The sequence below is a fragment of the Furipterus horrens genome, unplaced genomic scaffold (assembly GCF_987537825.1).
Source record: "Furipterus horrens unplaced genomic scaffold, mFurHor1.1.pri manual_scaffold_3, whole genome shotgun sequence".
Classification (NCBI taxonomy): Eukaryota; Metazoa; Chordata; class Mammalia; order Chiroptera; family Furipteridae; genus Furipterus; species Furipterus horrens.
This window is the reverse complement of record NW_028327173.1, coordinates 203,051,016-203,152,574: the sequence shown is the minus strand read 5'-3', so window position 1 is coordinate 203,152,574 and position 101,559 is coordinate 203,051,016. Positions and strand designations below refer to the sequence as shown.

At 40.8% G+C, this 101,559-nt stretch overlaps 1 protein-coding gene, 1 non-coding gene and 1 pseudogene across 2 annotated transcripts; 2 read left to right on the top strand and 1 right to left on the bottom strand.

The window, feature by feature from the left end:
• The first annotated feature begins 16,780 nt into the window (after positions 1 to 16,780).
• On the top strand, positions 16,781 to 87,344 carry CATSPERB (catsper channel auxiliary subunit beta). Its single transcript, XM_090272120.1, has 26 exons — positions 16,781 to 16,862; positions 18,581 to 18,669; positions 20,600 to 20,740; positions 25,732 to 25,792; positions 28,811 to 28,906; positions 33,036 to 33,185; positions 39,031 to 39,126; positions 39,236 to 39,354; positions 40,710 to 40,742; positions 43,326 to 43,392; positions 43,651 to 43,697; positions 44,076 to 44,240; positions 45,612 to 45,758; positions 48,539 to 48,683; positions 56,874 to 57,028; positions 59,977 to 60,131; positions 64,277 to 64,467; positions 66,451 to 66,783; positions 73,277 to 73,416; positions 75,496 to 75,693; positions 76,567 to 76,677; positions 79,236 to 79,346; positions 80,587 to 80,722; positions 82,274 to 82,374; positions 83,759 to 83,833; positions 87,080 to 87,344. The coding sequence occupies exons 1-26, from the start codon at positions 16,781 to 16,783 to the stop codon at positions 87,236 to 87,238; spliced, it is 3,303 nt and encodes a 1,100-aa protein (XP_090128246.1). The 3' UTR covers positions 87,239 to 87,344.
• On the bottom strand, positions 26,783 to 27,546 carry LOC150017174 (pyruvate dehydrogenase (acetyl-transferring) kinase isozyme 3, mitochondrial pseudogene; annotated as a pseudogene).
• On the top strand, positions 81,397 to 81,545 carry LOC150017173 (small nucleolar RNA SNORA57). Its single transcript, XR_016510277.1, has one exon. It is a non-coding gene; the product is annotated as a small nucleolar RNA SNORA57 (small nucleolar RNA).
• Positions 87,345 to 101,559: the final 14,215 nt, after the last annotated feature.

Here is a 101,559-nt window from a genome sequence, read left to right as displayed (position 1 = left end):
CTGAAAAATCAAATCTCCATGTTTCTGTTAAACACATATTTGTCTATTGATTACAAGTAGTCAAAGTTCCTTGTGGTGTTAGTTGTGGAAGATGGTATCCAGGCCCATCTCTTAATGAGGGGGGTCCAACCAGAGACACCAGAGGGGGTGGGGGCTGTGCCTCTCACGGCCTGACTCCTGATGAGCGACTTGGGTGATGTGCAGGGTGCAGGTCCCCATCCCAGGAACCAAATGAAAACTCCTGTCTCCCTTCCAGCTGCCAGCTTCCCTTCAAAACTTGAAGCACTTTAGAAGAGCTTCTGATGTACATTTCAATATGTCATTTTCAAAGAGGAGAGAGAATTACGTCAGAACGTCTTCAAAAATTCTAAGTTGGTTCTTAAATCCCTTTGAAAGAAATCCACAATCCAGGAATGAATGTTTTCATTTTAGCCAACTTATTATGGTTACTGGAACAAGGCACATGTCTCATAATAAGACTGAGACGTCTTTCATTCCTGGAACCTCTCGGTGGGAGTGTAAAGTCTTCTTAGCAAGACGTGCCGTTGGCTTATCATGTCAGATGTCGGATTTGTACTGCCAGCTCTTTGTTTAGTGAGGGTGTGAGAGGTTTGGGCCGGACAGGGATGTGAAGTCAAAGCTAAGGATGGCATCATCCTGCTCCCTGTTACACGAATAAACCCGGATTCCTAAGCAAATAGGTTGTACATTCAAACTTTTATCAACTCAGATAAGCCAGCTATAAATAGTTATCTCTAACCCTTACTGGCATGTGATTTGGGGGAACTTCTTCCTTTTTGCTTCAGGAAGATGTTTCAAGGAGAAACCTGGGCCCCCGGAGTCGTAGCCACAGGTTCATGAACATGTGAGGGCGGTTCCTTTGGTGACACAGGGGACAGCGATGTGTACTCATAGTATACTTCAATCCCAGCACGTGGCTGAAAGTCGACTCTTCAGAATAATGTCTGACTTGCTAAGAGTCAGGCCCCTGCTCTCCTCTGTCTCTGGAGACTTAGGTAAGTGCTTAGTTCTGCCACATAACACTTCCAAGATCTATTCAGAAAAAGCCCTTCATAATAGTACACAGAAAAGCATTTGTCGTCTATGGTGCTTTTCAGGGGGCATTTGGAGGGCTGGCTCCAGTCCCCTCGATAGCACATCACCTCATTCAGTAAATTCTAACCATCGGGAATTCCTTTATTCTCCAATCTATCCGTTAAGACAAGTTCTCAACCTCAGCACTGTTGACATTGTTGGCTGGATAATTCTTTGGGGTGGCGGCACTGAGGGTCTTGTCTGGTCATTGTAGGACGTAGCAGCAGCCTTGACTTCTACTCACTAGGAACCAGTAGCATACTGTCCCCAGTATGACAATGAAAAGTGTCTCCACGTATTGCCAGATGTCCCCAGGTGAGAACCACTGCTCCAAGACAAAATAGAATGTTAGCTAAGAGACCTTAGCAATGATCTAATTTTCATTTTCTCTCTCTCTCTTTTTTTTTTCCTGTGCTGTGATTTAGTTAAGATCTCATGACTCCTTAGTCACAGAGATGACAGAGGTCTTTAACTTTTCAGCTAGTTCCTTTTCCTAACATAACACGCTTTCTTGGTTTGCGTTTCCTAAACTCTGCGCCCCTGCTTAGGGGCTTGTCCAACCACATGGGTTCTGCTAGAGCACAGCCAGCCATTTAGGAATTGACTCCATGCTGTGTACGTAAAGTCTGCAGTTCTCCATAGGTATCCATTGTTTGGGGTTGTTTCCCGAAATGCAACCCTGAGATGAGGATTAGTGTAAGAGTGGTTTACTAGGAAGTGCTCTCAGGGAATGTTGGTGGGGCAGTGAAGAAGGGGACAGGGGACAGAAGGAAACTAAGCAAGGACACCAGAGCCGGCAAATTTCCAAGGAGGTCAGTTTGGCTCTGTCCCAGAGGAGCGCTCTGGAGACGCTGTAGAGCCTACCCAGAATTATCCAGATCAGCTACGAGGGATCTGGAGGATGTATCCTTCCCTGCCTATTGGTCATTGTTCAAGGTGGAGTCTCTTAACCTGGACACTCCTGGCATTTCGGGAATAACTCTTTGTTCTGTGTTGTGGTGATCCGGCCTTGCATTGTCAGGTGTTTACCAGCGCCCTGGCTGCATCCCAGACCCCTCCCATTGGTGGCGGCCAAAAGTGCTTCTAGACATTTTAACTCCCGGAGGTCAGAATCACCCCCAGTTGAGAGGCCCTGGTTTAAGGGTTGCCCCGGGGGAGGTACGAATTCCTGGGAACTTCAGGCTATCAGGCACAGCGGTCTTTGGCGGCCTGAGCAGTGAGCCGGCAGAGACACAGGAGCCAGTGTGCGGGAAAGGTCAGTGAATCCCAGTGGATACGGGCACAGCACTGGCATTATCTGCTACATGTACATGAACTTGTTGAGTTTCTACCCTTCAGCTCTGTGAGCAGGAGAAAGTGGTCTAATCTGAGGGCCAGCTTCCCCTCGAGGTCCGAATGTGACCTGTCTTACAGTCAGCCCCACTGCGACAGGGCTTGACTCACCCTCCCGTTGCCACCACACACCCAACTGCTTCTCCATTAGGGCTCACACTCGTCTCTTGGGGGAGGGGTTGATCAGAAATCAGCTCTGAGAAAGAGTTTAATAACTTGGAGCCATCCCTGCAACTCTGGTTTCTGACTTTGGTTTTGCTGGATCATAGGAAATCGCTGTGTTAGCTGTATTTTCCTAATCTCGGGGCCATTTTCTTTTGTGTCCTTCCTCCTGACCATCCATTCATTTCCCCGACAAGTGTGTATTGAGTGCCCAATGCGTGCCCAGCACTTCGCTAGATGCCAGGAACACGAGAGGAGACAGAAGAGAGAAGATGTAGATCAAGCAGCAAGATTGTCCAAAAATGGCCATGAGTTCTCACTCTGGGTTTCTGGGCAGAGAGAACTGGGGGCTCCTCTTTTCCCAGTAGGAGGGCCTGTGCCCAGTTCTTATCTGACTGGCGACTTCGTCTTCCCAGAGGAGGTGAGTGCAGCTCCCGTAAACAGCCTGCCCACACCACAGCGACACGTGGTGTGTGCGTCGCTCTGGAGCTCAGGCTCTGTGAACAGGGAGGCCAGCAGGAGCTTCATTGTCTCTCCTGGGAGCGAAGCCCAAAGTTACAGTGGTTTCTGCAGGAAGAGGGTGGGGCAACCCCCATCTTTTCTCCACTCATTAGCCTTGGCCTTTTCCTCGTAAGTTTTCTCCTGCAGTAAAGCTTATCTTCTAGCCATGCTGTATAATGTGGGATTTGTCCTAAAACCTGCATAATGGGTACTGTAAGGAGCAAAGCAGACTTGAGGGGGCTGCTGCCTACTTTGGACTCTCAGAGTGATCAAAAGTCCTGTGTGAGAAAGTGACTTTTAAGCTGAGATCTGAACACCGAGAAAGCAAATCCTGTGGAGACCCAGGGGAACAAACAGCCTGCTAGGCAGAGGCTGGATATGAAGAATAGCTGAGGCGGAGGAGGGTTCGGTGGGTTTGAGGAACTGCAAGGAGGTTAATGTGGGCGGCCGGAGCGTGGGGCCTGAGGGAGGGAGCCTGAGCGGGGCATGAAACAGAGGTGGGGGGGAGTCCGAAGTACAGCGACCGGATCCTAATGGCCAATGATAGGGATTCTTATTTTATCCAAAGCACCATGGGAAGCTACTGATTTAGGTTTTTTTAAGATAACTATTGTTCCTACAGGGAGCATGGTTTAGAACGGGAGCCGCAGAGTCAGGAAACCGATAGAGTCGTCTGCTGGAGGGGCGGTGGTACCTCTGGTAGGGTGATGACGTGGGAAGTGGGGAGGCGCGGACAGAATTGAGATCCATTTTGGAGGCACAACCCACTGGACAGGTCGGCCAACAGGGTGGAGGGGTGAGAGCATGAGAATCAAGGATGACGCCCAAGTTTCCAACTTACGTTACTGGGTGGGTGATGAGATGGAGGAGAAGGATTGGGGTGTGTGGGGACAATATGAAGACTTCCATTCTGAGCGTGTTAAATTTGAAATGTGCGCTGTGTAGGGATTCAAGAGAGCGGCGGAATATACCCTGGTTAGAAGTTCAGAGACAAGGCCTGGGCGGGAAATGTGGGTTTTGCAGTCATTGGCATACACGTGCTCGTTACAGCTAAAAGGCTGGATGGGCATGATATTTTGGCACAAACAGAAAGATTTGCCCTGCCACTTCTCTACTTCATGGGTGTGTGCTTGGGTTTTTGTTTTGTTTTTCAATTTCAGAGGGCCTTCAGCTGTGATTTTTCCAATAAGATATTTTACTTGAATTATGTCTCTGATTCTACTCACTATGATCTTAGTTATTTAAAAAAACATCTTAAATGAAACATTCCACATTCGTTATTATGGCTTACCCCCGTGGGTTTTATGTTTCATTATCATGGTTTGATTTGGCTTTATACATTTCTGCCTGTAGTAGGTGTGTCAGGCATGTTGTGTCACTCAGTGCCCCCATTCCTATGTCTGGGGCATCCTTACTCAGGAGTCTTGGGTGAACATGGAACCCAAAATGCCACATGTTTAGTAGCTCAACCCTCTTTGCAGCTTGGGCCTGGGCATATGACCTAAATTGGATCCGTCAGGTGTCTCCGCATGAACTCTGAACCTGGAGCTTGTGATGGTCAAGAGGCAGCGGCAATGGAGCATCTCAGCAACGTCCAGTCTCCAGAGGCCACAACCAGCGTTCGGTGCCAGTGGAGGGTGGGTGTTAGGCAGTAGGTGTCTGGCAGTTTCAGTTCAGCAGCAACAATGTGCTCATGGTGTCTTCTGCGGCATGATATTTAGCTGTCACCTTGGCACCCCTGAGCCTTGCCAGCCATTCTGTGAGTCAAACAATATGCTTTCAGTTGACTCCTTTTCTCCTGTTTCCTCTTACACCATCATTCTTTCTCGGACTTATAATCATCTTCCTGGGGTTCTTCTCTTTCTTGAAGTGCATCCTGTAGAAGTTCTAGTAGTGTGGAACTATTGATAGTAACATTGTTTCTACCTGCTAAAGATTCTTCTACTCTCACTGTTGAAAGAGAATTTTGCTGGGTATATAATTATAAGTTGACAGTTATTCTTCTCAACACTTTGAAGGTCTTTGCCTCCTGGCCTTAACGATCATTAAAGTCATTTGTGTTTCTAATTATTTCTTTGTAGGTGATGTTTTTTTTCTAGTAACTTCTAAGTTTTCTTCAAGAACTGAAATCAAACTGATTGAGAAGCTCTAGAAATTATTAGAAACATATTAGCCAGTAATTTTCCTAATAGTTATCATGTTTTAGTCTAAATATCAAGCTCTCTTTCCCCAAGTGTAAAACTGGTTCATTTTTTTTTTATTGTGACTCTATCACTGCTTCACCCTGGTACCATTTTTGTATTCCATTTTTCAAAGTTTGTGTTTCCTGCATTTGTGTATGCTCAGATGTCTTATACTACCGCCACCATTCCATAGAGCTGCTGACTCTCCATCCAGCCTTTGCCCCTCTGAGAGTCTAGATTCAAAATCAGTAGCCTGGGGTCTAATGAACTGAGGTGAATTGTGCCCATTCAGATGAGATGATGCTGACGGACCAGCAACTGTAGAATCAAACCATAAGCTGCGAAGACCAGCAATGAATTGTGTTAAATGAGGAAGTACTAGAAGCACTCCCATTAAAGTCAGGCATGAGCTATGGATGAATTCATCATCATTATCTTTGTTCTGGAGGCACTGACCATTGCAATTAGACTGAAGTAAAAAATAGACTGTCAGCAAAATTTTAAAAGGAAGAAGATTAGATCGATATTTGCAGACCCCTAGAATCAAAGGAAAAGCTAAGTGGTGGGATAATCAGTAAGGTCATTGAGCCAAAAAGCACAGAAATAGGACCTCCTGTATTCAAACAACAAGCAGTTAGAAGTAGAGGTGGAAGAAACCCCATTGTGTAGGTTTGAAAAGACAAAAAGAAAGGAATTGACTTAGCCTGCAACGAGCCGGATCAATACAAAGGAAATTGTAAAACACGTGGAGAGAACAGCAACGTCATCACCACCAACGGGAAACGCATGTTGCCACGTTTGGATAGGAAAGTTCACCATCAGAATATTAATTCTCTTTAAGTTAGTCTAACTGGTCCCAACCCCCAGCAGGGCATTTTGGTTTTTGTTTGGAATTGGACAAGCTGCTTCTAAAAACCATGTGGACAAAGAAAGAAATAATTACCAGGAAAGGTCTGAAAAGAGGTTACTACCTGTATTAAATGTACTAAATGAAAGGGTCATCATCATCATCATCATCATTGGCAGCCGTCCGTCTCGAGAGACGATGGCGTAGCTTCTTGAGAGTCTATCTGCACCGCCGAGAATGGCTGTGCAGTCCAACTCAGGAGTGACAATCCCTGCCACACTTGTTACAGGTGAAGGCAGATGGCTGTTGTTGCTGCTGTTGACGCTGCTTCCGCCTCGATCTTTTCTGGGCCGCCTCCTCGTTGCGCGCAGCCTCTGCGCGTGACGTACCTTGCCTGACCGCGAGCCTCCAGGCTAGGCGGTCGTCTGCTTGAACTTCCCATGTGTTGAGATTGATGGAGCATTGTGTCATGTCCTTTTTGCAGATGTCTTTGAACCGCAGTTTTGGGCGCCCTGTCATCCTCTGGCCTTCTGCTAGCTCGCCGTAGAGAAGGTCTTTGGGGATACGGCCTGCATCCATTCTTTTGACATGGCCAAGCCACCTGAGGCGTCTCTCACTAAGAACTGCATGCAAACTGCTCATGTTGGCACCTCGGTGTTGGGAACCTTATCCTGCCAGGCGACATGCAGGACGCGTCGCAGGCACCTCATGTGGAAGCTGTTGAGTTTCCTTTCGTGCCTTGCGTAGGTGGTCCACGTCTCGCTGCCATAGAGGAGAGTGCTGAGTACGCAGGCTTGGTAGATGCGCAGTCTGGTTTTCTCAGTGAGGCTGGAATTGTTCCACGCTCGCCGGTTCAGTCTGGCCATAACTGTGGCTGCCCTGGCGATTCTCCGGTTGACCTCCAAGTCGACTGACAGAGAGCTCGAGATGGTGAAATGAAAGGGTAGTTACTACTAAATATAAAAACTTTTGCTGTACTAGTGAAAATTATGAGCTACTGGCACATGAATGGATCAAGAATTCAAAGGAACAGACTAGAAAACCCAGAAACAGACCCAAATATACACAGCAATTAAATAAAGCTCTTATTTCAAAAAATAATGGTGGGGAAAGAAAGGATTGCTTAGTAAATGGTGTTAGGACAAATCGGTAGCCACCTGAAAAGAAATAAAGTTGAATCTGTACTTCATAGTTTACACCAAAGTGATTTCCAGATGAATCAAAGAAGTCACACTAAAAGTGAGACCATAAATTACCAAAGAGAAAAGAGAAAATCCATTTATTTAACACATTGCGTTCAGATGGTGAGAATTCTCATCATTCGATCGTGTAGTTTTAAACAAATAAGGTTATTTAGACATTCAGTAGTACTTTTTCATTTGCTTTTTTTTATTAATTAAGGATAGTAGTAGCTTAATTGTTAATTTTGTAAGTCATTTAATTAATATTAGTCATATAACCATATTTAAATCTTAAAAAGCTGCCGGAACAGAGGATTAAAAGGCATTTAAATACCTCGGTATGCAACATGTTAACTGTGTAAAAAAAAAAAAAAAATCACATCACCATAAAAAGTCAAATGACAAAGGACAGATGGAGGAAATTTTTTTTTTTTTAATTCACCTCACTAAGGGCTATTTCCTTAACATACAAAAATACTTGCCTTAGCCAGGTAGCTCAGTTAGTTAGTGTGTCATCCCAATGCACCAAAGTTGCAGGTTTGATCCCCAGTCTGAGCACATGTAAGAATCAACCAATGAATGCATAAATAAGTAAAATAACAAATCTCAATCTCTCTTTCTTCCACCCTCCCTTCCTCTCTCTAAAATCAGTAAATAAAAAATTACTTACAAATTAATAAGAAAATATCAACAATCCAGAAGAAATGGGCAAAACCTGTGAATGAACACTTCCGGAAAAAGGAAGTGTATAATAGGAGACACGCAAACGCAATGACAATGTAACACTTCAGTTGGGGAGGGTGTGCGTTTCTTCCACAGCAGTGACGAGCAATTTGAGAATGCCAAAATTGCAAAACCACTTTCCCTTCAACTTAGCAATTTCTTTCCCAGAAATTTATCTTATAGCTGTGCTTAATCATGTGTGAAATGACGTATGGCTGAGACTATCGTTGTGATAGAAAAAGACTGGAAATGACTGAAGTGTCTTATCAATAGAGTTGGCTGGTTATATAAATTATGGTGCATCCACACAATGCAATAGGAAGCAACCACTAAAAAACAAATGGGGCAGATGGAAGGAAAAGGCTCCAAGATGTATTGTTAGGTTCAAAAGTATAGAGGTAACATGGCAGGTAGTAAGCTACTTTAAATAAGAGAAAGAGAAAGTATATATACGTATACACAAACTCAGTACTGGGTGGGATAAGTAGTAGTATCTCAATTTTTCAGATAAGAGAACAGGCTTAGAGAGGCTATGTAACTTTTGCAAAGTTAACAAAGACCACAAGGATAAGAATCCAGGAAATCTAACTACAGAGTCCCTGCTTTTTACTAATCTATATTGTCTGCAGAGGGAAGAAGAATATTTCTTTTTTAAAAGCTGCCCAAATGTTATGACTGTGTCAGAGTTCAGGAGAAGCAGACCCAGTAGGGATTATACTTATATCTACATCTCTATCTATCAATCCATCATCCATCTACCTATGTGTATATATAGACATGAGTTTATGTATGTGCGCACGCATGCACACAGTAGTTTGTTTGTTTGCCATAAGGAAGCGGCTCACGCTGTCGTGGGGCTGGCTAAGCAAGCCTGGAGTCTGTAGGGCAGGCAACCAGAAAGGGAAAGATGTGAGCAGGCTGGACCCGGGAGCATGAGCTGAAGCTTGAAGCCTCCGGACTAAGTTATGTCCATCCAGGATAATCTCTCTTTCATTAATTGAAGGTCATCTGCTTAAGGTCTTTGACTGCACCTACAAAATCCCACATGGCAGCACCTAGATTAGTGTTTGTGTAACTGGGAGACGGTATGTGGATTCTACCAAAGGGCAGCTACCTCCCCATTGGTCCTCCAGCTTGAGAGAGAGTATCTCTAGTAAGCCAATTTAACGAGAAACAAGGTGGAATGGGAACTGGGGCACATACCCAAGCTCACACATCACAGAACTATTATAGTCCACCCCTGGTCAGCTTGGCACCCATAAACTCATATGTCCATAAAGTCATACTTCTGTATAACTGTGCTGTGCAGAACTGATGGGCTAACCTTTCCCCCAAAGAAGGACACAAAGTCCTTGAGTGATGTGTAATCTTCTGATGAATGCATGTTAGAAGATAAGAGGATGACAGAGAGAAAGCCACGAAAATATCTGATACACACACATGCACACACACACATACACACATTCATATTAAAATATGGAGGAAATACTCTTAACTATTAAATAGTCCTCATTTCTACCACTGGTCATGTGGTCATTATTTATAACTACCTTCTTCTGCCCATTCCTTATTTTCTCTGCCCTCAGCAAGCACCTCAGCTGACTGTATCTTTGTATTAGAGGGGTGACCTTAACTTTATTCTTATAGATTTGGCCTCTTAGCAATCCTGCGTGAATTGGATTGTTTTCCATTGACTAATCACAGGACACAGGAGCACTAAAAGATGCCCCGGGGACTCTCTTGTAGCCATGTGTACTCTTGCCGGCCCCTCTCATGTAATACCAGCCCAGTTGCCTCTCGGTGGTAGAGCTCAGTCTCTCCAGCCAACAGAGCAGCCTCCTTCCTCCCCTGCTGATTCAGTCATGAGAGGCCAGAGTGGTTGGGTAGCAGCCTTGGCTTGCAGTTCAATGAAATCACGGTTGTGACCTGTACTCGTTCTCCACTGCTGCGTAACAAATAGCACCAACTTTGTGGCCTAAAACATCACAGTTATTACCTGTCATTTCTGTGGGACAGGAGTCCAGATTCCTGGTTCTCTGTTCAGAATCCCACAGGGCTGCAGTGGAGGTGCTGGCTGGGCTGATTTTTCATTTGGAGGCTCAACTGAGGGATAACTTACTTTTGAGCTCAGATTGTTGGCAGGATGTATTTCCTTGTCGCTATGTAACAGAAGGCCCTTGCTTCTTACTAGCTGGAGGCCATCTTCAGTTTCTAATGGCTGCTTGCATTTCCCTGCCACATGGCCCCCTCCACAGGGAGTCCCCGGCACAGCTGTTTGCTTCTTCAAAGCCCGTAGAAGGAAGTGTCTTCTTATTTAACGTCTCAGTCTTATGTAATGAAACATAATCACAGGAGTGGCATTCCAGCACCTTTGTTATATAATGTAACCTAAACAAAGGAGTGACATCTCATTATCTTTGCCATATCCTATTGGTTAGAAGGAGTCACAGGTCCCACCTGCACTGAGGAGGAGGGGTTTTATAAGAACACGGATCATTGCAGGTCACCTTAGGTTATGTCGCCACAATGACTGTATAAATACTGTTTATTTCCAAGCCAAATAGCATGCCAGAATTATATTGTACTTTCTCTTTTATGGCTTCAATGTCATAACCACTGGGCCATCAAAAAGGGAATGTCCCTTGATGGACGTTAGCTAGATCTGCTGCAGCGATCATTTCACAGCATAAACAAATATTGAGTCATCACATTGTACACCTGAAACTAATACAATATTTTTGTCAATTGTATCTAAATGTTAAAAAGAATGTTCCCAGCATTCAAATCAAGTGGATTTTCTTTTCACTACTCTCCATCAACTTCATGATGTTTAAATTTATGGCGCACTTAGGATTGCTATTTATTGGTTTTGAACACACACATTGGCTCTCATTCCTACTGAATTAAACACTAAAGGGATTTCTAAAGTGGCATACACCCATAAGGACAGAGAAACCTGAAGAAGTGGAACTAAATTTAGAAAGTTTGAAAGCAGATGGAAAAGTGGTAACCAAATTGGCAGACCTGGCAAAGCTGAATCCTCAGCTGGCACTGGGGGAAGATGGGAAATGATGGGATTTGTACTGCAAAACCCCCAGCGGCTCAGAACTAGGCAGCATTCTTGACATGGGCAAAGAAAGTTGAGCTAAAAGTGGGGTTGCTTGAATACCCGTAGATGTTTTTAGACCCTCTCCCCAGTACTCTGTGCCTGGCATCTGCCCTTCCCCCACCCAGGCAGAGGCCACAGATTTATTCTCGGGAGAGGGTAGAATTGAGGATCTCTGGACTGGTGGAAAAAGTTGAGCAACAGCTGCCATACTGAAATCAGGGACAGGATGAATGCTTGCATACTAAACACTGACACCCCAGAATGCCAGCAGGCAGGCCAGCACTCTTTTGGGAGGAAATTGGAAGACCCCAGAAAATTTGAGAAGCTGAAGGGGCAAAGACCTTAAATCATGGACGTTATTCCTCAATAAAACAACTTCTCCTGGATATGCTACTGTTTCTTATCCCTTTCCACAGCTGATAGACCATTCTCTTTGATCCAGAGCTTCAAATAAGCTTCTAAATCTGGGGAGAAAACCAAGGATCATGAAAAATGTTGGGAAAGTCTCAAAATTGAAAGACTGAGACCAGAAAAAATAAAAAGGAAAAAATGACTTGGATAAATCAAACTCTGCAGGGAGGTTTAAAAACAAACAACAAAAAACCCTATCCTTTGTAGTCTCAGAAAAGGGAGACTATTGCATAAATGAAACGAGAATAGAATCTTATCAAAAGTTCTGAGATAATTAGAAAATAAAAGTATTATAGACGTTGTAAAAATTAATGTGGGGGTTTGGGAGGCAAAGTTCAGAAAACCCTTAGAAAATTAAACAAAATGACAAAGGGGTGGAAAATGAGTGTGTAAAGAAAATTAGACCAAAAACAGACCAGAAAAGAGTTGAGTGAGGGAGGAAGGGACGGAGTGGGCGTGTGTTGGGAGCGTGGAGGGAAAGGTGCCAATGCCTCCTCTTGCATCATGGGAGGTCAGCAGGTAACCCTAAAACTGAAACGAAACCGGACGGGGAAAGATTGAAAGGGACTGTCTGGGAAGGGAGACCGGGGTGAAGCACACAAGGGACTGCCGTTTTGTATCACTAGGTTCTTGTAACGACGTCCATCTATAACTTCAATAAAAAAGGAAACCAGAAACGTAAAGCACAGTTTCTTTAAAAAGTGCCACATTTCGTTATGATTTGGAACATTAGTTCATTATAGAGCATTTTGTTTTTCCTATCCCCTTTCATTTTTTTCTTGTGGACGAAGAGAATAATGTGCCTCTTCAAGTTTTTTTTTTTTTTTCTTCCCTGTCTTCTCAATCATACTTCACACTGCATGCATTTCTTTTTTATTTGATTTCCCCCAGTGGGAGCCACCTGTCACCTGTTCCAGGATCGCTGCCCACCTGTCATCCCAGGACTCACCTTACACTGGTCTCCCACAGTGACCCCAGTTCTTTCTGGATTGCATGTCTTTCCTTTTGCTTGAGTACATACATCTTCAAGTAACTTCCTAAGAATAATGCATGGGATGTAAATGTTCTATTCCTACTGCCAGCTACTTTGGAGGCCTTCAATGTGTGCCTTCAATGTGATGCAGGCATTTCTGTTTTGATGTCATTCAGGGAAAAAAACATATCACAGTGCTGCTGCAGAGACCAAAAACTACAACTTGCTTCCATTACATTTTTAACATAATTCCCGTTGAGTTCAATTTTTTCAGCTGTTTTAGGCTTCAATAGGCATGCTGATTTCAAAACTGCAGTCAGTTTTCTTCTATCATGTCAAGATTTTTCTGTACAGCTTATCTTAATGTGACCACTCTAAGCTCTTCCAGGAATAGATTAAAGCCAGATACCAGCTATCTTTCATGACAGTGTAAAGCAGGGTCTATGTGGCCACGTGAAGGGACATCTGAAGGAGAACATGAGTGTAAAACAAGTTTTATCATCATTTAAAATATTTGTTAGCTTCTGTGACCACTCATGACTAGTCAGGTACTGAGTGAGTTAGAAAGGGTTAGTCTTGACCCACTAGTCAGGGCAGCCGGAGTGGGCATAACCAACCCCAGAAAGGACGTTCGCACGCTGAATCTGGAGAACAGACTGGCATTTCATTCAATCTCCCTGATCCCCATGCAGACACAGCTCATGCCTGACTTCGCACTTTCTGTATTTACTTGTGTAGTTTACTCTGCAATAAGGTCTTTATTTAAGTCCCACTCCTCCTACAAGACACAGTTATGAAGCTATCTCTAATCGGTTGTCTGCTCTTGAACCTCATTGTATGCAGTTGGCACAATCTTTTAACATGAGCTTTTAACATCTGTGTTTTCCTCACGTACTCAATAATCCCATGATGGTCAAAGCATTTTATGGAGTCTCAGGTTGGCTTCTCCACCTTCCTCCATGGATGTTGTATTAAAGCTGGTAGGTTTTGAGAAACTCCACCTCTTATAGATTTTAAAGAAGAGGACCTTTGGCTCTCTGAAAGTGGCAGTTAGTGGGAAATTCCAACTGCCTGTTCTTTAGATTTTCTCAGCAGCTTCCATCCTGGGCAATAGCTGATTGGCTGTTACCAAAGTGGAGGGCACTACTCGACCGGTAAACTGAAATCTCAGCTCCTGATTCTGGGTCTTCTTTCTTAGCCTACGTGGAGGAAAGCTTGAAAAACACAAAAATAAAAGTGCAGCCAGTCAGCCATCCCATTGAGAGCGAGTTACCGTAAGAAATAAGGATCCTTCTATAGTACAACTTTACAGTGTATGACTATTCCCTGGTAATGGAGTAACTGCAAATGAACCGGGTGTGGAAGAGGTAGGCTCCTTCTCTGGGTGCAATTCCCTGTATTACCTTAGTGCCAGAGAAGAAAAAATGCCCAGATATGGGACTTATATCTGACATTTATGTGAAACTCATAATAATGAAATGGGAATGATGAACGGGGCTCATTTTAACTGCTACAAGGGCAAGTAGAGGGTGGGAGCTGTGATGTGGATGAAAAAGTCGTTTCAGGGTATAAAGATGTGGCTTCCAAGCCAGTGTTTATTAAGTGCTTTTAGATGTTAAGTAGCTACTAGATGTTTTAAATATATTATTCACTCCATTCTCACAATAACCATGTGTAGTGTTATCCCTGTTTTACCGAATAGAAAATGAGCTTCCAGGAGTTAAGCAGATTTCTAAAGCTCAAACATCTCAATGGGCAGATCGGATGGTAGGCCAGATTCTGTCCTTTTTCTTTACCGTGAGATGGTTATGAAAGAGGCAGTACCAAAGTGAGAACGTTGTCATATTGAAGAATGAGACTAACGGAGGTATGGAGCAGAATTATGGTGGACAAATGTAGTGGTTTGGGTGAGAATTCAAATCTAATTCTGTATGTTCTATCTCCACTTTAAAATTTCTTTATTTTGTGGCAACTTTGGATGCTGACTAGATCTTTTAAACTTGGAGAACATGGTGCAAAGGCAACTCTGTCACTGGTTAGTAACAGACTTTGAACATGTTACTTAATGCCTCATATGTCAACTCTAAAGTACATTCCATCGCTAAATTAAAATGTATATGTAGGCCGTATTGCTAGAATAAGGGGACAAGAAGCTAGCAGCAAAGCCATGAAGAACCCAAAGACAGCTCCATCATTGTCGCTCCCTTGAACTGGGTCCTCTCAGGTTTCCTTTCCTTGATGAAAGCCTTGAAAAAAAATAAAAATAAAAAATAAAAAATAAAACCTTTCAAAGTCAGCTTTTAGTTCTTTGGTCAAAGGTAGTTATAACCAAATCCATGCAAATAAAATTGGAGATCTTTTTCTATTTATTAAAGAGAACGGAGTCGGAACATCTTTAAGGATAGCTTATTATTGGTCACCCATGCTGGGGCCCTGCAGCAGGAGACGTTTCAGTCCTGTTTTTAAGGGGTGAGGAACACTGATGGGATGGTTATAATGATGTTGTCTCTCTGAATTTGAATGTTTAGCAAAATAATACAAGATTTCTCTGGTGAGGGCACTATTTTCAAAGTCTGACTGAGGTCACCTCCCCATTTAATGTTAAATGTATTCGTAGACCCAAAATATAATTAAGCAGAGCACCATGCTGATATAATGTTAACGAACCATTTATTCCCCTTACCTTGTGAGAATAAGTTGTTTTCTCAGATCTCTATAAAAATGCACTTTAAAAAATAATTCTCCTCTATGTGATAAAGGCGGTGAATTAAAAAATCCAACTAATGTTTGAGTTTTTATTGTCAGTTAAATGTACTGAATGAAGCAAACCAATTTGGAGGGAGGAAAAAAACATCAGTTACATTTAATTTGCTCAGCAGTTGTCAGGAGCTGCCGCCCAGGTCTGGACTTTAGTCTACCGACAGCTGGTTAAGTCAGTTTGTTACTATTTCTTGGATGCTGGCCAAAGACAGAGATTCTCCATCAAAGAGACAAGGTCATGATCGCTCACAGCAAAAGCAGTAGCCAGGTATCAGCATGATGCTCCCTCCAGTTCCCCAGGCCCCCAAAATATATGTTATGGGTGCTGCATTAATTTACTAGGGTCACTAAGAAAAATAGCACACACTAGGTGGGCTTCAGCCAGAGATGCATTGTCTCACAGTGCTGGAGACCCCAAGTCTGAGATCGAAGTGTTGGCAGGGGTGATTCCTTCTGAGGGACATGAGGCAGGGATCTGTCTGTCCAGCCCTCCTCTGTCCTTGGCTTGTAGACGGCTACCTTCTCCCTGTGTCTTGACATCAACTTCCCAGGGTCTGAGTGTGTATCTAAATTTCCCATTCTTGTAAGGACACCAGCCATATTGGATTAGGGCCCATCCTGACGACGTCATGTTAACTTAATCAAATCTATAAAGACCCTTTCTCCAAATACAAGCACATGTTCAGGTACTGGGGTTTAGGACTTCAATATGAATTTTTGAAGGGCCCCATTCATCCCATAATAGATGCTTGCTTATGCATGGCGGGTGCATTACAGGAGAAGAACACTGAACTTGGGAGATTCACCACGGAAACAAGCCTGCTCTTGTCCACGGAAGACAACCTCATCCCTTAAGGTTTCTCACTACAAACACATCTCAAAAGAATGGGCAGCAAGAGTGTGCAGGGACGCTCAGGATCCAGGTGGACTGTCCTTCCCCAAGACGCTGCAGCCAAAACCTCAGATTAAGGCGCAGCTCTACTGTCCTCGGGGTGTTAGTAAGTCGGGTTCTGTTTTCACATGGCTATAGAACTGATCGTACCTCTCCAGAGGGTGTCTGCATTGAAGAAAGACCTGGGCCATACCTCTTTGGTGTGTGGTAATTGCATCTATAAATATCTTTCGTTACCAGTTAGGGAGTAATGCAGAGCTTAGCCAACTGTTATGTTATCTGCTTTTGTCACATAATGAGAAATATTTTTAACTTAAAGGAAGAGATGTTTCTTTCTTTTTTTTAAAATACATTTTATTGATTATGCTGTTACAGTTGTCCCAATTTCTTTTTCCTTTGTTCCCCTCCACCCAGTGACCCCCCTCCCTCCATTCCCCACCCACCCACCCCCCGCTTAGTCCATGCCCATTGGTTGTGAATATAGTTCTTCTCAGCATCTTCCTGCCTACTCCAAGGAAGAGATGTTTCTTAACTCTAGTTGTTTATAGCAAAGGAACTCAAAAATATGTTCAAAGCTGTCGAATGGAAATAATTCTTATTTCTTCCAACAGATGAAATTGCTACTTTTATATGTTATAATTTTACTTCTGAACATGCTCAGTTTCTCATCAGGAATGATATATAATAATAAAGGTAAGTTTCTAACTCTCTAACTCTCCGTTTTTCTTTTCAGGAGTCCTTTATATCCCTTCCTCGCTAACAGTTAAAATATTTTTCTTTTCGTACTTCTTCATGACCACGTCTTCTAATTTTCTGAGGTATTATCTCTTATACTCTGGGTCAGAGGTTTCTAATAATATCATTGTGAATCTATTGTTAAGTTGTGTACATAGAGACTTTTCTTTGTGTTATAGTATTTCATTACTTAGAAAGTCATAGAGCTCTGGCTGGTGTGGCTCAGTGGACTGAGTACCGGCCTGCGAACCAAAGGGTCACTGGTTGGATTCCCAGTCAGGGCACAGGCCTGGGTTGTGGGCTGGGTCCCTGGTTGGGGGAGTGTGAGAGGCAACCACACATTGATGTTTCTCTCCCTCTCTTTCTCCCTTCCTTCCACTCTCTCTAAAAGTAAATAAACAAAATCTTTTTAAAAAATGAAGGAGAAATTAAGGCATTTTCAGATAAACAAAGCTGAGGGGGTTTGTTACCACTAAATTTGCCTTGCAAGAAAATCTCAAAGTTATCCTGCAGGGTGAAATGTAAGGACACTAAATAGTAACTTGGAGCCATGTGGGGAAATAAAGATGTCAATACAGGTCAATACATGGGCAATTACAAAAGCTAGTATTATTGTAACAATGGCTTGTAACTACTTTTTTACATGGTTTAAGAAATTAATATTTAAAAATATACATATTAGTGTAAAAGCTAGTATTGTAGCTTTGGTTTATAACTCTAGATCTTGTTTTCTACATAATTTAAGAAATCAATGCATTTAAAAATACTAGTTTATGTTTTGGGGGTCACACAATGTATAAAGACATAATTTTGTAACAACAACCAAAAGGGGTGGGAATTGAATTGTAAAGGAGTAGTTTTGTGTATTATTGAAGCTAAGCTGCTATATATTCAAATTAGAGTGTTTACCTTTAGGATGTTAAATGTAATCCCCCTGGAAACCACAAAGAAAGTGGCTATAGAATATATACAAAGGAAATTAGAAAGGAATTTAAGTGTTTCACTGCAAAAAAAAAATCAACTCACTACAAAAGAAGTCAGTAATGCAGGAAACAAGGGGGAAAATTTATAAGGCATATAGAAAACTAATAACAAAATGACAGAAGCAAGTCTCTCTTTATCAACAATTGCTTCAAATGTAAGTGGATTAAACTTCTCAATGAAAAGACAAAGATTGGTAATACGGGTAACAATCCAGTTCTATGCTGTGTACAGGAGATTTACTTTAGATCCAGAAGAGAAGAAGGGATCTTCCTCTCCCACCCTCCTTTGTGTGATAGGAGTCACCTTCATATTAATAGCTGTTTATTAAAACGTATTTTCTTTCCAATCTCCAACTCCTGTCCCTTTTATAAGCTCACCAAGGTTGAGGAGCTTAAGAGTCAAGGATTCTTTTCAGAGCATCTCTGAAAATTTTGTACCATGGCCTATCATGTGGTATATTTTATTTTAGTGTTCGGTCAAACCTTCCTTTTTGGTGTCCTGATTTTGTGTCCTTAAAATTAATAATGGTAGAAGACTTGAATTTTACCTAGAGGTGTATAAATTTAAAGCATACAATTATAATCATTTTTCTTTTGAAAATATTTTGTCAGTTCAAAAATATGATTTTCATAGAAATTCTTCTATCAGTAACAAGATATATATATGGATATATATATATTTATATTATTTAGGTGATACAGAGGGACGCTTTGCTTGTGTGAGCCAAGGGTTCCCCCAAAAGAATGAGATAATCAAGTTGTACCTCTCCTCGGATGACTTGGTAAGGCCCACTCATAGTATCTTGCAAACTTTTACGCTCCTTTTTACGCCACATGCAAAACCAGTAGCACTGGACTCTTTTCAAATACCTACTACTGTGTTCAGACTTAGGGAGGTAAAATTCTCTATAAATAATAATCTTTTCTGTTCCATTCCACTTGGGGCAGTCAAGTGTTTCATTTAGCCGGTGAATGCCCTTGGTGATTATGCTTTCTTACTTTTAGATGACTCATCCTCTCCCTTTTTTTTAAAGATTGGCTGCAATGATTTTCCTCTGTTATAGATGTGACTTGTACCTTTGAAGTCTGACTGATATAGCCTGGTAGGCAAAGAAAGGTAGCTCACTGACCTTCAGAAATAATCGTTCCCTTTTATAACAAGTACCACATTGCAATCGCCACTTGGGTAAGAGATGACTGAATTCCTTTGGTTCAAATAATGGCAGATTCAAAACACACACAGTAAAATAAAATCAAACACATTATGAAGATGGCCATGTGGCAAATGCTAACACAGAGTTAATTTTTAAAAAATGTACAGGTTGTTTAAAATCTATGGTAAATATCATTTAAAAAAAAAAAAAACACCCTACAAGTACAAATACATTTAGCCCACACTCTGCTTTGACTTACTTCCAGTTCCTTTTTGATATGCCAAACACATATAGGTATACTTTTTAAATTTACAACTATTGTGAAATGCATGCCCTTTCAGTCAAAAATGGCTTTCCTATTAGTGTTTATATATTACGGGAAAAGAAGGGCTTTAGAGAAAGAGACAGCTGCAGAGCTGGGGTCGAATCTTGGTCCTTCCCTGTATGGTCTGTGTGCTCTGGTGCAGGTTACTCAACCGCTCTGATCCTCAGCTTCGGCCTTTTTAAAGGGGAATTAGAGCCTACTTTTTTGGATAGTTGTGTTGTAGTAGGCCTAGAAGTGGTATTAGTAGAAATAATGACTAAATGTATCAACTGCTTATGTGTGTCAAACATTTTTCAAAGTGTTTTGTGTTCATTGTGACATTTAATCTTTTATAATATAAGAACTGTAGAGAAGTACTAAACCTACTCTCTTAAGTTCACTGTCTTGGGACCCATAAGATAAACTCACAAAAGACTGATTGACAGGAGAAAAAAACTTATTTATACATGCAATGTGTTTACCCATGGAGAACTCAATGATAAGGAACTCAAAGGGGTGGTTAGAATTTAGGGCTCACATACCATCCTAACAAAGGGCAATGAATTGTGGGGTGACAAGACAGAGGGTAAGGGATTTGGGCTTGTCTTCCTTTCACTCCCCGTTAAAATATAAGTTCCATGAGGGCAGGTGTTTTTTGTCTGTTTGGTCCATTTCTGTTTCCCCAGCATTATGTCACCGCCTAATTTGTAGGAAGGGCTCCGTAAATATTTTTGGAATGAATATGTTTCACTGTGTTATAGCTAGGGACTCCGAAACTTAGGTAACTTCTCCAGACTACTGGGAGGAAAAAACAAGTGAGCCCATCACCATTTGTGGCTGCCACGTGTTCATGTCCTTTCCTAAAACAGAAATGTCCAACAGAATACAGCGAAGTGAGTTTTGCTTGATCTGCTGCTTCTTTTTATTTAGACACAAAATGAGGATTTCTACAGGTGATAGTATATGCCTTTGATTCTATGTTTATTAAGTGTAATACTTTTATGACCACTTCTACGACAAAGAAGGTGATTATAAGGATTAGCGAAACCTATTGTGACGCTAGCAAAGTAGGTTACTGATTTCTGAAAGTGTCTTTTTAAAAATACTCTGTTTTAGAGACTAGAATTACTAAAGATAGCAGTCTTTAGCAGCGTCTACTTTTCATAGATTTCTTCTCACTTTTAAATTAATGTAATACGCTTCTCTCCACTGAATGGTCATTACTTGCTTGTTATCCCCCCTCTTTTCCTAAAGAAAATCCAGTGTTTATTCCAATCTGAAAATGAGGTTACCTCAAAGGAATTTCTCAGCGTGTTCACATCAGGAGGGCTTGCTCCCAGCTTGGAAATCATAAATAGTACATATACCGGCATCTTCCACTTTAATTTAACATTGGTAATTACATTTTATTTTATTCTGTGATATGTTATTAATAAAAAGCATTCTCGTTTTTTTAGAACGTGATTTTAAAAAGAGCTAGTCCAGTAATATTATATATGTACAATACAGTGTTATACTTTTTGCTTTAAACAGTCATATGTTTTCTAAAGAAAATAAGAGTAGAAAAGAAAAAATGCATATGGTTATTTACTATTTACTACCTATTTACCATTTCCACTGATCTTCATTCTTTTCTGTAGATATAAGTTGCCATCTGGTGTCATATCATTTTTGCTTAAAAAGTTTCTTTTAGCATTTCTTCCAGTGCAGCTCTGCTGGCTACAGTTCTCTGGGATTTTTTTTTTTTTTTTCCTTTGAAAATGTCTCGTTTCACCTTCATAGTTTTGGTAACTTTATTAAGACATAATTTACATGCATACAATTCACCTACTTAAAGTGTACAATTAAATGATTTCAGTGTATTCATAGAGTTTGCAAACCTCTTTTCTCCTAAAAAGTCCCTAGTTTTACCTTTTACATTTAGGTTATTGATCCATTTTAGTTCATTGGTGTGTGCGCTGTGAGGTTGTCTGTTTCCACACCATCCTTTTGCGTGGGGATATCCAACTGCTCCAGCGCCACTTGTTGAAAATACAATAATATTATTTTTTCTACTGAATCGTTTTGGCACTTTTGTTGAAAATCAATCAGCTACAAATGTGAGGGTTGGGTTCTGGATTCTCAGTTATGTTTCTTGCTCTCTACATGTATTTTAAGCCAGTACCTGTTGCCTTGATACTGTTGCTTTGTAGTGAGTTTTGAAATCAGAAGAACGAGTCCTACAACTTTGTTCTTCTGTTTCAAGATTGTTTTTGCTAGTCTCCATATGAATTTCATTAGTTTTTATATGAATTTTAAGATGTTGGTCAGTTTTTGCAAAGAAGCCAGCTGAAATTCTGATAGACTGTATTTAACCTGTAGATCAGTTTGGAAAGTATTGCTATTTTAATAATATTAGGTTTTCCAAACATGAATACGGGATATTTTTCTATTTATTTAGATTTTCTTTAATTTGTTGCAACAATGTTTTGTATTTTTTAGACTCTAAGTGGTATACTTATTTTGTTAAATATATTCATAATATTTTATTGTTTTTGATGCTATTGTAAAGGAAATTGCTTTTTAATCTCGTTTTTCAGATTGTTCTTTGAAAATATGTAGAAATACAATTAATTCTTATATATTGATCTTGTTTACTGCAACCTTGCTGAACGCATTTATGAATTTAATAGTTTTTAGTGGTCACTTCAATTTTCTAGTAATAATTTTGTCAGATACAGAATTCCTAGTTTCCTTTCAGCATTTTGAATATGTTGCTCTGAATTTTAAGTATGTCACTTGAGACTATTGTGTCTGAATGAGAAGTCAGCTATTAATTTTCTTATTTTCCCCTGCATGTAATGTGTCATTTTTCTCTGAATGCTTTTAAGATTGCTTCTTTGTGGCCCTTATTGGTGTTGCTCATTGGCTGGGCATTGCCCACAAAGCAAAAAGTTACCGGTTCAATTCCCAGGCAGGGCACATGCCCGGGTTGCAGATTCTGTCCCTGGTTAGGGAGCGTAAGAGAGGCAACTGACTGATGTTTCTCTCGCACGTCGATGTTTCTCCCCATCTCTTTCTCCCTCCCTTTCCCCTCTCTCTAAAAATAATTAAATAAAACCTTTTTTTTTTAGTTGTCTCCTTTTGTATTTACCTTAATTGAGTTTCTCTGGGCTGCTTGGATTGTAAGTTTACCAAATTTGTAAAGTTTTCAGCCACTATTTCTCCCCCAAATGGTCTTTCCCTTTCTATGTGTCTTTTCCTGCCTAGGACTCTAATCATGCACATTCTGGAACCTGTGATATTGTCCCACAGATATCCAAGTCTCTGTTCATTTTTCTTTAGTCATTTCCCCCTTTTCAGATTGGATAATTTCAATTAGTGTATTTCTTTTTTAAAGTATATTTTATTGACTATACTGTTACAGTTGTCCCAATTTCTTTTCCCTTTGCTCCCTGCTGCCCAGTACCCCCCTTCCCTCCAGCATTCCCACCCCTCTTAGTTCATGTCCATGGGTCATGCATTTAAGTTCTTCAGCTTCACCCTTTCCTATATTATTCTTAACTTTCGCCTGTCTATTTTGTTCCTACTGATTATGCTTCTTAATCCCTGCACCATTTCCCCATTCCTCCCCCTCCCCCTCCCAGCTGATAACCCTCCAAATGATCCCCACACCTATGATTCTGTTCCTATTCTGGTTGTTTGCTTAGTTTGTTTTTGTTTCTACTTTTTTTAAGTTTCTGTTTTGATAGTTGTGAGTTTGTTGTCATTTTAATGTTCATAGTTTTGATCCTCTTTTTTCTTAAATAAGTCCCTTTAACACTTCATATAATAAGGGTTTGGTAATGATGAACTCCTTTAGCTTCACCTTTTCTGGGAAGCACTTTATCTGCCCTTCCATTCTAAATGATAGCTTTGCTGGATAGTCATCTTGGTTGTAGGTTTCATGTGGAATTTTCTTCATTTCACTTAGCATAGCGTTCACTTCTTCCCTTCTGTATTTGCTGTATTCAAGCATATCTGTCAAGTCTGTGAGAATCATTATCACCAGTTTTTTGAACTCTCCATCTGTTAGGTTGGCTGGTACTCATCTGTTAAGTTGGCTATCTCCTCCTTGCTTAGTTCCCCCACTGGAACATTGATCGGCCTCTTCAACTTGACAGCCTTCTGTGTTTGCCTCTGTGTCTTAGGTAGAGCTGTCGCACCTGTTACATTGTAACGGGTGGACCCTTAGAGATTCGTCAGTATTGGGCGACCTGTCTCACCACATTGTGGCGCTGTACGTGGGGGAGGGGTCTGAGAGGGAACAATGCCGCTTGCCCAGCACTCGCCCTTTTTCTAGGCACTTATCCCACTTCTGAATGGAACTAGCGCCCCTCTGGCTGTTGCCCGGGCCATCGTTCCCAGAGTGCATGGGTCTGTGGATGTTCTAGGACTGTGGGGGCCCTTTAAACAAGCAGACTCTGCTGAGAGACCAGCAGTTTCTGCCTCCACCCCAACCCCCACTGGTTTGCACAGTCAGAAGCAATGAGGCTTGATTTTCCCTGGTGCTGGGACCGTGAGCTGCGAGATCTGGTCTGGTGCTGGGAGCGCTCCCCAGGTGTCCCTCCTGACTTTTTAAAACATGTGCGCTTTCTGTTGGTCTGCCGCTGCCGCCCCCACCACACCGCATCCTCTCATCCTCAGCTCTGCCCCTCCTACCTGTCTGGATGAGTATTTCTTCCTTATTTCTTTGTTGGACTTCCATGCAGTTTGATTTTCTGGAACTTCTGGTTCTTTCTAGTTTTGAAGTAGTTGTATTCCTTCTTAGCTGTGGAGGGAGATACAGTGTGTCTGCCTAGGCCTCCATCTTGGCCAGAAGTCCCCTTCTGACTTTTTTAAATGTGTGACTGCTTTCTACCTTCCAGCCACAGCTGCTGTTGCCACTGCCACCTCTGCTGCCACCTCCACACCACGTCTTCTCTGCCCCAGCTCCGCCCCTCCTACCTGTCTGGATGAGTATTTCTTCTTACTATCTTTGTTTTTTGGACTTTCATACAGCTCAATTTTCTGTAACTCCTGGCTGTCTCTGGTTTTGCGGTAGTTGTGTTCCTTCTTAGTTGTGGAGGGAGACACAGCGTGTCTGTCTAGGTCTCCATCTTTTTTTTTTTTTTTTTAATAATTTATTTATTTGTTTGCTTATTTTATTTTTAGAGAGAGAGGAAAGGGGAAAGAGAGGGAGAGATACATCTCTGTGTGGTTGCCTCTAACTCGCGCCCCCAACTGGGGACCTGAGGTGCAACCTAGTAATGTGCCCTAGCTGGGTATCGAACCAGCGACACTTGGCTCGCAGGCCAACACTCAATCCACTGAGCCACAGCAGCCAGGGCTTAGGCCTCCATCTTAACTGGAAGTCTCATTGCTATATTTCTAAGCTCACCCTTTCTTTTTCTTGCTATCTCTAATCTGGTTTTGAACTTATCTAGTAAATATTTTTTCCAGTCATTTTACTTTTCAGCCTCATATTTTCCATTTGGTTTTATTGTTGTATTTTTTATCTTTGTGCCTGAATTCCCTATCCATTCCTTCATTAGGACATTTTCCTCAAATCTATGTACATACTTGTAATAGCTTCTTCTAGGTCTTCATCTGCTATCTGGACTCACTCTGAGTTTATCTTTTCCCCCTGAATATCAGTTGTACATTCCTGTTTCTTTTCGTGTCTTGTCATTTTTGGTTGAAAACTGAACATTGATGATAATAACTGTAGCAACTCTAGATTCTGTTATGTTCCTATGAAAATTTGCTGTTGTTTTTGTTGGTAGTGGTTTAAAAGGCTATTATTTCCTTTGGCACAAACTGAAAATTGTCTTACCTATGGATTCAGCAGTTGATATAGCTGCTGAGTTCTTTTAGTTTCCACTGCTGATTTTTTTAAACATGGCCTTCTATGGGTCTTTTCTGCACTTGTGTTCCCAAGGATTTGGAAAGAGTTTATATTTAACTTTTAAATCATACTTGCCGTTCATTTGCTCCTGAGATTTTCCTCTTAAATTCCCAAATTCTCTGTCAACACCAAGCTCTGTCCTCTGGCACATGAAACCAGCAATGCTTTCACTTTGTCTCTCTGAGCTTGGCTGTATGATAGTCTACTTTGTGGCTATAATATTGTACTTATACATAACTGCTGAACATTTTAGTTGTTTCCAATCTATTACTATTACAAATAATGATGAAGAATATTCTTGAATACACTTCACACATATGTGAGTATAATATAGGATAAATTCCTAAGAATAAAAGTAATGGGTAAAGGGTTTATGCATTAGATATTTTTGTTTTATATTTGTTTTTAAGAGATAGACTGTAATATGCCAAAAGTTTTATTAACGTTGTGAAACACTTTTCTGATGTGTTTTTTATTTAAGTACAGTGATCAAGTTTACTGGCTGATTACTATTCCCAGAAAAAACATTACAAAAAATATAGGTAAGAGTGATCTAAATTAATTATTTTAGTCATGGGTCTGGATTCCCAAATTTAGCAAGTAGAAGTATTTATTATATTACAAAATTGTTTGCTATCCCATGTAAATGTCTCATATAGTATTTGGGTCTACTAAAAATTACTTGTGCTTAATCTGAAATTCAAATTTAATTGAAAATTAAATTTCTGTATTTATCTGAAAATTCTTTTATAGATTGTTCTGACATATATAACATTTGTATTATTCTTTATTTAAAGTAAACTTATTATCTAGTACTTGAAAAACTAGAGTATTGAAAAATTAATGTACCAGTTAATTTTATTGGAACTGAATCATTAACCTTAAAATGTTGGAGGCTATAATGTGCAATATGTTACTTTACTGTGGAATCTGCTACTAAGTGTCATGTGTAGCATAGCTTTTGTGCTTATTTGCTGCTTGGTGAATTACCTAGTCAAATCTTTTTCAAGTTTTTTACATATTCTAGATACAAGTCTCTTGTCAGATGTATAATTTGCAAATGCTTTCTGCCAGTCTCTGGCTTGTATTTTTCATCAATTAAGACTGTCTCTTGAATGTCAGGGTTTTTAATTTTGATGAAGTCTACTTTATCAATTTATAATTTTATGGATTGTACTTTTGGTGTCATAGCTAAACAAATCTATGCCTAACCCAAGTTTACAGTTCTAGGTTTTGTGTTAGGTTGATGACTCAGTTTGAGTTACTTTTTGTACATTATGTGGACAGAGGTTAATTTTGGGGAAATATAAATATGCAATTATTCAGGCACCGTTGTTGTAGAAATTAGTTTGCCTCCATTAAATTGCTATCTTTTGCCAATACCACACTGTCTTGATTACTTTAGCTTCATAAAATGTTCAGCTAGTAGAGAGAAAATAAACATTCGAGCACTGAAATAACTGTGGTACTCACTGTCAGAGTCTTCTCTACCCACAGTAAAATGGATCTTAACAACCAGACAGCCCTCTTTTCTATGACTCTTCATGTAGTTCTGCTCTTGTTCTGAGTTCTTGAATGACACATGAGGAGCACATATAAACTACCTGAATGTGTTTGTCTGGAGTTTTGGCATTGAACTTTTCAACGTGCAGCTCTGGATATACCAGCTAACACTGTTCCCGTAGCCTCCGGGCTGTTTCATATGCATCTTTCACACTACCTTAGCCACATTAAAGGTGAGATTAATACCTCCTTTGTGCTTAGGATGAGCAGGATTAGTATCACCACCAAACAGAAGTGCGTGCTGGTTAATAAGCATGTGGAAAGAGATATCATTGGTATAAAACCAATTTAGAAAATATTGAATGTGACTCCCAATGAAAATATCGAACCCATCATTTTCCTTATACTCAATCATTCCATGTACAATTATAAGAACCACATCATTATTTCTATTTCTGCTTTTAATTAAGATTTGTAAAAAGTTATCCGAGACCTGTGGATCTTCAGGGCTCATATTTTTCTGTTTTAAAAGTTGATGAAAATGATGCCTATGCTGAGTTAGACCCAGACCCAGTGAAGGCCAGTTAAGCTCTCCATCAGAAGCCCAACCTCTGTCACTGTGTTAGCCGGTTGTGCAGGAAACGCCTTTTGTACGAATGTGCAGCATGTCTCTCACACCATTATCCTTCCCAGCGTCCAGGAACTGCTTGACGGGGGGCAGTGACGGCAGGGGCACAAAGAGCAGCTGATCTGCTTGGGTACCAGGTGCTTCAGCAGTCACCGGAAGGGCCATACCCTCGCTGGGGTGGCGCGTGGACCCACCCAGAGGCCTGGGCAGACACGAGAGTTTGTGCAGTCAAGCTGTTCGGGTCAGGCATGTTCTTCATGGGTGCGCCCTGGTTTCAGCCTCGGCCTCAGTCCTGGCCCGTGGGTTCAACCGCTGCAGCAGCTCCCAGGCTGAGTCCACCATCCATGCCTTCCCCCGATGCTACGTGTTAGGTCTGGTGGGAAGGAGAGGAGAAACGACAGGAGAACAAGCCGACAGGAGAACAAGCCATGAGTTTAAAAAGGTTTATTTAGCCGGCTGTGACAGGTGGGCCGAGACCGGAAAGGCAGGAAGGTGTCAGCAGCAAACAAAAGTAAGGGTGTTTAAAGGGGAGAGGGAATGAGTTGAAGGGGCTTTCTGCAGGTGACTCAGGGGGAGTTGGCTCTGAGAACAGAGTTACAAAAAGAAAAGTTACTAAATTCTTGCCAGCAGGCTAAGATATCTTTGAAGGACACAGACCTTCACTGATGTCAGCAGTTACTGGCAGTGGGGGCAGCAGCAGACTTATTGGGGCTTGCTAAAATCATACCAGAATTCCCAGAACCCAGGTCGTGTATCTAAGACCTCTCATGCTTTTAACTCATCTATCTTTTTATTTGAAGTGGGTTCCTTATGGTGAGCATAGAGTTCAGTCTTGACTTTTACATCTAATCTGTAAACCTGACTCTTGACTGATATTTTTAGACCATTTACATTTAATGTAGTTGTTCGTATGGTTGTAATAAAATCTGTCATCGGGTTCTTTTCTACTTGTTCCAGCTGTTCTGTTTCACTTTTCTCTTCCTTTCCTGTCTTCATTCATGTTACTTATTTTTTGTGATTCTGTTTTATCTCCACTATTCACATATTATTTATGCTTTAAAATGTTCTTATTGTTAGCCTTAGGATTTTACACTACAGTATATATTTTAATTAATCACAGTCTACTTTCAAAAATGTTTTACCATTTCACCTGAAGTGCATAATTTGCTTTTTACCAATCCACAGCTGCCCTCAGACAAAAATTATGATCTAAAATATTACCCGGACTCATTGCTATGGGGGTAGATCACTTCACAATTTTTTTCCTTATTGTATCATCAAAATGTTTGTAGGAAAACATATATAAAAGCAATCAAAATGATTGGGAAATGAAAGGTAATCATTGTTGGTGATGTTCATTATAGTCTTAAATTTTACCAACATAACATACTAAAGAACAGTTAATTATTTGCCTTTTGTTTTCAAACAGATATTGCAGCTGTAGAAGAATGGTTAGTAAGAATCAGTTTACAACAGGGATTAGATATTTATACTACTGAAGGCACGCTATTGGATCGTGTCCGAGGTAAATGCCAGCGGATAAGAGTAAGATGGAATTTGTAATATCCTTTCAACAAATCTTGTAACCCTACTATATGCCCCACTCCATGCTAAGTACGAGAGATAAATCAGAGATGATCATGACCCTTGAGGGGCTCACAACCCTAATGAGGCAGACAAAGAATTAAACACACATGGGTAATTGTGTATAGACCTGCAGGGAGTGCTATAGAAATATGGAAATATATTTCCTCTATAGCTACATTGCAGGTCATAATAAACAATGGCTTTTTTTTGTCTTTTTTTTTTATTTCTTTTTTATTGTTGTTCTATTAGCATGTCTCTATGGTCAATTAGTATTTGACAAAGGGGGCAGGAGCATAAAATGGAGTAAAGATAACCTCTTCAACAAATGGTGTTGGGACAATTGGGCAGGGACATGCAAAAAAGAAAAAAAGAAAAAGAAAGAGAAAAGAAACTAGAACACCAAGAACGGCTTTCTAAAGTTAGTTTTTGCATCTTTTATACAGATGTTATAGAAGATAATGTTCATAGCACCTCAGTCTTCTTTATGGGGACCATCAGCAGAATTTCTTGTTCAGTCTTAGTAAGAACATTTCTATTTTTTCATGAAAAAATGGTTGCTTATTTTAAGGTTATGAACATTGATATAACTGACTAGGTTTCTTTTTTCCAGTTGTCTAATTTATAGCCCAATTTTTGGACCACCTATAACACTATACAGTATAAATTTTTAAAAAATACTGTCCTAGATGTTATATTTATCCTCACTTTCCTCACCTTCCTCTTTACTTTTTTTTTTTTAATCCTCACCCAAGGATATATATTTATTGATTTAGAGAGAGAGGAAGATGGGGGTGAGAGAGAGAAACTTTGATGTAAGAGAGAAACATCCATCGGTTGCCTCCCATACACGCCCCAACTGGGGATCAAGCCTGCACCCTCATTATGTGCCCTGACTGGGGATCGAACACACAGCTTTTTGGTATATGGGATGATGCTCCAACCAACTGAGCCAGCCAGCCAGGGCTTTACTTTTATTTTTTTACTCCAACTTTAATATGGTGCTATATAGAGCACAGAATAAAAATAAATATTATATTTTATGAAAAGGATCACTGGGATAGCTTTAAGAAAAGTAATGATGTCTGGACCCCACCAACTAAAACCTGATCTCTTTAAGTGAGGCCAGACATCTAGTGTTAAAAACAAAAATTTCCCAGGTGATTCTGATGTGTAGAACTGCTCTAGAGAAAAGTTTGTGTATGTACAAGAGACATATACAAATCTACACAGCACAGCATTATTTGTAATAAGAAGAAGTGGAAAATAACAGAAATGTACAGCAATAGGGGAAAAGATAAATACTTGTGATGTATTTGTTAAAAATGAAGTTAATAGACTCACACATATTGTTAAGAACAGAACTCAGAAACATGGAGTGAAAAATCAAGTTTCAGAATAGAGTAGGAAAGCATTTATCTAAAATTCATAAAACGCATAAAGCAATGCTGTAGGTTGTTCATGAGTATATATACATTATAATAAAAACACGAAAGCATGGACTAGAAATATACACAGCAATTTCATGATAGCGGTGGCATTCAGGAATGGGACTGCAGAGGGGAGGAGAAGTGTCCTCAATCATATCTGTATTGTTTTATTTCTTTACCTAAAATTAACATATCAAACAAAAATGGCAAAATGTGCTCACCTATGTTTTCATAGTGTCTAAAAAATTTTCTTAAATAGCCGGTTATTCAATCATTGCAAGTTTTTGAGACTCTGATATTTTGAGTACTTTCTTTATTAGTTTAGTCCACTTTTTTTAATAGTTTATTTTTATTGTACTTTTTTCCATGATCATTTATGCCCCCCATACCCCCTCCCACCTCCACCGACCTCGTCCCCCCTGCAATCACCACACTGTTGTCTGCGTCTGGTTTGATCCTTCCACCCCCACCCTGCCCCCAGAGCTGTCAGCCTGCCCTCTGTCTGTGAGTCTGTCTCTGTTTTGCTGATTTCACTCATAGGTGGAATCTAATGAGCAAAACTGAAATTGAATACTTGTAAATACTAAAATAACAATATAAAATGATTTGAATTTAAAAAATAATTTGAAACTTCAGTCATTTACCTATTGAAATATACCACGAGTGTTACATGCTGCATGAAAATTTTAATGTACACTATTTAGAATTTACAGAGGTTCACAAAGTAGTAGTTCTTAAAGGTTCCAGATGCAGAAATGAAGAGGCTTTCATCAGAGGGACCGACAGATGCCCAGTGTCGTGGAAGCACAGTACATGACAGACAGAGCAGTGTACATTGAATTTGGAGAGGCTGGCAGGGATCATGGTAAAAAGTGTGCATTTCTTTCTAGTCACAGTGAAAAGCTGTTGGAGTATTTTAAGTAGGAGGGTGATACATCCTGATTTATGCTTTATAAAAAAATCACTTTGGCTGCTGTGTAGAGAACGTACTCTTGGAAGGATGGCAAGAATAGAATACAGGAAATTGGTTGGCAGCTGTTGCCATGGTCCACTCAAGAGATGGTCTGGAAGCCCTCGGGCTGTGACATGCGCAGTGGAGGTGGTGAGAAGGAAGAGTCTTCAGGACAGGTTTTGGAGGAGAGCTGATGTGGCCTCCCAGTGGACTGGGGGCGAGGGAAACAGAGGTATGGAAGGTGGACTCTAGATTTCTTACTGGAGCAATCCGGTGCATGATGGTCGTGCTTACTCCAATGCTGAGGACCAGGGGAGAAAACACTGGGAAGCAGCCATCAAGACTAAGGTCAGGCAAACAGTTGGAAATGTTTATTCACTGCTAACCCAAAGAGATGTTTAAAGATATTGTGTCCACTTCCTGATCTCCCATCCACACCCCAGACCAGCCCACTAAAGCAGTTCTTAATCACAATCATTAGTCACCTTCACCTTGGTCCCTTTTCTGTCTCTGTTTAGCTTCTCAGTAGCAGTCAAGACTTTTAATCACCCCCTCATTCTTAAGGTGCTTAAAACACAGGACCTGACTTGAAGGAGATCGCACATAAGAGGCGTTTTCAAGTCGATGCAGTCGTGTCCAGCTGCAAGCTCCCATCTCCCTGTCCTCTAAGATCTGGTCGTTAATTGCCTGCACACACACGCAACGCCCTGGAAATTCTGCTGCCTTGCCCCGGATTCCTTTGATATTTGAAGTGGATTAGTTTGGTTATAAATCGTGCCTATAAATCTTCCCTTCTTGGCTGTCCCTATGCTGTGTCAGCCCAGATGGAAATCGAGCTCCTTTCCTGGCTTTGAACAGTGAAAAAAAGACTGTATGTGAAAACTATATCACATATGGTCTTCGGTTTGGTAGCAGATTTTATTAAGAGTTTGGGGAGCTGCAGCGTTTACCTGGTGACAGCAGTGTTCTGTCACGTTCCCCTGGCTTACTTTTTGTACCACTTTTCTCATTTTCTTTTTTTTAGAAGAAATCCTCCCGTTTTCTTCTGCATTAACATTTGACTTTATCAAGCTCCGACCTTTGCATATCCAAGAACAGGTTGCTGGGTTGAAGAAGTCCCACCTCTGATTGGGTTTTTTTTTTCCTGTTGGTTCTACCCCAACATCTTTATAGCTTCCAGAAATCCCTTTAATATCTTGGCCACTAATATTAACTCCCTGTTCTCCACTGCTGTCTGGGATTTATTCTCATTGTTTAAATATCCACTGCTGTTTAGATGGGGTTGTGGGGAGAGAACAGAAGGTTAATGTATGGGCTCTTGAAGTAGAAGCTGTGCTTTAAAGGATAAATATGCACATCATGGGATCCAGAAAGTTGGTTGCTAGGTACAGATCTGCGGCCAATTACATTTTCTTAAGATGACCAAAGCAGATATATTCCATCCCTCATGCTCTTCTGCAGTGTGACCTTGCCAGGCCCCCACCAAGGGCAATTAGACGTCATTCTTCCGCCTCTGGAAAATAAGAATTTACCTATTTTTAACGAATGGAGAGTACAGCAATACCCCCATTTGGGAACAGTGGAATAGTTCCTTTACACAGTTGCTCCGAAACCCTTAAAGGACAGCAGGAATGTCCCGTTTTCACAAGTCCTGCCACAGTTTAAACACCTCAACTTGATTTTCACAGAACCTATTCTTCAGTGGACTCTTGGGACGAAAATAACAACCAAGAAGATCAGTAAATTATATCCACATGTGGTTGGCCTAAAAGTAACAAAATGCCCTTGCGCCAACGATGTAGCATTGCTTGGCTTCGTTTTGAAGTCGTCTGGTAATGGTAAGCGAATGGCTTTGTTGAACGTTGGAAATGGTGTCTTGTGTTCCATAACAGTGGGGTTTAACTAGCAGTACGTGCCCAATGTATAGACAGAATGGAGTAAAAACATTTCCTAAAAATACCTAAGAATTTAAACTTTCGTCACTGCACCTTGTCTCCTGGCAAGTGTGATTTACTGTTGGTTTTTTTTCCTTTGTGACCTTTTGCCACATTAACAGTGACTTTAGTGTTTTTCCTAACTTCCTTTATCCTCTGTCCTCCATTCACACGTTACTTCCTCCCAGAGATAAATCACTGCGATTCCAATCCAGCTATTTGTGCATGACTATTCCTGCCATGTATCAAAAGGTACTGTGGTTCCAAGATATCACACTTTTTATTTACTATGTATGTGTTTTTACATTACTACTGTAATAATAGGATCCTTACATACTTCAACTACTAATTATATTATTCTAGTTGTTTTTCCCAGGTCACTGATGACCCCTGGTCCCCCTAAACCAGTGAATATAGAGGAATAAATACATAGATAAAGAATTTTTAAAAATAAGAAACAAACTTTCATTATATATAGATTATGTGTGTGTTCACATAAAAACCCAAGAGAATCAACAGAAAAATGATCAGAACAAATATGGGAGAGCTACAGAACTGAAGGATAGAGTAATACTTTATGCAAACCACCCAGCAAAGACCGACTACAGATTCTAATTTAAAAAAAATATATTTAAAATGTGGCAAACCCCTAAAGGCACCCAGAAAAAAACAAAGCAGACAAATGAAAAGACTTGCAAGGCCTGTTGTACAGAAATTATAAGAGTTTTAAAAAGCCCATAAAAAAGACTAAAATAAATAAAATACTTAGGTTCATGAACAGGGGCTCCTAATATTGTCAAGATGTTAATTCTCTCTAAATTTATGCATCAATGCAATACAATTCCAAGGAAAATTACAGCACTATTTGTGAGTGTATGGAAATTGACAAGTCAATCCCCGAATTCATATGGGAGAGTGAAGCAATATGAATAATAAATAACAAACAGAATTTTTTAAAGGATAAAAAGAACAAAAACTTACCCTTCCATGAGTTATTATAAAGTAATACATAGATTCAAACTATGCATTGGTATAAGGAAAGGCAAATAGACTTGCCCCAAATTTCTTTGCATTCCTCATGGCTTCCAATCTTTTTGTTATTTCTGGCTTTGGGTGCCCACTTGTGCTGAATTAGTTTAGTTAGAAATGTGTCTGTTTCTCCTCTACATCAACCCACAGAGGCTAGTTTGTTCCATGGATGGCCAGGCTAGATAGGGCGCTCCCACCTTCTCTTTAACCAAACACCAACATGTCCCCACCTTCCTTCTGTGAGCCCCATTCTTAATTCCTTGTGTTCAGTCCTGCCACACGAGTGAGAGTCTCAGAGAGAAGGGACAGTCTCTGCTTGTTGGGGTCTCATCAGACCACTCCAGTGTCTCAGGGGAAGGAATCGATTGAGCCGGCCACCTGTCCTTTAGATGAAAGGACCTTTTCCCCAGCTGGCCACCTCTGTCCTCAGGCAGAAATGAGGTTCCCCCAGTCTACGCTGCCACCGCCTAAACTGGCAGTTCCTATGTGAGGCCCTTGTCCGTCTCCCCAGCCTCACCCCACCGGGAATTAATGGGGGGAGCATGTGTTTAGGTCCCCACGCACTCCCGTCCGCACTTCTCACCCCCCTTCCTCCTCTGTGACACAGTGGACACATGGGCCATGCCTCTCATCCTGGTTTCAGCAGTCGCCACCAGAACCCTGTGCCTCCCGGGCCACCTGTGGTCACCCTGGCCCACAAACTGTTCTGACTGCCTCAGATTTCACCCAAACTCTGTGCCTCTCCATCCGCCCGGGTCCGCTCTGTGGGCTTTGTGGTCTGCGGTCAGCACACTTTTCTCTGAACAGCCCCTTAGCTTTCTTGCCATTAGGAGGGACCTGGCCCTTCCCAGTTATTCTTTCTCCTGTAGCCCCTCCCACACATCACACATGTCTCAGACCCCAAGGGCAGGGTCGTCATCCTTGCTCCTTAGAGCTACTTCTTAATAATTACTCCTGTCTTCTTCAAAAGGCCCAGTTCCTTACAGCTCAGACTTTACCTCCCTCTAACATGCCTTCATTGCCAGCCTGTGGGGAGCTTCCCCTCACTCACACTTACTTCCTCAGACCCCTGCCTTCCTCTCCACCCTGTTATTGTCACTATTTTCAGGGACTTCCCCATCCATATGAATGACCCATGTCATGCTCAGTTCCGACACCTCCTCTCCTTCAAGGATCTTACCCCCATCTTTACTTCTAGGGTCACATTCTTGACCTTGTCATCCCTGATAATGTCACTACTCCCAGATCTCCACTACGAGCATCTCGCACTCTGTCCCCTGCATCCCATTCCTCCAGTCCCCTCTGGTCCTCAAATGCCGACATTTCTTTGATTCTATCAAGACCTCATGGTGGTACCCCTACCCCCTTTTTTCCACTCCCCACAATTTTTCACCATCATTTGCATAGTCTGCCCTTCTCTGCCTTCCTCACCTGCACAGCCCAAACGCCAGTTCAAACCGTCTTTACCCCTGCACTGGGACAGCAGGATATCACTGGGAGAAATAGCCACACTAGCCTCACTTTAAAATCCCACCAACTGGCCTCCCTATCAATGCATGATCACCAATCTCAAGTGGGTACTCAGCACGGCCCAGAAACCCTCTCTCTCTTCCCTGACATGTTTATTTTCCCACACTGCAAAAAGAGCTTATCACGCCCCTTCCCACGCCTCATCACCTCTGTTTCTCTATTCGCTCTCTGCTGTGCTTTTACTACTTCCTGTATACAATCATGATTGATCACAGGGAACTCCATCACTGCACCTGCGCACCTGCCATTCTACCCGGTATTTGTACCCTTACATGCTTTGCCTTTTTGCCGTTGCATTGTGGGAGGTGCCTCTGCTGCGAGCAAAGGTCGTCCCTCGCCCCTTGTGTTCTGGATCCCATTCCCTCCCAGCCATGCGAAGCGTCTTGCTCCTGCATCTCACCTGCAAATGTCACCTTTTGTGTGTGTTCCTCCTCTTGACTGGATCAGAGCGTCAGCATCCAAGTTAACTCAAATATCCCGCATCTTAAACAAAACTTTTATTTGCCCTCTTTACTCCCATGCCCCACTTTCCTGTTTTCCTTCAAAGCAAGATTTCTGGAAAGGATTTATCGTAGATGGTGTTACATTTTCCACCTCCCATTGTATCTTTATTCCACTGCACATCAGACTTGTTCCCACCGCTCTACTCAACGGTTCTGCTCAAGACTGCCCTTGGTCTCCATATGCCAGTTCTCTTTCAGCAGCGTTTGACCCAGTTGACCGCTCTCACCTCGAAATATTTCATTCTTGCCCTGGATGGGTAGCTCAGCTGGTTGGAGTGTCGTCCCATGCACCAAAGTGCTGCGCGTTCGATCCCTGGTCAGCGCACATGCCTAGGTTGCGACCAGGGCGCGTACAGGAGGCAACAGATCGATGTTTCTCTCTCTCTCTCTCTCCCTTCCCCTCTCTCTACAAATCAATGAAAACATATCCTCAGGTGAGAATTTAAATTAAAAAAAACAATTATTCTCTTGTCTTTCTGGACACCACCTCTGATTGTTTCCATCATGCCTCTTAGCCGCTTCTTAGTTTTCTAGGCTGGCTCCTTCCTGCATGACCCTAGAATGCCGATGAAGCCAGGGCTTTGTCCTTGACTCTCTCCTCCCTTCCGTGGTCATTCTCTCCTCTTGAGAAACCTAACCCAGCCTCATGGCAATAATGCCATTTCAGGCTGGGGATTCCCAAATCTGTGTTTCTGGTGCTGACCCCTCCTTGAGACCAAACTCAATGTCAATCGTGATTTGACATTTCCTCTTGATGTCAATGAGCATCTCAAGTATCACAGGTCTAATCTAGAACTCTTGATTCATCTCCCTCTAAAGTCTGTGCCTCTTCAGTATTCCTCTTCCTAATTAATATCCAGTTACTCAAAACTAAATTCTAGGACACATTCTGCTTTTACTCTCATGACTCCAGGAGGGTGCTCTGCCCAGCGTCTGTCCCCATGGCAACCACCTCTCACCTCTGCTCAAATCTGAAGTCAACACTGTTTCTCCACAAGACTAATTGACACACCCATAAGTGGTCTCTCTGAGTCTAGCCTTGTTCCAGTACAACTCGCTTTCCATCCAGCCACCAGAATGACCTTCTCAAGTGTAAATCAAATCACATCACTTACAAACTTCAAATACTCCAGAGGCTTCCCTTTGCCAATTACAGTAAAATCCAAACTCATCACAGTGGTCTGCCTCAGCTTCTATAACCCTGGGATGCATTTGTGGCCAGTGTGTCATAGAGGAGGGACTGAGTTTCACTCTAAACTGTTAGCCAGAATGAAGCGTTAGCTATTACTGAGCTTTGCTGAAGTCTGATCATGTACTATCCTGCTAGACTCTTCCCTACCGTCATCCCCCTGTAGAATATAGTATTACATACTGTTTTCTGTAGGACTAGACTTAACACTTAGAAAGGCAAAGCTCGTCTTTAGCTTTTCCTCTTCCTGGAAAAAGCAGATGATGATAACACTTCTTTCTACACCTTTCCCTGCACAGAAAAGAGCCAGGAATTAAAGTGCACTGTTTGCAATACGACTGCTCCTACAATTCATCTTTTGGAAACAAAGTATATATTAGATTATCAAATGTCTTCAGCAGCGCCCCCCAACTCCACACTCCTAGCTCCCAGTCATTATGACTTTTGACTAGCCTTCAAATTAGCGGTCCACATTTAAAACAAAAAAGATTCAACATTCCTAGCTGTGGCCGAGGAAAGGCAGGATCAGGGAACCAAGTACTTTCACCATTTGCAATATGTTTGGTCTTTTTTAAAAGTAAGTTCTCATGAGGCATTAGCAATTTTTTAAAAATCATACATATTAAAATAAGTCAAATAGTTTCTTCTTGGAGTTTACATTTTAATTTTTTCTTTGGAGATCCTTTTAATTGTTTACTAAAATTGTACTAATAATATAGGACAATATTTGTGCTCAGAAGGATATTAGGAAGGAAAAACTCTTCATCTGCCCTCTTAAGTTCAGTGCCAGGGGTCAGTGAATTAAGCTGCCAAAGATTACCAGGAGAAAAGGCACGTCGTTTTTATTAATACTGACATTCATGGGAGTTCAGAGACGCAGTTAAACGCAGGAGTTTATATACCATTTTAACAAAGGAAAGGGATCTGGGTTTCAAAGGATGATAGATGGTGGGGAAGTAACGAGGAAATAAGTGGGGGACTAATGGAAGATGAGAGTTATTTTGTAAGGTCTGTTCATGCTCAGTGTCAACTCACATCTCTGGTGATAAGAGTGTCCTCCTCCTTCTGGTGCAACGGGGCACCTTTCCCAAGGGAAAACGTATGACCTGCTTTTAGGCAGATAAGGGGAAGGCAGAGAATTCTCCTTGCGCTTGTTGACTCTCAGTTGCCTTCCGCTCAAAATAATCCTTATGATAAAGTGGCATATTTTGGGGTGGCATATGCTAACCCCCTTCACTATAAAGCAAAATACTTAATAATTAAATCAGATGGTTGGCTAAACTCCTGCGGGGTAACCTGAAGTCACTTCATTTTCCCAGCGCTTGGGGAAGTGAGATCCAAGCTGAGGGCGGCGGAGTGGGGGCGCAGGCAGAGTGTGGGGTGGAAGGTGGAGCCGAGGCGGGCTCTGGCCCCCCGAGGACCTAGCGCCATGGAAGAGAGTTACTACTCACTTTGCAAAGTCGTGTCTGGCCTTAACTGTCCTTTCCTCTCGTGGTAGGTGTTTACATAGGCCTTAGCTTTTCCGGATTTTGGAAGTATGACAATACCACGTGGTATGACCTGACCAGTATGATCTATTCCCAAGTTGGAGAAGGTAATTCCTCTCACAGTGCCTTCATCTTCAGCATTTCACTCCTATCACATTTGATCAATATTTCGCCTTTTCCTTACTTTATAATCCATGGTATGATTTCTTCCTTTAGAACACAAGGAGCTCTCAGTGGTGGATATAGTTTTAACCAATCATTTCTTAGTTATCCTCACATCGTTGGGACTTTTTGTAAGTAAAGATCTTCGTTCTACATCCAAGACTGTCCTAAAGGTATGTGAACTGCTTTGTAATAAATAGTTAACCTTAAATATCTTTCGTGACATAAAGTAGAAACATTGAATACTTGACTTATGTGTGGTCTATCTTAGAATTGAGATGCTTCTTCCTTTTAAAAAAATGTAAAAGCATAATACAGTGACTTCTTCCTTTGGAAATGGTGCTAGTTTTATTGCTATACAGATTTGTAGTAAGTTTTAAATGCATGCAAGTAGAAAACACTTTGTCTTACAGTAATCCCTCACTTACCGTGGGTATTATGTTCCAGACCCCCCCACGAAGTAGGAACCTTACATTTATTCTACACTCTGAAACCTATGTAATTTAACAACATATGTATACAGGACCGCAAAATCCCGCAATACAGCGAAAAATCCGCGATAAATAATTAAATATAATATTTTTAAAAATCCCACAATACAGTGAGGCCGTGATAAGTGAACCGCGATATAGAGAGGGACTACTGTATATCTATAGTTCCCAAAATACTTTAGGGTAATTTATAAAGCTAAGTATAGTATTACAAAGTCACCTAAATGAAAGTGACTTTTGGGATTGAGAGAAGGGAAACCTACATTTTGGTGAAGATACGTAACCTGCATAGAATGAAGTCTTAAGCATGTTAATAAACACCTCTTAAAATTACAACAGAAATCAGAGTAGTAATAGGCTTAGGAACAGTGGACGAAAAGGTAAGGGTAAGTATGAAAGGGGCAACTGTACTGATTGAGAAATAGGTATGCCTTATGCATGGTAATTATGGCCTTTGGGTATACAAGTAGTCCCAGCCTCCCCCCCTTCCTCACTATCTCTGAGAAAACACCATTTGTTGCTCAGAAAACTAATCAATCTGGTCTTCTGAGTGCTTATCGTGTGATTGCTGCCGCAGAGTTGTAGATGCCAGGAACAGTGACTCAAGTTCAAAGTCCAAGGGCCCGCTCTAGGGGCTGCCCTGGGCCGGGCAGCAGGAGGCCCCAGGGACAATGAGAGGTTAAAGGGATGCCTTCCTAATCCCAAGAGGGTGGCAGACTTAGTGTCCAAATGCTGCGCACTTCATCACTCCTCCACTTCAGTCATTCACAGCGTTCACAGCGGGTGTTGATCCCAAATCCTTTCTGGCATTGAGTTAAGGTATAAATAGATAATCCAATGGTGAAACTAGGCAAAGACTGATGGAGAAAGCCCCAGGGTATTGTGTAAATAACTTACGGGGCTGGTTTCCATGGGACACTCCTAACTGCTGGGCTACAAAGAGACATTTCCTTCAGTATAATTTAAATCGCTATGATTGGTTAAGCCTTCTCCTAAGGCAAGTAAAAATTAAAAGTTCCTTTTTTTTTTCCTTCTAGTTTTCAAGGGCAGACTTTTGTGGTTTCGAAAGGGTAAGAAGCTTTACATTTCCAAGGGTTAGTTTAAAGTTTTGTTTTCTTAAAAGATGAGGTGTGAGCCGAGGATTCACAATACAGTATTCGCTCACTTATCGCTGGTATTACATTCTAGATGCTGCTGCCCCCCCCCCACCCCACCCCCCCCCCCGCGCGATAGGTGAAAATTCCCGAAGTAGGAACCTTACATTTATTTTAATATTTATATCTATATTAGGGCTTTATAAACCCTTCCCACACACTTATAAACCATTCTCAGTCCCTTATTAACCTTTCCCAGTCCCTTCTTAACCTTTTCCACACTTTTATAAACACTACTTATGTTCTTAAACATATTCTACACTCTTAAACCTATGTGACTTTAACAACATACGTATACAGTACCGCAAAATCCCGCGATGTAGCGAAAAATCCACAATAAATAATTAAATATAATGTTTTTTAAAACCCCGCGATACACTAAGGCCACGATAAGTGAACCGCGATATAGAGAGGGACTACTGTACAGATTATTCCTGCTATTATAACACTATTTACCATTTAAGCTAAAAAACTGTATTTGTACCAACTATCAAGCAATGGTCTCCTCTTCCGACTCAGAGGACAAAGTGCCCACCTTGTTTCAGAGGCCACCCACCCTTCTTTCTGTTCCATCCAGGATTGGTGTGGGTGTTCAGGTGTTTTCTACACAGGCACACCCAGGTGAAAAGGGAGCTGGGCTGAAATCTGGCTAAGACTTTACTCCCCAGTCCATCTACCCCTGTGCAGGAGAAAGTCACTTTCTAATTTGCACTAAAGTGTCATGTGAGCTAGCAGTACCTCTGTGTCTGCTTTCTGGGGGGTTTTACTCCATCCATTATCTCTCCTCTCTGTTACAAGGTCAAGTTTCATGATTCAATAGGTCATCTCCATCAACATATGAGTATGCTTTAGTTTGGAAACCACAACAAAAATTTTGAGCATTCCTGGCCTTTTGCCACGTCCCCTCTCCATCCCCTCCTCGTACAAGCATGCACACTCAAAAGTGAAATTGTTCTGAAAAGTATAGGGATTCACCTTCAGGTAAGACCTTTTTTATAATGACTGAAGGAAAGGCGGCAAGAATGGGATGTATATGGCTGTTGGGGAAGGTTTAAAGGGGTTAATACTTGATGATTTATTCATTTACTTCATTGTTCACTTGACAAATACTTGAGTACTTTCTCTAGCCCATGCTTGTTTAGGCAAGAAGAATTCTGTAATGAACAAGACACTGTCCCAACTCTCATGTAGACAGTAAACAGGGCTTATTGAAATGAAAGCAGGTAACGGAAATAGAGAGTGAGGGGAAGATAAGAGTCTACTTTAAATGGGGTGATTATAGCAGACCCCTCCAAGGAGGTAAAATTTAGGCAGAGACTTGACTTGGAGAAGCCCATTCAGACAGAGGTAACAGTAAGTACAAAGATGCTAAATTGGGAAAATCAGTTAGCCACCAAAATCTGTTTAGTAGAAATAGCAGGGACTTCAGGTCGTTTCTTTGGGGACGAAATTTTCACTTGCATAAGACATACAAGGTCCTTCATTCCTGTCGTGCCTACCCCTTACCTCAAGCCGTCCTTGCTAGCCATTAGCTTCATTCTCAGTACGTTTTCTCCAATTTTTAGTAAGAATAGCTACCAGGTTCATAAGCAATCAGTTTAGCCATCCCAACAGGAGTACAATACCTCTTTCCCAGTAGTTCCTGCAAGTTTCAGGGCCAACTCATTAACCTGGCTGGGTCATGTGTTCCTTCCTGACCAATCTTTGTGACTCTAAGTCTGGCCTGGGTCATGAGCTCATCCTTTGGAATGAGGTTAACCTGCCCAGATGACATTATCTCCTGAGATATTGACTGAGCTGTTACCAGTTTGATTCCAGGTAGGAAATAAGCAAGAAGGAATATAAAGAGGAAGAAGAAGAAGAAGAAGTCAGGGCCCAATAAAGATTCCATGTTAATTGCTCAGATATTATAATGATAATTATGGTGTCCTGGAAACTTGAAGATTTATATAAGAACTCAAAACATTCATTTGATATAACACCTTAGGTTGAAATACCACACCATTCAACATATAATTCATACCCAACATATACAATCTCACTCTCTTGAAAGCTTCTCTCTTATGACCAACTTTTCAAAACCTATATTTTTGTGGCTCTTTTCTTATTGCTTCTTGCTGCAGCCAGGCCTCTGTGAAGAGTCCCTAAGCCTAGCTGCACCTAATACAGAATAAAAGATAAACGTGAGACCCATTGTGACTGTGACGAAAGGCTAACAGCTTCTGGTAGCTTTAGAAAGACTAGGTCATAAGCCAGAGCACTTGCCATTAACACATGCTAATTCATGTGAAATTTCTTTTTATTCCTTTTCTGCATGTGTTGTTCAAAAAGCATTATTTTTGTCCTCATTCAATAACCTTTTATTTGCATATAATTTTTCTCTCTTTATTTGCCTCACATTCCTGAACTATTGAACTTTTACATTTTTAAAATGTTTTTTTCTTCTTTTATATCTTAAGTCTACATATTGCTATATGATATTTTTATTTATTCATGTAGGTTGACTATGTCAAAGGAAAACTGTGGTATAATGAAAGATGTTTTGCTAACAGAGAACACTTTGAAGGTAAATTTTAGTTAAAGAGGTATTAACAGGCTTTTATTCATGTAGATGAAATTAAATGACAAAATAAAAATAGAATAAAATGTAAACATAGGTTTGTTCTATATAAGTTAATGGCTTAAAACTAAGTGGGAAAGTATTTAAAACTGAGACAACAGGAGTGCCCTGATAGAAGTGCAATAAAATTGATTCGAGTATATTTAGTAATACACTTAGAAATATAGATGCTGTTTGTGATTTCTGTACCTTTATATTTTATAGTTGACTACATTACTGTCACCTTTGAGAGAAATAGGACCTTAAGTGAGGTATGGCATTAAATAGACTAAAAGGTAAGAAATTTTATGGTGCGCAAATTTATGGCTTGTTTTTAATCTAAAAAAATATAGTGATTCTATGGACTGGAAGGCTTAGCATTTACTCTTTGATCTCAGTGGTGCCTACACTTGGGTTTAATGGTTGTTACCTAATTATGTCACATCGAGACCTACGCAGGGGTTCCAGAGAACAACCCATGCTAGAAAGGATCCTTTCTGAACTCACATAACAGACATTAAAGATTTAACGCTTTTTAAAAAAATTTAACACTTTTATTTATCATCAGTCATACGTTTATTTGCTTAAGAGGACTTATTAGAGCTTATATGTCAAAAACAGCCTTAACTTTTCCCTTTCTCTTTTTGTAGGCAAGCTCTTGTTTTTACAGCAGAGAGCCATTTCTTACATGGTTACCTTGCTTACCTTATCTTTCAAAACGAATGAAAACTCCTCATTTAACTCTAATAACATTTCTTATTGACCAAGAACATAATTCTGGAATCTACCTCTTCCAGAACCAGGTAACCCTCACAGCCCGGAGGCAGTTGTTCTTGACACTGCAATAATGGACACTTAACTGAGCAAAACTGTTTCCAAGTTCTTGTAATCTTGGTGGTAGAACTTGATCAAACTAGCTACAGCAAAATTATTTATGGCTAATAATATAGATTAAGACACCTGAGATATTTCTCACCTCTGTCACTCAGTTTGATGAAAATGGAAAATAGGATGCTGTTTGCATAGTGATTCTTCTTCGCTCATTCTCCCTGAGAATATAAGCTGAGTTAGGTCTATATATAAATATAAGGCTTCATAACAGTGGTTAGTTTAGATGAATGAATAATAGAAATAAATTGCCACAGATTTTTATTTTCTATTTCAAAGGCTCTTAACCCCAACTGTGAATTTGAATTTTTCTTAAGCCATTAAATATATACATAATACATGTTCAGCCCTACCCTTCCAGTTTTAGGGGAGAAAAAAATAATTTTTCTCTACCCTCCTAGGTTCAGTGGCCAGGGTTCTGTTCATTAAACTGACAAAAGACAGAATAACAGGAGGGGAAAAAAACAACTTATTTCTGTGTGCAGTGCATATACAGGCAGGTGCAGATCAGTGGCGAGTGACTCAAAAAGGGGGTTAAAACTTGGGGGTTAAGTACCCTCTTAATAGGATAAGGGGGTGAGGAAGCCACTTAAGGAAAAACAAGTGAAAGATAATGACTTTACAGGAGATAATATAGTTTGTGATCACGTTTGTTTATATGGGGATGAGTGGTCTTTCTGTCTCCTTCAGGGTGATACGTCTTCCACGAAGGAGGGGTTGGGGTTGGTTTATTCACATTCTCCCCTGCGTGAGTAGATCCACCCGAGGAGGAATTTATGGCAGTCTTATTTCCCAGAAATTTCTTTTTTTAGTCAGATAAGGGAAGGCTTTCTTTTCTGCATCTGTTGAATCTCAAACGTCTTCAGCTTAAAATAATCTTTCTAACAAAGTGGCATATCTTTGGGTGCTTATTCTGATCCCCTTCAAGAGCATGACCAATAGAATTGGAGTGCGGCCCAGGGATCCACGCTCTTGCAAAGCAGTTTGAAATGATAGCAATGAGTGTGGGCATTGGAGTCTTTCTGCTGAGTTCAGTCATTCTGCCATTTATTATAGAACCCTGGACCAATTATTTAATCTTCTAAACTTCATGTTTAATAGCCATTAAAAGGATGTATATGGGGCGGCGCTGAGTAAAGAGAGATGGACGTTGCTAATCCTTCCAGTTCTGTGCTGTGTTAGTGGGCCCCTGTCTTAATCCAAATCTGAGTAACAGGAAACTGATCATTGTAATATAGACTAGTATTTTTCATAGAAAAGTCCTTATTGATTGCTCAATGCTTTATTTCTAGAAAGAGACCAGTGTCTCCGTACACATCCTAAAAAACCACAGACCAAGACTGAAACAAAAATTTCCAGTTTTCACGTTTCCTTCATCCTTCTCTTACCCCGTGGGAATGGTGTTCCATCCACGAAGCCATTTTCTCTATGCCTACGGGGATCAGGTGCGTACCCACGGAAGTTCACTCTCTAGAGTAGGTGTGAATTGTTTTTGTCTGTGCCAAGTGGTTATCCATCAAGTAAAGGACTGTTGCTGGTGATCAGCGAGGTGAAAAGCCCGATGAAGAGAGAATGAGAAGAGAGGAATTAGAGGCAATGAATACAAACAAACTTTTCTGCAACATTTTGCTGAAATGTGGAGCTATGAAATGACGCAATGTTTGAAGGAGGAAAAGTGTTCAAGAGGGTTTTTTTTTTTTCTCTCTTAGGATTGGAGGAATTATGCTGTATGCTGATGGGAATTATTCAGTAGGAGGGGGAAATTGATGCTGCAGAAAAGAGAGAGAAATTTCCTGAGTAATGGGTATTTCTAAATAGATGAAAGGAGATGAGATCTATGCTCCAGCGAAGAGGCTAGCCTTCGGAGGAGCGTTATCCCACAGTAACAGAAGGGAAGGGAGAGTTTATGGGTTGAAAGCTGGTAGGTGTGTAGATGTGGTAATGGAAGCGTGTGGGAATTTATTTTCTATTCTTGCAATAAAAAATCAGTCATTACTTGAGAGTGAGGATGGAGGAAGAGTGCTGGGGGTTTGAGGAACAAGATAACAGAGTAAAATAGTTGCCTACAAGGATGGGAGGATGAACTAAGGAAACGCAGTATGATTGCTTGAGCTTTGTGTTCATGATTTAAAGTGTGACCAGTTCGGCATTACTGCGTGTCCTTCTCCGCGTTCCTCTGTCGGGGGGGGGGCCGCACATACAGAAGACAGAGGGTGGTATTTCACCACAGCTCGAGTTCTACCAAGAAATTGCTAACAAGTAAAAGAGTGCACAGAAGGGAATGCAATAGGACGAAGGATAAAATTAAGAAATGAAAGAGATGAATATTAAAAAATAGCAAACTCCAAAAGATATGATCAAAAGATATGATTGTCTACATAGAAAAATCTAAGAGATACATGCAAATTACTAAAACAAACAGAAAAGGAGGAGGAAGAAACAAATCCTGTTCATTAAACACATCGTGGAAGGTGAAAATACAAAGTGGAAGATAGTATTTGTTACACACTTAACTGAGAAAGAATTATTTGTAAGAATAAAGAATTCCTACAAAGCAATACAAAAAAAAAAAAGCTAATTTGATTTAAAAAATACAGATGGGCATTTCACAGAGAAGGGGATACAAATGGCATAAACATGAGAGAAGATGATATGATTCACAAGTCATCAGGGAACTACAAATCAAGACTGCAATGTGACATTTTCAGCTATTTAATGGGCAAAATTAATTCTGACAATGCATACGTTGACGAGGCTGTGGATCCCTTCAACGTTGCTGGAGGGAGGGTAGACCACTGCGTTTTAGGACAGCAATTGGGCAATATTGTTATCCTGTAAATGTTAATGTTTGCATATTCTGTGGCCACCAAATGTCACTTTTTTGGCAAGGGAAACATACATGAGGAAACATTTAAAAATTTTCATCACAGCACTGCTAATAATAGCACTGGGTAACTGAAAATAGCCAGATGCCCATGAATAGGGAATGAATAAACTACATTTTATTCACATAACGAAGTGTAATACAACAAGAGAAAAGCGAATGAACTGAACCATAGGCAACATGTATGATATAAGTAAATGATATTGGAGAGAAGTTCTAGAAGACAATATATAGAATGATACCCTTGTATCAAAAAAAAAGTTTAAAGAACAAAAAATGAAACAAAATCAAGCAATATATTAAACATATGTAATAAAACAAAAAAATAGCAATGGAATGAAAAACGCAAATTTCAGGACATTGAATATCTCTGAGGAAAGAGGCAGGGTGGTAGGATCGGAGGGAAACTCCCGGGCAAAGGTAAGGTAGCGACATGCTAATTCTTGGGTTAGGCTGTCCGTTCACACATGTTCGTTATCTTATTAAATAAATGACAGAAAAATAAAACTGAGCCATAAGTAGATTAATGATTTAAAGTATTTAGAAAATGCAATAAGATGCTATAGTTTTCATTCAAGTCATCAATAAAATTTAAAAACAAATTTTTGATAATGTCAAGTATTGGTGAGGTTTGGAGAAATGGATACCCTCATCATTACGTATGAGAATATAAACTGGTTCAGCAAAATGCAAGAACATTTAAAAACCGGAGGTCTTCATTTGAATAAGACTTAGGCTATTAAAAGAAGTAGCAAGCAGGGTTCATTCTCAAACAAATCTTCAAACAATTGTTGCCTAGAGATGAGGAAAGAGAGAGCTTCTGTGGTGTGTGGTGGAGGGCACCTGAGGGTTTACCAAGGTCCCAGGACACACTCTTGCAAATGTCAGGGGCTCTTTCCCACCAGACATGTTTACAGGCATACTTACCGGATGTCTAGAACGTGAAGTCTCGTGTCAGTATCAGGTAAACTCTCTCCCCCTTATTCGGGCACACCCGGCACTTCATCCTTTTTCGAACGAGGGGATCCCATGTGGGAGGTGCTGGGGGTCACTTCATTCTTTTATACGTTCACCATGCATGCTGTGTAGACCGAGCCCGCCACATGCACGGTCACACAAGCTCTAGCAAGGAAATGCAGTGTAGACCGAGCCAGGCGCGCCTGTCCGCGTGTGCGTGCCCGTGCACGTGTGTGTGCGAGTGGGGAGGGGAGCGGATGGGTGTGGGGAAACAGGAAAGAGCGTGCCCGGTGCGTTTGCTTGCGCAGGGAGGTTGGGCGGGCAGGTAGGGGCTGCCGCGGTCTGGCGGCTCTTTAATGCGGGCCTTCCTTTCTGTTCCCTTAGGTGTGGCTTTCAGTGGACGGCGGCAACACTTTTGAGTTATTAGCTGACTTTCATGATGACGTCATAAGGAACACTTACCATAGTTTCTATACTTCTGATATTATTTTTGTTTCCCGAAGTGGAAAGGTTTACCTGACGAAGGCAGGTGAGGAACCCGCTTTGACTGGTGTGAGCGCTGTGTGAGCCGGGCGTTACAAGGCGTGAAAGCATCTGCCGTATGAATCAACTCATCTTAAAGTCTAAAACCTATTAGGAGTGATGATTGATAGATTTTAAAATGTTTTAAACTGTGGGAGCATACACATAACATAAAACTTACCATCTTGGCCATTTTTAAGTGTACAAGTCAGTCATATTAAATATATTCACAATGGTTAGTAACCATCGCTACTCCATATCCAGAACCCTTTCTATCTTGTAAAACTGAAACGATGTTCTTTAAACACTTAATTCCCCGTCCCCGTCCGCCCCCACCCCCCCCCCCAGCCCCTGGCAACCACCATTCTGCTTCCCATCGCTATGATTTTGCTCTCCATCTCTCATATCAGCAGAATCATGTGGCTTTTGTTCTTTTTTTAAAAAATAATTTACTTATTTGTCTATTTTATTTTTTTTAGAGAGAGGGGAAAGGAGAAAGAGAAAGAGAGAAACATCGCTGTGTGGTTGCCTCTCACACACCCCCAACTGGGGACCTGACTTGCAACCTAGTTGTGTGCCCTGACTGGGAATCGAACCAGTGTCACTTGGCTCGCAGGCCAACATTCAATCCACTGAGCCACAGAAGCCAGGGCTGGCTTTTGTTCTTTTGTGACTGAGTTATTTCCCTTAGCATAATGTTCCCGGGGTCCATCCATGTTGTTTGATACTGCAGACTTTTCTTCGTTTTTAAGGCTGTGTAACATTCCATTTATGTATACACCACATTCTGCTTACTTGTTCCTCCCACTGATGAGCGCGTGGGTTTCTTCCGTGGCCTAGCTATTGTGAGTAGCACTGTTATAAACATGGGTGTACAGATATCTCTTTGAGACGCTTCTTTCGATTCTTTTGGGAACATGCCCAGAAGTGCAATTGCTGGATCGTATAGTAATCCTATTTTTTATTTTTTTGAGAAACCTCCACACATTTCCCGCAGTGGCTGCACCAGTTCACATTCCCACCTCCAGTGTAGAAGTTCCAGTTTCTCTGCATCCTGTCAGCACTTGCTGTTTTCGGGTTGTTCCAGAAGAGTCATCCTAATGGGTGTGAGGTGGTATCTCATTGTGGTTTTTATTTGCATTTTCCCTAGCGATTAGTGATGTTTTGTGCTCATTGTCGGTTTGCAAATCTCCTTTGGGGGAATGTCTGTTCAAGTCCTTCACCCAGTTGTTAATTAGATTGCATGCATTTTTCTTATTGTTGAGTTTTAAGAGTTCTCTGTATATTCTGGGAATTAATCCCTTATCAGACATATGAGTTGCAAATATTCTCCTTCCATTTTGGGGGTTACTTTAACCTCCTTGGTTAAGATAACTTCTGGGTATCTTCTTGGTTTTGATGCTACTTGCTGTAACATAATGTAAGTGAATTACTCTCGAGACCTGTTTGCTTCACCTTGTCAAGTGGAACCTGGATTTGTTTTCTCGGCTCAGTGCGGTGCCTCGCAAGGCTGTAATCTGACTTCACTCCAGAGGGCTTGACTTTTCCCTTTCCTTTTACTTTGGATTCCATCCCATCCACTGTCAACTTCTCTCTTGTTAGGAGGGTGTTACTGAGAGTCCTTGAGAATTTTTAATGTACCTGCCTTCTCTCAATATTGCCTCAAGGGGCTAAGGATAGAGTAGCATGAATTTCCTCTTTCTTTCCTTAGCGCTTACTTGTTTCCTGTTTTGGCATGTGGATCCTCTTCCTTTTGCAATTTTTGTGGATGGTTTTGTTTTGAGTTGTTTTTGCTATTTATTTATCTGTTTGTTTTTATGGTAAAATATGCAGAACACGCAATTTAGCACTTGAACCATTTGTGATCACACAGTTCAGTGATATTAAGCACATTCACACTGCTCTACAAACATCATCACCATTCTCTTCCCTCCAGAGCTCTTTCATCTTCCCAAACTAAGATTCTGTAGCCATTAAACAATAACTTCCCCATTCTCCCTTTCGCACAGACCCTGGCAATTCCTTTCTGTCTCTATTCACCTGAGTTCTCTATGTACCTCAAATAAGTGGAATCCTAGACTATTTATGCTTTGCGACTTGCTAATTTCACTTAACATATTGTCTTCAAGTTTCATCCTTGTTGTAGAATACAGCAGCACTTCATTCCTTTTTATGGCCGAATAGTATATCATTGTATGGATAAAGCACATTTTGTTGATCCATTTATCAGGATATTTGGGTTGATAGACATTTGATGTTTTTTTCAACTTTTAGATGTTATGAATAATGCCATTATAAACATTTTTGTACAAGTTTCTGCATAGCAATATGCTTTTAATTCTCATAAATATATACCCAGGAGTCTAATTGCTAGGTCACGTGTTAACTCCATGTTCAACATTTTGCGGAAATGCCAAACTGTAGCTGTACCATTTTTTCAATTCTATCAGCAATGTGTAAAGACCGTTTCTCCACGTCCTCACCAATGGTTGTTATTGTCTCTTCTAGTATAGTGACTCTAGCGGGTGACAAATTGTTACATCGTTTTTTTAATTTTCATTCACTGAATAAGCAATGATGTTAAGCATCTTTTCATGTGTTTATTGGCCATTTGTATATCTTCTTTGGAGAAATGGCTCTTCAAATTCTTTGCCCATTTAAAAATTGTGTTAATTGGGTTGATTGCCTTTGTTGTTGAGTTGTGAGAGTACTTTATATACTCTGGATATCAGCTTCTTATCAAATACATGATTTGCATGTATTTTCTCTTGTTCTGTGAGCAATCTTTTTATTGTTGTGATGGTACTTTTTGAGATACAGACATTTTAAATTTTGATGAAGTTTAATTTATCTATTTTTCCTTTTATTGTCTGTGGTTTGGGTGTCCTATCTAAGGAACCATTGCCTAATACAAGGTCATGTTTTCTTCAAAGAGGGTTATAATTTAATGTGTATTTTATCAAAGTGAATATATATATATATATATATATGTAATATATATATTTGATTCATTCTCTTAGGTGTTCATAAAATGAGCATGCTACCCATTGTGTAAAAGTAATGCTGAAATTCAGTAACTTCATAGGCAAGGGAGATTACCTTCAGGAATATAGTCCCACAACAACACTCAAGGTGCACTTCCATAGAATATTGAGGGAGTTTGAAGATTGGGGTAAACTTGTGGACATCTGAGAAGGTCTACCCAGAGTGGGAAAAACAGATTGTCTGCAAGACAAGCACGAGACTGGTTTTCTTTTGGTTGGTTTTTAACATTGTCAGCATTCTTGACTGTCTAGCTTAAAACCAGTTTTTCCTGGTCTTGTAAGTCTCTGATACAATTTTAAGCCACAAGCTTTCTACAGGTTTCTGATAGGACTTCAGAAAGCCTGGTTTCTTGGACCCAAGTATTGTGTCCTTGGTGCTCAGTGACACAATCAGCTCTGTCACCGTAAAATCTGTTTGTCCTTCCTGATTCAAGGCTAAGGAGAGACCACAAAGTTCTGACCCTGTTTCCCCACATCTTCACCCCTATGTTTGCTTATCTTCGATTATGTCAATAAAACTTTTGCTTGGTTTATGCTGGTATCAAGGTTACCTTTGCGGTTTGTCTGAATCATCTGTTGAGACAGCATTTGTGCAGTGGCATTTAAGAATCTGACGATCAGCCGTCATGTGATTATGAAATAATCAGAAATGACCCTGAGTATCATTAGGAGGAGCTGGGGAGTTGAACAAGGCACGCACTGTTTTGAGTACTCCAGAAAGCTGCCTCCAGCCACTGCGCTGTCCGTGTGCCTCCAGGGCGAGCCAGTGTTCCGACTTCTAATCCCATGCCTTTGCCTGGATTTGAACTTCACAGGGATAGAATTATGCAGTACATATTCTTTTGTGTCTGACTTTTCTGAGTCAACATTATGACTCTGAGAATCCTTCACATTCCTGCATGCACAGTACTTTGTCCCTTTTCCACTGCTGCGTAGTCTTCCATTGTGTAAATATAATATAATGCATTCATCCGTTCCACTGCTGCTGTGCATTTGAATCGTGTCCATGTAAGGCCTATTGTTAAAATGTAGCTATCAACATTTTTGCATAGCTTTTTGCTGGACAGAGCTGTCATTGTTTTGGTATATTCCCAGGAATAGAATCTCTGCAGCATCCAGTACATGCTTGTTTAGCTCTGGGTGGGGAAAAATTAAATACTGCCAACACTTTTCTAAAGTGAGTGTAATCAGTTTACTGTTTTACCAGCAACGAGAAGGAATTCTAGTTGCTCCTCCTTCTCACCAGCACTTAGTATTGTCAATCTTTCCAATGCTGAGCCACTGTGCTAAGTGTATAATGTTATCTCATTGAAAATTTTGTTTGCATGGATAATAATATTGAGCACAGTTTCATATGCTCATTGGCCAAGTTTTATATCTTTTTTGGTCAATTATATCTCCAGGTCTTTTTAAATCAAGTTTTAATTGAATTGGCCTTTTCTTATTGATTTCTATGAATTTCTTAAATGTATTATGGATATGAGTCCTTTTCTAGAAATATAACTTGTAAACATCTTTTCCCAACCACTTGCTTGTCCTTTTTATTCTCTTCATAGTACTTCTTAGTGAACCAAATTATTGATTTTTCAAAAGTTTTGAGTTTATGAATTTTTTCTTTTATGACTAGTGCTTCTTGCTTCTTATACCCTGTTAAGAAAGTTTTGCCTATTCCAAAGTTAAGAAGACATTCTCCTACTTTCTTCTGGCAGATTGTTTTGGAGTTCTTATATAGGCCTATGTAAAATTTCTAATTTTGTGTATGTGGTTTGAGGTAAGGTTTATTTTTTCTCCATAAAGCTATCAGGTTCTTTATTCTGGCCTTGAGTTAGATATTCAAGACCATAAGCTTATTTTTTAGTTTTTGTAATCTCTCTAATATATAGATAAAAGTCCTACCACCCCACAGTCTTTATAAAAATCATGATCATCGCTGTAATCAAGCACACACCCCATTTCCCCTGAAGTCTTGCCCTCCACAGGCACTCCATCCCATGCGACCACCAGCAATAATTTGAGTCATTGTGATGCCCCTGTTTGCAAAACCTACCAGGCAGAAGAGGCCATCTGTGCATTCCTTAAATGTGTGAGCTACTCAGTCCCAGAATCCCACCCCGCTATTCTGCTTTCCAGGGACATTTCTGATAAAAAGTACTATATCAGTAGTAGTCCTGGCTGAAAACACAATTTCCCTCAAGTGTTTCACCTGAAGAACAGTGGACAGAATTAAAATAACCTACAATGATAGTAAAATATCCAAAGACTAGCAATGGAAGAAACTCATTACAGTCCCTTTGATGAAAGGGGTAATACAAACAACCATAATAATAGGTAGAGAGGGAGAGAGGGAGGTAGACAGGCAGACAGGGAGACCTCTCTCCCATCCCCTTGCTCATGTCTCCTGTTAGTGCCTTTCGTTGGTCAAACCCAGTCGGAAGCCAGCTAGAAACAGAGCACAAGGATTGTGATTCATAGGGGCCAGCCTTCCAGTTCACTGGACAGAGAGAAAGAAAGTCCAAGAATGGATCAGCACATCTTGTGAGACAAAATCAAAATAGACAAAGCAGGATGACTTTGCAAACAGTAAACATAATTAACACCTAAGAAAACTAAATTAAATTGGCAGTATAATCCTGAACTTTTAAAAGTTATAGGTATAAACTATAGAAACATGTCCACATGCAGAATGAAAAACCAGTAAGTAGAAAGAACCTAAAGTGACAAATATACACAGGTAAATGAATAAACACTGCAAATGAGAATAGGAAACCGAAATTGATAATAAAACGTTACTTTTTTAAAACCAAAAGCAAAAGAACTTCTCAATTATTTGAAAAAGAAAATTAAATCAGTTTTAAAGGCATGGAAAAAAATCAAGCCCGCCTTGGGCTTTTCTGCTACAACCATGAGTATCACATATTTATCTAAAGAACCTTCAGAGAAAAATAATATCACCTAAGGATTTGGAGCCACCTCGAATGCAAAGCCAACAGAAGAGTGTTATAAACATTGTAGTTTATTAAATCTGAGGTCCATTAATTGTAAGATGCACCTTGTTGACCCAGAGAATGACCACTCTTCCAACTAAACTTTCACACTGTTTTAATGGTGATCCTGGGTGATGCATGGGTCGCTATGGCATTATTTCCCCTGCCCATAGTTGCGTTGCTTGGTATGTGATCAGGCGATTTTGCGTGTCATCTCCATAGTAAAACATAATACAATTTCATCCGCTTGTGAGTTTCCACCTTCGTTAGGTCCTGTAAAGTACTTGGTGGTGGTTCTCCAAGAAAATGTGGAATTGCACTTTCTTGATAAATACATGCCTTGCTTTGTTTTCCCCTTGTGCTGCCCCCACAGTAACTGATTCAGTATCAAATAATAATGCAATATTTTTGAAGGCATTTTGAGCAGCAATAAAACTCAGCATGCATTTCTCCAGTGATTCTGGAAACTGAGGGCGATGACAATGTAAAAACATCGAGCTGAGACCCAGTACACGCACGTGTCGGTAATTGACCACTATGGCGTGAGTGCCACCTGCTGGACAGTAACTGTAAGACACGTCAATTAAAGCAATTTCTAAGACATTAAAATGTGGAAATAATAGAGTTTATGTTTATAGATGACATATGGCGCATTGAACCTTAGCAATTTTAATGGTTCGTTTTATGTGTCAACTTGACAGAGCCAAGAAGAACCCAGATCAAACATGACTTCCGGGTGTGTCTGTGAGGGGGTTTCCGGATGGGCTGAGAATTTGAATGAGTGAACTCAGTACAGCAAACAGCCCTCCCCAATGGGGGTGGGCATCACCCCGGCCTTTGGGAGCCTAAGTAGAACCAAAAGCAGAGGAAAGAGAGATTCGGCCCTTTTGCTTCCTGCCTGTCTGCTTCACCTGGGCGCTGGTCTCCTGCCTTTGGATGGGGACTAGCACCAGTGGCTCCCCAGTTCTCAGGCTCCCCTGATGCTCAAACCTGTGGTTCTCTAGCTTGCAGGTGGCAGGTCATAGGACTTCTCAGCCTCCACAATTGCATGAGCTAATTCCTCATAAGAAATCGCTTCCTTTTTTATATCGTATTGACTTGTACAGGTGGCAGTGGTGAGAAGTCATTGGGTTCTACATATATTTTGAGGCTCAAGTCAATAGGATTTGCGGATGGATTAGATATAGGATGTGAGAGGGATTAAGAACGACACCCAGGTTTTCAGTCTGAGCAACAGGAACAATGCCGATAATGGAAATGAGGGAGTGCCTCAGGGTGAGGGGGCTTTGCCCGAGGATTAGGAGTTCAGGGTGGGGTGAGTCCAGTTTGAGAAGCCTGACAGGCGTGGCTCTGGAGCTTCCAGTAGGCAGTTAGATATAAATTTGGAATTCATGGAAGAGAACCAGATGGCAGAGTTACATTTGAGAGCCATCCACATAAAAATGGATTTTAAATCCTGAAGTGGACAAGCCTTCCAGAGACAGCCTGGGACGAGGTAGAAACTGACAGCTGGGCCACTCCAGGGTTTAGGAGTCAGGGACCTGAGGGGGCACCTCTCAGGAAAGCCAGACCCAGCTCGGGGGCGGGGGGGGTGTGTGTGGAAATCAGCCTTGTTCACCCTGAGGTCTGAGCTTTCACTCTGGCTCCCTCCTTCATCCAGGGGACTCTCTCCTCTGGATCTGTGTCTGCTTAAGTGAATGCTGCGGTTCTAACAGACCATTCCCGGCACGAGAGAAACACCGGGTACCGAATGTGGAACAACGTCTAATAGAGTTTATGGCCTGGTGGTCTCTACTGTAAATCTCATCGCCTTCCAGAGGGTTATTTTCTCATTGCCTTCTACCTATTTAGGAATCTGACGCCTCTGGTATTAGGAAGAGACCCCACGAGCAGGGGAAGGTAGCCTCTTTTCTTCTAGACACCTTTAACGTCTGCTCACTCTGTCTGCCCTTCACCTACTTCAGCGAACAGGTTCTGTAATGAAATGGAGCCTGGAAAAGACTCCCTAGGGACTTAACAAAGACTAGCATGTATCTTACTAATTGCAGAGTCTCAGAGCTCTACGCCCACCCCTTAGTTTAAATGAGGAGTTTTTACAAAGTGTGCTGTTAAAAGTTCTCTGGTATGTATTAGATCAATATCAAGAGACTTCTGTTTCTTTCCTAACAGGATTAGAAACATACAGTATAATTGGATCTATTACTGATAAAGTTTTCACATTGTATTATGACCACATGGGATTCATACATAAACTGACTCCAGATCATTTTGAAGCCGATGGGTCACTTGCAGCCGCTGGAAATTCTAAAAGTATTTTTGGACAGGTCAGTGATGTAATGCCTTTCAGCAGTCTGCCTTGTTTTAAGAATAAATGCCATATTCTATATACAGAATGGGAAAATGAGAAAGTATATTCTTTGGGACAAACTCTTATTAATGCATTTTGCTCGTTATAACTAAAGGAAAGACCTTCATATTCCAGAGAACATCTCTCAAACCTTGCAAGTCCTATTCAGGGTCATATAGATTCAACTCCACTGTGGGTAGCTTCACACGAATGTCCTCACTGCAAAACACCACCAGATAGTCTAAGCTACATCCATTACTGCCAACCCAGGTTCACGGCGGGTTGGACCTTCTACCTCTCAAGGCTGACCCTGAACAAACACCTGTTCTCTTTTCCCTATGGGTTTGCTCTTCTTTATATTAACCCTGCCCCCCTCGTTTCCTCCTTTTCTGATGCTAACATAGGGAGGAGTTATTGTCTTTTTCATGGGTGGTACTATGTACCGATTGTTCTAATAATTTTATTGTTTAATATGCCACTCGCGAAGGTCCATATGCCTAAGAGCTCATCACTGGGCACAGTCATGAAAATGAGCTCTCATCAACACAAGGACAAAGAGTCTAAAGGAAAGAGAAGAAAGGATGCGTCTCGTTGTAATAGAGCATTTCAAATCTCCAGGCCAAGAAGGCCATTGAAAAGATGCTGTTTCAATCTGCAACAGCATGGGTGGGCCTAGAGGGTATGGTGCTGAGTGATATAAGTCACACAGAGGAGGAAAACTGCTATATGATTTTACTTCTGTGTGGAATCTGAAAAAAAACCCACACACAAAAAAAAATAAAGCAGAACAGAAACAGATTCACAGATACAGAGAATATTTTGATAGTCACCACACGGGCGGGGGGCTGCGGGATGGGTGACAGAGGTGAAGAGATTAAGAAGCACAGACTGGTAGTTACAAAACAGTCACGGGGATGTAAAGTACAGCATAGGAAATACAGTCAGTAATATTCTAATACCTAGGTATGGTGCCAGATGGGTACTAGATTTATTGGGGTGGTCACGTCTCAAGCTACCGTATATAAATGTCTAATCACTGGGTTGTACACCTGCAACTAATAGAATATTGTATGTCAACTGTGATTGAAAAAAAAATTATTTAAAGTAAAAAATAAATAAATAAAAAAGATGGTGTTTTAGTTTCCTGTCCATGGTATTGGTAGAGACCGACAGTAAGATGCTGCCGTGACTCCCCATGCATCTGCCAGTCTGCGTGTGGGTTGTGTGTAGTTACAGATCCGATGATGTGAACGGGAGGGTGGAACTGACCAAAAAAAGCAGTTACCTCCATTTTTCACTCCCTTCACCCTTTGTAGGAAACGTCTTACTAGTCTTCTGTGAAAGTCGAAATCATAAAAATCAAACGCCGAGAAAGGCATTTATGCTCAGGATGAGTTCAAGGAACTCACACCTCACTATTATCGCCTCCCTCCCCACAAACAAACTATGCCTTTATCCCATCTGGATAAAAACGATCACCGGCCTTTATCTGGCCCTGATGCAGGCCAGGTGCTATTGTGAGCTTTTTTTTTTTTTTTTAACTTTTCTATTTCTTTAATTGTTGATTTAGTTATTGTTTTTCTATTACAGTCATCCCACATTTTCCCCCATTGCTCCCCCCCACCCTACTGTGAGCTCCTAGTGCTAATAACACCCATGGAGCCTCATTTTACTGACAAGCGAGTGAGGCACAGCAAGACTAAAGAACTGACTCACCCCCGGGGACATCTCCCCCTGGATGGCCATTGGAACCAGACATCTATCCAGGCCACCGGTGCCAGGGCCCCTGCTTTGAGTCGTCACCACGTTGCCTTTCACTGGCTTGCCCACCCTTTTCACGGGACATTCTTGGCACTGCAGGCTAGAATGTCGTGCAGAATTCTATAGCGTTTTCAGCCTTTTCAGAGTCTGTAAGCCATCTGTTCAGTCCCACACTTGTCGCCCTGGCATCTGTTTCCCACTCTCTCCCCTTCTCAGCGGGTCCCCAAATTTAAGAGACTAGCGAAAGGCATGACAGCAAACGGGACTTGGCGGTATGCTGTGATGGCTGCCCCCCAACCAGCCTGCGCCAGGTACCGCTCACTCCTCACGTCAGTCATGGCAACAAGGCCAGCTCCAGCATCCCCCTGGGGCCGGTCTCCACCTCTCTCCTCACCCCCTGAAACTTCCCCACGCGACAGGATCAGGATCGGAGAGGGGTAGGTTAAAAAGAAGAGCCCGTGGGTCAGAAAGCTGGACCATAGGTCCTGTGTTGACTGCAAGGGAAAGCTTGGTGGACCAGAGGAAATGAAAATGGCCTATGCCACTGGAGCTGGGGACTCAGCAGCTGTGCAGAGTCACCAGCAAGGGACTGGGAGCAGCAGCTTGCAAGGGAGGAGAGGCACTCATCAGCTCCTTTCCTAAATAAAATTCTGAGTAAGAACCAAGTTTAAAAATATGTACCTCCAGATGCCTCCCGCACACACAGCAGGAAACACTCAAGTCTCCAACACCCTTCAGCTCCAGCCTTCTACAAAGGACACAGGAATCCTTTATTTGTTTTTTTCTTTTTAAAATAGGTTTAAAATTTATTTTTAGAGAGAGGGAAGGGAGTGAGAAAGGGAGAGAGAAACATTGATCGGTTGCCTCTAGAATGTGCCCTGACCGGGAATCGAACCAGCCGCCTTTTGCTTTGCAGAATGATACCAAACCAACTAAGCCACAGGGGCTTGGCAGGGCACAGGAATCTTAAAGGAAACCTTACTCCTCAGACGTTTTCCCTGCACACACGGGCATATTCAAACAGAACGTGCTGAGATACTACTCCTACGTATAAGCAAAACAGTACTGTTTGGATGTGGCCTGGAAACAAATCTGTGATCAACATTTTGTCAGAGTGGAAATATAAAATAGTTTAAATGCAATATATATTTTTTCCCTCTCCAGGCTCCTGATATGGGCTTTGAGACTGCACTTGCTCCACAGTTTATCACTATAGATGAAATGATCTTCTATGCCTACGTTCCTGTGAATGAACCTAAGAAAAGTATCCATACCAAGAAATTCAACAACATTCACTCTGGGAAAGTGATACAGTCCAGGTACTTAGATTGTACACTGGTTTCTGGATTCTCAATTTCAAGCCTATTTTTTGAAGTAATTTTCTTGGTCAGATAGAGTGAGTCTTTTATTTTATTTTTTTGACACCTCACAAGGCCAAATATATTTGTAGACTCCAAGGGTATCTTGCCTGATACCACAATTTCAGAAACTTGGAGCCAGTTATATCAGCACTGTGAGGCCAAGCTATGGGAACGTGCATTTGCCACCTTGAGTATCAAACGGTCAAGGCCACACTGGATACTGCTCAGCCACAGTGTTCTTGTATGTCGTAAAAATGGACACATCTAACGTGGCGAAGGCCGTCTTGCATGAAATATTGCGTGACAGGGTATGCAGAATTTTCAGTCATGCTTACTTCTAAGATATTGGCAAGAGCCAATGACCCTTAAAGCTGTCTTTGAAGAGCACTATGAATTCTATAACCCAGCAAAACTGACAGCCAGAGAAGGAACAATTTCAGGTTACCGGAAACTCACCCTATCCCAAATGTGGAAAGCTGTTTATTACATACGAGTTGGTTTGTCAACACACACCCTGTCCTAGAGCCAGCGCTCCACGCAGCGAGCCGCCGCTCCCTCGGAGGTGGGGGGGATGAAGATGGAATCAGACACAATAGGACAAATGTTGGTGGTTGTTTTTTGCCACGAGGATTGTAAAACTTTTCATCTCTGAGAAAAGTATCCATGATCTCTAAAACATTTTTGTTTTCAGTAGCTTTTGTATGTGTGGCATTCCAGCTCAGTTTGTTCATGTTCATACTGTAGGTATGTCCTTGTAGAAGGCATAGAATCACCGTTTTAAAAATTAACATGTTCATATGATCTCAATGCTGACATGAGTTTCTTATAACATTATTATTAAAAATTCTTTTAAGGATCAGAACATTCTAAAACCCAACCAGCATATTCTGTGATCAGATGCAGTAACTTGGCTCTACTTGTACAGAAACTAGGGGACAGGCATGTCCAAGGCAGGAGACAAGAGGAAAGAGCCAAAGTCAGACAACCGGGCAGGTCAAGGATTTGGGAGCCCCAAGCTTTGAGGTCAGCAATAGGCCAAAGGCAGACAGCTAGCGAGTCAGGAGGTAAATCACAGTGAGCCGCTCATTCGTCTCTCCGACAAATAATTATTGACCACTTATCCATGAAGGCACTATGGTTGGTGCTGTGATCAAGCTGTGAGGACGACATCCCTTGAACTTGGATTCTAGCACGGGAAGTAGGCAAGAAGGTAATTACAATTGACATAAGTCTACAACAGGAGAGCGTGGAGCATCGAGAGAGCATTTTCCTGGGGCTTGAGCCCTGTTGGAGGCTCTGGGAAGGTTCTGAGGACATTGATGCTCATAACATGATGGAAGGATGAGGAATGGGGGGTGGAGGAAGGTCCCAGACTTGAGAGCACAGCATGTAAAAGGCCCCCAGCTGAAAGGAGCCTGGGGTGTGCTTGAGAAATCAAACAACGAAAGCCAACTCGGTGACTTCAGTGTCATTCCAGAGAGTGGTGCCAAGTCAGGCAGGGCCTGTGGAGTCCCAGTAAGGACTTTGGATGTTAGTCTAAGCAAGGAGGAAGCACTGAAGGTTTCAAATCAAGTGAATAACTGGACTGATTTCTGTGTACCTTGTCTACTGAATAAGCTGGAGAAACTAACTTTGTTTTTCTTCCTCCTGTGTCTTTTGAAATCCCCTCTGTGGACTTATTTCCCTTCTACCTCTAGATGAAGCATCAGGTGAGAACCGTAGCTCTTCTCTTAGAAAGTAAATCAATATTTCCTTCACTTTAAAAAGTAATAATCACCTGATTCCATCCCTATCTAGGGTTGTTAAAAACTTTACTCTTTTAACCAATTTAAATTTGTTTCCCAAACTCTATTCGGAACCTGACCCAAACTGGGAAGCCCGGAGGGCAGGGAGGTAGTGTTTCCCGTTCTTATTGTGTTCTGGTTCCTGCCCTCTTCAGTCATAGGTTAGGGTTTCTAGCTCTAGTTTGGGTGCAAGAAGGGAGGTGAGAAAAGGGGACAAGAGGTGCTCCTGATGGAGCCTCCAGAATCCTCTGAAGAAGACAATGCTACTCTTCTAACTGGTGACAACTCACCTGCCGCATCACCTCCCCGCCTCTGGGAGTCTGCCCCTCTCCTGGGTCCCTTCTCCCTTTGGCCTTGGCAGCAGCTCTGGGCTGCATTTCTTTTTCTTCCTGCCCGTCCCCCACCCCCAAGGTGACGCCGGTCCCCCAGAAATGAGCACTGTCTTGAATTTTGTGTGAACATTAAAAACATTATTTTTCTTCATAGCTTTAACACATGCATGTATATCAAAATGTATTTTGTTTTGCTAAATGTATTATTTAGCTGAGGATGCCTCCCTCTGTGACTGACCTTTTTTTCATACATTATGCTTTTAAACTTTTGGTATGCTTCATAAATTACTCAGTGTGGACATCTGCATCTGCTATTCACTTTCATGAACATACCGCAACTTACTGAACTGTTCTGTGTTGTCTGCTAGTAGTTTCAAACTTTTGCTATTAAGTTTTTAGCTTTTAATTTATCCAGAATTGATGTGTGTAGTGTGAAGTGAGAATATCATTTGCTTATTTCTTTCTCTCTGTATGACTAGGTCATCAGTTGCCCGATGGGGGCCCCCTGGTCTGCGGTATTACCCTGTAATACATCCTCGTTCCACACATACATTGGTCTGTTTCCAGTCCCTCTCCCATTTCATTGCTGCTCTTTGTCTTCCCTACGTCACCCTGCATTTCTCTAACTACATAGCACGTTACTAGTACCCGCTCCTGGTTTTTCACGGTCTTTGTTCTTGCACTTAAATGTGAGATTCAGCGTGTGAGACTCATTAAGAGGAAAAAAAAAAAAAAAGACAACTGTTAATAGAAATGACTGATTTGTGTAGATTTTTGCATGGAAAAAATAATAAATTTCCCTCAAAAGAGACGGTGCTGCAGTACACAAGTTGCCATAATAGTATAAAACAGTAAAATGCACTTTGAAAGCCATCCTTTTCACGTCCAGAGATAACAAGAAGATCTCCGCATGAGGTAGGTCTACAGCATAGTTCACGTTCAGATTTCGCTGAGGCCTGCAAAGAAGAAGAGTTTCAGCGCTGGTAGAACGCCACGATCTTTTCAATTGTTGTTTCCAAACTTTGTTTTCTATGAAAATGACACGGACATTTCTAAAGTGGAATTTGGTGCACAGGCGCTGCTGAATGAGACTGATGAAGAGGTCTGAGTAGGAAATAAATAAGTAAGCCCTTGGGGCCAGGTCCTGCCTTATGTCTGCAGTTAGGTCTCGGGTGAACGTTTCTTGCTCTTCTCTGAGCAGCACGATGACAGGACTTCACTCTCTTAGAAATTTAGGCCCAAGACAGCATCCTGACCGCGCCCCCCACCCCGGGGGGTAGAGGGGTATTATTTTATCCTTCTTTCGTCTGTCAGGTTTCTTTGCCTCTGCCCCAGAGTTGAGTTGGTTTTGCTTTCTGACCTTGCTTCTTACATTCGGACGTTGTAATATGACAATTTTCTCTGTATAATTAAAAACTCTCTGTAAATGCCATTTTAATAGTTGCATTTCTGTCTAAGAAGATCATGTATTAACATCTATTTAATTTTCCTATTGTTGGCAATTCTTGTTTCTACCTTTTATCAGAATGTTGTGATGGGCATCTTTATGTAGAAAGATCCCCTTACCCCACACCCCTGCATCTCAAGTTACTTCCTTAGGACGGAGCCTTAACCATAGACTTATGGAATCAAAAGGGAAACAAATAATGCTATAGCCCTTAATGAATAATAACCAACTGCTTTCCGGGAAGTTTTCACCAATTTATAATCCCCATCAGTAAGGGAGGAACATCTTTCTCCACTCAGTTTTTACCATTCCTGAACCCTGCCACTTAAAAATCTTTGCAGATTTGATAGCTGAAAAATTGCTTCCAATGTCTGTAACTGGCATTTTATCGAATAACTGATGAGACTGAAGAAATACTAATCAAATGTTCATTTGAGAGCCACTGTGTGGCCCATTTTGTCTGTAACTTACATATTCATAAACATGCTCATTTAAGCCGCAGTTTTATCCAGACTCCTTAATGTGTGTTGCTTTGTTTAGGAAAAGTGGACTGGCTTACATAAAGAAGATATTGCAACATATTAACACTTCGAAAGGGTTTTTGTCTGCAGTTTTTGCACAAATAATAGAGTCTTTTGAAATAGAAGATGAGATTGGAAGTTCTTGTTTGTCTAGTTCCCTTTCCATCAATCAAGATAAAAACACCTTTAAACTCACTCTTCAAATACAAAGTAAGTGGAATGATAGACCTTAGCTCTTATGACTGGTAGAAATGAAAAATTATCTTTTCAGAAGGTTGCTCATGCTCATTTATAGAACAGTAGATTTCAAAATTTAATCCAATCAGCAATTTATAGACATATTTATCTATGTAGTTTCCTGGAGGAATTTTATATTTCTAACGTAATAAAACCTAGCTATAACTTCATTGATATAACATCAATAGTAATACCTATTATTTATTCCTGTGATGTTATTTTTGTATTAAACAGTATTCAGGAGGAATGACAGAAAACTGGAAGTCCATGCAGACTTTACCCTCCATAACAAAATAATTTTGAACCACTATTATGTAGAATATTTCTATTTCAAAGGACTATATGATACGTAGATGGATATCAAATTTTAGTATAATTTGTTGTAAGAATGTGGGTTTTACTCTGAGTAAATAGGAAACCATTGGAGGGTTTTGAGCAGAAAGTGACATGACTGGACTTCTGTTTAATAAGATCACCTTGGCTGCCATGTTGAGAACAGACTGGGCGGGTGATGGGAAAGGGAAAGAAGGAAAACAGAGGCCTTAGGAGGCTATCACAACGATCAGGTGAGGGACCATATTAAATGTAAGATGCCCGTTACTCATCCAAGTGGAGAAATGAGGGGGACATTTGGAAAGATGCGTCTGGCATTTGGTAAAAAACACCTGGACTGGAGAGAGAAATTTGAACAGTCAGCACGTATATGCATCAGCACGTACACGATAGTTAATACTCTGAGACCAGATGAGATCACAAGGCAAATGATTGCAGCTATAAGATGTGAAAGGCCTGAGGCCCAGTCCCTGGTGTTCTAATGATCAGTGCTCCAGGAGATGGGGAAGAGTTGGAAAGGAGATCGGAAGGTCTGCTCAGAGGAGAACTGAGGGAAGATGTTTAGATGTTACCAATAGGCCAGGTAAGATAAAGAAAGAAAACTGGCCAGAGGGTCTGTGTGAAAGGTCATTGGTAATTTTGACAAAAGCTACTGTTGCGTGGAGTAGTGTAGCCCAAAGTCTAATTGGATTAAATTCAAAAATTTAGGAGAAGAGGCAAAGACCAGGATTAAGGTAACTCAGGGAATTTCACTAAAATGGGAAGGAGAAAATTTACGTGGCCTTTGTATGTAGAGGGTATGTAGGAAAGGATTTTGTTGGTGTATCTAAAGTGGGAGAAATCAGAGCATGTGTGCATAATGAAGGAAATTATGAGGTTCTGTTCTGACTACTTCTGTTTATATTTTCAGAATGAGGCAAGTACTGTTATGTTTTATGACCTAGCAAAAATATTTGATAATAAAAAAAAAAAAGAAACATTTGCTAATGGTACCCTCCCTCTCCTTGAAACAGCCTTCTTTGGACTCCCTCATGTTCTCTGATGGCTTTTCTCCAGTCATTTCTTCTTTGTTCGCTTTGTGGAATCTTTCCAGTCCTTATATGACAGTTTTCCTCATAGTCCTGCCCTAGAGCCTCTTTTCCTCTAAACCTTCATGCTCTCCTTAAACAATCAATTATTCATGTATTCAACAAATAGTTACTGAGCACCTTCTACAGAAGAGGCAGACTTTAAGGGTTGGGAAACACTGGCCACACTATCCTTCTCTTGAAGCATCACAATGAAGATTTTAGGTTATGAAGGCTCTTGGCAGTTGGATAGTAAAGAAATCAGCTTTCTTATAATAAGCTAGCCCTACATGTTTTTTTTATTTTCTTTTCTGCTGATAATTTTACAGACTCCATTTTATAGTAAAGGGCAAAGTACAGGTTTGTGCTTGACATATTCATGATACGCTTTCTATAAATTAATTTGATCCATAACCTGAAATCCGGCAAGTGTGTTCTATGGTTTAGACAATAGCTTAAGAACTCCACTAGTGTGTTCATCAGTTATGTCCACCCATATGTTTGGAGAATGTTGGCTGTTTCATTTCATACCAAATCATTCCCGTTTCAGCTCCAGGCGTTGTCTCCGCGTTTCAAGACTCAGACATAGAGAAGACGGTGGTGATACCCGGCTACAGCAGCTTCCTGATTGTGAGCATCATAGACGACAAGAATGCCGTAGCTCTGGCTACCATGCCTGGAAGAGTGCCCAATGGGATGACTTTTGTAAAGGACTCCTGGTTCCTATATGACTTCGGACAAAGAAATGGACGGACATGGGAAATATATGCAAAACCATGTAATTATTGGTTTCAGCAACATGATGATTCACTGTCCCTCAATGTCCTGAGATACGTTGATCTGGGGAAATCTCAGGCTTTAAAAGTGAAGGTCATACCTAATACAAAAGGTAAGTTTATTTTTATTGGGAAACATCAAAAGATGTTTTTGTTTACCTTGAATGTGAAATACACCCTTTGACATATCTTTGGTTTCCACAGTGGCTGACATTTCATTTATAATTTATAATTATTGAGCACTTACTATGTGAGAGGCTCTGTATTAAATGATTTTCCATACATTTTAAAATTTAATGTTTATAACAATTTAATGTTTCCTCATTTTACAAATGAGGAAAATGAGGTTTGGATTTTATAATTATTTCCACTGCTTATCTAAAGCCAAACAATAGCTTTTACATAAAATTCTAGACGTTTTCCCCATTTTTCCCAGGCATTTATTTATCACACAAGTAATAACGAAACATTAATGATGGTGAAGAAACAGCATCCTGGAAATTTTTCAAATTTATTTAGTAATTAACTGAGCTAGAAAGAGGAGGGAGAGAGAGAGAGAGAAGGCAGGGAAGGAGAAGAAAAGTCTGTCGGCAGAAATGAAGGGGGAACTCAAAGCCAAAACGTTCGCTCCTGTGCGGTTCCCTGAAGGCCACGAGGCTCCGATACAGGCTCTGCGGGCAGCGGAGGGGTTTTAATGCCCCCGTCTTGGGAGGAGAGGTGGCTTCGGGTGTCCTACTTTGTGTTAGAAATTTGGAACTGAGACAGTTAAACCATAAGGAGGGGATTAGGAAAACTCTACATGCCACAACCCAGAAAGGGAACTGGGAAAATGATCACTTCCGTGGCGCTTAAAGGGGGGAAAAAGAATCTCCTAAAACAAACAAACGAACTCCAGGACTGAGTAACACCAGAGACAACCCACCAGATGCAGGAATCTGGAGCTGAGAAATAATTACACACCCAGAGAACCAGCAGAATCTAGCATGAAACACTTGGCAGAATATTTTCATAATCCAGGTAACACGGACTTCCATGGGGAAAAAAATTAATCTTCATTAAACACAAATAGAGGAAAACAATTTTAAAACTATGCAAGGAAGTGACCCAGCAGGAGGGATGATCAACGGGAACAGGAAATAGAAAAATTTAACCTCTGAGAACTTGAGATGATAGAAAAATCAGAAAGACACTAAAAATAAGCATACATAAAACACTTAGATTTTTAAAAAAGACATATGAACCATCATAAAAGGAAAAAACACGATTTTTAAAAGAGGCTTGTTTGAAAAACGGAACCAACGACAATTCATATAAACGAAAACTATAGGCTTTGGGAGAAAAAAGGAAGACATCTATTTCAATTTTCATCGTATTGTGTACTAAATATCCTGAAAAACTTTCTGAAACTCCTAGAATTCTTTCTCATTGATTATAATTTACTTGTCCATATTTCCTTCAAGTAATTTTAGAGTTTTAATTTTATGATTTTAACTTGCCATTTAATTCTTTAATTCATCGAGCTTTGTTCTGGTGTATTGTAGGCGGTCAGCTAGTTCTTCAACATCGCTTATTGAATAGTGTGTCCTTCCTTCACTGGTTTCAAAACACAACTTTATCTTAATATGCAATTTACCTATTGTTTTTACCATCTCTAGATTTTTTAATTCTGCTCCTTGATTTATCTCTATATTCCAGCCCAAATTCTACAATGTTCTAATTATTTTAACTTTAACACATGCCAAACTGTTGTTAAATAGTGCAGTTTTACTCACTGAGTTTGATGGAAGCAGATAGTAATCAGCAAATTAGCTCCATTGCCTTCTTGTGAAGAAAAGCCTAGTCCCTGTCACTCAAGGTGTGGCCCCTGGGCCAGCTCCATCAGCGTCACCTGACTGCTTATTAGAAATGCAGAGTCTTTTGAGGTTCCATGTGAATTTTAGAGCCTTTTTCCTATTTCCATGAAAAGGCCAATTGGAATTTTGATAAGAATTGCACTGAATCTGTAGACTGCTTTTGATAGTATGGACATTTTAACAATATTAGTTCTTGCAATCCTTAAATACGGGTCAAGGGGTTCTTAGACCCAGTTTCAATGAGAGAGGTACACCCCACACCAATAAACAATGTCCCGGACACCAGCTGGCTGTCCTACAGCTTAACTCAGTTCTGACACTATCTTTCCAGAGATAGCATCAGATTCCACAAGGGTCCGATCCCCCAAAACTGCCCCATCCAACTTCAGACAGCAGTCACAAGCCCTGTACTTCGGACTGAAGGGCTACGGGTTGGAGGTTCTCCTGGCCTCCTCTTTGGGTTCGATTAATTTGCTAGAGTAGCTCACAGATCTCAAAGAAACATTTTACTTCCTGGATACTCATTTATTATAAAAGGATATGATAAAGGATACAGGTGGGCATCCAGATGGAAGAGCCATGTAGGTCAAAATACGGAGAAAGAGTGCAGAGTTTCCGTGCCCTCTCCAGGCACGCCACTGTCCCAGCGCCCCCATGTGTCCCCCTGCCCGCGCACTCTCTGAATCCTTTCCTTTTGGATCTTTATGGAGGCTTGATTACATAAACATCATTAATTAAATCTTTGGCCATTGGATTGATCCATCCTGGCTGTGGGATAGGAGCAGGGACTGAAAATTCCAACCTGGCAGTTGGCTCCCGTCATAAGGTGTGATCCAAAAAGTCACCTTATTAGCATGACACAAGACAGCTATTTTTTTTTTCCTCTCATCACTTAGGAAATTCCCAGGGTTTTAGGAGCTCTGTGCTAGAAATGGGACAGAAGACCAAATGTACATTTCCTCTTCTAAATCACGATATCACAGAGGGATAGCTTTGCACTTACTGCAGCTCCTTCTATGTCTTTTGCTGATGGTTTATAGGTTTCGGTGTATAGGTCCTTTACCTCCTTGTTTAAATTTACTCCTAGGCATTTTATTCATCGTGATGTTATTATAATGGGATTGCTTTCTTATTTTCTCTTTCAGATAGCTCATTGTTAGTGCAGAGGAATGCAACTGGCTTTGTATTTTGATTTTGTATCCTGGAAAGTTACTAAACTTGTTTATTCAAACAGCTTTTTGGTGAAGTTGTTAGAGCTTGCTGGATATAAGATCCTTCCATTTGCAAACAGAGGCAATTTTACTCCTTCCTTTCTGATTTGGATGTCTTTTATTTCTTTTTCTTGCCTAATTGCTCTGGACAGAACTTCCTGCTCTCTGTTGAACAGAAGTGGCAAAAGTGGGCGTCCTTGTCTTGTTTCCTATCTTAGTGGAAAAGCTTTAAGCTTTGAGTATGATGGATATGATCAGTATGATGATCTGTGAGTAAGATGTTAGCTATGGGCTTGTCACATATGGCCTTTATTATGTTGAGGTACATTCTCTCTATACCTAATTTGTTGAGAGTTTTTGTCATGAATGTGTTATCGGAGAAACCCTGGTTCTTCTCGCCCAAGCGGTAAAGAATTACAGATCAGTGAGGCTGTTAGCATGCATGCAAAATTTATTAGTGAGTGGGAGAGCAAAACAAGGTTGGTCAGAGGCCAGGGTGGCAAGCTCGCCCTAGGGTGGCCAGAAGGCCAAGATCACCATGAGGGCCAAGAGTCCAAGTCCTTTGTTCTGAGGACTTGTGTAGTTGGCGGGATAGGGGTAAGGGAGTTACATATTGATTGACAGGTGAAGGTGGTGCCAGTTTTCCATGACTGGGGCGTGAGTACCCAAAGGTGCTAATGGGCTTCTTCCATTAGGCACTATGGGCCCTTTCCCACTGTTTCAAAGGCTCTCCTTCCCAGACAGTGGAAAGGACACAGATGTCCAAGGACATTCCTCTTCCCATGCTAACATGGTGTTTGCTGTGATGTTGGAATGCCTGGCAGTATTATGGGCCCAGGCCTAAGATTGCTGAAGTAGGGGGTGAGACATGTTTCCCTCTGCTACTCATTTGACTGTAACAAATGGATGTTGGATTTTGTCAAAAGCTTTTGCTGCATCTATTGAGATGATCGATAATTTTTATTCTTTGTTCTGTTGATGTGGTGTGTCACATTAAAGACGCTGAATAGTCAAAGCAATCTTGAGAAAGAATAAAGCCGGAGGTGTCACACTTCCTATATTACAAAGCTATGTTAATCAGACACACTGACATAAAAACAGACAGACCAACAGAACAGAATGGAGTCCAGAAATACACTCATGCATACCTTTTTTTCTGTTTTTTAGCCTCACTCAAGGATATATTTTTTATTGATTTGAGAGAGAAAGAGAGAGAGAGAGAGAAAGAGGGAAGGAGAAGAAACATCACTATGAGAGAGAAACATGGATCGGCTGCCTCTCTACACACCCTGACTGGGGAACAAACCTGCAACCTAGATATATGCCCTGACTAGGGATCGAACCCACAACCTTTTGGTGTACAGGACGATGCTCCAATCAACTGAGCCACCCAGCCAGGGCTAGTCAGCTAACCTTGACTAGGAAGCCAAGAATGTACAATAGTGAAAGGGTAATCTCTTTATTAAGAGCTGGGAGAACTAAATCACATGAATGAAGCTGGACCCTTATTTTATATCACTCACAACAATTAACTCAAAATGGATTAAAGACTAAATATAAGACTTGAAAGCATAAGATTCCTAGTAAAAAATATAGGGGAAAAGCTCCTTGACATTGGTCTTGCCAATGATTTGATTTTTTTTTTTTTTTTTTTTTGGAAATGACACCCAAAGCACAGGCAACAAAAGCAAAAGTAAACGAGTCAGACAACATCAAACTAAAAGGCTTCTGCACAACAAGAACCACAAAAAATTTAAATAAGTAGATAACAAGCAACAAAATGAAAAGGCAGGGAGAGAAAATACTTGCAAACTATGTACATGATAAGGGGTTAATAGCTAAAAGAGATAAGGAACTCATACAATTGAATAGCAAGAAAAAAAAAAAAAAAAAACCAAATAATTCAATTAAAAAATGAGCAAAGGACCCGAATTGACATTTTTCCAAAGAAGTCACAAACGGCCCATGGGTACACGAAAAGGTATTCAACATTTTTTCCCATCAGAGACATGCGAATGGAAATCACAATGAGATATTACCTCACAGCTGTTAGGTTGGCTGTTGTCAAAAAGACAAGAGGTAACCAAAGTTGGCAAAGAGATGGAAAAAAGGGAACCCTCCCTTGCATACTGTTAGTAGGAATGTAAATCGGTGCAGCCACTATGGAAAACAGTATGGAAGTTCCTCGAAAAATTAGAAATAGAACTACCCTAGGATCCAGCAATCCCACTTTTGGCTATCTACCTGAAGGAAATGAAATCGGTATCTCAACGAGATACTTGCTCTCCCATGCTCATTGCAGTATTACTCACAATAGCCAAGACATGAAAGCAACATGCGTTCATTGACACATGAATGGATAAAGAAGATGTAGTATATATGTACAATGGAATATTGTCCGGCCATAAAAGGAAGGAAATCCTGCTGTTTGCAACATGGATACACCAGGAGGGCATTATGCTAACTGAAATAAGTCATACAGGGAAAGACAGATACTGCATGGTTATCACTCATATATGGAATCTAAAAAAAATAGTCCAATTCATACAAATAAAGAGCAGATGCCGATTTCCAGGGACTAGGAGTGGGGAAAATGGGCAGATGTCAGTCAAAGGGTACAAACTTCTAGTTACAAAATGAATAGATACTGGGGATGTTATGTACAGCGTGCTGATTGTAGTTGATAATGCTGTATTATGGACTTGAAATTTGCTAAGAAAATAGATTTTAAGCATTCTTACCACACACACGCACACAGGTGGTGAATGTGTTCATTGCGGTGATCACTTCACAATGTATACATATCACAAATCATCACATTATACACTTTAAAAATATACAATTTGATGGTCAATTTACCTCAGCAAAGCTGGGAGGTGGAATGTGAAATATCAGCCCCCTCTTCAGACCTGCTAAATCAGAATGTGCATTTTAATGACATTTCCAGGGACAGTTCAGGAAGCACTGGCCAGGTCACTTTGGTTTATGGAAAACTTCAGATGCAACTTCAGGCAAATCACATATTACTTCTCGTTCCTGATTTACTCCTTAGTAAAGATGGCCGGTAGACCACACAGTGTTTCAAAACACCTGTGCCATTAAATTTCTCAGGGTGGAGATATTGCACACAGGTGGCCTGCAGGCAGGAATTGCCCTGGTGACATATTGTGTTAATTTCTCGGTAACAATTGACTGATAGCCCTTTAAGTTGAACCTGCCCTTGTTCCTTTGCTGAGTATCCAACTCAGTGTGACCAGTACTAACCAATGACCTTTATATGCACACGAGAACCGGGCTGAGGAAATAAGGGGTGGAGCGGAGCAATATTGTTGTGAGAAATTTGGAGAAAATATTTGCAAAATTTAAGTTTTTCTAATCACTATTAAAGTTACCTCTATATAAATTCCTAACTGTATTCACAGGTATTATACAGTGTTTATAATAGATTCTGTAGATGTTCTAGAACCCTGATTAGCCAATCATTATTAAATTGTTTAATATTTTTTTTGATTCAGTATTAACTGTTATCCTTGTTTCTACAGGTGCACGAACACTTCAAATACCACTACTGAAAATAATGGTTGGAAACCCAGCCGTGTTGGAAGTTAAAGCTGAAGGCTCTTTTGATGATGCTGATAGTTACCTAATGGAGGTTTCTGTAACTAGCAAAGCTTTACTGCAAGTAAGATTTTCTTTAATTACAAAAAAAAAATCTGCTGATTATAGAAAAGTTAGATGTAACCTAAGGAAAAGCCTTTAGGGTTAGGGTGAGGGTGAGGGGTGAAAAGAGTGAACTCTGTTAAAGACCAGCTGAGTCAGGTCTCATTTCTGGCACTTTCGATGTGAACTTGGGAAAGTTACTTTACTGTGGTCAGTTTCCTTATCCATAAAATGGAGATGATAATAATACCTACCTCATAAGGTTGTTTTAAGAATTCAATATGATCATTCAAGGAGGGCATCTAAAACATAGAAAATGCTCAGTCACTAAGAACTTACAGTATTTTCCTATTTTTTCCCTAAAACTGGGAGAACATTGTATATGCACTTTAAAATATTTGATCCTTCCAATGAACTATATATCTTAATCCTTCCATGTCAATAAATTCTTTTCTACATAGTCTCAAGTTTTTTATCATGAAGACTTTAAGATATAGACAAAAGTAGAACTGTCATATAACTATTGCACTTGAATTAAACAATTGTCAAGATTCTGATATTTTTATCCTCCCTGTTTAATTTTTTGTTTATATTCTGACACTTTAGAACAAACAGCAAATATCATGTTATTTCACTCCTGTGTGCTTCAATATATATCTTTAAAAGTGTGTGTGTTACCTCTCACATAAACACAATGCCATTATCATCCCTAAAACATTTTAAACTTAATTTTTGGTTTAAAAACCTGTAAGTTTCGTAAAACTCAGTCTATAATCCAATTTTCCCAGTTTTCTCAAAATGTTTTATAGTTGGCTTGTTGGAATTGGGATCAAAACAAGATTCACACAGTATGTGATTATCTTATCTCTTAAGCCTCTTTTACTTGAAAGGTACTGTTTGCTTCTATTCTCCTGCCATTGAGTTGTAGAAAGTGGGTCCGTTGTGTTATAGAATGTCCAACATGCTAGCTTTTTCTGTTTGCTTCCTTGTCTCTTATTTAACTTGTGCATCCCCTCCACCCCCAAATTTCCTTTAATAGTATAACCCTGCTTGGATTCCGGTTCAATGTGTTTTGGCAAAAATTCATTAAAAATACATTATTTTTTCATAAAAAAAGAAAAAGAAAAAATAGACATCATCTTTAATGGCTATAGAATATGGGGATAGGATTAAAACTCCCACTACTAGAGCTTACTATACCACTAAAGTTATTAGTATTTCTACATTCCTAAAATTCCCAAGATACTTTAAAATTTCAAACAGAATTTATCAAGTTTTGTTAAATGTTTAATAGTGTTCCAGGTTCAAATACATTTATTGTGCATTAATTCCTACTAAACACAGATCATTATAAGATACAGTGATTGCAAACTGAATAACTTCTTTTCAAAATGTACCAATAGCAGTTATTTTATTCATGTCATCAAAGGAAATGTCCAAGTGCTCATCAGTGCCTGGGGGAAGCCCCACAGATATGAATCAGATGTGACGAGGGTGTTTATTTAATACGTCCTTCCTGATTCTCACTCATTTCTAAATGTCGCCCATATCCAATTAGATAGGAATGTATTTCTTCCGGGAAAAGAATGTGTTTTCTATGACGACTTATTCTCAAACAGATCTTCCTGTCAAGCGTAACACCGTATTTCTGTTTTCTATTCATGTTCTTTTTCTATTTCTTTTTGTTTCATTTCCTGTGTTCTCTAGTTTGTTTTTGTGTTATTTTGCTGAAGCTGCCATTACAAAATACCACAGCCTTGTTGGCTTAGACAACAGAACTTCATTTCCTCACAGTTCTAGAGGCTAGAAGTTCAAGACCAAGGTGTCAACGGGGCTGGTTTCTGGGCCTCTTTCCTCGCCTCCTCCCTGTGTGTGCCTGTGTTCAGATCTTCTCTTGCTATAAGGACACCCATCATATGAAATTAGCGCCTACCCCATTGTCCTCGTTTTAACTCAGTTACCTCTTTAAAGGTCCCACCTCCAAGTGCAGCCACCTTCTGCGATACCAGAGGTTAGGACATCAGCGTATGAATTTTGTGTGGACACAGTGCAGCCTATAACACGTACTTGAAATAACCTTTGTTTATTTGGGTATTTCCAGGGAACCACTTCACTGGCATTTATTGTCTGGGAAGCATCGACTGACTGCTTTGTTACCACATTCGTGCCCACCTTGAAAAGCAGCTGTAGTTACATCAAGTCCATGCACCACACCCCCAGTCACGTCATCCCACGGGAAGACTGGATCCGTGGAGTTCACGAAGACAGCCAGGGTTTTAATATGATCAAAACTTTGCCGGTAAAAAACAAACGCAATGCCCGTGGGTCATTCATGCTAGTTCCTTGACGAGACCCTCCCCTTTCTTCCCCCTTTTATCCCCTTCCCCCCTACCCCCCTCCCCACCCGGCAGATTGTTTTAAGGGTACCAGTGGTATGTTACTTTTCTGTGATTGGCTAGCCATTCGGTCTTAGCGTTTCTTTCCTAAGATGCTCAAAACACTCCAGTTATTTTTCAGCCCTTGTGTTATTTCAAGGATGTGATGATGGTTTATTTTTTAAATGTGAACAGTTTCTGAAATAATGATTTTTCTTGGTAACTTAGTTTCATCAATATTAATATCATTTATGTGTATTAATGGTGGCACAATCTTGGGCTTTTGTAATATATGAAGTTATTTCCCCTTATATTGACCTGTCCTGAGCTAATATTATTGGCCCCACTTCAATGTAGTGACTGCTTTAATGTTTGCCTTGTCAGAATCTGTGACTCTTTTTAAAGTATGAATTATTACTCTGCTAACTAGCTTATTACTTATAATTTCCCTTGTAGCAATAAAGCAAATAACCAAACTTGAAGAATTATTTACTAAATACATTACTAGAACTTTTTATAAGGTATTTAAACTTTTTTTGCATTGACTTAATGGCCACTATTTTAGGTACTAAAAAGGTTTTCACTTATTTACAAGGTCCAAGTTATATTACCATGGATTGAGGTTGTTGAAATTCTAGAAAATATTGGTTTGAGAGCATAGGATGAATAGAAACTTACTTTAATATCTGGAGCTAAAAACAAAGTATTTGCTTTGAATGCTTTTCTGGAAAGTCAAGATATTTAAATTGAAGACATAGTAAATAACGAATTATATATTTTTGTTTAATCACTTGCAGGTAAATTACAGGCCTCCATCTAATATGGGAATTGCCATTCCACTTACAGACAATTTTTATCATGCAGATCCTAGCAAGCCCATACCAAGAAATCTGTTTCACAAGTCAAAGGTAAACCATTTTTCTACAAATAAACTAGTATTTATTTGAATTCAAGAAATCATTGAGTAAAATTTCAGTTGGAAGTAGCTATAGGGATTAAATGAGAAGCTGCATTTAGAACAATGCTCCATCTGCCCTTGTTGGTGAGGATGATGCTGGTGGTGATGCTGGTGGTGATGCTGGTGGTGATGGTGGTGATGGTGATGCTGGTGATGGTGATGATGGTGGTGATGATGGTGATGATGCTGGTAGGGGTGATGATAATGATGATGGTGATGATTGCTAATACTATTGCTACCTATTCCTCCTACTAGTACTTTAGTCCCTTTCATTTTATTGCTATTCCTGGATATGGTTTTGGAATCAAGAAATCTAATGGGCCCTTTACCCCTGACCTCTCCCTGGCTCCCATTTGGATTTTGAATGGGATAAATGGGGTGAAAGCATCTTTTCTCAAATAAAAAGAGCCCCCAGACCCACCTCACACCTCCAGCCCTGGAAAAAGAGTGGTGTCCAAAGGAAAGGAGAGTGTTTGCTTCAATGTAGGTGCATTTAAACTCCTGCCAAGGTACTGCCTAGAAAATGACCCAGCATCATTCTGTCTCTCTGGTGTGGAGTCGACTAGTCAGAGGAGAGAGGGCAGATACATCACGGGGCAGCTTCTGGAGGAAGCTTCATAGATGCCTGTGGAATCTCTCTCCAGAAAAACACACTTAGCCATCTACATATATGTGTACAGACATTCATATCCATTCATGAGCATGCACACACACACACACAATGACATCAAATTGTTTCTCCTCTTCAAAACTCTCCACTGTCTTCCCATTCTCATCCAGAGTAAAAGCCAGATTCTCACAATGGTTTATTAGGTCCTCCATGATTTGGCCTTGGCACTGCATCTGATGTGATGTCCCCCAGGCCAGTCTACTCTAACTTCACTGGCCTAACTCTTATCCAAATAGGCCAGGCGTACGTCTACCTCAGGGCCTTTGCACTTTCAAAAAATGTCTCTGGAATGCTCTTCTGGCCAATAGGATATGGCACACTTCATCACTGTCCTTAGGTTTTTGCTTAAATGGCACATTTGTGTGAGGCCTTCCTCAACCCCTCTATTTAGAATTGCAATTCCCACCTCCACTGTTACTCACCCCACCCACCTTCCTTGCCTTATTTTTCCTAGTGGCACTTACTACAATTTTACATCTTCTACTCATTTTAATTGTTGTATTTCATAAAAAGGTAAGCTACAGAGGCAGGGTTTTCTTTTAAAAAATCTGTTATGTTCTCTCCTGCATCTTTAGTACCAAGAACAGTGCCAGGTATGGGGAATGCTTAAAAATTGTTGGACAAACTAATAATACACATTTACACACACGTTGTAATGTACATACATGCTGTTACGTACACACACAACCTGAGGGAGTTGACTGCTTCTTAAGTCTTGGATTTCAAGGTGAGAAGCTCTGCTCCGGGCAATGAGCAATGATAATAAGTTCTTCAATTCCAGTTTCTCACAAAGCTAAACCTTGTTGCGTCATTAGACCAAGCCTCCTGTATTAAAATACGACTTGACTTTATTTACACAGAAACGTTTAGGCTTTTTTTTTTTTTCAGGGTTTTTGGGGGAGAGTGGAATAAGAAACCTATCTAACATACACCTAAGTAGATGAGAGTTTTCTTATGCATCTTTTGAAATGCCACAAGTGTTAATTTCAGCATTGCCTGTGTTATCAGGCCCCGTACAGACATTCTCTGAGGACAGGGCAATGCACATGATAAACACGAAACCTTCACGGCTCTTCACCCTAATGGGGGAGAACAGGCATTAAACAAAGAAGTTACGCCAACGAGCAGCGTTACCCAGCGCAGGGTCTGTGAACAGCAAGGCCCTGCACAAACCTGACCCTGAATGACCTGGGAGTAATGCAGCGTTCTCACCCTTCTCGCCTCATAGCTACTGCATCGGAAACTGTGGGGTGTAGTCCTGAAATCGGAATTTTTTTAAAAAATCTCCCAGTGGGTCCTCACTTACCCTAAAGTTTCAGAGAGACAGACAACAAAACACAAATACGGCTGTGGATCAGGGACGCCCAGTTTAGTGCGAGGGAGGCGGACTGAAAGACGGGCAGGGGTTAACCGAACAAGGCGGTTGGAAGGAGCAGTGCCAGGAGGATTAGGGGGAGACAAAGGCATTCCCGGGTGAGGAAATGCCATGCACGCAGGCAGGGCAGCGCTGGGGGAGGGCTCAGTGACTTTGCACCACGTTCTTTGTTATGAGGCGCACGCAAATCAGACCCCCCATGACGCGCCACTTCATGGGCATTAGGAAAGCTGTAGCAACTTACTAACTGGCAAGCAGCTCAGGGGTACTGGGGTCCAAATGACCATACAAGGAGACACAATTCAGAAATACTTTACTTCTACTTTATTCTTATGGCTTTGGTCCCCTTTCTCGGGGATTGTATTTATTCAGGAAACAAGTGTTTATTGAGGATTTACTCAGTTTGTAGAGATTCTGCCACAGGGGTAAAAAAAAAGCCAACCTTTCTTAATTCTATTTGCAGAAAGCTGGTAAATTCAAACAGTGTGCTGATAAGTCTACTCGGGAGGAATGTAATTGCACAAATGATCAGAAGCTTTCACATGCTGTTACCTTCTCAGATTGCAGAGAAAAGGTGAGATCGTTGTTAGCTACCTGAAGACAGAGTACTTGCACATTAAATAGATTTTGAAATGCATATTTTGGTTAAGTATGAAAACTAAGAAATAATGTCTTCTTATGACAGAACTAAAGATGATACAGAGCTAAAAAGATCTGGACTTAAGTGTCCCCAGACAAGTTAATTAACAACATCTGTAAAACAAAATAATACCTGCACTGCTTGCCCGTTTCACAGTTTCTTACAAAGATACCCACTCATATCTACATGCAAACAATTTGTAACTTGTCAAACACTGCACTTCATGATGGTGAACATGGAGTCATTCAAAAAAATTTAGTATCTAATGTATGTCAGGTTCTGGGATAAGAGAAGTTGAAATCCTTACAATCAAGAAGCTTGGTGTAGTAGTAGTGACAAAATACAAGTCAGTACAATATGTTGGCAAAGAGAACAGCTTGTATCAAATATTCACTTCTGTTGGTCTCAAAGCACTCAAAGGCGTATCAAATTCATGTTGGTGTTTATATTAGACACCTTAGGTATGTACTTGGTATGACTTTCAAGTAGATCTACTTAAAATGCCTTATAAGACTATATATAATATTAAGTAAACTTATCTTTACATGCAAAGATAAGATCACTTAATACAATATTGGGCATAGAGTCACAGTCAATAAATTATGAGGGTTGTTGTTACATACCTCTAACACTCCCCCCTCGATGAATTACAGTGATATTTCTTGAGCATTTATGATCCACTAAACGCTGCTCTAAGCCTTCTCCATGATTTCATTTGAGGCACAGCAAAGCCTTGTATTTTGCCAAAGATCGCAGCATTCATATGTGATGGAGTTAGACTTGAACTCTGACTCCTGAGCCTGAGTTTAAAGAGTGTGGCTGAGAGATCATGTCCAGTGAGGAGAGAGGTGTGCGGGAACTGGGCAGGGTCCAGGTCGTGCAGTGACTTATGGGATATGGGCTAGCTAAAAAAGTTTGCTTATCCTGCTAGTAAAGTCCTGAGAAAAAGGCACATAGAAAGTTACAAACTTTGTTACCACAATGCTTGTCTATCACTTTTGGAGTTCACATTGATTCTACTCTAAGACCAATTTTTATTGTCAGAAACCCTGTACAGCCCATTTCGTTTAGAATAGCCAAACTCTTGGGAAGGTAGCTATACATTCTTTACCAGGAAATCAAATTAGTGTTGAATTTTCCAAATTTACATCCATTCTTGGAATTTGCGTTTTAGGTTCCTCGTTTTAAGTTTCCAGTTATACAGTATCCAATTTCTTTGCAAATTCACAACGAGGATGGACAAGTCCCAGTGGAAACTCCGTATCTGGTTACTGTGACGGAAGTGAATAACAGGGACAACTGGGAACTCAGTAGGGTTTGCTGTTTTCTATAATTATCTCATAAGTGATGTTGTTATTGCCTAGATAAGTGCTTTGCGAGAACCACACGAGAGACAGCCGGGAGTTCTTTGGAACAGAATTTGAATCAGTTGGCACATTCCTCCTGTTCATTCTACTTCGGTTGACTCCCTCTTATTTCATTACCACTTCCTGTGACCTGGCTTCTCTGGCATAAAAGCGTTTTTGAAAAACTTGAACTGTAAAATATTTGAAAGCTATTTTGTAGATTATTAGCAAAACTGATCGACTTTGTGCTACATGTTGGCCGAAATATCTCCTTTAACAGGAAGCTATGGAAGGTGTTGCCAGATAACCTGTTGGATTTATCTTCTACTTACATGAGAAAATTTCTTAAAGATTTTATGGTAAAATAATGGAAAAGATGCAGACATTTTTTAAATAAGAAAATGAAATTTTTCACAATTCAATTTTACCTCAAATATACAGTCTTTTACTAGACATTTTGAGTTTGTTTCTGTATGACTACTTTATGGCAATAGATAGATAGACAGGCAGACAGATAGATTGAATTAAATAAAATTTTGATCAATCGTTAATGTTACCAAATATCCAGACATTTGATGTTCAGTGGGTCTTACTGTGCCCAACATATGCATTTTGGGGATAAAAAAAATCAGTAAAACCCTCCTCTTCTTGGTGGGGGTCGGGCATGCGGTCCTGGTCCCCGTAATGTAGGGAGGCAGAGGGAAAGGGCTCCAGCCCCCTCGGCGTCATGTCTTCGGTGCCAACGGTTTCCAGTCCTCTGGTTCTATCCTCAAGCGCCGGGACACAAGTAAAAAACAAAAACAAAAAAATCAGTAAAGAAAACTATGAAATGTTTAGTTTTAACTAACATTCCATTTTCTGTGGTGTGCTGTTACCGACTTTTGAGTACTGATTGTTAAACCTTCAAGCATTTTGCACACTGGTTGTTAAACCATTGGTAGCTGGAAATCAGCCATGATGAGAGTGTTTACACCGTGGGAACTGGCAGATGCTACCATCAGAGCTTCTTTTCCCCCTTCAGACCCTGTACACCATTACACCACTGCAATTTCTAACCCCCTCACTACACCTCTGGGTTTAGAAAGAATAAGAAAGGCAGGAGTAACTGATCACTTTTTGGGGAAAAGGTTTTAGTGATCCTATTGTGGCACTTCTCTGCCACCTTATTTAACTTGACTTAACGACCACCGAGGTGGTCCTAAAATTATCTCATTGCCAAAGACAGAAAGTATGTGCAGGTCAGGACTGGTCATGAGCATGGAGCTAGAAGGAATTAAGGTAGTCAGAGGTCTTGTCTTTTTTGACGATGCCCCTGAGAAGAGGCAATGTGAGTTATGAGGCCTAATCTCCTCTAAATGTATCCTCCACCAAGTCAAGCAGAACTAAAAATATAGGATGGCTTAGTCATGTCATGGAGTGGAATCTTTCATTGTACCTTAATGTATGTAATAAGTTATATACAAAATGATTTTAAAAAGCATACATATGCTTAAAATATACTTCATGTACTTTTAGAACACACCATACCAGAAAATGTAAAAAAACTGAAAAAGTACTTAGAATCTATTCTTCATGTTCCAGTGTATAATCCTGCAGGCCTCAACTTAAGCATAAAGGTAAGCAGGCAGTGTTTTTGTTATTCCTGTTTTGAGTTGAGATAAAATGTATATGTATAAACTAAGATTGGTTTTAGTTTTAAAGTATAGGTATCCACGAATGGCGGAAATAGCATTCTTAAAGTACGAGGTCTGTCAGAAGGCATCCAGCCATGTACTATGAAAAACAGAGACATATATTGAAGAAGGTACAAGATACAAGAAACATTGTACATAGGACAAGGATGCCTCAGTCCCCTTCAAAGTAGGCACCTTGGGACCTCACACAGTTCTCCCAATTGCCATCAGCTGCCCCATCATATTTTCCTGCATCTCATCAGTGGTCTGAAATCTCTTCCCTTTTAAAGGTGATTTTAGTTTTGGGAAAAGCCAGAAGTCACAGGGTGCCAAATCTGGGCTGCATAGGGGCTGAATCACCTGGGTGATTTGATGTTTCACCAAAAAACTCTGCATGAGACATGACGCATGAGCAGGTGCATTGTCATGATGAAGCTGCCAATCACCAGTTGCCCAAAGCTGCAGCCTTCTGAATCATCCAAATAGTTTTCACAGAGGAATGTTCAAGCTTAAAGCAAAATTTCATGCAGATTCATTACTCACTCAGTCATTTTGAATGTGACAGCCACACAGTACACACGCTCACTCAGCAATGTCTACGGCCCCCACTGACTAGTACAGTGAAGTCGACATTGTCCACACATGTGCACCCCAGTCCACTCTCCTTGGCTGCCAGGTTACATCAATGTCATGCAAAACATTCTTGTTATATTAACGATGGCTGGACTTTTTCCGGACAGACGTCATATATGGAGAGTTTATTTTTCCTCCACTTCCTTCAATGTTATTATTTCTAAAGGTATCTGAAAGTTGAATTTAGCATTAACTTAACTATTTTTTGAGGTGATAGGCAAGACAAATACATTATCCATCAAAGTGGAGCAGAAAGGGTGTTTCCAAAAGTCAAGGGCAATGGGCTGGCTCTTCACTTGCATGTACACAGACGCATCTTCTGGTCCCAGCTGCCCATCAGAACACATGGAGTTGATATGATCTAGGTAATTGTTGAGAAAGCCAGTGAAAGTTAGGGGACATATCAAAACCATGAGTATGTGGACTAACCCCACGTATGCATGAAGCTCTGTTAGGTTTCATATTTGTTTCTCCATGCTACCTATAAAGTGCAGTATCAGCTCTCAAATCTTTGTTTCAAACTCATGTCCTTCTCCCTCCATTTTCGCTTTGAAATGTACAGTATATTCCCAGAGCCTTTAGGTGATTGGAATTGTAACGCAACATCCATAGGGAAAGTGGCCCCAGTGTCTATTTTTACTTAAAGCAGCATACAAGCCTGCGTTGCTAATCACCAGGTCTGTTTTTTCCACAGGGCTCTGAGCTCTTCCACTTCAGAGTGTCCGTCGTTCCGGGGGTCACCTTTTGTAACCTGGTTGAAGAATTCCAGGTACGGTGAATGCACAGGTATCACATGCGGCGAGGGCTGGGGAAATAAAGTCCAAAAGACACGGGGGAGTTAAAAAGAGCAGAATTCGTGTGATGGACAAGGCTCAGCGACAGGGGATCTCGAAGAATGGTGGTGACGTTGTCAGTGATGAGGCATTCAGGGCGCATGACAGGTGGCAGGGCCCGCATTTATTTTCATTCACGCTCCACTTTCCATATTTAGCTCGGTCTTCTGACTTTACATGCTCTTCCTCTCACTCTCACCTTCCCCCAGACACACGTGTCTGTAACACTGCAGTTTCCAGTGTTAGTCTGCGCCTTTGGTTAGGTGCGCTATCATAGTAAAGTCTTAAATACTACAAAAGCTAACGAGATCTAAAGAACTTGGAACCAAATAAGTCTCCCCAAATCAGCCCATGATGCGCAGTGGCTCATTTTTACTAATTTATATAATGACATCTGCTGCCTATGGGAAATGGGAAGGAAAGAGGATCTGCTTAAATTGATTGATGACTCATTCATTGTGAAACACCGATACCACATTATGAATAATAAAATCAATCTGCTCCCACCTCCTTCCCTTTTGCTCCCCTGGCCCTGCCCCAAGGCCGGCCCAGAATGGATCTCATAACTGCGCTGCTGGGAGGACGTGGCAGCGGGGCGGACGCCTAAGACCCTGCGAGAAAACCCACGCACCAGATAGAGGGATTAGGAAAGGAGGCTCCTGACCCAGGAAAAGCGTCAGAGGACATCCCCATTGTTTTTCTCTCTCTTTCCTCATATCTTTGTTCCCAAAGCAGCCCAGTTTCAGGGAACAGCACAGGGAGCTAAAATTTTCATAGACTCTCAGCTCTCTTCCCAGAGCACTTGGGAAAGGGCTTCCAGACATAGAAAGTGGAGGTAGGGGGGAGTCACTAAGAGAAGAGAGCTGGAGAAGGAGATTCCTAATTCTGAACGTGAACTAGCACAGGTACCAAGCAGCACACGATCAGAACACACCGAAAGAAGCATAGCAAAGGCTTCAAAAATAAAATGATAATATGAACACCGCTTAAGTTCCAGGATAACCCCTGAGTGGCATGGGAACCCGGAAGACGCAACAGCATAGCAGAGGCTTTGAACCTGGACCTGACATTGGAGCCACCCCCCGCAGAAGGGGAAGCGCGTCCTGTGGTCTCAGCTCAGCCAGTGTCACTGACTGCTAAAACAAGCAGAAAATCAGCATTTGCCAGAGAATTCTTAACAGAAACCAGAGTCTCACAACATAATATCTTAAAAGTTCAGGATACAATCCAAAATTACGCAACATACCAAAATCTAAGAAAATATCATCAATTCTGAAGGGGAAAGACAATTGGCAAATAACAACAAATGGACTTATCAGACAGATATTCTAAACAAGTTATTATAGCCATGTGCCATTTTCATATAAATGGAAAGGGAGATATTTTAAGCAAAAATAGAGGCTCTATAAAAAATAAGCAGAAGTTTTAGAGCTGAAAATAGGATGTTTAAAAATTTTTAAGTCACTGGCTGGACTCAGTAGCAGAATGGATATAGCAGAGAAAAAAAATGCATTTGGAAGTAAATTAGTAGAAATCTAACCTGAAGAAAAAGATTTTTAAAAGAATAGCCTCAGGGACCTACGTGACAATATCTAAAGCTCTAACATTTATGTCACCAGAGTCCATGAAGGAGAGGAAAAAGAGATTGGTGCAAATATATATATTTGAAGAAATAAAGGCTGAAAATTTGGTGAAGACATATATTTACATATTCAAGAAGCTTAATGAATATAAAAATCAAAGATAAAGAAAAATATCTCAAAGGCATCTAGAGAAAAATAACACACTGTATAAGGGAACACCAATTTGAATGACTGCTGATTTCTCGTCAGAAACCAAAGAAGCGAAAAGAAAGTTGTGTAACATCTTTAATGTGCTGGGGTGAGGTTGGGGAGAGAGGAGAAAGGACTGTCAATCCAGGATTGTATAACTCGTGAAAATATCCTTCAGGAACCAACGAAAAATAAAGAAAATCCACTGTAGATAAAACTTTTCTCTAAAAAAATAAACAAAAAACTTAAGGAAGTTCTTCAGGCTAAAAAGAAGTATCAACAAAGGAAAAGTAATTTTCAAGAATGAAGGAAAAACTATAGAAATGAATAAAAGTAAAAAGGAAGCAATTGCACAGTTAAGGAAGAGAATCATTAAGAAATAATTTTTAAAAAGTGTCAATAGCTTATTTATATGAAGTGAGGTAATAACTCTCACAGTAGCAGTGTTGAAAGTGGAATAGAAATACTGAATCTGAAAGGAATCGTCAAAGAATTGATAGCATATAGGGACCGTGTCTAAGAAAACAGACACCTCCTTGGGTCACTGGGAGGGTGGTGGCACATTTAGCTTGAGTTAGACACTGATCCATCCTTTTTCTTACCACTTAGCGTCTGCCCACGTTCCCCGCTATTCTATTCCCATTCAACTCCACTTTCTTCTACCTCAAAAGATGGTCTTGCTTCCTGCTTCCCTGAGAAGACGCGAGCCACTAGGCTTGAACCACCTTTGTCTCCATATGCCCCTCCTTGTCCATGTCACATAAACGGCACCCATCTTTGTCCAGACTCTCAGAGAAAAGGACACCTCTGTGCCTCTCTGTCAATAGTCCTATCTCTGCTCCAGAAACTCGTTTTACTAATTATCCATTCAGGCAGAGAAACCATTCTGAACACAGAGAAATTGTCCTATGTCAACACCTATAGAGAGGATTCTTTAAAGAGAGGATAGCTTGAAAAAGCACATGCTTAATCCCTCTTACCTGGATGTCCCTTCCTCTCCTTTTCTTCAAACCCACGTCTTTTTCAAGATCCTGCTCAGGAAGCGCCTCCCCTGAAATCTGGAGCCGTTAGGCACGCTCTTACCCATTCCCACCCCACTGGGCCCATTCCTCCAGGACTGAATGCAGGGTGCTTTCCTGCCACCAAATGTCCTATCTGCCTCCCTCTGCCCCTGAGGAGGCGGGATAAAGGCATAGGATAATAAGGGGGATTCTTATTCCCTGTCTAGTGTGTGGAAATTGTTACCAAATCATCAAGAGACTGTTCCTGAGCTTTGTGGAGGCTGAATATGTCTGGGCAGAATTTTGCTAAATGATTATTAGTATCCCCACCATGTGGGAATTGTATCAAGTTAAGGGTTTTGAATGACTGGATTCAGAAAGCTTAAAGACTTTGCTTTTTCTGTTGCAGATTTATGTCGACAAGGTACCGCTGCCATTTCCAGGACACACGCTTATTGCCATCGCAACTGCTGTGGTGCTGGGGGGCTTAATTTTTATAGCGTTTATGTTTCAGATACGTAATATCCACCCATGGAATGAGTGCCTAAAATTCATTAGAAGAAACTAAATGAACTTATCTAATACCAGTGCCAGCCGGCCGGCTTATCAGTGAAATCCGAATAGTGAACACAGGATTATCCTAATTTTCTCTTTATTTCCTGGTTTTATTAGATAATTCCTATAACAATATATTTAAATGTGAATATAAAGTCTAGATAAAATACTACAGAATTGCCATTATAACTCAAATTGCTATTTGTCAATATATGTACCATTCTATTCTTTTATTTTATTTAAAATTGTTATGCCAATTCTTCTATGAGGAATTTTACCTTGGGGTTCTTAGAAGAATATAAAATGATAACCATCTCTGCGTGAGTTAGGTTTTGTGTATTTTTTAGCTTTTACTGAGTGAAGCCCCTTCTGTGGGACCTGGATGCCTGCGCCTTGCTCTTTTCATTAGGAGCATGAGAGCGTGGTCCTGCCAGGAGAGGCAGTTGGTGGAGGGGGGCTAATCTGCAGGTGCGCTTTCAGAGAATTAAAGTTGGAGCTATCTAGGTTTCTCAGGGCAACTTCAAAGCAGATGGTAGTACCCAGAGAGGGACATGTGACCCCACCCCATTGTGGGGGTGTTGGAAAAGCAGGGCATCTGGGCGAGGTATTTCTCCATGTAGCATGTAGAATTCCAAAGATGCGCTTCTGTGTGCACTGGCAGAGCACCTGTCCCCAAGTCACCAGAAGATAGCCAGTCCATCCCTAGATTGTAACTCTCCTGGAAAAACTCAGGAGCAGCAACACATTGCTTTGACCACAGAAGACCAACCGAAGCACCCAGCCCTGAAGGGCCCAGTTCTGAGAGCTGATAAGTCATGGTTGTGCCATATAACGTAGAAGTTCTTTTGAGAGCTCTGGGAGCAAGGTGGGTCCAAGAATCAGACTCTCGAGCCAGACAGCTCCAGGTTGCCACTTCCTTGTTGCCTGGCGTGGCACAGAAATGGGACAGGGTTTACCTTAGTCAATCCAATCCCTTAGAACCCCAGCTTACAGCCTTGGCTGAAGACAGTATCATGATGGCAATGAATTGAGAGCATGTTATATTCTTCCATTTCTGATCAAACATCTCAAAGCTCCCAGCCTATAAAGATTTCCCCAGAGATGTGACGATGAAATGAACACATTTCTATAACTTGCAATTCTATGATGTAACTCTTTTCTATTCTGATTATACTTAACACCCTCCCGTTTATTTTCAGTCATAATCCACCATTCAACTAAGAGTAGGGGTATATTCTCTGAAGGAATAATTGAGATGATATCTGGTTGGAGTGTTCAGTCAGTTTTTAACAGCAGTAGCAACCCTCAAACCTCAGCTCGCAGTGGCTCGTGACAACAAGCATGCGTTTCTTGCTCACTGGTCTGTGGTTTGGCCATGGCGGCCCTGCCCCAGGCAGGGGTGCCCCACATGTTTGTCCTCTGGAACACAGGCTGGAGAGCCGGAGTCACCTGGCAGCTCTTCTCACGGTCTAGGACCAGGCACGGGAGACCCAGCCAACCCACCCGTGCACCGTGCCTGCTCACATTCCATCGGCCCAACTGAGCCACGTGGCCAAGCCCAGCACCAGTGGGATGGGGATGTACAGTGGTCTCAGCTCTAGGCCACGGGCAATGGAAGCTTCCCTCAGGAGGGTCCCCCAAAATAATTCTGACCAAGACTATTTTGTCTAGACCAATAATTTTGAAATTTGAGTTTCTCAGCACCATCAAAAGCAACCATCTAAACCTGAAGAACCAACGTTCCTCTCTCGTAGTCAACTACAGGGGTACCTCGGCGCCCCTCATTGATGCGTTCGGGAACTGATGATGAGTGCCGAAACCGACGAGCGCCAAACCTGATGAGTGACAAAGCCTTTTCTCTTGTGGGGCGGCGTCAAGACTCATAAAAGTCCTAGTAAATTCAACGGTTCCTGAGCAAGTGCTAAGTGCTGAAACACTCTTTTCTCATCAAAATGCAACGGAGTACAGGGTTTGGCAAGTTCTGAAGCCAACGAGTACCGAGGTAGGACTGTAATAGCCACCCCCTCCTCCCGGCTCACTCCCACCTCACATCAGGCCCAGGGGGCCCGGGACCCTGCCCCACCCCAGGAAGCCCCGGGCTGCAGCAGCAGGCATTCCTGGCCAGACGTTTTCACGCACTGCTGTTGCATGACTAAGCTCCACCCCGCCACAACTTCCATCTCTAGGTGTCTCGTTCAAGTTAAACATCCTCAGCAAGAACTGGATCATCAGATGATTATCCGTAGGTCGGTCAGCTATGGTCAGGGGACAGGGTCATGCAACTCAGAAGGGCTAGGTCTGAATTGCGTGGCCCTGTCGCCCGTTGTCCATAGGGACCATTCCCAGAGAAGAAGAAAAACATAGTTTTTCAGCTTGGCCTCCAATTGGCTGCAGCCTGTGGAGAGCAGAGGGGTGACTGAGAGGGACTTTGAAATTGGAAGCATGGGGCCAGCTGCAGGGCTCTGCCGAAGGGAGGGGGGAAGGGTGGCGGTTGGTGGACAAGGCTGGAAGCGGGGCAAGCATCCCTCCTTCCACCTCCAAACACAGTGGTGCGCTCACGCATCGGCCCCATCAATGCATCAGGCCATTTCACCTGCAGCTCCCAGGTGAGCCACTGTGGCCTGGAGGGGCTGGGGAGGGGTGCTGCCAGTCACCTCAGCTCAGCACCTGGGTTTGCCCCCCTCTCCCCTCCCCCACTGGTGTGAAGAGCAAATATTCAATGACTGACATGTGGTGTCATGAGCGCTGAGCTGGGCTACTGGTAGTCGCTGGCCAGTGTCATTGGAACCTCTGCCTGCCTTGGAGTTGGAAGCAGTGGAAGCAGGTCCCACGGACCACAGCTTAGCCAGCAGCTCTTCCCTGTCACCCCCCTCTCCTGCCAGCCTGCCCCTCCCCTGCCTTTCCTTCTTTCGCTGTCCCCTGCCCTAAATACAAATGTAAACAGCCTTGTGAAGATCCTTCCACACCTTTCTTTCAGTTTACATATAGTCCTCCCTGCCAAGCCATCATAATTCAGCAGAATGACCGTGCAAAGATTGATTCTGGAAGTAAGGAAATGAATGCTTCTGGGCTCTGCTTTCGATGGTCAGGTGCCCGTCCCATGTGAATAAAAGAAATACTATAATATCTGTTAGATTGACCCTAACTCTTCCAATGTTCACTTCAGGTCAAAGACCTTGACTTCAACGTTTTTAGGAGGATCTATGCATTTAAACCTTCTCACAAAGTGGCTTCCGCCCACCACAACTTCCGTCTCATAGAAATGTTCCAGTTTACCCTCAACCTCAAATCAGTTTTAACAAGTACTTCTCAGCACTTGGGATTCGTGGCGCAAACCAAAGAATCCAGACAACAGTCATTGCTTGTGAAGAGTTGCTTAGTTAAGTTCCATGAATAAATTTTGGTTAGTTCCACATTCAAAACAGGGCTATTCTCATGCATAATTTTTCATTGTTACCCCATTCTAGTTAAAAGATAATTGGCAACATGGGAATACCTCAAAAACCATGAGAAACACAGACAAAAATCTGATATTTAGACCTATAAATTGTTAGCATTTTGGTAAAACTGTAGGGTAACAACAGTAATGCTAGAAAGGCCTTTCATTTTGATGACAGCCAACTTTATCCCATTTGTGGCCACTAAGACCCTCCTTTCAGGAATGGCAAATGTTTTTCCCTCTTCAGTATTGATCCAACAAATACACTCGCATATCTAGAGTATCAAAGTAGCAGCCAGTGGTCCTTAGGGGCATCCTCGCGCTGTGCTCCTCGTGCTATGTGGTACGCCAGTGTCTGGATGAGGGAGGCCTCTTCTCTGACCCTGGAGAGGTTATTACCTAATTGTACTGACTGTGGGCTTTTGGACATGTTGAAGTAAAGGTCTCTTTTTCCTTTTTCTTTTAAGATTTTAAATTTTCTTTTTAGAGAGAGGGGAGAGGAGGGAGAAAGAGGGAGAGAAACATCGATGTGTGAGAGATACATCCTTTGGTTGCCTCTAGCACACCCCCAGCTGGTGACCTGGCCTGCAACCCAGGCATGTGCCCTGACTGGGAATCAAACCAGTGACCTTGGTTCATAGGCTGGAGCTCCATCCATTGAGCCACACCAGCTAGGGCAAGGTTTGTTTTTCTGATGGAAAAGTACTTTTCTGGCAGAGAAAAGTTATAACCACAGTCTTTCTGCCTTCCAGACTTGTAATTTGACCTTCCTTGAACATTCTTGCATTCCTAGAATAAACCCTACTTGATCATGATGTTTTATTTTTCTAATACACTGTTGAGTCTGGCTAACTAATTATTTATTCTGGACTTTGACGCTGTGAATGTAACTGAAATGAGCCTATAATTTTCTTTTCTGGTACGGTCTGTGTCTGGTTTTGGCATAAAAGTAGTTCAATCGTAAAGTGAGTTTGGCAGCTCTCCTTCTTCTCTTTTATGGAAGTGTTCACTTAGGGCATGGATTGTCTGTTCCAGAAAGATTTTATAAACTCACTGGGAAAAATATCGATAGTAGGCCTCACTGGGCTTTACTCCTCTTTATACTTTATCCAACCTCCTGGGTTTACTTATTTATCATTTTACTGAGCACTCTATTTTTCATTCTTATTTTCTACCCCAGTTCCTTCTAAAAACAGTTCTTCTCTTGGTCTTCCAGCTCATTACTTTCTTCTTCGGTTATCAATTTGATCACTCATTCCCATAAATTGAGTTTCTTGACTTGATATTGTTCACTTATTTGACAAATATTTATTAAGTGTCAGGTGCTGTTCTGGGCATCCACCAATCTGGACAGACCTTTACCAAGGATAAGGAGCAGATTTTCTCCCTCCTCCAATTGCTCTTTTTCCCTCGATGGTAGAAGTGACATTTTGTTTCTTAGCTGACCCCCTGTTTTTTATTAGAACAGGAATGCTTATTTGTGGTACTTCTGTTTTCAATTTTATTTTTATTCTATATCAAATATGCCTCTTTTTTCCTAATACAATCATATATAGTTTAGCATTGAGATGCTCATATTCTTTCACTTTAGCGTTTAGAAATAGCATATACATCGTGAAGCAGCAAAACTTTCTAATAGTTTTAATTTGGTAGAGATAATTTTCTTTTTGTTTTCTTTCCTAATTTAAGAGCCTGAGTCTCTATTCATTCACTCACATTTGTTCATTCATAATACATGAATATATAATATTTGTTTGTTTAGCACATTCTGTGTCCCAGACCACACGCTAGGTGATGGGGCTGTAAAGATGCAGAGAACATGTTCTCTTCCCTTATAGAACCTGGGATTCTACTAGGGGGCAAGAACGGGTGAGTTTAACCAAAAATATTCAGGCGTGGTGCAACCACAAAGACGTGATTATCAACATGAATAATGTAAAGGAAAGAAGGATTTAAAAGGAGTCTGGGTAGGGGGAGGGACTTGCCCGATCTATAATTGCCAGGGAGTGGTGTGCGTGCGAGGCGGGTCTTGATATGAAGAAGGGAGGGTATATCACGAGAAGAGTATATCATTATTGTCATTGCTTTTGCTTTTTCCCTGTGGCGTTTTTTTTTTTTTTTTTCAGATTGTGGCTATATTTTCTACATTTTGAAGAATGCTTGGACCTTGCTAACTCTCCTAAAGATAAAGACGCTCATAGGTTGATAAGCGCTTCCATCCATGGTAATGCTGACCATCCTCATGGTCCTCTTGCTCGTTTTTATCAAAATGATAAAAAAAACCCACCAACTTTATACAGACCAGAAGAGTAGTGCTTGCAATTTGATTTATTTACTTTTTAACATTTTATTTAAATGGGTGCCATTAAGATTGGGAACACTTTTTCCTTGATGTGTTCATGATAATGCTACCTGATTGACTGGTATTCCATGAGGAAAAAAAAATTCAACAATACCATTAAAAATGATTTGTGTTACTTCTCTTATAACTAGGTTATAGTTTAAATGTTAATAATACATGTATTGGGATTTATTTTTGATTAAATGGTTTTGAATGAAATTTTGAAGTTGATAAAAAATTAACTGGTTTTAATACTTTGCAATGTTAAACTTAAAAAATTTCAAACTAAATACTTTCATGAAAGTATACTAACAAAGTATCATATCACCTCACTTCCTAATACTATAGATATTTCAGTTTGTTCTTCTCAAAAAGTTTTAAATTCAGCATCTCTGTATAGATCAACAGAGATTAGTTTCAAATAAAAATTTTATTAAGTAAAATTAAATAATCTTTCAAATGGTAAAGGAAATGATGATAGTTTTAGAAGTTGACTTAGCTATAAAGGAGCAACAGGGAACAGAAAACTTTGGATATACGGTATTAAATTTGTCAGAATTTTACTCAGAATGAAAGGCAATGTGGCCAAGAACAATAATATGGAATAGAATCATTTGGAGTGATTGGAAGTTCTGAGACACGCAGAATGTTGACATTCAAATCTAATGAGAATAGGCAAAGATTGGAAACATGATAATATCGAGTATTAATGAGAACAGCTGTTTGAATGTAGGTCGGTAGAATATGAAGGAAGATCATTTGGCAGTATATGTTATAAGCTCTAGATACATTCATACCGTTTGTCTCGGTAGCTCCACTTTAATGAAACAGCCTTAACTAAACACTAAGCTTTAGGGAGAAGCAAGGCTGATATCAACCACCCAGCACAAACACCTACCTAATCAAAAGATTCGCTGTTTGTAAACCACCACGTTTCTCATACTGATGCATATGTATGAGCCAAGTGTCAGCCTGCATATGAGGCTGTTCCCACAGGATTGCTGATAATGGTAATCAATTAGAACCCACTTAAATGGACAACGATGGGAAATTGGTTAAATTCGTTTTGATACATCCATATGGTAGAATACAAGTGAAGTCAGGTTTTTAAGGAAAAATGACATAATAAACTTGTCTTAATGCAAAGTGAAGGAACAAAATACTATATATTGTATTATCCAAATATACAATCCAATCCAAGTTTTATTTAAAACATACAAACTGATAAAATAGACCGCAAAATTACCAACAGTTATTTGTAGGGTAAGAAAATAACAGCTGCTTCCAATTTTTAAAATTTTGTAAATGTTCACAACGAACTTGTACTTATTTTAGAAAAGACAAATGTATTTAACAATATTATGAAAAGAGATACTTTTCATCTTTTGTGTTTTCTCTAGGGAACCAGACCATTTGGAGATATTGATGATGAAAGAACCGTGATTCCTGGGTACAGTGACTCCTGGTTATCAAGTTTCTTTATTACTGAAATTAGGGATAAGCAGAAAGCTCTGGTACTTGCCACAATGCCTAACAGAGCGCCAGCTGCAAAGATCTTTCCACCGAAAACTTGACTCTTATGTGACTTCAGATGTCAAAATGGCATTAAATTGTTGGTTCATTCCAGGAAATGTCAGCATTGGATTCAAAAGACTGTTCTACAGAAGGAAGTGGTCTGAAGTATATTGATCTGGGATCATTTCAGGATTTCATCTTTAAAACCATCCCTACTAGTCAAGGTAAGCTTGATACCTGTACTGTCTTTCACACCTACCCCAACTTTATTCAAAAATTATATTTACTATATTTACTAGGTACACAATGAAATTTGGTTGGTTTTCCATTAGTTCTAGCAGTTAAAATTCTTTCTGAGAGGTCATTTTTCTTTTTTTCTTGAATTTTTGATATAAAAGTGCTAGTATTATTTTCATACATAGGTGACTTTTCAAAAAGTTTTATTGAAATATAACTTATATGCCATAACATTGACCTGCTTAAAGACTATGGGTTCGGTTACTTTTAGCATATTTAGAGACTTAGTCGACCATCACCATGATCTAAGTTTAGAATATGTCATCATTTCCAAAAGAACCCTATCGCCCCCATTAGCCAATCTCCCATCCGTACTTCAAGCCCTGCGCCACTTTCTGTCTCTAGAGAGTCGCTCTTTCTGGACATTTCATATACATTGAGTCACCCAGGATGTGACCTTTTGAGACTTACTTCTTTCACTTAGCATATTGTTTTCAAGTTCATCTATGTTGTACCACAAGTCAGTACTTCATTTCTTTTATTGTTCAGTCATGTTCTTATATTATGGACATACCACATTTTGTTTATCCATTCATCACTCGATGGATATTTGGGTTGCTTCGACCTTTAGGCTCTTCTCAATAAGCTGCTATAAATATTCACATCCAAGTCTTCGTGTGGGCATATGCTTTCATTTCTCTTGAGTAGGTACTGAGTAGTGGAATTGCTGAGTCATAGAGTAACTCTAGATTTAGAATTTTGAGCACCTGCCAAATTGTTTTTCAAAGTGGTTACACTGTTTTTACACTCTCAAATGCAAGGCAAAGGGCTCCAGTTTCCCCACATCCTCACCAACATTTCCTCTTGTCTGTCTTTTTTATCACAGACATCCTAATGGGTATGAAGTGGCATCTCAGGGCAATTTTCATCTGCATTTGCCTAATGCCTATGATGTTGAGAGTCTTTTCACGTGCTTTTTAACCACTTGTATAATCTTTTTTGTAAAGATGTCTATTTGTTGAAAAGACTATTCTTTTAGTTGATTTTTTAATAGTAAAATTTATTATATACGTCTCCATTATTTAAAAAAATGTAAATATTTGGATAACTTAAAAAATATAGAAAAGAATAAAGAAAAGACAACTACTTTTTACTGTTCAAAAGTATGTGCATATGTATATTTGACTTAACTTACACGGTATTGTGCCATAAATTTTATTGCTTCTTTTATCACTCAATATTTTGCTTTGTGTACAACCAGTCCATTGCTTCTGACTGGCGCATAGTAATTCATATTATAAATATGCATTTACCACATTTTATCCACTTCACCAATGATGAGACCCTAGCCTGCTTCCAATTTCCCTGACCAGGAACATCGCTACCTCAACAAGCATCACAGCACGTGTTACCTGAAGGGCACCAGTGGACATCTCCCTGACATGTATACCTAGAAGTGCACTTGCTGGGTCAAAGAGAATTCACATTCTTAATTTCCTCCAAATGATAGTTTCTAGAATGTCCTTACCAGTTGGTACTTTCATCAAAACTGCAAGAGTTTCCATGTACCCCATCTTATCTAACACTTAGCAACAAACTTTTATTTTTTTTGTCTTCTAGAGGGTATAACATGGTATCTATTGTTTCAAAGTGATCACTGGTAAGTTTGAGCCTTCTTCATATACTTGTTCGCTGTTCAGGCTTCCCTCTCTGTTTATTGTCTACTACCAAATTTTCTGTTGAATATAGTTATTGCTTTCCTCAGTAATTTTCTTGAACCCCTTAAATATTGAGTGGTTTTCACTGTTTTGATCATAACTGACAATAGAAAGTATATTTTACATCACAACCAACACATATACTTTATATAATACATTAATGTATTACATAAAGGTTATACACGAATATATTATTAATTATAGTATATATTGATTATATCAATAATATATAATTATATATTAAATATGTGAATAATTATACATTGCTCTGTATTAATATACTATATATGCATATGTAACTACATATTCCCAACCAATATACATATACATTTTTAAATTTACATTTGTATTTACATAATATAAACAAAAGTTAGATGAGTGTATTTCTCTAATACTTGGTATGCACCATTCTCTTCTACTTTATTGCTTTAAATGTTGATCATGACCCACTTAGTTGAATTTATTACTCAACAATAGTCTACAAAGGATAGTCTAAAACTAATTGTCCTTGATATAATCCCTGATCAGTTAGAGATTTGCAAACATCTCCCAGTCTGTCATATCGATTAATTTTGCAGATGGGTACATTATTTATCAGAAATTGTTAATTTTCATGAAATCTTTATCCATTATTTGAGACTTAGGAAATTTTACTCCACTTCTGGTTCATGTATGTATTCTCCTACATTTTCTTCAATTCAATTTAAAGTTTTACATTTTGAATTTAGGTAATTTCCATCTGAGAGACCCACCTTTTTAATTTACTATAAGTTGGTGATTCAGCTTTATTGCCCAGTACTATCAATTAATTTTTTAACCATTCCTTTGTAATATCTTATATCAAATTCCCACAAAACATGGATATATTTCTCTTTCTTGGTCCACTTGTTGGTTTTCCACTAATACTCCATTGTTTGATCAATTTTTCATGTAATGTATGTCAAAGATAAAAATCAAACAAGTAGAGATTGACTTTTTTTTAATGCATCTGGGGAGCAACCAAGATCCAAAGATCAGTGTCTCAGGGGGTGGTTTTGCCTTAGACTTTTATAGGAAAGAGTATAGAAGTTGCAGAGGAGGTGATTTGTAGTCAGGGTTGTTTTTCAAGCAGGAAAAGTCTCCATCAGTTATGTGAACAGGAAATATTTTTCTCTGTGGTTAGCTAGTGTCAGAGGACAAACAGTTCTAATGTTAGCAAACCAGTCATGAGACAAAGATTGGGAACTTGGAGGGTCAGTATCTGGCCTTGTCAGTAGGTTCTGGCAAAAGGGGAAAGGTCTGTGATTGGCCTTGTCGTGCCCCTCGTATTCCAGACAAATACCATCTGTCTTAGAGCATTCTTAGGAATTAGAGTAATTTCTGTGGGACTTCGGTCAAGATTCAGTGAAATTGTCCATAGGGTTACCCGTTTCTTATTGGCGTTCTCCTTGGAGCAATCACTGAACCACTGGTTGAGCTCTGATGGTGGTCTGAAGCTGAGACAGGGTTCTCTGCAGACAAGGCATTTAATTAGGAAGTTCCTTATAAGACAAAGCAGAAAACTGATTATTAGAGGACGTATTAAGGAGTAAAAGCAAGACTCCAGACCAGCAGGAGCCAGCCCAGTGGATCCCAGGAAATTGGTGTGGAGAGGTCCTTCAATGGTGGGGTCAGGGCTGTGGTGGCAATACAGTGAATTCCTCAGTTAGCATCTCAAATGTCCTTGCTTATGATGCAGATCCAGAGAGGTTTAGGGGAACAAATATGCTAAAACTGGGGCCTTGAATGTTTGTAGGTAAATGAAGAATAGGGAATATGGAACGAAGGGGCAGAAATAAAAAGGTAAAAGGAAGGCACAGCCCAATAAAGTCCTGAAATTAATGAACAACAAAAAATAAAATAATGATGAGAAGTATATAAAGGTAACTATGGATGGGACTAGACAGGAGACTCCTAGGGAATCATGTTCCAGTATCATGAGTAGAAGCTGACTGCCTTGTGATGTTACCTACTTGTTCTGAAATTCATGTCTCATGTTATTATATGCTGCAGGAAGCTCTCCAAAGAGCCTTCATTTAAAGTCTTCTGTTGGGGCAAATTTCCCCAAATTCAAAATCACACTTGTATTTTTAAAATTGTGAAACATGAATACAAGGTTGATTCCTGATAGGTGTGCAATGGTATGAATGTTTAGGAAGACAATCTAATGTTCCTCCCAGCTGGAATCAAGATTGGTCTTCTGGTGGTATCTTTTTTAGGAGTCTTGCTCTTCAACCTGAGGATAAGGGCTGAGGTGGGATGTCTGGGGTAGAGGCAGATTTGAACTATCGGTAATAAGTATGAATGTACTGAATAAGACCTTGGCAGGTCTTATGAATACATATTGGATCAGATTTGAATCTCCCATCCTCCAGCAAGTGTAAGGCATCCTCATTGGCCTGACAGCAATTCTTTTATAAAGAGATAATCAACATTAAGAGGAGAGTGAGGATCGAAGGACCATCAGGGCCAAGGGCAAGACTTCCGGTCGAGTCAGGCTGAGTTCTGCAGAGTTTGGCTTCTGAGAACACCATTGGCCCATTCTGTTCTTTGAGAAGTGAAGCTGGTGAGGGTGATACAGCTTTTGAGAGAGTGGAACTGCTCACTGACTATCCCGAATAACCTCAGCAAGAAAGTGAGTTCCTCCATCACTAGAGAGGAACAAAGCAGATGCCTTAGTGAGAAAAATTCCTTCTAGCGGCAGCTTAGCTGGAGTTGTGGCAGTTGCCCATTTGCAGGGAAAAGCTTCCAAGTGTTCTTTTTAGACTGCAGATTATGGTTAGAACATTTTTGTACCCATGAGACTTTGGGAGTTTAATCAAATCTGTTTGCCAGGGGAGAAAGGGATTGAAGGAGCTGGCCAGTATCCTAGCTCCACCTTTACATTTTTACCAGGATAACATTTCTTTCTTTCTTCCTTTCTTTCTTTTTTCTTGTTTGCTTAGTTGGATTTTAATTTTTTATATTCAGTTGTTGATAGGTGTGAGTTTGTTGTCATTTTAATGTTCATAATTTTGGCCTTTTTCTTAAATAAGTCCCTTTGACATTTCATATAATATCTTAATGATGATGAACTCCTTTAGCTTTACCCTGTCTGGAAAGCACTTTATCTGCCCTTCCATGCTAAATGATAGCTTTGCTGGGTAGAGTAATCTTGGTTGTAAGTCCTTGCTTTTCATCACCTTGAATACTTCTTGCCAGTCCCTTCTTGCCTGCAAAGTTCCTTCTGAGAAATCAGCTGATAGTCCTATAGGCACCCCTTTGTAGGTAACTCTCTGCTTTTCTCTTGCTGCTTTTAAGATTCTCTCTTTATCTTTAACCGTTGGCATTTTAACGATGATGTGTCTTGGTGTGGTCCTTTTTGGGCCTAGCTTTTTTGGGTCTCTCTGTGCTTCCTGGGCTTATATGTCTATTTCCTTAACCAAATTTGGGTAGTTTTCCTTCATTATTTTCTCACATAAATTTTCAATTTCTTGCTCTTCCTCTTCTCCTTCTGGCACCCCTATGGTTCAGATGTTGGCACATTTAAAATTGTTCCAGAAGTTCCTAAGCCTCTCCTCATTTTTTACAATTCTTGTTTCTTCATTCTGTACTGATTAACTGTTTTTTCTTCCTTATGTTCTAAATCATTGATTTAAACCTTGGTTTCCTTCCCTTCACCATTGGTTTTGTGTGGGTTTTCCTTCATTTCATTTAGCATAGCCTTCACTTATTCCCTTATGCATCTACCATACTTAAGCATATCTGTCAAGTCTGTGAGCATGTTTATCACCAGTGTTTGGAACTCTGCATCTATTAGGTTGGCTATACCCTCATTACTTAGTTTTCCCACTGGAACCTTGATCTGTTCCCCCTTTTGGGCCTTACTTCTCTGTCTCCTCATCCTGACAGGCTCCTGTGTTTGTTTGCCTCTGTATCTTAGGCAGAGCTGTCATTCCTGTTACGTTTGTAAAGGGCAGAGTGTTAGGTATTCGTCAGTAGAAGGCAACCCATTTCACTACGTTGTGGAGCTGTATCTGGGGGAGGTGTCTGAGAGGGAACAATGCCGCTTGCTCAGCACTTGCCCCTGTTCCAGGCACTTCTCCCACTTTCATATGGAACTGCTGCCTCTTTAGCTGTTGCCCTGGCTGTTGTTCCCAGAGTGGGTGGGTCTGCAGATGTTCTAGGACCATGGGGGCCCTTCAAACAAGCAGGCTTTGCTGAGAGACTGGCAGTTTCTGCCTCCGCCCCAACCCCCACTGGTTTGCACAGTCAGACGCAATGAGGGTTTTTTTTCCCTGGTGCTGGGACTGTGAGCTGTGTGGTCTGGTCAGGAGCTGGGAACACTCCCCAGGTGTCCCTCCCCACTTTTTAAAACGTGTGACTGCGCTTTCCACTGTCCTGATGCTTCCACTGCTGCCACCACCGCCGCCACCACCACACCACGTCCTCTCTGCGCCAGCTCTGCCCCTCCTATCTGTCTGGATGAGTATTTCTTCTTTATATCTTTGTTTGTTGGACTTCCATGCAGCTCGATTTTCTGGAACTTCTGGTTGTCTCTAGTCTAGTTTTGAGGTAGTTGTAGTCCTTCTTAGTTGTGGAGGGAGATGCAGTGTGTTTGTCTACGTCTCCATCATGGCTGGAAGTCAGGATAACATTTCTGGCAGATGGGACATATTGAGGTTACCTGTTACAAGTGAGTGCTTAAGCTAGAAGAAATCTGGGTTAGACTGTTCTGTTTCTTGTTCACAAGCTCACATTGGCCAATACCCTCTGGCAGTGGCTTCTTTACTGGGAGTAGGGGATGTTACCAGGACTGGATATGGGCACTAAGAGCCCCTTGTGACAGAAACCTGAAATTATAGATAGGAAATGTTGGAGGGCTTATTTCTATTTTTAGAGGAGGTTGTAGTAAACTTGAAAGGCTTTATTTCTACTCTGAGAGATCCAGTCTCCTGGACTTGGCCTGTAAGTGGAGCAACAAGTCCAGAGGGAGTCAAGTATCTTAGTCAACGTAATGGGTACTTGTCTTAGTCTGTTTGCGCTGCTGTAACAGAAGACCATAGATGGGTGGCTTATTTCTCACA

Coding starts and splice junctions, on each gene's coding strand:
- CATSPERB (XM_090272120.1), top strand. CDS start 16,781: ATGAAATTGCTACTTTTATATGTTATAATTTTACTTCTGAACATGCTC. Junction 43,698..44,075: donor GAAATAGGACCTTAAGTGAG/GTATGGCATTAA, acceptor CTCTTTTTGTAG/GCAAGCTCTTGTTTTTACAG. Junction 76,678..79,235: donor ATCTGTTTCACAAGTCAAAG/GTAAACCATTTT, acceptor TTCTATTTGCAG/AAAGCTGGTAAATTCAAACA.